Raw genomic sequence first — 127549 nt, forward strand, 5'->3', positions numbered from 1 at the left:
CAAAAACGTTTGTAGCATCCAAACTAATATGAGCCCTCTATGGAAAGAGAGGACTCTCATGAACACAATGTTGTCCGTTTTGTTCTACGCACCCCCCCCCCCTCTGAACTCGGTACCACTGATCTGCCAACTTCTGTTTGTAGCGCCCGAACAGTTTGGGCTAAACGCTAATATGACCCCTCTATGGATGCACACACATGCCTCACAAGACTTCTACCAGTTAAAACATTTTATGGGTGTATATATGGAAGTAGTTTAGTGCCTAAAGAAATGTGTTAAATATTTGTACATTTTTAAAATAGTTTTCTGATCTTTCTTATTTCTCTCAGATATAGGACAGACACTTCAAGACAGACTATCTTTAGATTTCTTTATGACTATCTTTTTCCATGTATAAATCAGTTCAATGTGTTTGTTTCTATGGACTAATAGCAGTAAGGCCAAATTCAATGTTTCATCAAATCATTTTTTTATATATATTTTTGATAGCTGAAGGGGTCCTAAAATTCCAAATCTAATAGTTAATGGTACATGGTATGATCATCTTAAAACAATCCCATATGTTAACTTAGTAGAACTTAGTTGACGCTTAAGGATTTGTGTGTTACTAGCACCCTCTTCTGGTTTCCTGGTGGAACAACAGACATACAAATCAGACATACTGCCAAACTCAACAAATCTCTCTCATTCTGTGGTACTTGAATTGAAAGTCAGATCTCTCTCTCTCTTTCTCTTTCTCTCTCTACTTTTTGAGAATAAATAAATGTACCAATGACATTACATTTCCCTTTTGTTTATTTACATCTAACATTGAAAATGTCATTTCTAATATACAAATTAACTGTTCATGTCACTTGCTGCAGGATCAATACGACACTTAATTATTATTCCAAATGTGAGATAGTAAAGGTATTATGAGGTACAGACTGTAGATGATACACTACACGACCAAAAGTATGTGGACGCCTGCTCTTCGAACATCTCATTCCAAAATCATGGGCATTAATATGGAGTTGGTCCCTCCTTTGCTGCTACAACAGCCTCCACTCTTCTGGGAAGTCTTTCCACTAGAAGTTGGAACATTGCTGCGGAGACTTGCTTCCATTCAGTCACAAGAGCATTAGTGAGGTCGGGCACTGGTGTTGGGCTATTAGGTCTGGCTCGCAGTTCTTCCACCGCAATCTCGACAAACTATTTCTTTATGGACCTCGCTTTGTGCACGGGGGCATTGTCATGCTGAAACAGGAAAGGGCCTTACCCAAATTGTTGCCACAAAGGTGGAAGCACAGAATCGTCTACAAAGTCATTGTATGCTGTAGCGTTAAGATTTCCCTTCACTGGGAAAAAAAATAAAAATGCCCAGACCATTATTCCTCCTCCGCCAAACTGTACAGTTGGCACTATACATTGGGACAGGTAGAAAAATCTTGGCATCTGCCAAACCCAGATTTGTCCGTCAGACTGCCAGATGGTGAAGCGTGATTCATCCCTCCAGATAATGCATTTCCACTGCTCCAGAGTCCAATGGCGGGAAGCTTTACTGCACTCCTGCCGACGCTTGGCATTGCGCATGGTGATCTTAGGCTTGTGTGCGAGTTCTCGGCTATGGAAACCCATTTCATGAAGATCAGTTCTTGTGCTGACGAACAGATCTTGTGCTGACGTTGCTTCCAGAGGCAGTTTGGAACTCGGTAGTGAGTGTTGCAACCGAGGACAAACGATTTTTACGCACTATGTGCCTCAGCACCTGTTCTGTGAGCTTGTGTGGCCTACCACTTCACGTTTGATCTTTTGTTGCTCCTAGAAGTTTCCACTTTACTATAACAGCACTTACAGTTGACTGGGGCAGCTCTAGCAGGGCAGAAATTTGAGGAACTAACTTTTTGGAAAGGTGGCATCCTAGGACGGTGTCACGTTGAATGTCACTGAGCTCTTCAGTAAGGCCATTCTACCGCCAATGTTTGTCTATGGAGATTGCATGACTGTGTGCTCGATTTTATACACCTGGTAGCAATGGGTGTGGCTGAAATAGCCGAATCCACTAATTTGAAGGGCTGTCCACATACTTTTGTATATAAAGTGTATAACTAGCACATCATGATAAAAATATGAAACAATACAATGAAAATGTACATAAACAATGACTGTATAATATTTCAACGAAGCCGTATTGGATTAGATGGTCCCTGTCCAGATTATTTGACATAAAGAAATAAGTGATCAGGAAAGTCAATTTAGACAAAAATGTGTTTTAAAAGTTGCGCTTGATTGAGCTCATACGGTGCATTGAGTGGGCAATGTTAATACATTTGCACTTTTCCATTTAGCTCAATAATCACCTATTGTTCCAACACACAAAAAAATATGAATTCCAAATGAAATATATAATACAATTTTCCTCTAATGTATATATATATATATATATATATATGTTGTCTCATTGTTAATATATTATATATATATATTATATATATAAAATATATATATATATATATATATATATATTAACAATGAGACATTCCAATATATAGTTAGAGGCAATAATATACCACCAAAAATACAATTGAAAACAATTATTTGAGACGAGCCAGAGGAAAAACAAACAGTGATGTAGCAATGTTTAAACATTCTTCCAGACAAAGTTTTACTGAATAAAGGAGTTTGAAGTACAAGTAATGAACTAATTAGATAAACTAATCATATAATATATTAGGGTTTACAAATAAAATATTGGTCTGTGGTTTACTTCATCCTAACACTCCCCATCCAGATCATAGCATTTGTGTGTATTTTAGTTTTGATAGTGGTTAAACTCACATACATTTCCAGAGCAACATCAAAGTTCAAGGGAAATGATTGGTATGGTAAAACATGAGAGTAGGGATGTTTGAAGGTCAATAGATTACTTTTAAAATAGTATGTGGTGCATTTACAAAAAACAAAAAAATTCATTAAGTGTTTTTCATGACCCTTTTTAATAGCTTGAGTAATGCTTTATTTATATTGTTTATTTCATTTTTGTTAAATATTAGACATGGCAAACCCTTACATGCCAGGCTTCTAGGGTCCCCTTGAGCATAGTATCACACCATACAGAGCATGTTGAGAATAGGAATATGTAACTAACTTTAGTATAGTATCACACCATACAGAGCATGTTGAGAATAGGAATATGTAACTAACTTTAGTATAGTATCACACCATACAGAGCATGTTGAGAATAGGAATATGTAACTAACTTCAGTATAGTATCACACCATACAGAGCATGTTGAGAATAGGAATATGTAACTAACTTTAGTATAGTATCATACCATACAGAGCATGTTGAGAATAGGAATATGTAACTAACTTTTAAAGAGCTGGGATACATAAAACTGTAAACCCCTTCAAGAGAGAAATGCAAACACCTGTATTAGTTATAACAATAAATGAAATACACGTTATAATATACCTGTTGTATTCTGTTTCCCTGCATATACACACCCCTAATGCTCATCATAACGAGAGTCTATTAGAAAATGAAGTCAAAGGAAGTTTTGAGTTTTCATTCGACTCAAGAAATATTTTATTGAGTCTCCTGTCCTGCTGATGGTCCACAGCTCCCTCTGTGCTGTGACTCTGAGTTTACTTGGATAGGAGGTGGAGCTGTAACTTACAAGTCTTTGCATGCTCGTTATCAAGAGAAATCTATCCCATGTCCAGTTATCCATTGTTCGTTGTATCCCATTCTTAGGTGGTGGAAACATAGAAATAGAGACTCACAGAACTCATTCTAGTTCTGTGGGTGGAACTCTTTTCTGCTGGCTTCCAACGTATTAAGTCCTGGGTCATAACCCTCAGGTTGTGGGTTGTACAATACAGTTTCCAGTTTTAGAAACAGCCCCATTAGCCAATCAGCTAGCAGCGTGGCAGGTCTACTTGGTCTTCTGGGAACCAATCATCACCTTGGAGACAAAGTTGACAATGGCGCTGGCGGGCTGCTCGGGGTCGTGCTCGGCAAACAGGTGGCACACGTTGTCCTGCCCACTGCCCGTCTTCCTCGCCACAAAGCCAAAGATCTTTGCTGAAGTGCAGCCATCTTTTTTCCACCTAAGAATGGTTGGGGGAAAGAACACAAGAAGAACATACTGTCAGCAAGTTATCATACAAACAGTATAAGGTGATGATATTAGCCCCACCATACTCTTATTTTAAATTATGTTTATTCTGGCATCTTTTACTCACTTCCGATCTTGAGGGTCCAATGCACAGAAGATGACAGTGTTCACTGCATAATGCCTTCTGAAGAATAACCTGGAAAGAAGAGGGGGAGGAGGGAAAAGGAGAAATGCATATTATTACTGTATATATATATATATATATATATATATATATATATATATATATATATATATATATATATGTATATATGTATTTATCATTTTATATTAGCTTTAAATGCATTCCTAATGTGACCATACATATTATATGTGTGTTTGTGTCTGTCTTTCTGTCTGTGTATTCTCCATAACTCACTTCCTCTGGTTGTCGGTGAGGGTGATACCCTGTGAGGAGACTTTGAAGTGGACCACGGTGGAGGTGGGCAGAGGGTCTGAACCCAGAGGGTCTGAGCCCAGCGTTACACTGGTGGCCTTCTGCACAGCCTGGTACCCCGTCAGAGACTCCATCTCCACCGAGCCCAGGAACCACACGTTACATGCTGCAGAGAAACACACACGTTACTCACTGATGAAACACACACTACACACTGAACACACACAGGAACCACACAGTACACACTGCAAGACCAAATACATGTTATCTACACAATCACTAAGGAACTGAGGTTGTTGTTGTTGTCCAATACTTCATTATGAGCCTTTAATATACAGTGCCTTGCGAAAGTATTCGGCCCCCTTGAACTTTGCGACCTTTTGCCACATTTCAGGCTTCAAACATAAAGATATAAAACTGTATTTTTTTGTGAAGAATCAACAACAAGTGGGACACAATGATGAAGTGGAACGACATTTATTGGATATTTCAAACTTTTTTAACAAATCAAAAACTGAAAAATTGGGCGTGCAAAATTATTCAGCCCCCTTAAGTTAATACTTTGTAGCGCCACCTTTTGCTGCGATTACAGCTGTAAGTCGCTTGGGGTATGTCTCCATCAGTTTAGCACATCGAGAGGCTGAAATTTTTTCCCATTCCTCCTTGCAAAACAGCTCGAGCTCAGTGAGGTTGGATGGAGAGCATTTGTGAACAGCAGTTTTCAGTTCTTTCCACAGATTCTCGATTGGATTCAGGTCTGGACTTTGACTTGGCCATTCTAACACCTGGATATGTTTATTTTTGAACCATTCCATTGTAGATTTTGCTTTATGTTTTGGATCATTGTCTTGTTGGAAGACAAATCTCCATCCCAGTCTCAGGTCTTTTGCAGACTCCATCAGGTTTTCTTCCAGAATGGTCCTGTATTTGGCTCCATCCATCTTCCCATCAATTTTAACCATCTTCCCTGTCCCTGCTGAAGAAAAGCAGGCCCAAACCATGATGCTGCCACCACCATGTTTGACAGTGGGGATGGTGTGTTCAGGGTGATGAGCTGTGTTGCTTTTACGCAAAACATAACGTTTTGCATTGTTGCCAAAAAGTTCAATTTTGGTTTCATCTGACCAGAGCACCTTCTTCCGCATGTTTGGTGTGTCTCCCAGGTGGCTTGTGGCAAACTTTAAACGACACTTTTTATGGATATCTTTAAGTAATGGCTTTCTTCTTGCCACTCTTCCATAAAGGCCAGATTTGTGCAATATACAACTGATTGTTGTCCTATGGACAGAGTCTCCCACCTCAGCTGTAGATCTCTGCAGTTCATCCAGAGTGATCATGGGCCTCTTGGCTGCATCTCTGATCAGTCTTCTCCTTGTATGAGCTGAAAGGTTAGAGGGATGGCCAGGTCTTGGTAGATTTGCAGTGGTCTGATACTCCTTCCATTTCAATATTATCGCTTGCACAGTGCTCCTTGGGATGTTTAAAGCTTGGGAAATCTTTTTGTACCCAAATCCGGCTTTAAACTTCTTCACAACAGTATCTCGGACCTGCCTGGTGTGTTCCTTGTTCTTCATGATGCTCTCTGCGCTTTTAACGGACCTCTGAGACTATCACAGTGCAGGTGCATTTATACGGAGACTTGATTACACACAGGTGGATTGTATTTATCATCATTAGTCATTTAGGTCAACATTGGATCATTCAGAGATCCTCACTGAACTTCTGGAGAGAGTTTGCTGCACTGAAAGTAAAGGGGCTGAATAATTTTGCACGCCCAATTCTTCAGTTTTTGATTTGTTAAAAAAGTTTGAAATATCCAATAAATGTCGTTCCACTTCATGATTGAGTCCCACTTGTTGTTGATTCTTCACAAAAAAATACAGTTTTATATCTTTATGTTTGAAGACTGAAATGTGGCAAAAGGTCGCAATGTTCAAGGGGGCCGAATACTTTCGCAAGGCACTGTAATCCCCATTGATTCATCTAATAGTCATGCACCTGTATAAACATGTGCATAACGATGATTTGTGGTTAGTAAAGGATTTAAGCCCTACCTGCTCCTTGTTTGAGCAGCTCAGCAGCAGAGTTGGTAATAGATTGTGTAGTAGTATTCTCCACCGTGTCTTCAAGAGGATCTATGGACATTGGGGGGATAAAGGAGGGATAAAGGAGGCATTGATATATCACTGAATTAATCTCTCTACTGGCCCTGTCACTGATGACGTGGCCTTATAGCTACCATGTAGAGGCAATTCATCTAAGTTGACAAGAGTTGCATGCACAGGCTAATAAATCACATCATTTACGGTACCAGTCAAAGGTTTGGACACACCTACTCATTCAAGGGTTTTCTTTTTTAAACTATTTTCTACATTGTAGAATAATAGTGTAGACATCAAAACTATGAAATAACACATATGGAATCATGTAGTAACCATAAAAGGGTTTAACACTTTTGGTTACTACATGATTCCATTTGTGTTATTTCATAGTTTTGATCTCTTCACTATTATTCTACAATGTAGAAAATAGTGAACAATGTAGAAAAACCCTTGAATGAGTAGGTGTGTCCAAACCTTTGACTGGTACTGTATATATATATATATATATCATTCTAAACTGCACTGCAATTTATAGCCCTGTCACATTTAGTTGCACAGAGAGAAGAGAGAGTAGTGTTCATTTAACTAGCTTTTCCACAGGACACAATATGTTTTGTCAAATACAACACTCTCTTCTGTGTGAATGTAAAATCTGTTCTGATGATGATACTAAGAAGTAGCTTCCCACCTCTGTCAGGTATGATGAGTTTGCAGGGTAGGGCCAGTGGAGTGATTGAGTGCTGGCACACCAACGCTGTTAAACTTCCTGGAAAACAAAAACAATAGAAAACATACTATAAACATCATAGCAATTTAGAGTTGTGATGAGCTTTCAACACAAGGTCTGAAGGGCAGTTGTGTTGATTATCCAGTAGAGGGAACTCTGAAACATTTCAAATTATTTCGCTGGTTACACAGAGTAACCAGCAGAGGTCCCCACTGTTTTACCACTGTCCTCAATCGTGTATGTAAAGTGTGCTAGAGAAGAGACACTCACCAAAGTAGGGCTCATTGGGACAGCCCTTCAACCGAACTCCTTTCTGTGTACACTCAATCAGGAAGTGACGGACCAGCTCATTGGACAGATCTCCTCCTATCAGAAAGAGAGCGAGAGAGCGAGAGCGAGAGAGAGAGAGAGAGAGAGAGAGAGAGAGAGAGAGAGAGAGAGAGAGAGAGAGAGAGAGAGAGAGAGAGAGAGAGAGAGAGAGAGAGAGAGAGAGAGAATGTTATGATACATAGTCATTTAATAAATGCGCATAACATGCGTATAACCCGTATCAATGCATTATACCTGTTGGCTGTAATCAGGGTTAGGGTTTGTGTTACCGGTATCTAAGTTCTATTACCCCTGTTAACTCCTATTCCTGAATTCTAAGAGTTACATAAATCTTATCCAATCACTGCTGAGATAAGTGATATTATGATTTAACAACAGTGTGTCCGAGGGGCATGAGGATCTGAGGAATGTCCTCCAGTACAAAGGGACCTGAGAAAATCCTTCATCTGGAACCGGCGTGGGATTCAATCTCTTAAGGAGTCACAAAGTAAAGCTGAAGGTGTGGAAAGGGACTGCGTCATAATGTTACTATAGGTGCTAGCCTGCTGCAAGCTTAGGGTGCGAGCGACACCAGAACAAAAGGAGAAAGGACTCGGGGCTCAGTGGGTTGTTCTCTGGGCTGGGCATAGGGGCACCAGTTTCGTTCAGCGTACTGTGTTTTAGGGACCACCCGCTGTAGATGTCTGACTGCAAACACTTTCACTCGATTCTACATGTAAAATTGATGCACACTCAATTTGGAAATTATGGCCGGCACTCTGTTCACAGGTGCTAAGTACTCTCGGCCAGCAAACGCTATTGGTGTGTCTGAGGCCTTACAGGATTACTATCAGCACCCATTTTCTTTCTTTCCCAGAGAGCAACACCAACACATTCCAGAACTATTCACATTAGTTGATCATGTTCCTTTGGGTTAGGGTTAGGGCTGGCACAATTACCGTATAATTATGTAATCGACGAATCTGGATGGAGACATTCACGAAAATAAAATAACCGTCATAAGCGTTTGTTTGGAATGAACAGCTGACTGAAGATGTGACGGCCGGGCATTAGTGTGGTTGAGTCCGTTTCAGCGGTAACATGCACTCTTTACAAGTGATTCAACTTTGTTGCTCCTTGCTGAAACAAGCAAGGTGTTGTAGCAAACAAGTCTTTGGTTGCCTAGGAAATGCCCCCCTCCCTGCAGCAGCAGGATTCCAGGAGAGGAGCTTTAAAAAATATTTATATAAGAATATAACACTTTTTTTTTCTTCTATTCAAACAATTATAATGGTGACCGTGGTCATTTGGCTGACCAATATGACCAATAACAATCATCCAAAATTCCATGAACGTCACATCCCTAGTTAGGGTAGAAGTTCGGGCTGAAAAATATCAAGCTTAGTGTTCTGTAGGCCTATTCCTAGAAATATGTCTGAATATGACTTGAGATTATCATAATGATTTCTCTATTCTTTAGAAGTCCTTCATGTTTGAAGGACAGATCCACAGATGACAACAGATCCACAGATGACGCAATCTCAATCACACTCCACACTGCCCTTTACCACCTGTACAAAAGAAACACCTATGTGAGAATGCTGTTCATTGACTACAGCTCAGCGTTCAACACCATAGCACTCACTAAGCTAAGGATCCTGGGACTAAACACCTCCCTCTGCAACTTGATCCTGGACTTCCTGACGGGCCGCCCCCAGGTGGTAAGGGTAGGCAACAACACATCTGCCATGCTGATCCTCAACACAGGGGCCCCTCAGGGGTGTGTGCTTTAGTACCCTCCTGTACTCCCTGTTCACCCATGACTGCATGACCAAGCAGGACTCCAACACCATTATTAAGTTTGCTGACTACACAACGGTGGTAGGCCTGATCACCGACAGCGATGAGACAGCCTATAGGGAGGAGGTCAGAGACCAGGCAGTGTGGTGCCAGGACAACAACCTCTCCCTCAATGCTGATCGTGGACTATAGGAAAAGGAGGGCCGGACAGGCCCCCATTAACATCGAAGGGAATGAAGTGGAGTGGGTCGAGAGGTTCAAGTTCCTTGGTGTCCACATCACCAAAGAAGTATCATGGTATGGCAACTGCTCGGCATCTGACTGTAAGGCACTTACATCCCTGGGGCCAAGTTTCCTGCCATCCAGGACCTATATACTAGGCGGTGTCAGAGGAAGGACCAAATAATTGCCAAAGAATCAAGTCACCCAAGTCATAGACTGTTTGTTCTCTCTGCTACCACACGGCAAGCAGTACATGACAGTACTGTGCAGCCGTCTTCATCAACCTAGCCAAGGCTTTCGACTCTGTCAATCACCATATTCTTATCGGCAGAATCAGTAGCTTTGGTTTTTCTAATGACTGCCTTGCCTGGTTCACCAACTACTTTGCGGACAGAGTTCAGTGTGTCAGATCGGAGGGCATGTTGTCCGGTCCTCTGGAAGTCTCTATGGGGGTACCACAGGGTTCAATTCTCAGGCCGACTCTTTTCTCTGTATATATCAATGATGTTGCTCTTGCTGCGGGTGATTCCCTGATCCACCTCTACGCAGACGACACCATTCTGTATACTTCTGGCCCTTCCTTGGACACTGTGCTATCTAACCTCCAAACGAGCTTCAATTCCATACAACACTCCTTCCGTGGCCTCCAACTGCTCTTAAACGCTAGTAAAACTAAATTCATGCTTTTCAACCGTTCGCTGCCTGCACCCGCACGCCCGACTAGCATCACCACCCTGGATGGTTCCGACCTAGAATATGTGGACATCTATAAGTATAAAACCTATGTGTCTGGCTAGACTGTAATCTCTCCTTCCAGATTCATATCAAACATCTCCATTCCAAAATCAAATCTAGAGTCGGCTTTCTATTTCGCAACAAAGCCTCCTTCACTCAAGCCGCAAAACTTACCCTAGTAAAACTGACTATCCTACCGATCCTCGACTTTGGCGATGTCATCTACAAAATAGCTTCCAATACTCTACTCAGCAAACTGGATGCAGTTTATCACAGTGCCATCCGTTTTGTTACTAAAGGACTTTATACCACCCACCCCTGCGACCTGTATGCTCTAGTCGGGCTGGCCCTCACTACAAGTTCGTCGCCAGACCCACTGGCTCCAGGTCATCTACAAGTCTATGCTAGGTAAAGCTCCGCCTTATCTCAGTTTACTGGTCACGATGGCAACACCCACCCGTAGCACGCGCTCCAGCAGCAGCACTGATCATCCCTAAAGCCAAAACCTCATTTGGCCGCCTTTCCTTCCAGTTCTCTGCTGCCTGCGACTGGAACGAATTGCAAAAATCTCTGAAGGTGGAGACTTATCTCCCTCATCAACTTTAAACATCTGCTATCTGAGCAGCTAACCGATCGCTGCAGCTGTACATAGTCCATCGGTATATAGCCCTCCCAATTTATCTGCCTCATCCCCATACTGTTTTTATTTTATTTACTTTTCTGCTCTTTTGAACACCAGTATCTCTACCTGCACATGTTCATCTGATCATTTACCACTCCAGTGTTAATCTGTGAAATTGTAATTATTCACTCCTATGGCCTATTTATTGCCTACCTCCTCATGCCTTTTGCACACAATGTATATAGATTTTTTTTCCTACTATGTTATTGACTTGTTTATTGTTTATTGTTTACTCTATGTGTAACTCTGTGTTGTTGTCTGTTCACACTGCTATGCTTTATCTTGGCAAGGTCGCAGTTGTAAATGAGAACTTTTGCTCAACTAGCCTACCTAGTTAAATAATGGTGAAATAAAATAACAAATAAATACATGAGCACCAAGTCTAGGACCAAAAGGCTCCTTAACAGCTTCTAACCCCAAGCCATAAGACTGCTAAACAATTAATCAAATGGCCACCAGGAATATTTACATTGTTTTTACACCGCTGATATTCGCTGTTTATTATCTATGAATAGTCACTTTACATATTACCTCGACTAACCTGTACCCCCACACATTGACTCGGTACCGGTATAACCTGTATATAGCCTCATTGTTGTTATGTCATTTTCTTGTGATACTTTTTGATTAGATTACATTTTTTTTTACTTTAGTTTATTTAGGAAATATTTTCTTAACTCTATTTCTTGAACTGCATTATTGGTTAAGGGCCTGTAAGTAAGCATTTCACGAAAAGGTGCCTGTTGTATTCGGTGTATGTGACAAATACAATTTGATTTGATTTGAAATGGCATCGGCCATAAAAAAAGACATTAGTTCCAGGAAGCATGAACAAAGCAAAATATTGCATGACAGGCTATTTCTGAATTTAATTGTGGCTGTATTTCAATGTGCTTTATAAAACATTAACTGTGCTGCTGAAAAAAACGGCATAAACCAGGATGAATTCCAATCTGGTCCATGTGGTCTAAGCTGGTCGGATGCTGGTCAAGCTGGTTTGACCAGCATGGTCTAACTGGTTCTGCTGGCCAACCAGCATCAGGGGCGGGCAACTACAGTCCTCGGGGGCCTGATTGATGTCACACTTGTTCTCCATCCCTATCGAACACAGCTGATTAATCAAAATTAATTCTAAACTGAAGATCACGATTAGGTGATTATTGGAGTCAGGTGTGTTAGCCAGGGCTGGGGAAAAACCGTGACACCAATCAGGCCCTCGAGGACTGGAACTGCCCACCCCTGCAGGTTATGCTGGAAGACTAGCATGGTCTAGCTGGTCAAGCTGGTCTGACCAGCATGGTCTAGCTAGTTATGCTGGCAGACCAGCCTTCGCTGTGTTTTCGCTGGTGACCAGCCCTTGTTGTGTTTTTACTGGTGAACAGCCTTTGCTGTGTTTTGGAAACAAATATAAGCTGAAGCAAAACCAGCATCAAGCACATTATGCTGGCTTGCAAAGTTTAAAAAATTAAGTAATAAAGTAATACAAATTTAGCCGGAGTGGATTCCCATAATCTGCATTCATAAAGACTGCTAGGGTTAGAAATATGGAAAAATAACCATCTAAACCATCTAACCATCTAAAATGGAACAACGATTTCAGTAACAGGTACAATAAATCCAACTAACAGATTGGATTAGTTTAGAAAAGTGTATGTTGTTTATCTTTGTATAGCATGAGATAAATTATTGATTCATTAATTAATCAATAGGGGACTCAATAGGGGAGGGTTCGGGTGGGCATCTACATTGGGGGCGGCTCCGGTGCGGGTTGAAGTACCCACTATGCTCGTGGATACATCATTCTCAATGGCGGCTCTGGTGCGGGGATCGTCGCTGGAAGCTCCGGACCGTGACTCATCGCCGGAGGAACTTGACCGTGGACCGTCTCAGGAGGTTCCGGACTGTGGACGGTCGCCGGAGGTTTCGGACTGGGAACTGTCACCGGAAGCGCTGGACTGTGGAGAAGCACTGGAGGCCTGATGCGTGGGGCCGGTACAGGTGGCACCGGGCTGGTGACACGCACCTCAGGGCAAGTGTGGGGAGGAGGAGGAGGACATACTGGACTGTGGAGGTGCACTGGAGGCCTGATGCGTGATGCCAGTACAGGTGGCACCGGGCTGGTGACACGCACCTCAGGGCGAGTGCGGGAAGGAGGCACATGACGTACTGGACTGTGGATGCGCACTGGAGACCTGGTGCGTATAGCCGGCATCAATTGTACCAGAACTTTAACACACTTCTCAGGACGAGTACGGAGAGTTGGCACAGGACGTACTGGGCTGGGAAGGCGTACTGGAGACCTGGTGCGTATCGCCGGCATCACTTGTACCGGAACTTTAACACACTTCTCAGGACGAGTACGGAGAGCTGACTCAGTTGGCTTTAAATCGATAACACGCTCCTTAGGGCAAATGTCGTGCATCCTCCACCAATTCAATAACTCTCTCATTTCTCCACCCTCCACATTATCCCTCAACTCACTGACAGTCTCTGGTTCACTCCCCTCAACTTTCGCTGCCCACTCCTCGCTCAATCTGTCCCAATATTCCTCCTCGGTCTCTGACTCACCCCTCAGCGTCGCAGACCACTCCACGTGCCACCCCCCAAATGTTTTGAGGCTGCCTCTCGGGCTTCCGTCGTGGCTGCGATCCCCGGTGTCGTCGTTGTTGCTCCCTCGCTACTTCCGCCTGCTTCCATGGCAGGCCTCTGTCTCCTGCCATAATCTCTTCCCACGTCCAGGATGTCCTCCACTCCTGGCTTTCCTCCTGGGCACACTGCTTGGTCCGTTGTTGGTGGGATCTTATGTCACGATCGTTACAATGAGTGGACCAAGATGCAGCGTGGTATGGTTCCATCCTCTTTATTTTGAAGTGAAACTCAAAGAAAACAATAAATGCAAAACGAAACATGAAGCTGCTATAGTGCTAACAGGCAACTATACATAGTCAAGATCCCACAAAGGGGAAATGGCTGCCTAAATATGATCCCCAATCAGAGACAACAATAAACAGCTGCCTCCAATTGGGAACCATACCAGGCCAACATAGAAATATAATCACCTAGATGTCCCACCCCAGTCACACCCCGACCTAACCAACAAAGAGAATAAAAAGCTCTCTATGGTCAGGGCGTGACACTTCACTTGGCATTTGAGCACCCCCACCCCACCGCACTAACAAAATGTATGGTCACAGTTTTGTGTTTATATATATAAATATATATAAAAAATTGTATTATTTGTGAGCCATAATTTTTATTACTTTGATTTCATTATTGGAATCCCTCAGGTTTATGCATTAATATGCACTGAAATGCATTGGCACCCTCTGTTGGTTGGTGGCCTTTACACTGGTGATTGTGTCCTCACTTCCTCATTCTATTGAGATAACTTTTTCTGAAACTAGCCAATTATCTCATCTCATCATTTCTCGTGTTTTACAGATTAGTTTCAGTTGAAGCTAGAAAATGCTAAGTCTCCCTATTATAAGTAATGAAACCACACTAGGTGGAAAGGATTTAACATGGAGGTGAACCTAACAAAATTACACTGCAGACTTTTCAAAGTTATAAATCTATATTTTTTCCTCTGGATGATTTAATTTGATTATACGATGGCTCAGATTTAGATACATATATGTTGCACTATTGAATCCTTGTAGTTAGATGTTTAGGTTATTTGTTTTAGAAAGCTCACTAGCTAGCCTAGCCTTACGCTAAATGCTAGTTTAGCCATAGCTTTTTAAAATTATTATTATTATGAACAATACAACAAATACAAAAACAGAAATATACAAACAAGAGTACATAAACCTAACAGGTATTACATGTCGAGATAAATGTTACCTTTTCCAAAAAGTTTATGGTACATATTGTTTTTTGTTTTTTTACACTGATAATTTATACTTAGCCGTTCATGTATTTTACTATTAGCTGTAACAAGGCTAGTGGGAGTTATTGTGGTCGATTGTGTACTATCAGGTAACATTTATGTTTACACTGTTGAGATGTGTTGGACAAACATACATACAATTTGATGGTTTTACATGGTAGATAGCATACCTTTTGCACTACTTGTGAGTGAATTGCCTTTATTTTGGTACAGATACTAATTAATTGAATTGCAATTAATTAGTACCTTCAGAAAGTATTCATAGCCCTCAAATTACTCCACATTTTGTTATGTTACAGCTTGAATTCAAAGTGGATGAAGTCTCTAAGAGCTTTCCACACCAGAATTGTGCAACATGTGCACATTATTTTCAAAAACATTTTTGCAGTATTACTTTAGTGCTTTGTTGCAAACAGGATGCATGTTTTGGAATATTTTTGATTCTGTACAAGCTTCCTTGTTTTCACCACTGGTGGGAAAAGTACTCAATTGTCATACTTAAGTGAAAGGAAAGGTACCTTAATTAATATAAAATGTGAAAGTCACCCAGTAAAATATTACTTGAGTAAGAGTCTAACAGTATTTGGTTTTAAATAAACTCAAGTATCAAAAGTAAAAGTATAAACCATTTCAAATTCCTTAAATGAAGCAAACCAGATGGCACAATTTTTTTTTTAACCTAAGTACTTTACACCACTGGTGTAGTAACTGTGGAGGAACTACAATACTGTTGCTCCATCCTCAGTTTTCTCCTATCACAGCCATTAAACTCTGTAACTTTTTTAAAGTCACCATTGATTGGCCTCATGATGAAATCCCTGAGCAGTTTCCTTCCTCTCCGGCAACTGAGTTAGGAAGGATGCCTGTATCTTTGTAGTGACTGGGTGGAGTGTATTGATACACCATCCAAAGTGAAATTAATAACCTCACCATGCTCAAAGGGATATTCAATGTCTGTTACCAATAAGTGCCCTTCTTTGCAAGGCATTGGAAAACCTCCCTGGTCTTTGTGGTTAAATCTGTGTTTGAAAGTCACTGCTCAACTGAGGGACCTTACAGATACAGTGCCTTGCGAAAGTATTCGGCCCCCTTGAACTTTGCGACCTTTTGCCACATTTCAGGCTTCAAACATAAAGATATAAAACTGTATTTTTTTGTGAAGAATCAACAACAAGTGGGACACAATCATGAAGTGGAACGACATTTATTGGATATTTCAAACTTTTTTAACAAATCAAAAACTGTAAAATTGGGCGTGCAAAATTATTCAGCCCCTTTACTTTCAGTGCAGCAAACTCTCTCCAGAAGTTCAGTGAGGATCTCTGAATGATCCAATGTTGACCTAAATGACTAATGATGATAAATACAATCCACCTGTGTGTAATCAAGTCTCCGTATAAATGCACCTGCACTGTGATAGTCTCAGAGGTCCGTTAAAAGCGCAGAGAGCATCATGAAGAACAAGGAACACACCAGGCAGGTTCAAGATACTGTTGTGAAGAAGTTTAAAGCCGGATTTGGATACAAAAAGATTTCCCAAGCTTTAAACATCCCAAGGAGCACTGTGCAAGCGATAATATTGAAATGGAAGGAGTATCAGACCACTGCAAATCTACCAAGACCTGGCCGTCCCTCTAAACTTTCAGCTCATACAAGGAGAAGACTGATCAGAGATGCAGCCAAGAGGCCCATGATCACTCTGGATGAACTGCAGAGATCTACAGCTGAGGTGGGAGACTCTGTCCATAGGACAACAATCAGTCGTATATTGCACAAATCTGGCCTTTATGGAAGAGTGGCAAGAAGAAAGCCATTTCTTAAAGATATCCATAAAACAATGTGTTTAAATTTTGCCACAAGCCACCTGGGAGACACACCAAACATGTGGAAGAAGGTGCTCTGGTCAGATGAAACCAAAATTGAACTTTTTGGCAACAATGCAAAACGTTATGTTTGGCGTAAAAGCAACACAGCTCATCACCCTGAACACACCATCCCCACTGTCAAACATGGTGGTGGCAGCATCATGGTTTGGGCCTGCTTTTCTTCAGCAGGGACAGGGAAGATGGTTAAAATTGATGGGAAGATGGATGGAGCCAAATACAGGACCATTCTGGAAGAAAACCTGATGGAGTCTGCAAAAGACCTGAGACTGGGATGGAGATTTGTCTTCCAACAAGACAATGACCCAAAACATAAAGCAAAATCTACAATGGAATGGTTCAAAAATAAACATATCCAGGTGTTAGAATGGCCAAGTCAAAGTCCAGACCTGAATCCAATCGAGAATCTGTGGAAAGAACTGAAAACTGCTGTTCACAAATACTCTCCATCCAACCTCACTGAGCTCGAGCTGTTTTGCAAGGAGGAATGGGAAAAAATGTCAGTCTCTCGATGTGCAAAACTGATAGAGACATACCCCAAGCGACTGGGTTTATTACATTCTATTAAAAAGATAACTGATCCTGAAACCAGGCAACTTTATCTTGTCTCATAATTTCTCCTATTAAACATATTAAATGTTTTTTTTTTATTACTACAGGAAATTTGCTTTAAAAGATGCAATATTTTCTCAGCCTCATGGTAAAATGTGTAAATAGCCTGAGATTAGCTATAAAACTGCAAATTCGTCTTTCTCCCCCATGGCAAAAAAACTAAAGGATCAACTACACAAAAAAACATTGTCCAAGGAGGTTGCCCCCAGACAACAAATTGTTTGTGCGCGGCTTGCATGCAAGGCACACGTGCACTGAACTTTTGTGTCGATCTGGTAAACAATTGGATCCTGACTAGTCCCTGTCGCAGAAAAACATCACCACAGCATGATGCTGTTACCCCCATGCTTCACCGATAGGGACGGGGCCAGGTTTCCTCCAGACGTGATGATTGGCATTCAGGCCGAGGAGTTCAATCTTGGTTTCACCAGACCAGGGAGTCTTGTTTCTCATGGTCCAAAAGTCTTTAGGTGCTCTTTTGGCAAACTCCAAGCGGGCTGTCATGTGCCTTTTACTGAGTGGCTTCCATCTGGCCACTCTACCATACAGACCTGATTGATGGAGTGCTGCAGAGATGGTTGTCCTTCTGGAAGGTTCTCCCATCTACATAGAGAAACTCTGGAGCTCTGTGACCATCGGGTTCTTAGTCACCTCCCTGACCAAGACCATTCTCCCCCGATTGTTCAGTTTGGCCTGGTGACCAGCTCTAGGAAGAGTCTTGTTGCAACCAAACTTCTCATGTATGAATGATGGAAGCCACTGTGTTTTTTTGGACCTTCAATGCTGCAGAAATTGTTTGGTATCCTTCCGCAGATCTATGCCTCGACACAATCCTGTCTCGGCACTCTACAGACAATTCCTTTGACCTCACGGCTTGGTTTTTGCTGACATGCATTGTCAACTGTTGGACCTTATATAGACAGGTGTGTGCCTTTATATAGACAAGTTGTAGAAACATCGCAAGGATGATCAATGGAATCAGGATGCACCTGATCTCAATTTCGAGGCTCATAGCAAAGGGTCTGAATATGGTATTTATGTTTTTTTATTTTAAACCTGTTTTTGTTTTATCAATATGGGGTATTGTGTGTAGATTGATGGGGGAAAAGGTCATTTAATTAATTTTAGAATAACTTTGTAACTTAACAAAATGTGGAAAAGGTGAAGGGGTCTGAGTACTTTCCGAATGCACTGTACATTGCCCATCCCCCTCTGAAATGGACTCCAACATGGCTAGTTGTTGTTCAGCATGTGGACTTGTTGTAGTAGAAGATGCACACGAGCAAGAAAGGGATGGCCTTACTGCTGCTGGAAATGACTTGCAAGTAGCAACATTGGATAGTTGCATTGATTACTGGTGTTATTGGTATAGCTAGAATGTGTAGTTATTTCTATAATGTTAGTAACATTTCATAAAACACTATTGTCGCCTGTGTATATTAGCCTAAAGAAAAGGATTAGGATTAGGAAGTTTGTAAACATGCATATACACACATTTTTATTCAAATACACACATACAAGGACACGCACATATCTTATGAGTTCATTTTCTTGGTTGTTGGTGCATTGGGGGAGGGGGGTTCTTGGGGGTGGGGAATGGAATAAAATAATATATATATTTTCTTGTTTTTTCTTAGGGTGGTGACTGTGGGAGGGGTCTTGGATGGTTGAGGGACAGCTATGGGGAACTGTGGGAGGGGTCTTGGATGGTTGAGGGACAGCTATGGGCAACTGTGGGAGGGTCTTGGATGGTTGAGGGACAGCTATGGGGAACTGTGGGAGGGGTCTTGGATGGTTGAGGGACAGCTATGGGGAACTGTGGGAGGAGTCTTGGATGGTTGAGGGACAGCTATGGGGAACTGTGGGAGGGGTCTTGGATGGTTGAGGGACAGCTATGGGGAACTGTGGGAGGGGTCTTGGATGGTTGAGGGACAGCTGTGGGGAACTGTGGGAGGATCCTGGAGGGTTTGCGTCCCCGTTTTCTTTTTGTCCTTGTGGGAGATCTGTCGTCGTGCCCTTGAGCAGGGCATTGACCCTAGATGCTTCTGTGTGTCGCTCTGAATGGGAGTCTGTTGGATGACTGGTGTGGTGGAGTTGTTGTGAGCAAATTGTATGTTTTGGATATTCAATTAAAAAAACTATTAAGAAAAGGATGAAGCGGGGACATAAGGCTCATTATGTGAACAAAACGTTCAGATTGAAGTATATTATAGAACATGTGTCTGACATGTATAATATGAAATCCTCTCATTTCTTTTTTGTCACAGAAAATGTACAACTTTATCACTGGAGAAACTTGAATCAGAGACGGTGATCTACCAAGAGACTCAACGAGCGATTACATTACTTCCTGTAGTTCGCGTGTGCGCAATGAAGATTCTTGCAGAAGTCAATGGAAAAGTGTCATGTTCTAAGCTACAGGAAGAAGCCTAATTGCATTTTGAGTCAAAGTTGGGTATCTTGTTTTTCTAATTTGCCAAGCTCGCACAAGTCGGGGATTCTTCTGTTGACCTCTTTCCATTCCATGTCCAGTCTCATAAGCGATATACAACAAAATAGTGAATAACTTAAGAACACGTTTATAAAGTTAGACATTAGTGCATTGGCCTGTTCAATGTGGATTCTTTAATAGCATAACCAGTTTTGTGTGTCTTTTATTGAAAACGTGTGGTTATGGTAATGTTCGGTGTTAGGGTTGGTTAATGCTACAACACATTCATGAACATTACCCTGCACATATTGTGTAGACCTGTAGATATATTTGACTTCAGGAATGATGTTGAACCCTTGCTCAGATAAAACCTCTCTTGAATTAAACAATTGATCAGTCACTGTCACCCATACTCACCTATAGGTAAGCCTACTCTTGGCTGGCCTACTTTGAGAAAATGTAAACACAACACTATTTAGGATATCTAGTTTATTCAAATAGTATACTGACTCATTTTTGAAAGAAATCCTGAACATGCTGCAAAGCAGTTGTGGTCTTACATGGACCCTGTTTATAGCCTATGTGGCCTATCCAGGGCTTTAAAACAAATCTAGACATAACTACTAGACATTTACACAATTGTATTTATTTCAACTTTCATACTACACGAAGATAAATAGAGTACAATTTATAAAATAATCCAATCTGTTAGTTGGACTTAATGCACCTGTTACTGAAATGGTAACCCTGGCAGTCATTTTGATTGCAGATTGTGTGAATAAAAGTTCACATTTTTGGATATCCCCAGTCAGGCTGGATTCCAATAGGAATTAGACATCACTTTGCAAGCCAGAATAATGTGATTTGATGCTGGTTTTGCCGGTGACCAGCATATGCTGGTTTTTCCGGTGACCAGCATATGCTGGTATGCTGGTGACCAGCTTATGTGTCCAAAACACAGCGAAGGCTGGTCACCAGCAAAAAAACAGAAACCAGCAGTGTCACCAGCAGACACAGCAAAGTCTGGTTACCAGCAAAAACACAGTGAAGACTGGTCACCCGCCAAAACACAACAAAATCTGGTAACCATTGAAAACACCATGAAGGCTGGTCACCAGCCTAAGCTGGTTTATGCTGGTTTTTTTCAGCGGCCATATGTCAAGTAAAGTAAGGCAAAAAGTATATCTGGAGAAAGTCCTGAAATCTGTGCAAGTTTATAAAGACAGCATGTCTATTGTTTGTCTTGAAACACTAGCTGCCACATCTAAGACTAGTTGGCAAAGAGAAGGGCTGCTTGGCTCTATCATGATACTGCCCAGAAGAGAGACCCAGAGCTAGGAGTTGTAGAGAGCGGGGCAGAGAGTTGACTATCATGTTCCCTCCATGGAAGTAAGGTCATAGGGGTGTAATAGTAGAGGGCTTTTATGGTGATTGTTATTGTTAGATTCCCAGGATGCTGCCTCTCAGTTGGCTCATTCCATGATACCCTTGTTCTACTGAAAGGTTCTGGAACTAGGGTGGAACCTGCCTGTAGGCACAGATCTAGGATCAGCTTATTCTCCAAAAATTCTAATGATGACCATGGGTGAACACAAAATGGACTTAGGTTAGCATATATGTGCTTCGTCAATCATCATCCTACTCCCATTTCCTACATCAAACAGGCACCGCTTTGAGTCGAACCAAAGCTCCGCCCATTTATATATTTCAGCCAATGCCTACCTCTCTTGGTCTGCTGCAGGACTGAGGGAGGGGGTGTGGCCACCTTCATGGCCAGCCCATAGGCACCTCTGAAGGAGTGGCTGTCGCGTACAATGAAACACCCAGGCTCTTTGTCCTTCAGGACTGAGATAGCTGAGAGGAGGAGAGGAGGAGAAGAGGAGTATAGAGTAAAGGAGTAAAGGAGGAGAGGAGGAAGATATTTTAACGATGGTGTCATGGAGGAGTTTGCAAATTGGAGTCTCTGCTAAAACTGGACAAAATCACTTTCAACATGCTGAAGAGCTTCATGGAAATTCAGCAGACAAAATACAGTTGGTAGACAAGACAAGTATTTCCTCATGTTTTTACCTTGGTCCCTGGAGATATCAGGCTTGTACCAGAATTTCGATGTGTCTTGCACAAATTTTACAGTCACCTGCTTGATGGCCAGGACATCTGGAAATACAGTATCACAAACAGACCAGAGATTAGCCAATGCACAAAGACCTCAGGAATTCAAACACTAAGTTTAAAAGTCATCCATATGTGGCAAATCCAAATTGACAGAGAACAATCACAGGGCAGTACCTAAAGGATACAGTACTGATTACCTTCTTTAAAGTATTGCACCAACCCAAGCCATTGGCTCATATAAGTGATTGGCTATTGACTGTGCTACCTAGAGGGTTACCTGGCAGAGGTGAGGCAGTGCTCGGCATCTGTGCAGAGGCTGAGAGGTCAGGCAGGACATTGGGGAAGGGGATACTGAGGGAGCTCCCGCTGTGTGGGCTGGAGAACCCGCTGGGGGCTGGGGAGGCCGTGCCCAGGGAGTGCTCCCCGTCTGACGCCCTCCTCTTCTCGGGCAGCAGCGGAGGCAAGGCCCCCTGGGCCTGGAGCTGCTGGTGCTGCTGGGTCCGGATGGTGCCCTGCTGGTCCATGGAACCAGACATCAACATGCCCCTCTCCATGCCGCCGTTCCCCAGTAGAGGAGAGGCAGAGACTGGGCAGTCGGCGGTGCCGTAGCTCCCCAGGCCTGAGTCGTCCTGCTCATCAAAGCTGTGTGCGGGGCTGCGGGTGAGGGCATAGCGGGCCATGTGGCTCCGTTGGCTTCCCCGGGGGGAGCTGTGGGCGTTGGGGGCCGGGTGGGGGTGCATGGGAGGGGAGTGGTGTCCGTAGTCCAGGGACATGGAGTGGGGAGGGGGGTGCCTGGGGGTGGGGCAGGTGCTGAGGGAGGCGTGGCGGCTCAGGAGGGCTCTGTCCTCTGGCCAGGGCTGACTCATGGAGGGGCTGAAGAAACAAAGAAGAACACCAAAATTAGAAGATAATCAAAAACACAACTATAATCAATTGGTAGCCAGGCCCAGCCAATCAGAATGAGTTTGTCCCTACAAAAGGGCTTTATCACAGACAGAAGTACTCCTCAGTTTCATCAACTGCCCTGGTGGCTGGTCTCAGAATATCCCGCAGGAGAAGAAGCCAAATGTGTAGGTCCTGGGCTGGCATGGTTACACATGGTCTGCAGTTGTGAGGCTGGTTGGACGTACTGCCAAATTCTCTAAAATGACGTTGGAGGTGGCTTATGGTAGAGAAATGAACATCAAATTATCTGGCAACAGCTCTGGTGGACGTTCCTGCGAACAGCATGCCAATTGCACACTCCCTCAAAACTTGAGACGTAGCATTGTGTTATGTGACAGAACTGCACATGTTAGAGTGGCCTTTTATTGTCCCCGGCACAAGAAGCACCTGTGTAATGATCATGCTGTTTAATCAGCTTCTTAATATGCCACACCTGTCAGATGGATCGATTATCTTGGCAAAAGGGAAATGCTGACTAACAGGGATGTAAACAAATGTGTCCAAAATATTAGAGAAATATGCTTTTTGTGCATGTGGAAAATTTCTTGGATCTTTTTCATGAAAGATGGCACCAATGTTTTACATGTTGCATTTATATATTTTTTCAGTATATATACAAATCTGTGATTGGGTCCATAACCATCTCCTACAGTATATTCCAATAAATTACCTTTGAATAAACATGAGCTAGACTTCCAATAATTATGTGAAAGGCTTGTTTGTGATTGGCTATACCTGTCTGTCCGTTGGAGCGTCCCACTTGTGAAGGCAGAGCGAGAGGAGCCGAAGGACCTATGGCTGCTGGAGGAGGAGTCTGGTAGGCCCTCATCTGTGGACTGGGGAAGGTGACCAATCATCTCTAAGTAACCGTGAGGCTCTGTGGGGGTGTGAGAGGGCATACATGACAAACGACAGATATTGGATAAATACATTCAAGGACTAGGGCAGGGAATGCACTAAACATCTTTCAAATCAAATTTGATTTGTCACATACGCTGAATACAACCATGAAATTCTTACTTACAAGCCCTTAACCAACAATGCAGAAGAAAGAAGAAAATAGAAAAATAACAAATAGTCTGGGTAGACATTTGATTAGCTCTTTTTAAGGAGTTTTGTGGCTTGGGGTAGAAACTGATAAGAAGCCTTTTAGGCCTAGACTTGGCGCTCCGGTACAGCTTGCCGTGCGGTAGCAGAGAGAACAGTCTATGACAAGGGTGGTTGGAGTCTTTGGAGATTTTTAGGGCCGTCCTGACACTGCCTGGTATAGAGGTCCTGGATGGCAGGAAGCTTGGCCCTAGTGATGTACTGGGCCGTACACACTACCCTATGTAGTGCCTTGCGGTCGGAGGCCGAGTAGTTGCTATACCAGGTGGTGATGCAACCATTCAGGATGCTCTTTATTGTTCAGATGTAGACATTTTTGAGGATCTGAGGACTGAGGACCCATAACAAATCTGTTCAGACTCCTGAGGGGGAAATAGGCATGTGCCCTCTTCACAACTGTTTTGGTGTGTTTGGACCATGGTAGTTCGTTCGTGATGTGGACACCAAGGAACTGGAATCTCTCAGCCTGTTCCACTATAGCCCTGTCGATGTGAATGGAGGCGTGCTCGGCCCTCCTTTTTCTGTAGTCCACAATCATCTCCTTTGTCTTGATCACGTTGAGGGAGAGGTTGTTATTCTGGCACCACACGGCCAGGTCTCTGATCTCCATCTTATAGGATGTCTCATCATTGTCGATGATCAGGCCTACCACTGTTGTGTCATCTGCAAACTTAATGATAGTGTTGGATTCGTGTTTGGCCTTGCAGTGAACAGGGAGGGTGTGTGAACAGGGAGTACATTAGGGTGAACAGGGAGTACAGTAGGGGACTGTCTCTGTGTGTGGAGTAAAGGTGGCCTAGAGTTTTTTTCCTCTGGTTGTAACATAAGCATTTGGAGATTTTTAGGGCCGTCCTCTGACACTGCCTCGTTTAACATTAGCATTTTCATATTTGCTTGTTTCAGACCGTCTATTGACCAACACTCCAAAAGAAATACAGATTCAATTGCTCCAAAACATCTGGATATCACATGAACAAAAACTGGGAAAAAATCATTACTTTAATAATTTCAGTCAAATAAAAGCACTCTCACCCCAGGTGCAGTATAATAGAATACATCCAATACCAAACAGAGCAGTCAGCAGTGGTGTTAGTTGAATCATTCTCCAGTCAGTCAGTAAGTCAGTCTGCTTCAAGCTCAACAGTACAGCAGCCATTCATCGATCTGTTCAGTACGGAGCAGATTACTCTCCCTGGCAGGCCTTACTGCTGCCTGGCAGGCAGTGGCACTGAGGCAACAAATCAGACTAATTAATTCAAGCAGAAATTAAAAGTCCCCAGACATAATTGAGTAAAGCTTTTATTTAATCAATCATAGCTCTGGAAACCCTGACAGGTGTCTAGCCATAGAAATTTGACTGGTAAACTCATTGGTACACTCGCAATGGCTTCCTGGTATTGTGATGCAGTAAATACCATGGTAATGTACAATGTTCATTCAAATAATGTTAACTGATGTGACTAATGCAATGGAATGCATTTTTTGTAATGTCAGTTGAGTTGAATCAACAAATCACAGCACATATTGATGGCTGCACTTCCTTCTTTAACTTCCTGCTTTTACTTTCTTCTTTGCTCTTCTGGGTTCACCTGCAATGGCTGCCATTCCAGCCATTATGCCGTCATTGCCTTCAATTGGAACACCCATTCTATTCATTCTATTTCTACCTTCAGAGTTTGTACTGTTAGGTGACATAAACTGGGACATGCTTAACCGGCCGTCCTACAATCTAAACTAGATGTCCTCAATCTCACACAAATGATCAAGGAACCTACCAGGTACAACCCTAAATCCGTAACCATGGGCACTCTCTTAGATATCATCCTGACCAACTTGCCCTCTAAATACACCTCTGCTGTCTTCAACCAGGATCTCAGCGATTTTTGCATCATTGTCTGCATCCGTAATGGCTACGCGGTCAAACGACCACCCCTCATCACTGTCAAACACTCCATAAAACACTTAAACAAGCAGTCCTTTCTAATCGAATTGGCCCGGGTATCCTGGAAGGATATTGACCTCATCCCATCAGGAGAGGATGCCTGGTTGGTCTTTAAAAGTGCTTTCCTCACCATGGTGCTTTCCAAGTGCTTCCTCACCTTAAATAAGCATGCCCCATTAAAAAAAATGTAGAACGAAGAACAGATATAGCCCTTGATTCACCACAGACTTGTCTGCCCTTGACCAGCGCAAAAACATCCTGTGGTGTTCTGCATTAGCATCGAATAGCCCCTGCGATGTGCAACTTTTCGGGGAAGTCAGGAACCAATATACTCAGCTAGCTTTTTCAAACAGAAATTTGCATCCTGTAGCACTAACTCCAAAGGGTTCTGGGACACTGTAAAGTCCATGGAGAATATGAGCACCTCCTCCCAGCAGCCCACTGCACTGAGGATAAGAAACACAGTCACCACCGATACATCTACGATAATCGATCATTTCAATAAGCATTTATCTACGACTGGCCATGCTTTCCACCTGGTTACCCCTACCCCGGCCAACATCTCAGCACCCCTTGCAGCAACTTGCACCCCCCCGCTTCCCCTTCACCCAAATCCAGACAGCTGATGTTCTGAAAGAGCTGCAAAATCTGGATCCCAGCAATTCAGCTGGGCTAGGCATTCTGTTGCAACCCCTATTACTAGCCTATTCAACCTCTCTTTCATATCACCTGAGATCCCCAAAGATTGGAAAGCTCCAGAGTGTCTCCCCCTACTCAAACAGATCACTGACCATCTTGAATCCCACCGTACCTTCTCCGCAATCTGGTTTCCGAGCTGGCCATTGATGCACCTCAGCCACGCTCAAGGTCCAAAACTATATCATAACCGCCATCGATAAAAGACACTACTGTGCAGCCGTCTTCATCGACCTGGCCAAGGCTTTCGACTCGGTCAATCATTGCATTCTTATCGGCAGACTCAATAGACTTGGCTTCTAAAATGACTGACTCACCTGGTTCACCAACTACTTCTCAGATAAAGTTCAGTGTGTGCTAGTAAAACTAAGTGCATGCTCTTCAACCGATTGCTGCCTGCACCCTCCCGTCCAACTAGCATCACTACTCAGGACAGTTCTGACTTAGAATATGTGGACAACTACAAATACCTAGGTGACTGGTTAAACTGTAAACTCTCCTTCCAGACTCACATTAAGCATCTCCAATCCAAAATGAAATCGAGAATCAGCTTCCCATATCGCAACAAAGCCTCCTTCACTCATGCTGCCAAGCATACCCTCGTAAAACTGACTATCCTACCGATCCTTGACTTTGGCAATATCATTCACAAAATAGCCTCCAACACTCTATTCAGCAATCTGGATGCAGTCTATCACAGTGCCATCCGTTTTGTCACCAAAGCCCTATATACCACCCACCACTGTGACCTGTATGCTCTCGTTGGCTGGCCCTCACTACATATTTGTTGCCAAACCCACTGGCTCCAGGACATCTATAGGTCTTTGCTAGGTAAAGCCCCGCCTTATCTCAGTTCACTGGTCACCATGGCATAACCCACCCGTAGCACGCTCTCCAGCAGGTATATTTCACTGGTCATCCCCAAAGCCAACACTTCCTTTGGCCTAAATAGCACACCCACCTACTTCATCCCCCTATTGTTACTTACCCCTTGCTCTTTGCACCCCAGTATTTCTACTTGCACATCATCTGCACATCTATCAATCCAGTGTTAATGCTAAATTGTAATTATTTCGCCTTACCTCCCTACTCTTCTATATTTGCACACACTGTACATAGATTTTTCTATTGTGTACATTTGTTTATGTGTAACTCTGTGTTGTTGTTTTTGTCGCACTGCTTTGCTTTATCTTTGCCAGGTCGCAGTTGTAAATGGGATTTTTTTCTCAACTGGCCTACCTGGTTAAATAAACGTGAATTAAAAATGTAATACAAATGTGCCCGCCCCCAGAACCTGAAACCACATGTTTCCAGTCCACAGATTCCATACAGCTCAGTGACTGACTGATGTATCCATGGGTTCCCAATTACCTCTATGGGAATGTGGAGGACAAGGCAGACAACGAAACGAGAGAGAGGGGTACTGGTTTCTTTTTGTCCCTCGACCCTTCTTTTGACACAGAGGTACTTTCACTGGGGAAAGAAAATAGTTTTTGAGCCCCCCCGATTCCTCGACCCTGCATAACCATGGTTACATGGCATGTCTGAATGCGGTGATTCTATACACGGTGCGTGCTAGGGCAAAGTGGGCACAGTGTGGCCACAGATCAGTCTGGGGGTGCTGTCACTCTCACAACCCCTTTGACACAGATCTCCATGACAACAGGCTGGTGGGGGTCAAAGAGGGACAAAGAGATGAACATGAAGGTCACCTCTATGAGTCTCACTTTGTGTGTGTGAGTGTAACCTCTGATATCATCACTGTCATGCCTCACCAATGACCCACAGCCACAACAGGATGGCAAAACTCTGCCAACTACTCAACTGGATTTGGAACAAAAACCCTCTTTATGACTTGTTTCGGAGGGAGGGAACCACAGAAGGGACCTCTGCCATGTCTGATTATGTCTCTATACTCTAAAAGAATGGTTTAAGATGTATGCCAGTAGATGATAAACCAAGACATCCCAATCTCTGAGAACAACCACATTTATAACTGGGCGTGTTCCACCACTGAGAAAAATCTAAGACCACAACAAGGCTACGCACAGACAACATGTTTTACTGTTTTAGTCATTCAAGGCTTCGCCACTATGTGCTATAAAAAAACTGTTTCTTTTCAGTACTGAAACCACACAGACGTTCTCCAAACCGACCATGGGAGGAGAGAGACTTGTATGGATCCCCCAGGGAAAGGAGGCAGTCCATGAGAAGGCTTTGTTTAGTGCACTGCCTCCAACCACCACAAAATCCCCAACTACAGGCAGGGATCATACATTTGTTATGGACCAGCAATGGTTCAATACCACAGGAAAAACAAAGACAACCAGATATAAACACATAAACATAATGTACACCTAAAAGGGCTATGGTCGATTACATTCCGAGAGAAGTTCTCATGATAGTTAAAAAGCAGTGATGAACAATGAACACACGTAAACCACTTACTTGAATTCAAACCCTCATCACTGGGCTCTGTTTCCTAGAGCTATTTCTCTCACTCACTCTCTTTCTCTGACACCCACTTTCTGTCTTTAATAGAGTGAGAGATGAAGTAAAGAGAGAGAGGACGATGAGAGAGAATGAGTGGAATAGACTCCTTCACTTCTAATGTCTCCACTTCCCTACATAGACCACAAATCCATTGTTCCACTGTCCTATCGTGTGACTCCTCCAATCAAATGGCTTTGTCAAAGGTCAAGTGCCACATGATACATTCCCCTCACAATGGCCTGACATTTCAATATATCCATTCACTTTATGTAGAGACTAGTGGTATTTCTATGGATTGTTCTGTACTCTGAAAAAAAAGTATATTTTGAGTACTGCTGTAATCAAATCAAATTGTATTAGTCACATGCGCCGAATACCCCGTGAAATGCTTAGTTACAGGCCCTTAACCAAAAATGCAGTTAAAGAAATAGAGTTAAGAAAATATTTACTAAATAAACTAAAGTTTAAAAAAGTACAAAATAAAAATAAAAGTAATACAATAAATACCAATAACGAGGCTATATACAGGGGGTACTGGTACCAAGTCAATGTGAGGGGGTACAGACCTGTCGAGGTCATTTGTACATGAAGGTAGGGGTAAAGTGAGAATACATAGACAACACACAGCAAGCAGCAGCGGAGGGGGTGGGGGGGGTGGCCATTTGATGAATTGTTCAGCAGTCTTATGGCTTGGAGGTGGAAGCTGTTAAGGAGCCTTTTTGTCCTAGACTTGGAACTCCGATACCGCTTGCCGTGAGGTAGCAGAGAGAACAGTTTATGACTGGGGTCTTTGACAATTTTTTGGGCCCTCTGACACCGCCTAGTATATAGGTCCTGGATGGCAGGAAGAGTGGCCCCAGTGATGTACTGGGCCGTACGCATCACCCTCTGTAGCGCCTACTTATGAAAGCAGTGGTTCTAGCCTTTAGTTCGGTGAAGATGTTGCTTGTAAATCCATGGCTTCCGGTTGGCAAATGTATGTATAGTCAGCGTGGGGATGACGTCGTCGATGCACTTATTGATGAAGCCAGTGACTGAGGTGGTATACTCCCCAATGCCATTGCATGAACCCCGGAACATATTCCAGTCTGTGCTAGCAAAACAGTCCTGTAGCGTATTGAGTGAGTCACTTGTCCTTCATACTTTAGTTTCTGCTTGTAAGCAGAAATTATGGTCAGAATTAAGGTCAGAATTATGTGTGTGGAGTAACGGTGTTCTAAAGGTGAGTTTTTTTCTCCTCTGGTTACATATGTGAACTGCTGGTAGAAATAAGGTAAAACGGATTTAAGATGAGCTGCTTTAAAGTCCCCGGGCCGCTAGGAGTGCCGCTTCTGGATGAGCATTTTCTTGTTTGTTTATGGCCTTATACAGCTGGTTGAGTGCGGTCTTAGTGCCAGCATCAGTTTGTGGTGGTAAAAAGACAACTACAAATAATATAGAAGATAACTCTCTTGGTAGATAGCATGGTTTACAGGTTATCATTAAGTACTCTACCTCAGGCGAGCAAAACCTTGAGACTTCTTTAATATTGGACATCCCGCACCAGCTGTTATTGACAAATAGACACACACCGCCGCCCCTCGTCTTACCAGACCATTGAATTATGGAATATATTTAAACATTTATCTCACTTCACTTGAATGAAGAATTAATTCATGAGAATGTTAGTGCTGCGATACACACAGCCATGACCTACCCTGCTCCATCCTGTAAGCTCCAAAGGATTGCATGCTGGGAGATGGAGATTGCCTCAGGTGAGGGAATTCCGGCATGTTTTTCACTGTGGAAAGATAGAAGAAGAGATTAGGTTTAGAATGCAGTCATTCAGCAATGATCACAAGCACGATCATATGCAATCACACACACACCTTTGAAAAGAGGCCCAGGACAATGAAGGAGGCTCTTACCATAAGGTGTAGGGGGAGAGATGGGGAAGGCAGGAGTAGGAGGAGTCATGTCACTACCAGCCTCCACTCCGCTGTCCATCTCTGGACCTTGAGCTCTGTCGTCCACACTGTCACTTCTAAATAGCATGCCATGCTGAAACACACACACAGCAAAATCATGCGTGAACATCACATTTTACAAAGCAAAAATGGTACACAGCAAAACACAGCACTTAATTGTGCACATCATGACAAGCGAGGCCATTTAAAATATTACATGACATTACATTTCAGAACACTTTTCACAAAGTGAAAGGGAACACATTAAGTGTGTTCCCTCAGACCACTACTCTACTATCACATATTTACAATACAACATCTATGTGTACATGTGTGTAGAGTGTGTGTCTTATCATGTGTATGTGTGTCTGTGCCTGTGTGTGTGTCTCTTCACAGTCCCCGCTGTTCCATAAGGTGTCTTTTTATCCGTTTTTAAAATCGGATTCTACTGCTTGCGTTCCATATAGCCATGGCTCTATGTAGTACTATAGTCTGTATAGTCTGTTCGAAACTACAAGGTAATGACAGACATTGGGAGTCAGCGAGTCAGGGTTTCAGTATGTTCAGGTACCTGTGTGTGAGGTACGCAGGGTGAGTAGGTCCGTGTGCTCCTGTAGTCTTCCTGCACACCCCAACCTGAGCCACAGAACCCTTGGTGATCTGTGACATCACTGACCTGCCGACTCAGACTCTGCATGGCGTCCACTCTGACATCACAGATGGATGATGGGACGGCTGCTCAGACACACAAAGAGACAGAACGGAGGGTGAGAACTAGCCATGGATGCTGAACTACCCAGAGAGCACTACCACCTCAAGTCTATAGGAAAAACATGCTTCTGAAGAATGTCAACCCTTTAAGCGATGTTAGTGACATGCAATGTGTGAAGCAAAATCATACCAAAGACTTCTGGCTCTAACTTCTTGATTACACTCTCTAGGAGTTGGTATACCTCTCCAATACCTTCAACTGGCATAATATTGAGTATAGTTTAGTACTAGTGTCTGTTTAGTACTAGTGTCTGTTGTGAGTGGACAGCTGAGGACCGAGGGGAGATGTGAGGTGGGGGGCAGACTTGTGACAGCCTTGCCTGCGGTGACCCCTCACTCAGCACCGGGGTGCTAATTTAAAGCCCCCCAGAAAGCCCTGTCATCCTATAGCCATGAGAAATGTAGAGATGTACAGTTGTGGCCAAAAGTTTTGAGAATGACACAAATATTAATTTCCACAAAGTTTGCCGCTTAAGTGTCTTTAGATATTTTTGTGAGATGTTACTATGGAATACTGAAGTATAATTACAGACATATCATAAGTGTCAAAGGCTTTTATTGACAATTACATGAAGTTGATACAAAGAGTCAATATTTGTCAATACCCTTCTTTTTGAAGACATCTGCAATCCGCCCTGGCATGCTGTCAATTAACATCTGGGCCACATCCTGACTGATGGCAGCCCATTCTTGCATAATCAATGCTTGGAGTTTGACAGAATTTGTGGGGTTTTGTTTGTCCACCCGCCTCTTGAGGATTGACCAAAAGTTCTCAATGGGATTAAGGTCTGTGGAGTTTCCTGGCCATAGACCCAAAATATCGATGTTTTGTTCCCCGAGCCACTTAGTTATCGCTTTTGCCATATGGCAAGGTGCTCCATCATGCTGGAAAAGGCATTGTTCATCACCAAACTGTTCCTGGATGGTTGGGAGAAGTTGCTCTCGGAGGATGTGTTGATACCATTCTTTATTAATGGCTGTGTTCTTAGGCAAAATTGTGAGTGAGCCCAATCCCTTGGCTGAGAAGCAACCCCACACATGAATGGTCTCAGGATGCTTTACTGTTGGCATGACACAGGACTGATGGTAGCGCTCACCTTGCTTTCTCTGGACACGCTTTTTTCTGGATGCCCCAAACAATCGGAAAGGGGATTCATCAGATAACATTACTTTCCCCAGTCCTCAACAGTCCAATCCCTGTACCCTTTGCAGAAAATCAGTTTGTCCCTGTTGTTTTTCCTGGAGAGAAGAGGCTTCTTTGCTGCCCTTCTTGATACCAGGCCATCCTCCAAAGTTTGTCACCTCACTGTGTGTGCAGATGCACTCACACCTGCCTGGTACCATTCCTGAGCAAGCTCTGTACTGGTGGTGCCCCGATCCTGCAGCTGAATCAACTTTAGGAGACGTTCCTGACGCTTGCTGGACTTTCTTGGGCTCCCTGAAGCCTTGTTCACAACAATTGAACCGCTCTCCTTGAAGTTTTTGATGATTCTATTAATGGTTGTTTTATGTGCAATCTTACTGGCAGCAATATCCTTGCCTATGAAGCCCATTTTGTGCAAAGCAAGGATGACTACACGTGTTTCCTTGCAGGTAACCATGGTTGACAGAGGAAGAACAACGATTCCAAGCAACCCCCCTCCCTTTGAATCTTCCAGTCTGTTATTCAAACTCAATCAGCATGACAGAGTGATCTCCAGCCTTGTCCTCGTCAACACTCACACCTGTGTTAACGAGATAATCACTGACATGATGTCAGCTTGTCCTTTTGTGGCAGGGCTGAAATGCAGTGTAAATGTTTTGGGGGGATTCAGTTCATTTGCATGGCAAAGAGGGACTTTGCAATTAATTGCAATTCATCTGATCACTCTTCATAACATTCTGGAGTATATGCAAATTGCCATCATACAAACTGAGGCAGCAGACTTTGTGAAAATGTATATTTGTGTCATTCTCAAAACTTTTGGCCACGACTGTACTAATGCACCGGATGATTACACACACACACACACACACACACACACACACACACACACACACACACACACACACACACACACACACACACACACACACACACACACACACACACACACACACACACACACACACACACACACACATTCTCTGAGGGCACAGCCAGAGGTGTGTGTGTTGTTGTGTGCGTGTAGGTTGTTGTGACTATCATTGTGTGTTATTTTGGACTTCATTTGCATATTTTTCTTAGTCAGCGTTTTTATTTTTTAAATGTGTGTCTGTTTTTCTAAACCACTATATTTCAGTCAGGCTCGGCATGCCTGTGCCTTAGTACCTTTACATTTAGCAGATGTTCTTATCCAGAGCTACTTACAATTTGTGCATTCATCTCAAGATAGCTAGGTGGGACAACCACATATCACAGTCATAGTAAGCACATTTTCCATCAACAAAGTAGTTATCAGCGAAGTCAGTACTAGTAGGTTATTTAAGATACTCGTTGAAGAGGTAGGTTTTCAGACATTTTCAGAAGATGGGCAGAACCTCCACTGTCCTGATGTTAGGGGGATACTTGTTCCACCATTAGGGTGCCAGGACAGAGAAGATATTTGACTAGGCTGTGCAGGAGCTGAACCCCTGTAGGGGTGGGAGGGCCAAGAGTCCAGAAGTGGAAAAACGGAGTGCTCAGGTTGGGGTGTTGGGTTTGAGCATAGCCTAAAGGTAGGAAGGGACAGTTTCCCTTGCAGCTCCGTAGGCAAGCACCAGGGTCTTGAAGTGGATTTGAGCTTCGACTGGAAGTTTGTCTCTGTTTGTCTCTGCTGTGGGTGGGTGGGCTTGTGGGGGGGACACACTGGTAGCGTTTGCTGGCCGAGAGCGGTCTAAGGTACACCTCTGACCAGAGTGCCGTCTGAAATGTGCAAATTGATTCTAGCAAATATGTCGTCAAATCAACATTTGGTGCAGAGTGTATGGTCCCTAAGGAGGCATCATGGGAAGTTGAGCTCATTGAGAGGGATCTGAATGAATGGCAATCTCATTACCATGTGAGAGACTAACACTGCTAATAACTCTCACTATCACCTCTCTAATGCCCTATCTTAGGTGGGATGTCTTCATTGCCCTTTGGCTTGTAAACACGGTCATTTTTGCAGTGTTGCTATCTTTTTCCGTTTTTGGGAGACGTCACTTTGTAGAGACATAACATACATTCCAAGGATGATATCATGATTTGGGTTAGGGTTATGTTATCCACTCAGTCAATTTTTTTTAATTATTTCTCTATTTTCTCTTTCTGCATTGTTGGGAAGTGCCCGAAAATAAAAAATGTGATTTGCTGCTGCTAGTTTTTATTTTACTCTTATTATTATAATTATCTATCCTGCTGCCTTCTCAGATTACCCTGCCTTCATGTACATACAGTGCCTTGCAAAAGTATTCATCCCCCTTGGTCATTTTTCCTATTTCGTTGCATTACAACCTGTAATTTCTCGTTCTTCAAAGTGGTAGGCATGTTGTGTAAATCAAATGATACAAACCCTCAAAAAAATCTATTTTAATTCCAGGTTGTAAGGCAACAAAATAGGCAAAATGCCAAAAGGGGGGTGACTACTTTCGCAAACCACTGTATCTACCTGAAATACCTCATACCTCTGCACATCTGGAATGTATTGCTACATTCGTGTGTATTTCATTCCTCTTGTGTTACTGTTTTTCTTTTATTATATATATATATTTTTACATCGTTGGGAAGGGCTCATCAGCAAGCATTTCACGGTTAAGTCTAATCCCGTTGTAATTTGGAGCATGTGACAAATACAATTTGATTTGATTTGAAGTACGACAGTACTTAGCCTATTTCAACAAAGAAAAGGAGTCAAAACACAACTCTATTCATGCATTTATAATTGGGCTTAAGTTGTACTGTGTCGTAGAGTGAGTTTGCTTGTGATGTTCAGAAAGTTTTATGTGTAGTGGTTATGAGTGTGCCAGTGTTTGTGTATGTCTTCTATACAGCTGCTCTACACATGTTATCTATAGCTACAGCAGTTATATCTGTCTGTCAAGATACAATTTGTGATGTTGCCCATAGATGTAAAGCATTAGCATAACAGGGGTACCTTTCCAAGTCTTGTGTACTTATACAGTAAAAATCTCAAATTTGGACCCATCTACTCATTCTAGGGTTTTTCTTTATTTTTGCTATTTTCTACATTGTAGAATAGTGAAGTCATCAAAACTATGAAATAACACATATGGAATCATGTAGTAACCAAAAAAGTAACCAACAAATCCAAATATATTTTGTATTTGAAATTCTTCAAAGAAGTCACCCTTTGCCTTGATGACAGCATCGCACACTATTGGCATTCTTGGTATTTGGGGCTCCCAAGTGGCACAGGGGTCTAAGGCACTGCATCTCAGTGCTAGAGGTGTCACTAAATACCAGGCTGTATCACAACCAGCCGTGATTGGAAGTCCCATAGGGCGGTGCACAATTGGCCCAGCGTCGTCAGAGTTTGGCCGGGGTAGGCCGTCATTGTAAATAAGAATTTGTTCTTAACTGACTTGCCTAGTTAAATAAAAATAAAACTATTATCTCAAAAAGCTTCATGAGGTAGTCACCTGGAATGCATTTCAATTAACAGCTGTGCCTTGTGAAAAGTTTGTGTAATTTCTTTCCTTCTTCTTTCCTTCTTTCCTTCTTGATGTGTTTTAGCCAATCAGTTGTGTAGGGGTGTTAGGGGTAGGGGTGTTATACAGAAGAAAGCCCTATTTGATAAAAAAAAAAGTCCATATTATGGCAGGAACAGCTCAAATAAGCAAAGAGAAACCACAGTAAATCATTACTTTAAGATATGAAGGTCAGTCAATTTGGAAAATTTGAGCAATTTTGAACATTTCTTCAAGTGCAGTCACAAAAACGATCAAGCGTTATGATGAAACTGGCTCTCATGAGGACCGCCACAGGAAAGAAATACCCAGAGTTAACTCTGCTGCAGAGGATAAGTGTCACGTTCTGACCTTTATTTCCTTTGTTTTGTCTTTATTTACTATGGTCAGGGCGTGAGTTGGGGTGAGCAGTCTATGTGTGTTTTTCTATGTTGGGGTTTTGAGTTCAGCCTAGTATGGTTCTCAATCAGAGGCAGGTGTCGTTAGTTGTCTCTGATTGAGAATCATACTTAGGTAGCCTGGGTTTCACTTTTGAGTTGTGGGTGTTTGTTTCCGTGTGAGTGTTTGTTGCCACACGGTACTGTTTCGGGTTTCGTTCGTGTTCACGTTTATTGTTTTATATTTCAGAGTGTTCAGTTTATATCTTAAAATAAACGTTATGGACACTTACCACGCTGCGCATTGGTCCTCCGATCCTTCTCGCTTTTCCTCCTCAGAAGAGGAGGAGGAATGCCATTACAATAAGTTCATTTGAGTTACCAACCTCAGAAATTGCAGCCCAAATAAATCCTTCACAGAGTTCAAGTAACCGACACGTGAATCAGGCCTCGAATTGCTGCAAAGAAACCACTACTCAGTCCAAATTTGTGATTTTTGGTTCCAACTGCCGTATCTTTGTGAGATGCAGAGTAGATGAACGGACGATCTCCGCATGTGTGGGTCCCACCGTGGAGCATTGAGGAGAAGGTGTGATGGTGCTTTGCTGGGGACACTGTCAGTGATTTATTTATAATTCAAGGCACACTTAACCAGTATGGCTACCACAGCATTCTGCAGCGATACGCCATCCCATCTGGTTTGCGCTTAGTGGGACTATCATTTGTTTTCAATAGGACAATGACCCAACACACCTCCAGGCTGTGTAAGGGCTATTTGACCAAGAAGGAGAGTGATGGAGTGGCCTCCACAATCACCCAACCTCAACCCAATTGAGATGGTCTGGGATGAATTGGACCGCAGAGTGAAGGAAAAGCAGCCACCAAGTGCTAAGCATATGTGGGAATTCCTGGTTGAGAGAATGCTAGGAGTGTGCAAAGCTGTCATCAAGGAAAAGGGTGGCTATTTTGAAGAATCTCAAATCTAAAATATATTTCGATTTGTTTAACACTTTTTTAGTTACTACATTATTCTTTATGTGTTTATGTGTCTACTCTAAACCAACTCAATATACAGATATAGGATCATAATTTCATCCAGTTTGCTACAGCAGGAAAATCCTAATTCAGCAACAGGAAATGTGAATTATTATGTGTATTATAATGAATTGACATTTCTGTAGGGGTTGATACATTTATTATTAGGGCAAATCAAGTCTGAAATTTCAAAGTGGAATCATTTAGAATCATTTTTAAAGCTCAAATACACTACATGTTTGCATTTCCTGCTGTGCGGGACAATTCTCAGCAACAAGAGTGATCAAATTAAGGTGCTACATCTGTATATGGCCTTTTTGTAAATAAGCCAAACACAGCGTGTTTCTGTACTGTGCTGTGCGTCAGTCTGGATGTTCCACTGTATGTATCGGATATGCACAGACAGGTACAAGTCTCTGAAATCAGATGGAAAATGCGATGCCTCCGGGCAGGCACACTTGTTCCTCTCTTGGAAATTCCAGAGCCCTGCGCTAACCTCTTTATGTGCCCCCTGGCTGCTCCAGGTACATATCTTAACGTCATTCACACTCTACTGACAGCCAGACCGCACTCACTTACTCCAGGTAGAAACAAAATGGTGGACCACAGTTCCAGAGCCAATGAACTGCACTGCATGCTTGTACTTGAGTCATGAACATTCACAAGTTCAACAAATGAGAAAACACGGCCAAGTTTGGTGAAATGAAAACATACAAAATATTTGTGGTTTTAGTAAGTGCGTAAGATTAAATCTGTACATTTGAATAGTTATCTGCAAGATACTGTAGGTATCACTAATAGAGGGAAACAAACAAAAGTGAGATAATGAAATTAGCTGGTTTCAGATTACAGACCAAAATACTGTGAACATCTAAGGTCCAAAGCTGGTGGGAGACGTAGGCTACTTTTCAGTCACTGATAAGCACTGAACACTCCTAGGATTCTTTGGCACAGTATTTCAGAATCAACGTTTATGTCCACGAACAAGGGCATAATAGACAAATATAATATCCAGACTACCAGAGGGAAATATTTGGACTAAAGATAAGGCAAGGTTTTTTTTTGTGGAAAACTATTGCAATGTTCAAAACATACAATAAGTAAGTAAGATATAATATTCCTCCACTACTTTTTAAATGATTTTAGATGGATAACAAGGGGACCTGCTGACACCGACAGCTGGAATATTCCCTTTAACATGAAGACACTATTTTCTGAAAGCAAGAAACTTCAAGCTGGTGTTTCTACTGATAAAAGCAGCTTCAGTGAGCAAATGACAAGTCAGGCCTGAGAACGTGTGAGGAACTTTCAAAGACATTCCATGACAGCAGTATAATGTCCCACATGCATGAATGTTCCAGAGATGTGTGAGCCTAGATCTACAGAGCTGATAACAGCCCTCTCTCTCCCTCTGATTCCTGAGTGAGATAGCTGTACACAGACAAGCCTCGACAATGCCCTCTGACTCAAAAACAAGCTGAAAACATCTGAAAAGCTGTCAGGAACCCTGGCAAACAGCCCTCCAGGTGGGAGAGAGGGCAAACGTGTGTTTTGGTAAAGTTAACACTATGTTGTAAGAGAAGTGAGGATTTCATGTTGAAGTTCTCCCAGAACAGATGCATTACCAAATCTGTCTATCTCATTGATTTCCTACCACCACCATTTTTCATGAAGCTTTGCTATTTGCAGAGGTTGCGTCACATTTCCACCACCACCGCTATCATTACCACCAGTACTATTATTGAATCACCATTATCGCAGGCCGGTCCCAACAACAGGCTCAAACACCACTAACCTCTTTTACCACCTACGCAAGAATCATGTGAAACAGTACAGAGAGAGTCTACGGATGAGACCCACAAAAAGTACAGTCAAGTGCTCAAAACAAACCCCCGACTCAGACGTTGCAAGAGGCTTTTTCCTGCGCCACACCGTATGGCAAAGAATCACGAAGATGGAAGGAGATAACAGCTGCCGTTACAACTTACATCTGAAAAGACATGGCCCCAATTTACATGGTCGTGAAACGGGGGTTTCGTGAGTTGGTCCTAACACTCAACCCAAGGTACCACAGTGATATGTGACACGTATTAATGCCAAAATAACATGCAAAACAGGCAAGGACCCCCAAAAAAATAATATATATTAGGCCTATATTTATTTTGTTTGCAACTATATTTGAAGTGTTTTCTATTTAACTTTTTAGATTTTATACATTAATATTTTATATTTTGTTACATGCTTATTTAATCAATTGAATTTACAGAAAATGTGCTATATCGTGATATGTATCGTTATCGGGATATGAAATTACCTTTATCGGGATATGAGATTTTGGCCATATCGCCCATCCCTAACCACCACCATTCATATCACCACACTACCACCACCACACCCAAGAGCTTGCTGTCTGTCTTACCTGACTGCTGTGTGCTTTGCAGTGGGGCTGTACTGTTATCCATGAGTCTGTGACTGACTCCATTGGGGCAGCCTGTTGAGGTGGCGGTGGTGGTGGTGGTAGTGGCAGAGCCATTCACGTGCATCCCTGTACCTCCGTTCCTCTTGACCGAGCTGGAGCGTGTGGGGACCGGCATGAACATGGGGTCCAGGTCCATAATCAACTGGTTGAGCTGGTCGATGGAGTTATCAATGTCCACGGTCAAAGAGTTGAACTCCTCGTCTCGCTTGTTCTTGTTGACGACCGCAGGAGACTGCTCAGTGTGAGTTTGTGGCAGGGCCATCACCGTTCTCTGGACAGCAGTGTCCATCCTCAGCACAGAGCTTTGTTGTGGCACTGTAGAGGCTGGTGGTTTGGGTGGGCTTCCCTCCTGCTGCTTGTTGTCCCCTGGGTACCTGTCCCTTTCCTCACCCTCCTCGGCCTGCAGGTAGGCATATTGATGGGCTGCTACCATCTGCTGCTGGCGCACCCAGGTGTGTGTGGAGTAGCTGCCCTGCAGGTAGACCTGCTGCTTGGGCATGGGAATAGTGCTGGCTGGGGTGGAGGCAGAGATTGAAGCACTCCTTTGGCCCAGACAGCCCCTCCGGGCCTCAGCGTAGGCCCTCTCATACTCCTCCATGGCTGCAGGGGCTGGGTGGTGGTGCTGGGGCTGGTGGGGAGGCTGGTGCTGGAGCTCCTCTCCCCCGGGGCTGCCAAAGCCATCCGACAGCAGGGAATTCTGGCTGCTCTTGTGACAGGACGATGACAGGGTTCCCAGGCTGTCCACACTGTGCAGGTCGTGACCCGACAGGAGGACCAGGTCATCCAGGATGTCCGTTTCCCTCTCCCTGGGGGGCCGCGGGTCTCCGACGACATGCACCTGGACTTGGACCAGTCTCTGGAAGGCCACCCCTCCTGGCCCTCCACCTCCGCACTCAGACATCTCCTCAAGCTCTCGGGAGGGTTCCTCCAGGCCGAACCCACTCAGCAGGCGCTTCAGCTGAGCCTTTTCCTGGCGGCTGGGACCCTGCTGGGACCTGGTGCTGGTGGTGATGGGAACTGGGGGTCGCTCGGTCCACAGGGAGGTGCTGGACAGGCCTGAGTCGCTGCTGGCTGACAGGGCGTGGTCGCTGTGGTCGGGGCTGCTGGTGATAGATGTGGCTCGGTGGGCTCCACGGCCTAGGGTCATGTTGGTGGATCCTCCCCCATTAGCGCTCCTCTTGGACAGGGCTGCTTTGTCCTGGGCCAGGCCCTGAGAGCGAGGCACTGGAACGACAAGAGATGGAGCGTCTTCAAACGGTCAGCTGGTATGGAGACACACACAGACATGACCACAAATGGACACACACACATACAGGTGGATGACAACAAAGACGCTCACATGACCAAAACGACGATCACGTTCTCACATACACAAATAAGTTCTTACATTCACAATCACATGGAATGAACAACAAGTACAGCTCGCTGATAAAAACAAACAGGGATACACAAACTCACACCCTTTGACACACAAACATTAAAATGAACACACACATTAACTCAAAAGTATGCCACATTTCCAGAGCTGGTGGACAATGAGTAGGCTACAGATTGTAAGAACAGCAAACCAAGGGAATTATCAGCACTTCAACTGCACATGACTTGAGTGTTCTCCTAGACAACAGTGCAGCACAGAATAGTTTCCCCTCAATCTCAAACCAAAACAAACTAATCACAAAATCTAACCATTCTGATGAAATAAAACCACAAAAGTATCACCAACCAACACTGATTTAGGCTAGAGTTGATCGCACTCCAAGAACTCCCAAGTTCTAACCATCAGCCACATCATTTTGCGAATGAAAATAAAACACCTATAACTCTCATTCGTACATTGTGCTGTACGGTGTTCCCCATGTTCAGGTTATATAACTAACTGGTGATGAAAGCTAAGAAGCCACCCATCTGTCTCTCTGTGTGCTGATATAGGAGAGACAAAGTAATGTTTAGTCCCCAGTCAGTCAGTCAGTCAGTCAGTCAGTCAGTCAGTCACAGTGTTTGATATCTGCATTCCTCACTGTGGGGTGATTTACCAACCCGTCCACACTACCCTTTGACCCTCCAACATATGTCTAAACAGCCCAGTTAAACCCTGGGCAGAAAAATACAACCACAGTCAGAGATCAAAGCAGCACAGTCAAATCCATCGCTCTTGCTCATTCCTCGAATAGATTACTGAAGAGAAAATGAGAGAGTTCTAGCTAGCTAACAAGACAAGCAACCGGTGCTTACAGAATGCAGCTCAATGCATTAGACGTATTCCATGTGCAAGCGAAGGCTGTGTTGAAGTCGTGGGTAAAAGCACCATTCCACAATCAGTGTCACTCTCCTCTAGCTCAACAAAGGAGAGTTAGCAACATGACCCTGGTGCCTCTGTCTCAATCTGGTGCGTTAAGTACTTTCCTTTCAGTCAAGCCAATAGGGCTGTTGTAGGATCTGAATACCAGACACGCATGATAAAAGAGATACCCTCCTCCTCTACCCTGCCTTATGCTGGTTTACCCCTACACACACACACACACACACACACACACACACACACACACACACACACACACACACACACACACACACACACACACACACACACACACACACACACACACACACACACACACACACGCACACATGCACACACACACACACACAAGCACACACTTAGGGTTCTCTTGAACTCACATCCGGCTCTCTACAGCAAGTCTCAGGCCTCCTCAGCAGGCTACATTCCAGGTCAGAACAGAACTCCTAGGAGAATTCCAACAGATCCCTCTACAACATTACAACGCAAAGGTAGTAACAATTCTCCCTCCTCTCTCTCGCTCTCTCCCTCTGGTGCCTCAGTATGTTACCCTCCCACTTCTCCCCCCTCTTCCTCTTCCCTCAAGGCCCCCCTTCTTCTTCAAAATAGAATGCAGACACAGCTCTTACCTTCTCCTTCACCGGCTGCAGGTAAATAAGTGCACGCAGTAGACAACTACCATCTCCCGCATAATAAAATTGAGAAATAGAGGGAAGATATGGAGAGCAGGAGGTGATAAATAAGGACTGTGAAGTTTAGCAAACAGATAGTAGGCTCACACACACACATACTGGTCCTGCTAGCAGTGAGAAGGAAGGTGAGAGTATTTGCACTCCACACAGGGGGGACCTAGAGGAATGTAAACAAGTGGGGAGGGGCCATGGGGTGAGGGAGGGGCCATGGGGTGGGGGCGGGTTTGGTGCTGAGCTGTAACCCGAACTCGAGCCTGGCTGCTTCAGGGGACTACCCTGCCGGGAGGGAGGACAAGGGTATGAGAGAGCGAGAGAGAGACCATATTAGAGACCCATATTACCCTCAGATTACACAGATAAACTCCCATATCTACTGGGTGAAATACAACAGTGTGCCATCACAGCAGCAACATTTGTAACTTGTTGTCACAAGAAAAGGTCAACCAGTGAAGAACCAACACCATTGTAAATACAACCCATATTTACGTTTATTTATTTTCCCTTTTGTACTTTACTATTTGCACATCGTTACAACATTGTATATAGACATAATATGACATTTGAAATGTCTTTATTCTTTTGGAACTTCTGTGAGTGTAATGTTTCCTGTAAATTGTTATTATTTATTTCCCTTTTGTTTATTATCTATTTCCTCTTGCTTTGGCAATGTTAACATATGTTTCCCATGACAATAAAGCCCTTGAATTGAATTGAGTTGAATTGAGAAAGACAGAGAGAGAAGCAGAGAGGATCTGAGGATTGAAAACAACATTTCTTCTCCTCTCCTCCTTCCCGCTTTCTTTCACACTGTAGAGAGAGACTTCATTAGAGCAAGCCTGCCTTCTAGTTGGGCCCTCTGCTGGTTTTTTGAAACCTGCCCAGATAGCCAGGTTGTTTTTCTCTCGCTCTGGTGTATTATGAAATGACACGTCTGCCATCAGTGCTGCGTACAACACAGTGTGGAAACAGATGTGCCCTCGCCTCAAGTATGGGGTTCAACAATCGTTTCTACTGTTTTTGTCTATCGTAAAACACACACTGGCATGGCTGAGGTTCATGGGTGGTTAATCAAGTATGGTCCCATCTGATGGTCTTCATCTTTGACCCATTTCATCTATCCTAGACCTTCAAGTTTCAAGTTTTTATTGTCACTTGCACTAGTACAGTGAAATGCCTAACTAGCTATTCATTTCGAATTGGTTACACCTACCTACCTTTTGACCTCCTCCTTTTCCGCAGCAACCAGTGATCCAAGTCAACAGCATCAATGTAACAGTATAGCTTCCATCCCTCTCATCGCCCCTACCTGGGCTCGAACCAGGGACCCTTTGCTCACATCAACAACTGCCTCCCACGAAGCATCGTTACTCATCACTCCACAAAAGCCACGGCCTTTGCAGAGCAAGTGGAACAACTACTTCAAGGCCTCAGAGCGAGTGACGGTCACCGCTTGAAACGCTATTAGCGCGCACCCCGCTATCTAGCTAGGCATTTCACATCGGTTACACGTGCGTGTTGCTTGTTACGTGTGTGAGCAAATGATGTGTGCGTGTGTGAGCAAATGATGTGTGTGTGTGTGCGTGTGTGTAAACGGGTGGGGTGGGGAGGAATGGAGGCATTGATCAAACAACTTTTGGATAGAAATTGTACATTTTCTTTAGTTTATTATGGTGTTATAAAACACTTCACACTCAACAAGCATTAGGGCAAATGGGAATGTAGCTGCAAAACTGTTGCTCTGAAGCCAACTATTCTTAACCCCCAGAGGGACTGTTGTTGCTACACCTTTGAAATGACCCTACTCTTACTCTGCTCCATTCACATGACTGTTATTACCATCTTCCATCCCTCCTCCACCTCTCCTATTGTATGACAGGCCTGTGAGTCATGAAGCTTAATGACCATCATCATCCTCATTCCTATCCCTCCTGGCCAGGCCCTGGCCTAGCAGCCGTTAAAGGGAAGGTTGCACAACATATTTCTACAAAATGAACAACGCAGATGGATTCAATTCCATCTAAACAGTCTTTAAGCAACAGTGTATAAGAAAAATATGTTATGCACTTCTATTTTTGCAATTTGAATTACATTGATCAAAACTCATACACCAACAATCAATTGCGGCTTTGATGTCAAGAAGGGAACGGCCTGATGGTAGCGGCAGTGCACTACAACCACTGTTTACAGGCATGCATGTTTGTCCGAAATGTGAGAAGTTTGACCGCTTTGTGAGGAGGGGAACCCCTGGTGCTTCGGTCATTTTGATGCCTACCAACAGTGGAAGAGTGGATTCACCATGAAGCTGAGGCTAAAAAACGGTTCTGTGCTCACAGTCAATGTAGGCTTCAAGTCCACTGACACCACCAGTGCTACTGCAGCATAACGGCTGGTGACTTCAATGATTGATGTGAATCAGGTAAGTACAGTTGAAGTCGGAAGTTTACATACACTTAGGTTGGAGTCATTAAAACTCGTTTTTCAACCACTCCACAAATTTCTTGTTAACAAACTGTGGTTTTGGCAAGTCAGTTAGGACATCTACTTTGTGCATGACACAAGTCATTTTTCCAACAATTGTTTACAGGCAGATTATTTCCCTTTTAATTCACTGTATTACAATTCCAGTGGGTCAGAAGTTTACATACACTAAGTTGACTGTGCTTTTAAACTGCTTGGAAAATTTCAGAAAATTATGTCATGTCTTTAGAAGCCTCTGAGAGGCTAATTGACATAATTTGTGTCAATTGGAGGTGTACCTGTGGATGTATTTCAAGGCCTACATTCGAACTCAGTGCCTCTTTGCTTGACATCATGGGAAAATCAAAAGAAATCAGTCAAGACCTCATAAAAAAAATTGTAAACCTCCACAAGTCTGTTTCATCCTTGGGAGCAATTTCCAAACGCCTGAAGGTAGCACGTTTATCTGTACAAACAATAGTACGCAAGTAGGGACCACGCAGTCATCATACCACTCAGGAAGGCGAAGCATTCTGTCTCGTAGAGATGAACGTACTTTGGTGCGAAAAGTGCAAATCAATCCCAGAACAACAGCAAAGGACCTTATGAAAATGCTGGACGAAACGGGTACAAAAGTATCTATATCCACAGTAAAATGAGTCCTATATCGACATAACCTGAAAGGCCGCTCAGCAATGAAGAAGTCACTGCTCCAAAACCGCCATAAAAAAGCCAGATTATGGTTTGCAACTGCACATGGGGACAAAGATCATACTTTTTGGAGAAAAGTAGAACTGTTTGACCATAATGACCATTGTTATGTGGATATATTATATTATATATTATGGATACATTATGTGAATATATTGAAGCAAAATCTCAAGACATTACTCAGGATGTTAAGGAGTGGTCATTGCAAAGCCTTGACCTCAAGCCTATAGTAAATGTGTGGGCAGAACTGAAAAAGCGTGTATGAGCAAGGAGGCCTACAAACCTGACTCAGTTACACCAGCTCTGTCAGGAGGAATGGGCCAAAATCCACCCAACTTATTGTGGGAAGCTTGTGGAAGGCTATCCGAAACATTTGACCCAAGTTAAACAATTTAAAGGCAATGCTACCAAATACTAATTGAGTGTATGTAAACTTCTGACCCACTGGGAATGTGATGAAAGAAATAAAAGCTTAAATAAATCATTCTCTCTGCTATTATTCTGACATTTCACATTCTTAAAATAAAGTGGTTATCCTAACTGACCTAAGACCTGGAATTTTTATTAGGATTAAATGTCAGGAATTGTGAAAAACTGAGTTCAAATATATTTGACTAAGGTGTATGTAAACTTCCAACCTCAACTGTAGGTACTAAAGTGCCCAAAGAGTTTTGTCATGTTATATTGCTAGTATATTATGAAAAACCAAGATAAGTATATACAGTGCATTCGGAAAGCATTCAGACCCCTTACCTTTTTCCAGATTTTGTTACGTTACAGCATTTTGTTACATTACAGCCTAATGGACATGATTTGGAAAGGCACACACCTGTCTGTATAAGGTCCCGAAGTTGACGGTGCATGTCAGAGCAAAAACCAAGCCATGAGGTTGAAGGAACTCAGAGACAGGATTGTGTCAAGGCACAGATATGGGGAAGGGTACCAAAAAAGGGAAGGTGTACCAAGAAAACAGTGGACTCCATCATTCTTAAATGGAAGAAGTTTGGAACCACCAACTCTTCCTAGAGCTAGCCACCCGGCCAAACTGAGCAATAGGGAGAAGGGCCTTGGTCAGGGTGACCAAGAACCCTGACCAAGAACCTAATGGTCACTCTGACAGAGCTCCAGAGTTCCTCTGTGGAGATGGGAGAACCTTCCAGATGGACAACCCTCTCTGCAGCACTCCTCCAATCAGGCCTTTATGGTAGAGTGGCCAGACGGAAGCTACTCTACAGTAAAAGGCCCAAGACAGCCTGCTTGGAGTTTGGCAAAAGGCACCTAAAGGAATTTCAAACCATGAGAAACAAGATTCTCTGGCTGAAAGATTAAACTCTTTGGCCTGAATGCCAAGTGTCGAGTCTGGAGGGCACCTGGCGCCATCTTTACGGTGAAGCATGGTGGTGGCAGCATCACGCTGTGGGGATTTGTTTCAGAGGCAGAGACTGCAAGATTAGTCAGGATCGAGGGAAAGATGAACGGAGCAAAGTACAGAGATCCTTGATGAAAACCTGCTCCAGAGCATTCAGGACCTCAGACTGGGGCGAAGGTTCATCTTCCAACAGGACAATGACCCTAAGCACACAGCCAATACAACGCAGGAGTGGCTTCGGGACAAGTCTCTGAATCCCCTTGAGAGGCCCAGCCAGAGTCCGGACTTAAACCCGATCGAACATCTCTGGAGAGACCTGAAAACAGCTGTCCAGCAACGCTCCCCCATCCAACCTGACAGAGCTTGAGAGGATCTGCAGAGAATAATGGGAGAAACTCCCCAAATACAGGTGTGCCCAGCTTGTAGCGTCATACCCAAGAAGACTCAAGGCTGTAATCGCTTCCAAAGATGCTTCAACAAAGTACTGAGTGAAGGGTCGGGATAGTTGCGTAAATGTGATATTCCCGTGGCTAGCTATAGTGGCTAGCTATAGCTACCATCGGCCAACAACAGAGTTTTAGCCAGTTTGGCTATAGACTTTCAATGTATAATATCTAACAGTAGGAGAAATGCTGATGTGCTGAACTGCTAATAAGTGATGTGTTTCAAGACTGCTAGTGGTTAGCTAGTAGGGGTAAGCCAGGGGTGTAAAAGGGCTATGAAAAAAGCCTGTGAGCTGTATGTGTTTTCAAAAAGAATTATACAGAATAAATCAATCACAGGATATGGTCAGATGTTCCCTTTATTCAGGGCGCCAAAACATTTTTTCAAAAACAATAGTAGGACTCTGCATGAGGTGGGTCTTTACCGTCTTCTGTGGACAGTTTCGCCCTGCTAGTGCTCCTCTTTATGTCACATTTCTGAAATATTTTCTTACATAACTTCAGTCAAATTCTGATCAAATATACATTTCTCCCAAATTGAAAATGTAAAGTGATATGTCATATTGGGACATCTAGTTGGAAGGATGAAGCAAATCAGAATGTTTAATGGCAATCTAATTGTGCAATCTTCCCTTTAAGGCCCAGTTTGAGGCCCAGCCAGACAGCCCTCAGCTAAAACATTCCTCATTAATCCAGCCGGCCTGTTAAATGGCTCTACTCTGACTCACTGACTCACTGACTCACTCACCGGGAGCTAGAGGCAGAAACAGAGTTGAGAGAGATGGGAGCCCTCAGTACTGGAGAAGTCTACTGTGGTCTAGGCATTATCTGTGAATAGGCTCAAAGGCGGTTGTTGACACACCTGGTAATGATTACAGGGACACCCCCTGATTCATGTACACGGGAAGTGAGTTTCTAAAAAACAAAACAAACACTGGCTGGATTTGTTTCTGTTGCTGGAGAGGACATTTACCCAGGAAAGAGTAGTTCAGTTTCCAGTAAGTTGTGTGAGGTAAAGTATTGTGTAAAAGAAAATCATGGAAAGAAAATCCTGGTAAAGAAATCTAATTGATTGATACAATAACAACAGCTATATCAATAAGGCTTTGTTTCTAAAGGACCTATTCTTATATCCCTCATTAAAGATCAATCCACCATGGTATACTAGAAGACCAACCCACATTTCAAATAGATTAGATTTAAAAAGCCATTGAAGTAAATGATGTTTCCTTTCCACATACATAACACGGAGGTGGTAAGCATTCTTTAATATGTCAAGAGTACTTCCTCCTTCCCTTAACCCACTGATTGTCAGCTAGTCAGAGGGACACTGGGAGCTGCCAATGGACTGGTAAGTAGCTGCTGAATTCCTGTAGAGCTCCCAGTCTTTCCTCTCCAATCTAGAGTTTACATGAGAAAACAAGGCCGTAAATATTCCACAGGAATGCCTCAAAGCAACACTTTTATTTTTCGTTTAGGCTGTTGTTGTATGCCTTTAATTAATATTTTCATTTAAAAAATGTGCTCTTTCATTACGCGCCCAGAGACTCTTGATCTAACACTTCAAACATAAAAGTTGTGTAGTTGAGTTAAAAAAAGCAATATAACAAATTGTCTTTATCATCAAATGGCTTCTATGGGTGTTATATATACATGCTTATTGTATAACGGGCCTGGGTGGATTCATGGTTTAATGCCACCATATCGCTCTATTCTGGGAGGTTGTTGTGAATTCCGCGGTTGAGAAGAGAGATCTGGCAGAGCAGCAACCACCACAGTAAGGAGGGGACGCCCTGACTGTGTTGGTGTGTGTGTGTGTGTGTGAGAGAGAGAGAGAGAGAGAGCACACCCGCGCCTGCGTGAGTGGGTTGGTTGAAGCATGCCTATTAATTTGATACAACAACAACAACAGAATTCTCTGGGGAACTACCCGTTCTCTCTATGACCCCTGGCTTGCTGTATTCCCTATGGTAGCAGCACTATTCTGTCGCTAGCAAATAACAACCCAAAAGACCTACTGAAACATCTCACTAGAATTTTCCTAACCCTAACCCAAGCTGAGATTGACATGGACATTCTTAGCAGTAGGAGAATCTCTGTGCCTTTGGTTCATCAAAAGGATATGCTATCCTTCATATCCTCTGTTCGCCATAGTAAATAAATAATTTTTCCATACAACTTGCCCTGGTGCAAATCTTTCTTATGAGCAATGGGTCCCACTGCCACATAAACCTGGCCAGTGACGACTGACTGTGTGTGTGTTAATGTAATCACGCTGTGGTCCCTATATGATACAGTACAGAATGAGGTGGGCCAACCAGAGCATAGGACTATGAATCTGTCAAGCTCTGCAGTACTGTTTACAGGGTTGCTGAGAGATCTGTTTCACTGGAAAAAATATTGCAGTTATCACTTCCCACTGGGCACAGACTGGTTGAATCAACATTGATGGCATGTCATTTCAAAGAAAATATGTTGAACCAATGTGGAATAGATGCTGAATTGACATCTGTGCCCAGTGGGTTGGCTCTCTAAGGAATGATCCATTTGTTCATTAATAAAAAAATAAGCACTGACTGAACCAGATGCGGTTTGATTGGTTTTACCTGGGTGTACCTGTGTTGGTAAAACTGAAGCTTGGTTAAGGAGTTGTTCCTGACAGGGACAGCCGACATGTGGCCCAGAGATTTTACTGGTCAGAAAAAACACCCTAGTAATGGCACAGTGGACAATGTAAGCAGATAAATTCCTGATAAAACTCATAAAACTGACATGCTATACTACTGACCCAGATATGGCTTGGTAACTGGATGAACTTATTTGTTAGTTATGGTGGATCATGTGATAGTAAGTTAGAGTGATTGGAAGCTTTATCTTCCACACTGTAATGAGGAGAAATAAGTCCGAGTGACTGCTGTTACCTTCCCCGTCATTGATGTTCTGGTAGGAGTCCCACCGTGTCAGTGGGTCGGCTGTGTTGTAGTCCACACTGACGTCTGCCCCGTTCTGCCAGCGCTCTGCACCTAGACCAATCAAAACCAAGGATTCACTCTGAGATGCTCTTATATGGTTCTTATATGGTCCAATCAACCGCAAGGGATCAGTGGGGCAATCTTTTAGGTTTAAACTTTTGAGGAACACTGTTGGAAAGAAGCCTTTTGTGTTTCTTTCCTAGAAGTGATTTGTGGCCGGAGTGTTTTCATCTTCCAACTGAGAGGTGAAGGAATGTTACTTTTTACTAGTTGTGTAGACCACACATGCTCAGACACATGCATGAGCTCACACAGGCACGCACGCACGCACGCACGCACGCACACACACACACACACACACACACACACACACACACACACACACACACACACACACACACACACACACACACACACACACACACACACACACACACACACACACACACACACACACACACACACACACACACACTCCCTACACACCCTCCTGTGGGGGTGGGATGCAGGGCATGCTATGCTCTTTTACCTATCTGTCAGTACACACTTCACACTACATTTCCCCTCTACGGAATTCCACATCCTCATCTCGGCAGGGGGAAGAGGGGGAAGGAGGGGGGATCGAGGGGGAAGCTAGGTGGTGAAAGCACCATGTGTCTGGAGGTTTTCAAACCCTCCTGCTTTTCTAACTGGGTTAAGGATTTAGAAAAATACCTGGGATCTTCTCCGGGCCCTCGGAGAACACCAGCTCTACTTTCCCGTAATCAGGAAATCTAGGTTCTGCAGAGTCAACACAAAGGAATGCCGTGAGTGTGGCTGCGTTGTAACGCAACGAAAAGATGAATGATGCTGCATATGTGTTTTTTATAAAGGAAAATGAAGTCCATTTCTCTAGACCTTTCCAGGTGTGTGTGTGTGTGTGTGTGTGTGTGTGTGTGTGTGTGTGTGTGTGTGTGTGTGTGTGTGTGTGTGTGTGTGTGTGTGTGTGTGTGTGTGTGTGTGTGTGTGTGTGTGTGTGTGTGTGTGTGTGTATACCTTTATTGGCAGTCTCCATGTCCTCCTTCTCGAACATCAGGTTGTAGCCCTGCACTGCTCCCGTGTGGAACTGGAGCCGGAAGATCACCTCACGCTCCGAAGTGACATCACTCTTATGGTAACATTTCACCTGCAGAGACAGGGGGAGACAGGGTGTAACAGCAGTTTGTGTGGCTATTCATGTGACCTTCATCAAGTCAGTTGTTGGCATCTGCTATATTCCTTACCATTTTAAATGTGTAAGTCTTCTGTTAATGTTCTCTATCATGACTTCCATATTTCTTTTTGTATGGTATACCCAAGACATTCCAATACATATGTTATGGAATGCTATGAGAAGTTGTTCTTACCATTATGTCTCCCTTTAGCAGCTGAGCAGGTTCCAGACTGATGCATATCCTGTCTCTGTGTCCAGGCCCAATGTGACTGGGTAATAGAGACAAACAACCAATCAGAGAGAACATTCTATGACCAATCACTGACACTCACAGAAAGTGAATTAGAACAACAACCAATTATGCTTCAAAGAAAATGGTATCACTTATTGTGAAACTAAATTGTAAAATGTGTGTTTACTAAACGCCTGAGGAGTAGGGGGTTTAAATGTGTGCTTACTAGACCCCTGAGGAGTAGGGGGTTTAAATGTGTGCTTACTAAACCCCTGGGGAGTAGGGGGTTTAAATGTGTGCTTACTAGACCCCTGGGGAGTAGGGGGTTTAAATGTGTGCTTACTAAACCCCGAGGAGTAGGGAGTTTAAATGTGTGCTTGCTAAACCCCGAGGAGTAGGGGGTTTAAATGTGTGCTTACTAGACACCTGAGGAGTAGGGGTTTTTAAATGTGTGCTTACTAGACCCCTGAGGAGTAGGGGGTTTAAATGTGTGCTTACTAAACCCCGAGGAGTAGGGAGTTTAAATGTGTGCTTGCTAAACCCTGAGGAGTAGGGGGTTTAAATGTGTGCTTACTAAACCCAGAGGAGTAGGGAGTTTAAATGTGTGCTTGCTAAACCCCGAGGAGTAGGGGGTTTAAATGTGTGCTTACTAGACCCCGGAGGAGTAGGGGGTTTAAATGTGTGCTTACTCGACCCCTGAGGAGTAGGGAGTTTAAATGTGTGCTTACTAGACCCCGGAGGAGTAGGGGGTGTAAACGTGTGCTTGCTAGACCCCTGAGGAGTAGGGGGTCTAAATGTGTGCTTACTAAACCCCGAGGAGTAGGGGGTTTAAATGTGTGCTTACTAGACACCTGAGGAGTAGGGGGTTTTAAATGTGTGCTTACTAGACCCCTTGGAGTAGGGGGTTTAAATGTGTGCTTGCTAAACCCCGAGGAGTAGGGGGTTTAAATGTCTGCTTGCTAGACCCCTGAGGAGTAGGGGGTTTAAATGTGTGCTTACTAGACACCTGAGGAGTAGGGGGTTTTAAATGTGTGCTTACTAGACCCCTTGGAGTAGGGGGTTTAAATGTGTGCTTACTAAACCCCGAGGAGTAGGGGGTTTTAAATGTGTGCTTGCTAAACCCCGAGGAGTAGGGGGTTTAAATGTGTGCTTACTAGACCCCTGGGGAGTAGGGGGTTTAAATGTGTGCTTACTCGACCCCTGAGGAGTAGGGGGTTTAAATGTGTGCTTGCTAAACCCAGAGGAGTAGGGGGTTTAAATGTGTGCTTACTAAACCCCGAGGAGTAGGGAGTTTAAATGTGTGCTTACTAAACCCCGAGGAGTAGGGGGTTTAAATGTGTGCTCACTAGACCCCTGGGGAGTAGGGGGTTTAAATGTGTGCTTACTAGACCCCTGGGGAGTAGGGAGTTTAAATGTGTGCTTACTAGACCCCGGAGGAGTAGTGGGTTTAAATGTGTGCTTACTAGACCCCTGGGGAGTAGGGGGTTTAAATGTGTGCTTACTCGACCCCTGAGGAGTAGGGGTTTAAATGTGTGCTTACTAAACCCCGAGGAGTAGGGGGTTTAAATGTGTGCTTACTAAACCCCTGAGGAGTAGGGGTTTAAATGTGTGCTTACTAGACCCCTGAGGAGTAGGGGGTTTAAATGTGTGCTTACTAGACCCCTGAGGAGTAGACAGCTTGCATTCCCTGGTACACTTTCAGATATGGGCGACACACTTGAAAAAAGAGAAATAGAAAAGAGTGGAATTCAGCAGAAAGAACGGGGACCAAATGAACAAGTGTTATGATTAGGTTACCTTTTGAAATGGCATTGTATCAATGTACTGCATCATAAATTCATTAATGTTATGTTATACTGTATCATGTATTAATTCATGTTGGTATCAAGTGACAGTTAGTCATCATTTCTTAGATGTATTGCTAATGAAATGGCATAAATCCTTTCCCTCAAGCGTCTTGTGGGATGTTACAAAGAACGCACATGAAATCTGACCTGACAATTTGCGACTTGACAAATTCTGTCAGTCCCTAAGATGCTACTAGGCATGTCTCTATGTAAGCGACACGTGCGACATCGGCAGCCTCTCAAGCAACCTATAGGCATGTCACATGCAACATGTTCTGTATGTTTCCACTGTGGTCAACTGCTGTTCTAACAGAGGTTTGTACCAGTAGTTCCTTCCAGTGCTTCATTTGTAAATTGAGCCGAGAGGGGGCTGACCTGGGTTGCTATTATAAATGAATATTTATGAACAAGTTAAATGAATATTTAATACATAAATGAATATTTATAATAAAGCATTGCATGCATATCATGGCTTTTGCGTGCTGGCATAGAGCAGTGGAGTAGAGGCGCTTGCAGAAGAGGGTGTGGGAGAAATTTAGACTTTTACATCATTTTACATAGTTTAAGATGACTTCAGCATAATCTTTTTAAATACCTCACAAATTGAGAATCTGAGATCAATAAAAACAACCTGGTCTTGAATCCATCAATAGCCTCGGCCTCTATGTGTGGAAACACACATATTGTACAATATGGGGAGAAAATGATAGTGTAAAACAGCTTTCCAGTTTCACTGACTCACCCAATGATGCGCAGTGTTACAAGCATTTCGCTACACTCGCAATAACATCTGCTAACCATGTGTATGTGACCAGTAACATTTGATTTGATTTGGGCCGACCAACCAGTGCTCCCGCACATTGTCTAACCAGGCTATCTATCTTGTTGTGTCCCGCCCACCACCCACCACCCGCCAACCCCTCTTTTCCGCTGTCGCTACTATCTGTTCATCATATATGCATAGTCAATTTAACCATATCTACATGTACATACGACCTCGGTCAGCCTGACTAACCGGTGTCTGTATGTAGCCTTGATACTTTTATATCCTCGCTACTGCATATAGCCTGTCTTTTTACTGTTGTTTTAATTCTTCACTTACCTGTTGTTCACCTAATACATTTTTTGCAATATTGGTTAGAGCCTGTCAGCATTTCACTGTAAGGTCTACACCTGTATTCGGTGCACGTGACAAATAAACTTTGATTTGATTTGATTTTAGCTCACTCACCGCTGATGGCCGATGCGCTCATGCCAAAAGCCAATGTCTCTCTTGTTTTACTTTGTAAAACAATGCTGTTCGCTCAATAGGCCTATTTAAAAGTTGATCACATATCTGGTAGCCTGCAGACAATACTCTTCTCTTTTCAGCAGAATCCATTTGCTTTCAAACCTGTGTTTTCCTGCAATGTTTGGCTATTTAAAATATTGCAAAAAGCCTGTTTTGGCTGCATGCTGTTCACTGACAGATTTGCCGCACGTTCCTGACTGTAGGCATGCCTTGTGATTGGGCTACACACAATCTGCAGCTAGGCTAAAAAAAAGCTTAAACGTTTTTGATCTGTGGCTAAATTATTGGTCTAATCCTGGTGTGGTATTCAGAATGATTTCATTTCTTTCTGAACAGACAGCAGTAATTCTATAACTTTGGCAAATGTATTTCAATTTATCAGGGGTGCTGCGTTACCTCCCGCACCCTTCCTCTAGCTACACTCAGAAAAAGGATTCCAAAAGGGTTCTGCAGCCTTCCCCATAGGATAACCCTTTTGGTTCCAGGTAGAACTATTTTGGGTTCCATGTAGAACCCTCTGTGGAAAGGGTTCTACCTGGAACCAAAAGGATTATACTTGGAACAAAAAGGGGTTCTCCTATGGGAACAGCCGAAGAACCCTTTTTGGTACTATATAGCATAGTTTTAGCTAAGAGTGTATGATTCTAAAGGAAATAAACAAAGTGCAACGCTGGCGAGATGAGAATTGCAGCCGCGTGTCTATCAGAGCAGAGAGAGGGAGAGATCACAGAAAGTGAATGTCAGTCTAGTTCTGTGAGAGATACAGGTGTGCTTCTCTCTCACCACAGCAATGGTCTATACAGATTACAATGTTGCGCAAACCATAAACCCGGTTCGGCCCAACACCAATCAATTCTTAGAATATCAGGTACGTTTTTACATTACGTGTTACGTTTTTTAGGTGGCTGGAGAATTACAGAGAAGGCTAATTGAAATAACTCTGATTTTATTAGAATTTTTCACATTGTAAACAGTGACAATTATTTTTCATGCCAAGAGAGGAATTGACCCTGGCAAATGGGTTTCGGAACAAGAAGGTCCAAATTTGAGAGGTGCCAGATCCTGTTCCGTCAGTATCCGGCTCAAATTAGGTCACTGGTTCCATCTCAGGGAAGTCTTTGTTGTTGATTTGAAATGTGTAAAAAACAACAACATTTGTTTATGTAAAAGAAAATGGGTGTGGATTCCCTTACTACAGACCATAAAGAAGTTATTCTGTGGTGCGTATTTACATATGTGCATGTGCGTGTATACATGTGTGCTTCAGTCCGTGTGAAAGGAGAGGTTCATTTAGCATGCAAGATCTCTGAGAATCCCACTTCTATCTAGATAGCCTCATAGGGATTTTATTGTTAGTTATTTGTCAGACTTTTAGCTTCTGCAGATGTAGGATTTTAACTTGAGCCAGTTTGCCACAGCAGGAAAATAATCCTGCAGCAAATGTTAATTATTATGTGGATTATAATGAATGGACATTTTTGTAGGGGTTAATACATTTTTTGAAAGGGAAAATCATGTCTATAATGTCAAAGTAAAAACAACAAACTTCAGTTTTAAAGCTCAGATACACATGTTTCGAATGTCCTGCGTTGTAGGAACGTTTTCTACAACATAGTGATCAAATGAAGATCCTACATCTGTATTGACTGAGTGTAATATTTGCATTTGTATCTCCTAGTCGGCCAATAGGTGAACAAAAGAGTGTTTTCAGTTACCTCCTGCAGGGTTGAAGTTGGGTATCCCATGAAGAATGATGCAATGCAGGAACAGTGGAGAAGCATTCATTTTCATCGACCCACTCAGGAGACTGTTCAGGATCCAAACATATCTGGCATGAAAGAATAGAAGAGATATAGTAATCCACACAATAGCTAGCTAGATGATCCTCACTAACTAAACCCCTTTGAATATAGGTTACAGTGGACAACAACAGATCACTTACAAACCTGACATCAATGGATAAGTCCATCCATGACAATTGCAACCCAGTTACTGAAGCACACATGGGAAAAGGACCGCTCTGAGATGCATTGAGCCTGTGTGTTTGTGATGGGAATATTCTTTATGAGGCGCCCACAGCATGACTGAGTCACAGGGAATCAGTGTGATGCAGCAGGATTAGATTGCACCAGGTCACCACAGGATCCCATTCTGTTTCAATTACACACAATGGAGCGACTATCACAGGCCCTTTTCTATGGGAATGGACAAACAAGACAAAGACATGCAATAGGTTTTCTATTGGTCTTGGTGGGACTGGGACCTGAACTTGCCCTAACATGGGCAGAAAGGGGTGTGTATAGACCTGTGTGTGTGTGTGTGTGTGTGTGTGTGTGTGTGTGTGTGTGTGTGTGTGTGTGTGTGTGTGTGTGTGTGTGTGTGTGTGTGTGTGTGTGTGTGTGTGTGTGTGTGTGTGTGTGTGTGTGTGCACGTGCGCGTGTGTTGTGTGTGTGTGTGTGTGTGTGTGTGTGTGTGTGTGTGTGTGTGTGTGTGTGTGTGTGTGTGTGTGTGTGTGTGTGTGTGTGTGTGTGTGTGTGTGTGTGTGTGTGTGTGTGTGTGTGTGTGTGTGTTTGTAAAGGGATGGGGAGGAATGGAGGCAGATGAAGGAGGGTGTGGGGAAACACCTTTACCTCACCATCCATATCACACAATGAGCATTTCCTCAGTACTAGAGAGTAGATGAATATTGTGCCTGAGAAGAGGCCATACCTTTTCTGAGAAGGTGTCATCAATGCTGAGACCTTGTCGTCATAGTACTTCCTCATTGCAAAGCGGTCCAAGGCCTGATCAGCACTATGTGAGACAGACACAGACATGGTTTAGGCTTAAACCCTGACTTACCCTCCTCCTGTTTAGGCTTAAACCCTGACTTACCCTCCTCCTGTTTAGGCTTAAACACTGACAGGGTAAACACTCCTGACAATGATGGTAAGTAAAGCTTTAGTTAAGACCTTTAGTTTTAAAAAAGGGAACAGTGAACTAAACTGAACTGAGCGTAAGTCGTCAGCCTATACCAGAGATCCTCCTGGCTGACAGAGTGGAGGTACTCACACTGTAAACAAACATTGGCACTTATTCAATACATATTCTGTTTCTCTCTGACACGCACTCATGCACACGCACACACACATGCGCACACACACAACTGTGAGCATGCACACACTGACAGCGATGAAGATAGAAAGTAACCAGAGAGGAAGACAATCCAGAGTAAACAAAAAGGAGAGGAGGAGAGGAGAAAGAGGTCAGAGTGTGTACCCAGTTACTGCTGTACCAACAGGCCTCAAACCAACCGGCGCTGTGGGCTTTTCACTAGAGGGCTCTCTCTCTTTTTTCTCTTCCTCATCTGTCTCTCCATCTCTCTCCCTCTCCCACCATATAGCTCCATCTAAATCTCCCTGCCTTTCTCTGCCTCTCTTCTTCTTCCCCCTCACTTTCTTTCCTTTCCTCACCGTCCTCACTCTTTTTCTGTTGTGCTCTCTCTCTCCCCTTCCCTCTTTATCAGTCTCTCTCTCTCCCCTTCCCTCTTTATCAATCTCTCTCTCTCCCCTTCCCTCTTTATCAGTCTCTCTCTCTCCCCTTCCCTCTTTATCAGTCTCTCTCTCTCCCCTTCCCTCTTTATCAGTCTCTCTCTCTCCCCTTCCCTCTTTATCAGTCTCTCTCTCTCCCCTTCCCTCTTTATCAGTCTCTCTCTCTCCCCTTCCCTCTTTATCAGTCTCTCTCTCTCCCTTCCCTCTTTATCAGTCTCTCTCTCTCCCCTTCCCTCTTTATCAGTCTCTCTCTCTCCCCTTCCTCTTTATCAGTCTCTCTCTCTCCCCTTCCCTCTTTATCAGTCTCTCTCTCTCCCCTTCCCTATTTATCAGTCTCTCTCTCTCCCTTCCTCTTTATCAGTCTCTCTCTCTCCCCTTCCCTCTTTATCAGTCTCTCTCTCTCCCCTTCCCTCTTTATCAGTCTCTCTCTCTCCCCTTCCCTCTTTATCAGTCTCTCTCTCTCCCCTTCCCTCTTTATCAGTCTCTCTCTCTCCCCTTCCCTCTTTATCAGTCTCTCTCTCTCCCCTTCCCTCTTTATCAGTCTCTCTCTCTCCCCTTCCCTCTTTATCAGTCTCTCTCTCTCCCCTTCCCTCTTTATCAGTCTCTCTCTCTCCCCTTCCCTCTTTATCAGTCTCTCTCTCTCCTTCCCTCTTTATCAGTCTCTCTCTCTCCCCTTCCCTCTTTATCAGTCTCTCTCTCTCCCCTTCCCTCTTTATCAGTCTCTCTCTCTCCCTTCCCTCTTTATCAGTCTCTCTCTCTCCCCTTCCCTCTTTATCAGTCTCTCTCTCTCCCCTTCCCTCTTTATCAGTCTCTCTCTCTCCCCTTCCCTCTTTATCAGTCTCTCTCTCTCCCTTCCCTCTTTATCAGTCTCTCTCTCTCCCCTTCCCTCTTTATCAGTCTCTCTCTCTCCCCTTCCCTCTTTATCAGTCTCTCTCTCTCCCCTTCCCTCTTTATCAGTCTCTCTCTCTCCTTCCCTCTTTATCAGTCTCTCTCTCTCCCCTTCCCTCTTTATCAGTCTCTCTCTCTCCCCTTCCTCTTTATCAGTCTCTCTCTCTCCCCTTCCTCTTTATCAGTCTCTCTCTCCCCTTCCCTCTTTATCAGTCTCTCTCTCTCCCCTTCCCTCTTTATCAGTCTCTCTCTCTCCCCTTCCCTCTTTATCAGTCTCTCTCTCTCCCCTTCCCTCTTTATCAGTCTCTCTCTCTCCCCTTCCCTCTTTATCAGTCTCTCTCTCTCCCCTTCCCTCTTTATCAGTCTCTCTCTCTCCCCTTCCCTCTTTATCAGTCTCTCTCTCCCCTTCCCTCTTTATCAGTCTCTCTCTCTCCCCTTCCTCTTTATCAGTCTCTCTCTCTCCCTTCCCCTCTTTATCAGTCTCTCTCTCTCCCTTCCCTCTTTATCAGTCTCTCTCTCTCCCCTTCCTCTTTATCAGTCTCTCTCTCTCCCCTTCCCTCTTTATCAGTCTCTCTCTCTCCCCTTCCCTCTTTATCAGTCTCTCTCTCCCCTTCCCTCTTTATCAGTCTCTCTCTCTCCCCTTCCCTCTTTATCAGTCTCTCTCTCTCCCCTTCCCTCTTTATCAGTCTCTCTCTCTCCCCTTCCCTCTTTATCAGTCTCTCTCTCTCCTTCCCTCTTTATCAGTCTCTCTCTCTCCCCTTCCCTCTTTATCAGTCTCTCTCTCTCCCTTCCCTCTTTATCAGTCTCTCTCTCTTCCCTTCCCTCTTTATCAGTCTCTCTCTCTCCCCTTCCCTCTTTATCAGTCTCTCTCTCTCCCCTTCCCTCTTTATCAGTCTCTCTCTCTCCCCTTCCCTCTTTATCAGTCTCTCTCTCTCCCCTTCCCTCTTTATCAGTCTCTCTCTCTCCCTTCCCTCTTTATCAGTCTCTCTCTCCCCTTCCCTCTTTATCAGTCTCTCTCTCTCCCTTCCCTCTTTATCAGTCTCTCTCTCTCCCCTTCCTCTTTATCAGTCTCTCTCTCTCCCTTCCCTCTTTATCAGTCTCTCTCTCTCCCCTTCCCTCTTTATCAGTCTCTCTCTCTCCCCTTCCCTCTTTATCAGTCTCTCTCTCTCCCCTTCCCTCTTTATCAGTCTCTCTCTCTCCCCTTCCCTCTTTATCAGTCTCTCTCTCTCCCCTTCCCTCTTTATCAGTCTCTCTCTCTCCCCTTCCCTCTTTATCAGTCTCTCTCTCTCCCCTTCCCTCTTTATCAGTCTCTCTCTCTCCCCTCTCCAGCCAGGCCTGTGTACCCATATCACACGGAGGCTGTTAGCACAAAGGATCTCCATAAGACACACACATACACACACACAAACACTCACAGCACTTCCCTTCACCTTATGAACCACTTTCTCGCTAAATGTTTGCAGTCGGTTCTTGACTTTAGGGATTAGCTGAGTTGCAGCTGCTCTGGATATCCTTTCAGAGTGTAAATGACTTTCATCTTTGTTTGTGTAACTTTATCCACTTAGAGGAACTGCATGTGCTTGAGGGGAAATTATTTTCTACTCAAGTGCCTTACTGAAACTCATATTTAATTGCTAAATTAATTTCCAGGTCCATTCAGAGAAAATTACATTGACCTTTGTGATAAACGTCCGTTTCTGTCATAAACTGACTGTCACGACGGTGTAGTATTGTCCATGTTGATTTAGAGTGTGTAATTCTGTCAGCGTGACTCATGACTTGTGGCTTGCCTTTGATCCCACAACCATAAGTATTGATTGTTTGACTTACATTCTGAATGACTGTGGAATTCAGTGAAAGGGCTGAGTGGACCAGTAGTGGTCAGACAGTGAAATAGATTATATTTGTTTCTAGGCCTATATTTATCTGAGACATTTGGTTGGAGTTGACAAGGAGTTTGGACCCAAACATTCAATCAGTGCTACTCACTCACAATGCTAAACCTCAATAAATGAAAATATTGATAAAAAGCTACTTGAGATGCCATTTTTTGCAGCAGTTACCTGGCAGATATGTCAGTGAAAATCACAAACGATGAGATGACCACTCCAATTCTGCTTTTCCCACCCTGAAGTACAAGACAAGAGACAAGATGTCAAATTCATTCATATTTGTGTGCCAATGCTTAGGCATGATCATTTGCAACAGTACCAGGTAGTGTTTTTAGATTATAAATAAACAATAAATATTTTTTTAACTCCCCGGAACCATTACCATGACCCCACTCGCCAACCGGTAGTACCTTCTGCTGAATGCTCCCTGTGTTGGAATGGTGTGGGCATACCCCAACTATGGAATGGTGTGGGCATACCCCAACTATAGAATGGTGTGGGCATACCCCAACTATGGAATGGTGTGGGCGTATACCGGTCATTAAAAATATTAATGCGAGTTCACAGCTGATTGTACATGCTTGCTATTTCCTCAGCAGCATGAGGAAATAGCAAAACATTTGGAAATGGTCTGTTTGACCAGTGTTTTTTGCTCAAATGTATGCTTTGACCACAAATAGTATGAGACAAGTCAACAACATTATTTGGGTATGAGTTAACAGAATTTTTAAAAAGTTAGATTTTTTTACTGGACAGTGACTTTATATGATAGGTTGAGACAAGTGATCTTTGGCCAGAAGAAAATAACTGAGAGATGGTGAGAGGGTGATGACAGAGTGATGAGGATGCTGCTCACCCTGCAGTGTATGACCACCACGTGCAGAGGGTCAGCGTTGAGCCAGCCTTCCATGGCCTTACAAATTGTACAGATCTTATCCAGAGGAGGGGCATGCAGGTCAGGCCAGCCCGTGTCCAGAGTCTGCAAACACAAGGTAGGTCACACACACTCTGTTATAGATAGTTCTAATCAATAAAACCTCTATACAACCTAAACAATCTATTTAGCACGCACAGAGTCTCCAGAAATCCTAGAGACAGCCTTTCTAAATCCAAGGGTTATCTCATTAGACAGTTGTTCAAACACATACGGTTGAGATCCATGTTGCCACTTATATCCATTGATTTCGCTATAGCAAATACAGCCGAGTCATTCTGCAGCTTGTTGATACCTGTATCTCTTCAGCACCTCGTGTCTTGCCGCATGTTTTGTTTATGTTGCACATTTGGAAAAAGACAGTATGGTTGCTTTACCTTAGGGTTCATTTTAGAGAGATCATGTCTCTTCTCCGACAGGTTGATAATCTAGAAAGAATAAAGATATATACACATGAATACATACATTTGTGTTGCAATTTTATTATATGCCTTTTATAACTATCTTATTAAAAAGTAACTGTTTCAACCGTTTTCACTTCCTCTTTCCCATATGAACTAAAGAAAGCTTCACAGCGCTCCACACTAAATGGTTGGGCTGAGGTTAAAGTAGGCTCTTGTCCTGTCAACATCACTTCTCTAGAAACCACAGAATGTGTCAATGAGACAATGACATAGGGTGAATAACAGTCACTTTTTAAACCAAATAAACAAAGCAAACTTTAGATAAACTTTAATGATCTCACTCTGATAGAAATCTGATGTCTGCCACAAGATGTCAGATAAGACAGAAAGGACTAGGTATCTCAATAGTCTATGCACTACAAGTGAGATGAAGAATGGTGTGAGACACATGCACGAGAGTAGTGTTAACTGACCAGGTAGTTATCTGCGTGCTTGGACTTGAGCATCCGTGTGACATCCTTCAGGTTGTGGAGGTAGATCTCTTCTGAGCATGTCCGAGGGAAGGACACGGCAATGATGCGCTCAGTCACGTAGGTCAGGTCAAGTTCGTAACCCTCATCCATTCTCACATCTGGGTCTTCTTCCTGTTGGGAGGGAGGGAAGGAGAGAGAGAGAGAGAGAGAGAGAGAGAGAGAGAGAGAGAGAGAGAGAGAGAGAGAGAGAGAGAGAGAGAGAGAGAGAGAGATGCCTCAGGGCCTGCAACACACTTTCCTCTGCCCATTGACAGGATGCATCTTTTCACTCTAGTCATGTTTGATGAGCAAAGTCCTTGGTGTCAGCCATTGTGCTCTGCCACCCCACTGATACCTTTACAACACAGGAACACAGGCCTACTGTAGATTGTATGACAAAGGAAGACGTATGTTTACGTTTAACTGTCTGTCTGCACAGGTGCCACACTGACTGCCATTATGCCTCATGAGGTTACTGCAGATGATGATGGAACACCATTTCCACTCCTATGTTCACTTTAGTTGTATTCCTCATTTCCATTTACTCCATGGAAAAAGTAACTGCTTTTGAATATGAAAACCAGGAAATGGTCACCAACTGATCATTCTCAAGTTCGCACAGTAAAAACAAGACGGACAACAACAATGAAACAACAACAAAAACATGAAAACTCCGTTGTCTTCCAGTTTAAACCCGTCGTGTGCTGTGTAGTCCTGAAATATGGCTCGTTCCTGTGACCTCATGGTCATGAACTTCCTGTGTAGCTGCTGGGGAGACAGAAAGAAAGCGGGAGAGAGAGGCTCTTATCATCTCTTATCTATCCATCTGTGATCTGTGTTTTGGCCTAGTGCTCTGTCTTTCCTGTCAGCTGGGAAATAGGGAAGTGATTCTTTAAACAACAGGCAGGCAGTTAAGTGGCGCCCCTACGAAGACAAATCCATCCAAAATACCACAATACAAATCCCAGCGTGAATTCTTCTAGGAATCATTTTCACATCAGAATCATGTTCTATTTGTAGGTCATTCTATCAGTTTTATAATCTCAGTAACAACGAGAATCAAAGTAAGGAATCAAACCGAAAGAAGTTTCATAAATTCACAACACACTCAGATCAGTATTGATTTCACGTTAGTTACCACAGAGGGATAGCTTTGGCACGGCTGTGTAGAGATAGAATTACGAAACAACAAAACTCTCAATATCTACGTGTCAGTCTATTGCATGCCTGACCTCTATCTAATCTAGACCAACAGGATGACCATAAATAGTCAGCTTGGAATGTATTTCTGCTCCCACCCTAACACCACACACTCCCAACGACAAAGGGATTGAATCGAAATGTCGTGTTTCAGTCCGGTCACCTGATTGTTTGTTGTGATTAACAGTGAAAAGGTCTGAATGTGCCTGTTACAGTTTTTTACAATCACTTTGGCACTGTTTTTGGGAACCTTGATGTAATTTTTCCAAACTCTAGACACAAACACACAACCAATGATCAAAACGCACATTTTTCAAAGCTTTAACACTCTTTCTAATTGCTTGGATACAATACACATAAAGCTAAGATCACTTGTTCATTGAACTTAAATCACCTGTTCAAAATGACACAACTTAACATCAAAGTATTACCATTTCAAAATGCAATTCACACATTACATCTGAGATGACTGTCTATTCATTTCATTACACTGAGCTAACTATCAATTGATACAACTGCTCAAAATGATAAGTAACTGTTGCGTTACTCTTAATGCATAGTTTTACGGAAACTGACAAGCGATATTCCATGTTTAGATCATGAAGGTTTCAGGATAACGAGATCCATTGACACCAATTACCGTGGAACATTAACCAATTGGACTACATTATCTATGGATGTAATATTTCATCATCATTCTTTATCAGACACTGTTTCTATGGTCACATGTACCACTTTTCCAGACCATGTTTTCAGATTTGACATTACTGTACACTCATCGGCCACTTTATTAAGTACACCAATCTAGTACTTTTGCCTCCACAACAGCCTGAATTATTCACGGTGTTGTTTGTTAAGAGATGCCCTTCTGCACACCATTGTTTTAAACAGCTGTTATTTGAGCATTTGTGGCCTTTCTGTTAGCTTGAATGAGTCTGGAAATTCTCTTCTGACCTCTCTCATGAACAAGGTGGTTTTGCCCCCAGAACTGCCACTCACTGAATGTGTTTTGTTTATCGCACCATTCTCTGTAAACTCTAGAGACGGTAGTGCATAAAAATCCCAGGAAGGCAGCTGTTTCAGAGATGCTGGAATCACCATGTGTGGCATCAACAATCATACCACGGTCAAAGTTGCTTAGATTAAGCATCTTGCCCGTTCTAATGTTTGGTTGAACAACATCTAGAGCTCTCTACTCTATATACTCTATATATTGAGTTGCAGGCAGCCACACGATTCGCTGTTTGAATGTAACCGTCTTTGATGAGCTAAATCAGGTCTGTAGAGCTGATAGCATGACCTATGTCATTGTGTGGGATAACGTCAGGTTCTACTATGCTCAAATGGTGCAAGCATGGTTTCAGGCCCATCCACAATTTACCACCCTGTGCTTACCCCCATACTCTCCTTTCCTTAACCCGATTTAATATTTTTTTCTCCACATGGAGGTGGAAGGTACTGTATATCATAGGCGCCCTCACGAACAAGCCACCCTTCTCCTGGCCATGGATGACGCATGCAATGACATCACGGCAGACCAGTGTCAGGCCTGGATTCACCCGAAGATTCTTCCCAAGATGTTTGGCTAATGAAAACATCCATTGTGATGTGGATGGGAACCTGTGGCCAAATCCACAAGACAGGGTTGATGGAAATATAGAAGTAGTAATCAATCTTTTGTTTAGCTTTTTACAGTAAGCCAGGTGAGGAACACTGCAGTGATGTTTTACACTAAGCCAGGTGAGGAACACTGCAGTGATGTTTTACAGTAAGCCAGGTGAGGAACACTGCAGTGATGTTTTACAGTAAGCCAGGTGAGGAACACTGCAGTGATGTTTTACAGTAAGCCAGGTGAGAAACACTGCAGTGATGTTTTACAGTAAGCCAGGTGAGGAACACTGCAGTAATGTTTTACAGTAAGTCAGGTGAGAAACACTGCAGTGATGTTTTACAGTAAGCCAGGTGAGGAACACTGCAGTGATGTTTTACAGTAAGCCAGGTGAGGAACACTGCAGAGATGTTTTACAGTAAGCCAGGTGAGGAACACTGCAGTGATGTTTTACAGTAAGCCAGGTGAGGAACACAGCAGTGATGTTTTACAGTAAGCCAGGTGAGGAACACAGCAGTGATGTTAAAAAAATAAAATAAAAAAAAGACAGGCTTTTGAAAAATTAACTATTTTTCATAAAATTGTACAGTTATCTTAGCTAGCTGAATTGCTAGCAGAATTGTTTACTTGTTGCTAAGCAGTTGCTAGGGACTCTCCGGGAAGAAGCTAGCTAGCTTACAAAGAATAACAACAAAAAATATCTAGTTAACAGAAGAAAGGAAGACAAAATAAGGACAAAAGAAGGACAGAAGAAAAAGGAAAAGAAAGAGGACAACAAAGTGAAACAGTCAGCACTTCTATTGCAACTTTATTTCGTCGTCCTAACATAGTCTACACTGCTATCTGCCCAGCAGCTAGCCAGCTAGAACGTCCACCGTCTACCGAATAGCAGCACTGTAGAAACTATTACACTCAACTGAACGACTTGATTAGTGTAGTGTTAGCTAGCTACATAGTTGTCTTTGCTGTCTTCGTATCCAAGATAATTGTGTAGTTTAGAGCGTGTAGTCTTAGAGTGATTATCTTAATTTACCGAGGTTAGCTAGCCAGCTATTTGTCGTCCTTAACATAGGAGACATTGCTAGCTAGCCAACAGCTAGCCAACGTCTACTGAATAGAACTTCCGCACTCAACAACCCGGTCGCATTCCGCTTCGCTCCACAGGTAGTATCACATTTTCATTTCATTTCATTACAGCACAACCGTTTGATTTGTTTGATCGTAGCTAGCTACATAGCTAGCTACATAGCTAGCTACATAGCCGTCTGTGTATCAAAGATAATTGTGTAGTCTAGAGCGATTTTCTAGGTTAGCTAGCCAGCTATTGTCGTTCTTTTAACGCAACGTAACGTAATCAACACTGCTAGCTAGCCAGCTAGCCCCCGAATAGCAGCACTGTAGAAACTATTACACTCAACGGAACGACTTGATTAGTGTAGTGTCAACAACGCAGCCACTGCCAGCTAGTCTACAAAGTCAACAACGCAGCCACTGCCAGCTAGCCTACTTCAGCAGTACTGTATCATTTTAATCATTTTAGTCAATAAGATTCTTGCTACGTAAGCTTAACTTTCTGAACATTTGAGACGTGTAGTCCACTTGTCATTCCAATCTCCTTGCATTAGCGTAGCCTCTTCTGTAGCCTGTCAACTATGTGTCTGTATATCCCTGTTATCTCCTCTCTGCACAGACCATACAAACGCTCCACACCGCGTGGCCGCGGCCACCCTAATCTGGTGGTCCCAGCGCGCACGACCCACGTGGAGTTCCAGGTCTCCGGTAGCCTCTGGAACTGCCGATCTGCGGCCAACAAGGCAGAGTTCATCTCAGCCTATGCCTCCTCCAGTCCCTCGACTTCTTGGCACTGACGGAAACATGGATCACCACAGATAACACTGCTACTCCTACTGCTCTCTCTTCGTCCGCCCACGTGTTCTCGCACACCCCGAGAGCTTCTGGTCAGCGGGGTGGTGGCACCGGGATCCTCATCTCTCCCAAGTGGTCATTCTCTCTTTCTCCCCTTACCCATCTGTCTATCGCCTCCTTTGAATTTCATGCTGTCACAGTTACCAGCCCTTTCAAGCTTAACATCCTTATCATTTATCGCCCTCCAGGTCCCCTCGGAGAGTTCATCAATGAGCTTGATGTCTTGATAAGCTCCTTTCCTGAGGACGGCTCACCTCTCACAGTTCTGGGCGACTTTAACCTCCCCACGTCTACCTTTGACTCATTCCTCTCTGCCTCCTTCTTTCCACTCCTTTCCTCTTTTGACCTCACCCTCTCACCTTCCCCCTACTCACAAGGCAGGCAATACGCTCGACCTCATCTTTACTAGATGCTGTTCTTCCACTAACCTCATTGCAACTCCCCTCCAAGTCTCCGACCACTACCTTGTATCCTTTTCCCTCTCGCTCTCATCCAACACTTCCCACACTGCCCCTACTCGGATGGTATCGCGCCGTCCCAACCTTCGCTCTCTCTCCCCCCCTACTCTTCCTCTTCCATCCTATCATCTCTTCCCTCTGCTCAAACCTTCTCCAACCTATCTCCTGATTCTGCCTCCTCAACCCTCCTCTCCTCCCTTTCTGCATCCTTTGACTCTCTATGTCCCCTATCTTCCAGGCCGGCTCGGTCCTCCCTCCCCTCCCGCTCCGTGGCTCGACGACTCATTGCGAGGTCACAGAACAGGGCTCCGGGCAGCCGAGCGGAAATGGAGGAAAACTCGCCTCCCTGCGGACCTGGCATCCTTTCGCTCCCTCCTCTCTACATTTTCCTCCTCTGTCTCTGCTGCTAAAGCCACTTTCTACCACTCTAAATTCCAAGCATCTGCCTCTAACCCTAGGAAGCTCTTTGCCACCTTCTCCTCCCTCCTGAATCCTCCCCCCCTCCTCCTCTCTGCAGATGACATCGTCAACCATTTTGAAAAGAAGGTCGACGACATCCGATCCTCGTTTGCTAAGTCAAACGACACCGCTGGTTCTGCTCACACTGCCCTACCCGGTGCTCTGACCTCTTTCTCCCCTCTCTCTCCAGATGAAATCTCGCGTCTTGTGACGGCCGGCCGCCCAACAACCTGCCCGCTTGACCCTATCCCCTCCTCTCTTCTCCAGACTATTTCCGGAGACCTTCTCCTTTACCTCACCTCGCTCATCAACTCATCCCTGACCGCTGGCTACGTCCCTTCCGTCTTCAAGAGAGCGAGAGTTGCACCCCTTCTGAAAAAACCTACACTCGATCCCTCCGATGTCAACAACTACAGACCAGTATCCCTTCTTTCTTTTCTCTCCAAAACTCTTGAACGTGCCGTCCTTGGCCAGCTCTCCCGCTATCTCTCTCAGAATGACCTTCTTGATCCAAATCAGTCAGGTTTCAAGACTAGTCATTCAACTGAGACTGCTCTTCTCTGTATCACGGAGGCGCTCCGCACCGCTAAAGCTAACTCTCTCCCTCTGCTCTCATCCTTCTAGACCTATCGGCTGCCTTCGATACTGTGAACCATCAGATCCTCCTCTCCACCCTCTCCGAGTTGGGCATCTCCGGCGCGGCCCACGCTTGGATTGCGTCCTACCTGACAGGTCGCTCCTACCAGGTGGCGTGGCGAGAATCTGTCTCCTCACCACGCGCTCTCACCACTGGTGTCCCCCAGGGCTCTGTTCTAGGCCCTCTCCTATTCTCGCTATACACCAAGTCACTTGGCTCTGTCATAACCTCACATGGTCTCTCCTATCATTGCTATGCAGACGACACGCAATTAATCTTCTCCTTTCCTCCTTCTGATGACCAGGTGGTGAATCGCATCTCTGCATGTCTGGCAGACATATCAGTGTGGATGACGGATCACCACCTCAAGCTGAACCTCGGCAAGACGGAGCTGCTCTTCCTCCCGGGGAAGGACTGCCCGTTCCATGATCTCCCTATCACGGTTGACAACTCCATTGTGTCCTCCTCCCAGAGCGCTAAGAACCTTGGCGTGATCCTGGACAACACCCTGTCGTTCTCAACTAACATCAAGGCGGTGGCCCGTTCCTGTAGGTTCATGCTCTACAACATCCGCAGAGTACGACCCTGCCTCACACAGGAAGGTCCTAATCCAGGCACTTGTCATCTCCCGTCTGGATTACTGCAACTCGCTGTTGGCTGGGCTCCCTGCCTGTGCCATTAAACCCCTACAACTCATCCAGAACGCCGCAGCCCGTCTGGTGTTCAACCTTCCCAAGTTCTCTCACGTCACCCCGCTCCTCCGCTCTCTCCACTGGCTTCCAGTTGAAGCTCGCATCCGCTACAAGACCATGGTGCTTGCCTACGGAGCTGTGAGGGGAACGGCACCTCAGTACCTCCAGGCTCTGATCAGGCCCTACACCCAAACAAGGGCACTGCGTTCATCCACCTCTGGCCTGCTCGCCTCCCTACCACTGAGGAAGTACAGTTCCCGCTCAGCCCAGTCAAAACTGTTCGCTGCTCTGGCTCCCCAATGGTGGAACAAACTCCCTCACGACGCCAGGACAGCGGAGTCAATCACCACCTTCCGGAGACACCTGAAACCCCACCTCTTTAAGGAATACCTAGGATTGGATAAAGTAATCCTTCTCACCCCCCTTAAAAGATTTAGATGCACTATTGTAAAGTGGCTGTTCCACTGGATGTCATAAGGTGAATGCACCAATTTGTAAGTCGCTCTGGATAAGAGCGTCTGCTAAATGACTTAAATGTAATGTAAATGTAATGTTTTACAGTAAGCCAGGTGAGGAACACAGCAGTGATGTTTTACAGTAAGCCAGGTGAGGAACACTGCAGTGATGTTTTACAGTAAGCCAGGTGAGGAACACTGCAGTGATGTTTTACATTAAGCCAGGTGAGGAACACTGCAGTGATGTTTTACAGTAAGCCAGGTGAGGAACACTGCAGTTGACCTTTAACTGTTTTTTCTTTTTTTGTAGTTAATTATTTTTGTTTTGATTCAAAGAAACCTATGTTGTGATTTGATTGTATTTCATCAATAAATGTAATATCTTGTTAAATGATTCCACTGTGTCTGTAGTATTCTCTCTACTAGTCCTTTTACAGTGATGTATTTACGTGTAGTAGCATAATGAAACATGTATCACATATTTTGTACTATAATATTTAATGAGTGTATGAACAACTACACAGTGAAACTATAGGTATCTTGTGTGTGGGTGATCTAAATGAATGTTCCTATGGTATTTCATGATAAATTAGTTATTTGAACCAATGATTCTGCAAGTGCAAGGTTTCTTCAACGATATGAATGCACAATGCAATGTTTTTAACATTGGACAGCCTGTGTTACAAGTGATGGCCGTTTTGAGTTTTGTGTCTTGTGTCTAGAGTTTTGAAAAAGGACCACAAGGTTCTGAAATTAGTGCCAAAGTGATTGTTAAAAACTGTAATCAAGTCTGAAGTGACTGCAGGCTAAAGGCAAACACTTTGAAGGACTCTGGAGAAAGGGGCCAGGACCATAAAACCAGGGGGCCGTGGACTACTGCACCCAGGGGCTTAAACCCCTCAGAGAAGAATGAAAAGGGGCTGTGTGTGCGTGTGTGTGTGTGTGCATGTGTGCGTGTGTGTGTGTGTGTGTGTGTGTGTGTGTGTGTGTGTGTGTGTGTGTGTGTGTGTGTGTGTGTGTGTGTGTGTGTGTGTGTGTGTGTGTGTGTGTGTGTGTGTATGTAGGGGGTGTCACAAGGGTCTGCAGTTAGTGTAATAGCAGGGTATGTCCATTTTCTCCGGAAGCTGCAGGAAAAACTGTCTATCAGAAATGTATGAAAAGGTTGACTGGCCAACATTTGAGGGTTGTGTTTTCAGTGGCGGAGGGGACTAGGTGAGAGGGAGATTGGACTGGACTGTGTTTAAGAAAGTGTCAGAGCATAGTTTCAGAGAGAGGAGATGGGTAACCTCCAGTACTTTACCTTCAATCCCCAAGCCATAAGATTGCTAAATAGAGAACAAAATGGCTACATGGACTACCTGAGTTGACCCTTGTATTTTTTATTTTTTTTGGCACTGTCTCTCTGCACACTCACGCACACTGACACTCCAACACACAAACACACACACACATACACACAAACACACACACGCAAATGCACCCAAACACACACTTAATTTGCTCACACAAATAACATTTATACTGACTCTACACACACGCACACACACACTCACACACAAACATAATATACACTGATGCTACTCTGTTTGCCATATATCTTAAAATAAAAATCTTGACGCCTAGTCAACTTACCCCTATACATACAGTACTGTATCTACCTCTATCACTCCAGTATCCCTGCACATTGTAAATATGCTATTGGAACTGACCCTGTATATGTGTTTTTGTTCTACCTTATGTTACTTTTAGAACTACATTGATATTGATAACTTTATTTTGGGTATAGAAAGACATTTCACTGTACTTAATAAAGTTATTCAAAACGCTGAGGTTAAAGCCTGTTTGAGTTGAAAGTCTGTTTGCGGTTAAAGTCTGTGTTTGATAGTCGGCCCTTGATAAGGTATTTGATAGAATCAATGTGGGCAAAGTCTTCCTCATCCCACGAAGCTCTATGGAGGGTAGGCCAACATTATATTGACGTTTAATTATTTCATGAAGACTATCCTACTTTTTTTTAGCATTAGATACATCAAACATATTTCAGAGTATACCTGATGACAAATCTACATTCCGATGTGAGCACAGATATTTTAAACAAGTTAGGGAAACCCACTCATCTATTTCATGTAATCCTAAAACTCCATCCCATATCAATATAAATCATCCAGACATACTCTACACTGCGGTAGTTCCTTTCAACTAAACCTCTCTCTCTCATAGTCCCATTCTGTCTCTCATCAGTCATGTCAGGAAAACAGCAGTGACTTGCCCCAACATGCACTACAGATCATTGCTCTTTAATTTACAAGGAGTGCTTTTGTTCCTGGTTCAGGGCATGGCGCTCGGCCACAAGGGCACAACACAACAACCGTCCCAGGCAGCCGAGCTAAGGATCGGAAAGCACAGCCCACCCATGGCACAATGACTGGGAGTAGACAGTAGAGTAATGGCGGATGAGAAGGCGTAGGCCTAAGCTAGGCAGAGTGGTGTTTGAAAAGTAGGTTGCCAGCAGCAGGCTTCATAGAGAACAAGCTGAAACAGGTATACCAGTGTAGGTAAGGATTCTAGGGGATTTAGGTGTCTACTCTGGAACCCCTGGCTGACACAGCCCCTGGAGGTATGGGTAAATGCTGGCTGGGCTGTGGTGCGTGGGCGCTGTCAGCGAGGCTTAGATGTATATAGATCACTCAGCACTGTGAGGCCTGGGACTGCGTCTCAATAGTCTCCAATGGTTTCCTTTCTTTCAGTCATCATGAAGGAGAGGTCTGAGGCGAAGAGAGGTACCACCTCAGATTATTGATACCCAGCCCTGATCAGTCCTGGAAACTACACCTCTCACCTGGCTGTAGTTGACACTGCATGTAATGTTCCATATTTAATTGCAGGGAAATGGAACCTTTATTTAATTAGGCAAGTCAGTTAAGAACAAATTCTTATTCACAGTGACAGCCTACGCAGAGGAAACACTGAGCGCTGTTGATATGCTGAGGATAAAATCCACCAACTAGTAATCAATGTTGGTCAGCCTCAGAGGATGGAAACGTGGCCCAATCATGTGAACAGTGACATCATGGTTGTTTTCATTTTTTAGCACATGTTGGTGACAACGGTTGACAAAAACTCAGCATTCTGGCCTGTCACAAATAATAAAGTCATCCAATTGGGATCATAGGATTGGACGACAGCAACAAAGTCCAATGAAGACATCCAAGTTTTGTTTGTATGTTATTCGTCCGGTTGCTACACGTCTTCAGAATCCTCAGTTACGTTTTCCACGAAAGGCACATTCGGGTGATCATGATGGAGTGGAGACTGTGTGTATGTATGTGTGACTGTGAGAGTGATTTGTAAAAAAAAACATAAAAAACATATATATGGATGGATATTGAAATTAAGCATTAGATGTGGATGAAACTCAAGAGAAGTGAAACAAGCATAAACTATGGCTGTTAAAGGAATGGAAACACGGAGAGAGGGAGTCCTTGGTGTAGAGGGAAAAGGAGCAGCACATGAACCAGCTTAAGGTGAGGGAAGCAGCGTAATCCTTTAAAGACAGTGTCTTAAGCCACACGGAGGGGATAAAACTCACTCTGCAGCCATAAAGTCCACAGTGCTTACTACCACAGCTGGCCATCTTTAGAAGTCCTAATCATTGTTTTATTGGTAAATATCTTTCATATGTCCTGACTTACCAAGCAGGTACTATTTCACCAGCAGTGTCTGGCCAGAAACCAGATCAATAACTACAATAATAGCCATGTCTTACTAAATTAGGCATATTTCAATGGACCAGTAGATTAGTCAATAAATACGGGAGGTATTGAACAGGGAAAGAATGTAGTGAACAAAGTCCATGATTTAAAGATCAATGGGATATTATTTGGCATCAAATAGGCACCGTCTACTCAATCATTTGACTGCTCAGGAATAGCCAATATTCCTTATTGGATGTAGGTTCACCACACTATTACTTTCTTAGGATATATTGCCAACATGTGATGGCCAACAATCACCCTTTGGCTGGCTCGTGGTAAGTTCCATTCCATGACTCAAAACATCAAATGTAGAAGTGTTCCTATTGGCTGGCCTTGGTTCATGACTGACAGTTTGTGGCAGTGCAGTCCATTATTGGGTTAGTTGAGAATTCACCACGGTCACATTAAACCAAAATATGTTCCAGTGGTGAAAAGGAGAGCAGACGGATCTCCACCAACTTAACACTCCAGAAAAGAAACCTCCCAGTTCTCTCTGAACCAAACATTGCCAGAACCCAAATCTATGGTCAATAAAGTAGAGTCAGCTTCTCCACCAGGACCTAAAGTTAATATGGTATTAACAAGGTGAATGTGCCATACTTCCATTTATGAATAAGTGGAATGAAGGATGAAAGCTAAGTAAACAAAATTTGATATTTCTGCAAGAGAGGATATGGCTCAGTACAGCCAAGCATGGGAGGACTTGGCTGTGCTGTGGACCGATGTAAAAACCAGCCACACATAGCCTACTGTCTCTCTGGGAGTCAGTGTGCTTGGTTCGGCAGCCAGGGAAACATTCATCTTCGACCCTCAGCCACACCAAACATGTTTTTGAACGTTTCAGGAAGTCCGGCTGCTTATGGGGAGACTGCTAAGGTGGAATGTTTTTTAATGGGCCCTAGTCATATGTCATTTTCAACCCGTCCTTTAACCTTTCAGTACTAGTAGGATCTCCGCTGGCTTTGGGTCACAGAGTTAAGGCCTCTGCAAACAAGCATATGAGTTCAATGGAGCATTGGAATTCTTATATTGTTTCCAATGTTGTCTTTGTGTCTTTCTTGTCCAACTCTATTTTATAGGGAGTGTACACACACAATATGGAAGGTTGGAATAGCTGAGCCTGCGCTTTAGTTTTGTATGGCTGAGGTTCAACTCTTCACCTCAACACTGCATGTTCTTTGCTTGTGGTGCGGTATATCACTTCTCAGTGCTACTGCTAGTTTGCATAGACTGTGGGCTCCTGAAGGTATTTAGCATTCAAATCTGGACACCATCTAATAACCCACCCTAATTCCCATCAGTCAGTCAGACAGAGCACCATGCATGCTCTTATACCTGGCATGAATAGAAGCAGCAGCAGCAGCAGCACACTTTAAACAGTCAGGGAGGATAACATCTCCCACAACAACATAATAGGCTGGATGGATGAAGTGGCTTTGGGGAGAAGAGGCCATAGTTTGTTCTGCCTGTTTCCTGTCTCGCTCGATGCATTTACGCTGTGGCTTTGAGGCCCATTCAACACCGAAGGGCCGAAATAAACAAAACGGTGGAATCTGTAAAAGCAGCAGGAGGGGGAACTGGAGAAAAGGGGATATTTTTAATGCTGTTTATTTAGCAATTCTGGAACTCAAACATATAGTTGTGTCTCATTTTCACAGGATGTTTTGAAGGGAAATGAAAGCGAGCTGCTTCCCTGCCTCTGGCTGAATCTGTGTGCAGCAGCAGCACCCACCAGCCTCCTAAAGCACCACCTAATTACCACCTTCGTTCCCAAGGTCATAGAGGAATGCGTTCCAAAATGGATTACCCTCCCGTTTTCTCTCTCTCTCTCAGTGCTCTCCCTCTCTTCACTCTGGCTAATGGCTTACATATGTGTGCTGTGTGGCTAGCTGCTCCTTTCTGTGACACTATACTGCCCCAGCAGCTCTCAGCCCTACAGTCAGTCCCTGCCCTGTGAAGAACAGAATGCCCTTTTCTACTTAGCTTACTGTACACACACACTAGCCTTCTTCCAAACCACATTATCAGGGTCCTATCCATCTGTCTCTCAGCTAGCTCTTTGTAATCTCTCTTTTATCAAAGGTAGAGAGAGAGACAGAGAACTCCCATGTTTTCTGTGTTCTTTCTACACTTGTCTCACAGTTCCTATTGATAGTTAAACATTATCTGTATGTGTGTGTTCTTATGTGTGTGTTCATGGTGCAGTAGAGCTTTTCTTCTGTTTGTTTTAAAGATAGATAGCTACAGGAAGGAGAGAAATGGAGATATCTAGACAGGTAAGGAGGAGGGTGTAGCCAATGTGAGGTAAGAGGGACTCTTGTACATGTCATCAACAATGGCTGCCTAAAAAGTGCAGCCCCGAGGCCTGGAATACCACGCAGCAGCTGTGGCTTGAAGAATATGTTTATCTCTCTTTCTCTTTCCATCTTTTCTTCCTCCCAGCAGACCAGCCATTCAACAAATTTAGTAAAAAATGAAATGAAAAATTAAATGCTGCAGACTCATTGAGGACTATGCTAGCTCTGAAGGGTCTCCAGCACAGCAAAGCCCCAACTATCATGGAGTACCAAACCATTACAAAAGAAAGCTTAACCAGTAGGACATTCACAGTGGCGCGATTCTCTCACTGTGTGAAAAGCTGCCGCCGAAGCTTGATGAAGAGATCATGGTTTTTTAATTAACAACACTCACTATATCATTCAAAGAAATCACACCCACACTGCACGTTGAGTTTGAATGACCCCCTTCTCTCTCTTCAGAATTCCGCATGCCCCCCCCCCTCGCTGACACACACACACACACACACACACACACACACACACACACACACACACACACACACACACACACACACACACACACACACACACACACACACACACACACACACACACACACACACACACACACACACACGTAGGGCACAGAGCCAAAGTAAATAGAGACTAAGCAATGCCCCCATTTTATATTTTGAATGAATTCCACTGAATGAAATGTGCTTGAACCACAGGATAAAGAGAGAAGCATTGATAACATCACCAGACTGCATGAAACTACTCAAGAACTGATTTGAAGTACTAGCACAACACAAAAACCATCTCCCCTGCAAGTTAAACACTACAAACTACTTAAAACTCCAAACCTTACCGTTTCAAAACTGAAAATAGGAACTTTTATTCTCCTTCTTCCTTTGAAATCCCTTGTCAATCAGACACTGCTGAAAAAGAAGAGGGTGATAATGTCCAGGCAAAGAAGAGATGATGAGGTTTAGTTTAGGTCCCGTCACACAGGCTTAGAGGAGGCTGACTGGCTCATTCTCCTGTGCTGGAATGCGGTTGCAGGGTGATCAGAGGCACTTCTGTGAGCTCACTTTGTCCGGCTTTGCCGCCCCCACTGCTGCTCCCTCCCAGGCTGTTGCAGCTGACTCCTACTACTGGCTGTTGGCTTCTGTTGGCCTTGTTAAAATGGAAGCCCTACTCTGTTCCTGAACTGCTGCACTGCACTGCTCTGCTCCACTCAACCCCCAACACACTTCCTTCAGTCAGTGAAGGCTGCTAGGTGCTGCAGCAGACACAAGTCCTGGCATGGGATAGTCCTCCCACTGTGGCTGGGCTGGGGCTGCCTCCCTCGCTGATCCCTCCCTCTTCCACTCTCCCTCCCTCCTCCCTTTCCACCCACTCCACCTCTCTCTCACTCACACACATTCTCATAATGCCTCCATGTCTGCTTCAGTTTTTGCCAGAGCGGGCCAGTGGATGGACACACACACACACGCACACACACACACACACACACACACACACACACACACACACACACACACACACACACACACACACACACACACACACACACACACACACACACACACACACACACACACACACACACACACACACACACACACACACACACACACACACACACACACACACACACGTACACACACATAGACACACAGAGTTGACAGGGGGATGGGTGGGGGTGATGGAACATTATGCTGAACATTTGATCAGCTGGTAAGACAAAAATCATTTAAATCTATTCTGCTTAGTTGAGCCATTTGTTGAAGTGTCTGGAGCCCTCAAGGAAATGCACAACATGACCAAAAGTATGTGGACACCTCCTTGTCAAACATCTCATTCCAAAATCATGGGCATTAAAATGGAGTTGGTCCCCCCTTTGCTGCTACAACAGCCTCCACTCTTCTGGGATTTGCTTCCATTCAGCCACAAGAGCATTAGTTCGGTCGGGCACTGATGCTGGGCGAATAGTGTTGAGGTCAGGGCTCTGTGCAGGCCAGTCAAGTTCTTCCACACCAATCTCAGCAAACCATTTCTGTATGGACCTCGCGTCATGGAGGCACTGTCATGCTGAAACAGGAAAGGGCCTTCCCCAAACTGTTGCCACAAAGTTGGAAGCGCAGAATCATCTAGAATGTATGTATGCTGTAGTGTTAAGATTTCCCTTCCCTGGAACTAAGGGGACTAGGCCGGACCATGAAAAACAGTCATCGACCATTATTCCTCCTACACCAAACTTTACAGTTGGCACCATGCATTGGGACAGGTAGTGTTCTCCTTGCGGCCGCCAAACCCAGATTCGTCTGTCGGACTGCCAGATGGTGAAGCGGGCTGCTCGGCCAAGGAAATCCATTTCATGAAGTTCCCAACAAACAGTTATTGTGCTGACGTTGTTTACAGAGGCCGTTTATAACTCAGTAGTGAGTGTTGCAACCGAGGACAGACGATGTTTACACGCGACACGCTTCAGCACTCGGCGGTCCCGTTGTGTGAGCTTGTGTGGTGTACCACTTCGCGGCTGAGCCGTTGTTGCTCCTAAACGTTTCCACTTCACAATAACAGCACTTACAGTTACATTTACATTACATTTAAGTCATTTAGCAGACGCTCTTATCCAGAGCGACTTACAAATTGGTGCATTCACCTTATGACATCCAGTGGAACAGCCACTTTACAGTTGACCAGGGCAGCTCTAGCAGGGCAGAAATTTGACAAACTGACTTGTTGGAAAGGTGGCATCCTATGACAAGTGCAACGTTGAAAGTCTCTGAGTTCTTCAGTAAGGCCATTCTACTGCCAATGTCAGTCTATGGAGATTGCATGGCTGTCGAGCACACATGGCTGTGTGCTCGATTTTATACACCTGTCAGAAACGGGTGTGGCTGAAATAGCAGAATCCCCTAATTTTAAGGGTTGTCCACATACTTTTGTATATATATATATTGTTATTTTACCTTTATTTAACTAGGCAAGTCAGTTAAGAACAAATTCTTATTTTCAATGACGGCCTAGGAACAGTGGGTTAACTGCCTGTTCAGGGGCAGAAGGACAGATTTGTACCTTGTCAGCTCGGGGATTTGAACTTGCAACCTTTCGGTCCAACACTCTGATCACTAGGCTACCCTGCCGCCCCGGTAGCTCTTACAAGGGTGACCTTCAAGCTCATTATAATGTACAGTATATACACCATATACAGCTGGTAAAAATGAATAAAGATGGGACCACCATCAAAATATGTAATTGACTATTGATTGTCATCTGTCAATAGATGTATAGTAAGTATCAGATGAGAGGTATTCCCTATGCAGCAATATTTGTTTGTGTTTGGTTTATTGTGTTTGTTTTATATGTATTTTCATCTATAGATCAGTCTAAAATATGATCATTATAATGTTTATCCATCTGAACTGTTTATTTTTCTATGAATATTTGGCATATTATCTAGAATGAAGCAAGTCAAGACGACACATGAAGAACGGAAGTGGGTTACAGCAATACCAACCACTGGGACCACATTAAATGTAAGTAAGACAACAGACCAAATTTAAGTACATAGACCTACAGTAACTATCGGCAACAACAGCTATACCAACCCCCAGGACGTGTGACATGTTGACGTGGAAGAAAGTACATAACCCGAAACTTACAATGAATACATTGTAATGACAGACCATCTCTATAGAGTAGGTTGCAGTCGCCACAGGGTTTCAGAAGAACACATTTTGAACACTATTGAAATTCACTTAACTGTACCTTCTGTTGTGTAGCAGTGTTACAATGACCCGTGGCATGTTGGAGATGATTCAGTTCTTTGGTAGCCGACCTGAGGACAGTGGAATCTGGCTTACATAACAGCACTTTGTGAGTGGCGAACCTTGGTTACTGAAGGAGTGACCAGCTAATGATTGACTCTGTCCAAAATAAACCCTGCCATTGTTCTAAAAAACAGTCCTCATATCACCAGCCTACACACACACTGACAATTCTGGGTTGTTGTCATCTAAAACAGCTTCCTGTTAGTATATCATCTTATGAAAGGATTGCATACGTTTTCATAATGTGGCTTATTTGCAGTTGTCAGTTAAGATTGTGTGGTAAATTTCCACAGCAACAAAATATTTAGAACAGTGTATGAGTGGAATGGGACTTGTTCTTCAATAACCCCATTGAGTTTGTCAGAGCGCAAGCCAACTCCCTGGGCAAACCGTCAATGATTAGCCGTTAGCACCATCTATGGGTGAACCCACTATTGGTGCATTTCCACAGAGGATTTACATTTGTTGGCTCCTGGGACTCACTGGGCCTGGGCCTCGGTGGACCTGCTCTGACTTGGGGCCAAGGCAAGGCCTGCTGGTGCTATTCAGGCTGCATTTACATAACAATGGATAACAGTGTACATAGGTTTACACCTTCGACAGGTAACGCCTCACAAAGCAACTGTTTTGTTTATGCAAAGGTTGTTGATGCTGTTCTTCACAAATCTTCACTGTCAGTCCTACCTATGGAAACACAGGTAGGACTGGATAACAGAAGGGTGTAAACACTAGTGGAACACTGGTGTTACAGTTGAAAAGCAGCATTGCATTATCATCATAGTATGAGGGAATATTCTCCTTATTATTATGCTTCCTAAATCTCTATAGACTAATGATGGACCTATGAAGAACTCTACAGGACACTCACAAATGACTGTTGGGAATTATAAACTTTTATTTTTCAATCCTTTGGAATACAACATTATTTCATTCATAATGGTTTATTACTTGTTTTATAATTCAGCACATTGTGTTGTAAAATATATGCCATTATCAAGTAGAGTGGGGGTTAGTTTTTGGTCAAAAAGACTAAAATCACCTGCCATTCAGCTAAAAATGTGTTTCATTTACTAAATATTTTCACAAGTATTCCCACAAATAATGTTTTTAAAAAGTGATTGTTATTTTCAAATATAATCTATTTTGGGGCTTAGTTGTGGTCAATTTGCAGTGTACAAATGATTCTTACTATTTTCCAAGGCAAGGCCATTCGCTCTGTCAAAAATGGTCCTGTGGCCTAATCTAGTTGCCTACCCCTGTTGTGGATGCTGTGAGCCAAGGATCTTTGAAACAGTAATTGATTCCCTCCCATTCAAATTAAACAACAACCATGTGTCTACATAAAAACAAAGCTAAGTACAATTTAAAAGCAGGTTTTTTTTGTTGGTAAAATGTTATATATTTCAACACTAAATTCCTTTTTACCCAAGTTTAAACAAATCTAAACATTGACATAGATCCAGAATGAATCCAAACAAAACATTCTAACATATTTCTCAATATACCCAGCCTTTATGCCCCCAACCAGATTTAGTTGACAGCACAAAACACCAACTAAACACAATTAATGAAAATATACGACATCACAAATGCTAACCCCACCTAACCCACTTTCCATTTTCCATAACCATAACAAATGTTCCACATCACATAGGCAGTCTACTCCAATCTACTCCACACCCTCTTTTCTCTGTAAGTGTGTTTAATAATAGAACTGTCAGTTGGAGCAAAAGGTGTTGGAGGAAGAAGTTGTGAAGGAGCTGTAACTGGAGGAGTAATCCACACTGCCCCTGCGAGAGCCACTCCTAGACCCTGTACGAGAGCCAGTCCTGGAGCCCGAACGGGAGCCTGGGTTGGACACGTTGTAGGGGCTACTAATGCCCTTGGTGGATATGGAGGAGGCTTGGAGCATCTTCATGCCTTTGCCTTCCTCCACCATGCAGCTATCCATGGCCTCCTTGTAGGAGATCTTCAGCTTGGTTTTGGGGCAGGTCAGGTTCTTGGCGTGGCTCCGCGTGTCCTGGAGCTTCTGGGCTCCACGACCGTCCAGCCAGCCTCGTCGGATTGCCTCCTCGATAGAGGTCTGCTGGCCCGTACCGGGCTCCAGCAGACCTCCTGTCAGGTATTGGAACTCCAGGAATCTCTGTCCGGCCTCATAAGGCAGCCATTTCTCCTTCATGGCCTCGGCCGCAGACATCTTCCTTTTGGTCTTCATGTCCTCAAAGCCCATAAAGGCCTTCTGGGCTGGCTTCAGCTTGGTGGCCATGTCATTGTCAATGATGCTTTGGTGAACAGCATCTTGTAGGTTGAGCCTCTGACCATTTGTGGGGTTGATGATGCCTCCAGTACACGCCTGGGCCTCCAGCAACCTCTGAGCTGTAATCGCGTCCACTAAGCCTCTCCGTAGAGCCTCCGGAATGGTGATCTTTTCCATCGTCTCAGTGTCAAAGATGGCCGCAACAGGGCTCCCTTCGTCAAACTCCTCTGGCGGGGAGAAGATGATGGAGATGTTATTGAAGCGCTTGCGGACAGTGGGGGAAGAGGGGCGGGCCTGGGGGGGGCTGCTGCAGGTGGCCACATCCTCCATGTTTCTGGCGGTCATTGTCAACTCGCTGAGGTTGCTATTGCTGGTGATGAGGTCAGCGAACTGAGGGAGAGTCAGGGTTCCTGATCGGTACTGCTCCAGAGATGTTTGGTCAATGATGCCACGGTCCAGGGAGTCCTGGATGTCATACTGGGTGCCTGTCTTCCTGTCCACCACCACCAGACGGGCTGAACCATCAGAAGCTGTGATGGTGATCTCCTCCCATTCACACTCCTGCTCTGAAAGACTTAGAAAGGTGTCATAGTCAATGAGCTCTTTATGGTAGGCTTCCCTCACGGTCATCTCTATTCCAGTGTCAGGGTCCACGATCACTACCCTCCTCTTACGGAGGATGGTATTCTGGCTGCTCTGCTGAACCGTCTGCTGGGGCTTGGTCTTGTCTCTCAGGGGTAGGAGAACCAGGCCAGTCTTGGGGTCTGTGATGCACCTCTCCTTCAGCTGCAGGTAGGTCAGGTTCTCTTGGGTGTTGGGGTCAAAGAAGCCCTTGGTGTCATCTCCTTCATAGGTCAGGATCTCATTCATCTCCTCGTCGAAGTAGCCCCTCTTGTAGGCAATGTCTACATCGATACGGTGGCTCTCCTTAGGGTCGATGATGCCACCGCTGGCTATCTGAGCCTCAAGCAGCCTGATCCCATGGCCCTTCTCAATCAGATCCTTCTCAATGGCTTGGAAGAGGGAGATGGTCTTGCCAGTGTGTGGGTCTTTGTATCCAGTGACAGCCCTCTCTGCAGACATCAGCTTGTCCTTGAACTCTTTGCCCACAAGGCCTCTCTTCCAGGCCTCATCCACAGTCAGGCAGACATTGTTGACAGGGTCGATCATGAAGCCAGAGGCAGCCTGGGCTTCCAGAAGCTCCAGGGTGGTTCCTTGTCTGAGCAGACCATCCTTCATGGCCTGGTAGAAGGTCATTGCCCTGTTGTTGGCTTCATCATAGATCCCTGCTATACAGTTAGAACCATGCAGGTAGTTCTTGAGCTTGTCCTCGATGTCCTTGCTGCTGAGCTTGCCCTGGTTCAGCTTTTGTACATCTGTCTCAGACAGCAAGTTGGAGTTGATCAGCTCTGTGACGGACACCTCTCCCCTGAGGCCCTGCACGGTCATGGGCTTTTCCGGGGCTGAGAGCAGCAGCATGCCAGAGGCGGGCTCAATCCTACACTTCAACATTAGGTCACTGTAGCTGATCTTCTTCTCAGTGACTGGATCCAGATAGCAGGCTGGCTTCTTGTTCAGAGCCCTGTAGAGGTCTTCATCAATCAGATTGCGGTCAAGGGCAAGGTCTTTGGGCAGGAACACACTCAGAACTGGGTCTAGGATTCCTCCAACAGACTCCTGGGCCTGTAGCAACCGGAGGGCTGTCTCCTTGTCCAGACGTTTCAGCTTCAGAGCCTGTCCAATGGACAGCAGCTTGCCGGTGTATGGATCTTTGAAGCCTGCACTGGCTGCTTCAGCTGTCATGAGGGCGTCTCTATCGTCTGTGTCCACCACTCCTCTGGAGGAGGCAGCATCAACAGACATCTTCTCGTTAAACTTGGGGTCCATGATGTGGCCGGTGGCAGCTTGGGCCTCCAGTAGCATTAGGGCACTCTCTTTGCTCAGAAGGTTCTTGGTCTTGGCTTCAGTGATGGACATCCTGCCCTGGGGTCCTCTGACCATGCCTGCAATGACGCCTGTTCCCTTGAGGCTAAGCTGGATGTCGACGGCCACATCCTCCACGGTCCTCTTTCCCTTCAGCAGCTGCTCCAAGGTGGCCTTGCTGATAATGCCACAGTCACACAACTGGTGGGCGGTGACCTTACGGCGGACCCCATCGAAAACCAGTTTAGACGGGTCAACGGTGACCACCTTCTCGTCTGTCTGGGTCTGGATGCTCATGGAGTCAGGTCTCTGCTGACGCCTCCGCAACTCCTTCTCCAGAGCATCTCTCTTCAGGGCCAGGTCTGACACCTCCCTCTCTGAGCTCTGCAGTCTGCCCTTATACCTCTCCTCCACGGTCCTCAGCTCCACTATCATACGCTCCAACTCGCTCTTCAGGGAGAGTCTCTCCCTCTCCATCTTGCCCTTGTCCGAGTCGCTCTGCCTCATCTGGGTCTCCTTCAGTTCGTACTGGCTCTTCCAGTAGGTGAAGTCCTTTTGCATCTTATCTCGTTCTTCTTGGAGACGCTGTTTGTTGCGCAGCTCAGTCTCCAGGGAAACCTTGATGCGATTCAGTTCCTCTTTATAGTGACCCTGGTGGGACTTGTCCTGTTCCAGCTGCTTCAACTTGATCAGAAGGGCATCCCTATCAGACAGGATTTCAGTGTAGTGGGTCTGAGACTTCTGCACAATCATGGAGGTCTGGATGGGAAACAGAGAACAAGACATATTGGTGACCAGTGTAATTTCAACAACAAAAAAGATGGGCATGCCATTGGTAGTCAATCCATCAGTCCCTGATAAAAGAATAAGCACACAACACAGGATATATAAGGAAATATACTGCGTGTACAACACATTCCTAATATTGTGTTGCACCCCCTTTTGCCCTGAGAACAGCCTCAATTAGTCGGGGCATGGACTACAAGGTGTCGAAAGCTTTCCAAAGGTGATGCTGTCTCATGTTGACTCCCACGCTTCCCACAGTTGTGTCAAGTTGCATGGATGTCCTTTGGGAGGTGGAACATTCTTGATGCACACGGGAAATAGTTGAGAGTGAAAAACCCAGCAGCGTTGCAGTGAAAAACCCAGCAGCGTTGCAGTTCTTGACACACTCAAACCGATACGCCTGGCACCTACTAGCATACCCCGTTCAAAGGCACTGAATGGCACACATATACAATCCATGTCTCAATTGTCTCAAGGCTTAAATATCCTTCATTAACATGTCTCCTCCCCTTGATCTACACTGATCGAAGTGGTTTTAACAAGTGACACCAATTAGTGATCATTGCTTTCACCTGGATTCACCCGGTCAATTTATGTCATTGAAAGAGCAGGTGTGTATATAAATGTGTGAATTTCTAGCTAACATTTACAAATATGGGAATAATGATGAATACATTGTGAGCATAGTGTTTGTAAATGCCTTATACATAGTTTAAAAATGCCCCATAAATGGTTAGCCAAAACCTTAGTAGATCAGAATCAGAATCATAGAAAACACTGAATCATCACATTCAGTGGGGTCCAAAATTAGTCGGTCCCTTGATAAAGATGAGCAAAAAAGACTATAAAACAAATAATACCAATACTGAGCCATAGTGTGCAAAATATTTTTGTGGAAATGCTATATTTAAGAGATAAAGAGATTTGTATTTACACCAAAAAATGGTTCCCCTGTTTCCAATACTCCAGCACCCTCCCCTTGCGAGGATAACAACACTGAGACTTTTTCTAAAATATTTTATGAGATTGAAGAATACATTGGGAGGCATCTTAGACCATTCCTCCATACAGAATATTTCCAGATCCTTAATATCCTTCGTCTCTGCTTATGGACTCTGCCCTCTTCAAATCAAACCACAGGTTTTCAATGGGATCATGTCCGGAAACTTCGATTTTCTGTTCAATGAACCATTTCTTGACATTAGGGATGAGATATTTTCTACATTGTTCTTTCAAAGGTCAAACGCATCGCTGGTGTGCATGGCCAAAGATCCCTATTTTCCTGCCATATGACCATTGCTCCATGTGTAACAACTCTGTGTTGTTGTATGTGTCGAACTGCTTTGCTTTATCTTGGCCAGGTCGCAATTGTAAATGAGAAGTTGTTCTCAACTTGCCTACCTGGTTAAATAAATGGTTGCCTCTGCAAGGAGGCTGAAACTAGACCACAAGTGAATCTTCCAGCAAGACAATAACCCCAAGCACACATCAAAATCCACAAACAAATTGTTAATTGACAACAAAATCAACAAGTATATCAAGGATCTGAAGGTATTCTGTATGGAGGAATGGTCTAAGATCCATCCCAATGTGTTCTCCAATGCTCAGTGGGGCTATCCTCGCAAGGGTAGGGAGCTGGATTATTGAAAACATGTGATCCAATAATTTTTACCCCTATCTTTTGAGAATTTTTTATAACTTCTTGATAAACAAAATATATTTCTATGAGCAATTGTATTAGTATAAAATATATACACTACCGTTCAGAAGAATCTACGGTGTATCTACAGTGTAGATATTGTTAATGTTGTAAATGACTATTGTAGCTGGAAATTGCATATTTTTTATGGAATATCTACATAGGTGTACAGAGGCCTATTATCAGAAACCATCACTCCTGTGTTCCAATAGCACGTTGTGTTAGCTAAACCAAGTTTATAATTTTAAAGGGCTAATTGATCATGAGAAAACACCTTGGCAATTATGTTAGCACAGCTGAAAACAGTCATACTGATTAAAGAAGCAATAAAACTGTCCTTCTTTAGACGAGTTCAGTATCTGGAGCATTAACTGTAGACTAGTTCAGTATCTGGAGAGGGTGATGTAGAGGTAAACCCAGGCCCTGCATGTCCCCAGGCACCCTCATTTGTTGACTTCTGTGATCGAAAAAGCATTGGTTTCATGCATGTCAACATCAGTTTGACTCACTGCTTTAGCACACTCTGCCAACCCTGATGTCCTTGCCGTGTCTAAATCCTGGCTTAGGAAGGCCACCAAAAATTCTGAGATTTCCATACCCAACTATAACATCTTCCATCAAGATAGAACTGCTAAAGGGGGCGGAGTTGCAGTCTACTGCAGAGATATCCTGCAAAGTAATGTCATACTTTCCAGGTCCATACCCAAACAGTTCGAACTACTAATTTTTAAAATGACTCTCTCCAGAAATAAGTCTCTCACTGTTGCCGCCTGCTACCGACCCCCCTCAGCTCCCAGCTGTGCCCTGGACACCATTTGTGAATTGATCGCCCCCCGTCTAGCTTCAGAGTTTGTTCTGTTAGGTGACCTAAACTGGGATATGCTTAACACCCCGGCAGTCCTACAATCTGAGCTAGATGCCCTCAATCTCGCACAAATCATCAAGGAACCCACCAGGTACAACCCTAAATCTGTAAACAAGGCACCGTCATAGACGTTATCCTGACCAACTGGCCCTCCAAATACACCTCCGCTGTCTTCAATCAGGATCTCAGCGATCACTTCCTCATTGCCTGTATCCGCTACAGGTCTGCAGTCAAACGACCACCCCTCATCACTGTCAAACGCTCCCTAAAACACTTCTGTGAGCAGGCCTTTCTAATCGACCTGGCCCAGGTATCCTGGAAGGATATTGACCTCATCCCGTCAATTGAGGATGCCTGGTCATTCTTTAAAAGTAACTTCCTCACCATTTTAGATAAGCATGCTCCGTTCAAAAAAATGCAGAACTAAGAACAGATATAGCCCTTGGTTCACTCCAGACCTGACTGCCCACGACCAGCACAAAAACATCCTGTTGCGGACTGCAATAGCATTGAATAGTCCCCGCGATATGCAACTCTTCAGTGAAGTCAGGAACCAATACACACCGTCAGTCAGGAAAGCAAAGGCCAGCTTTTTCAAGCAGAAATGTGCATCCTGTAGCTCTAACTAGTTCTGGAACACTGTAAAGTCCATGGAGAAAAAGAGCACCTCCTCCCAGCTGCCCACTGCACTGAGGCTAGGTAACACGGTCACCACTGATAAATCCATGTTAATCGAAAACTTCAACAAGCATTTCTCACCAGTACACCAGTATCTCTACCTGCACATGACCATCTGATCATTTATCACTCCAGTGTTAATCTGCTGAATTGTAATTATTCGCCTACCTCCTCATGCCTTTTGCACACAATATATATAGACTTGTTTCTTTTTTTTCTACTGTGTTATTGACTTGTTTATTGTTTACTCCATGTGTAACTTTGTGTTGTTGTCTGTTCACACTGCTATGCTTTATCTTGGCCAGGTCGCAGTTGTAAATGAGAACTTGTTCTCAATTTGCCTATCTGGTTAAATAAAGGTGAAATAAAATAAAATAAAATTAACATTTGTGGGTTCGATTACAGGCAAAATGGCCAGAATGGCCAGAAACGAAGACCTTTCTTCTGAAACTCATCAGTCTATTCTTGTTCTAAGAAAAGTAGGCCAGAAATTGCCATGAAACGGAAGATTTCGTACAACGCTGTGTACTACTCCCTTCACAGGACAGCACAAACTGTCTCTAACCAGAATAGAAAGAGAAGTTTTATTTATTTAATTTTATTTCACCTTATTTAACAAGGTTGAGTTGAGAACAAGTTCTCATTTACAACTGCGCCCTGGCCAAAGTGGGAGTGGGAGTGCGAGGCCCTGGTGCACAACTGAGCAAGAGGACAATTATATTAGAGTGTCTCACAAGTCCTCAACTGGCAGCTTCATTAAATAGTACCTGCAAAACACAAGTCTCAATGTCAACAGTGAAGATGTGACTCCGGGATACTGACCTTCTAAGCAGAGTTGCAAAGAAAAAAACATATCTCAGACTGGCCAATAAAAATAAAAGATTAAGATGGGCAGAAAAACATAGACACTGGACAGGGGGAGATTGGAGAAAAAGTGCTACGTATGGCTATCCGTATTTATACATGTGTTCACTGTTTATCCGTTGCTAGCTCCTGCTTTTCCCAGTCTCTCCTTTTTCTCGCCCTCCTAGTTTTAACCCTTGCCTGTCCTGACCACTCTGCCAGACCTTGACTGCCGACCTGTGCCTTTGCCCCACCTCTGGATTGTTGACCTCTGCCTACCCTGACCCTGCCTGCCGTCCGGTACTGACCCCTGCCTGCCTTGACCTGTCTATTGCCTGCCCCTGTTGGACTATTAAACCATTGTCAATTCGACGTGTCTGCATCTGGGTCTTACCTTGATTCCTGATAGGAGGTGCTTCAGGAAGCATGGGGTGAAATGTCTTCAGATTACCTCAACAAATTGACAACTAGAATGCCAAAAGTCTGCAAGGCTGTAATTGCTGCAAATTACTTGACGAAAGCAGTTTGAAGAACACAATTATTATTTCAATTAAAAATCCTTATGTATTACCATGTCAACGTCTTGACTATATTTCCTATTCATTTTGCAACTAATTTCATGTATGTTTTCATTGAAAATAAGAACATTTCTAAGTGACCCCAAACTTTTGAACGGTAGTGTATATATTTTTTTGACCATTCACTATAGCTCAGTATTTGTATGATTTTTTAAATATTTTTTTCATTCATCTTTATTAAGGGATCCAATAATTTTGGACCCCACTGTAAATTATTTGAACTTAATCCTCCCAGTGCCACTCATTCATTCATGCAGATTTGTTTGAATTATTTGGAATTTGCCCCTCAGATCAATCAAAATACCTCTATGGATTGCTTTTGGACTTTGTCCAAATCCGACTTTAGCTTTTCCCTCTCCTTGGTCAGGTCTTTGATGAGGGCTTGGAGTTCCAGTGTCATCTTGCTGCTGCTCTGCAGCTGGACATGCAGGGATGAGATCTGGGCTTGGCTCTCTCCATCCACACTATCTCTGTTAAGTTTTAGTTGCTCTTTCTCCTGCTTCACTCCTCTCAGTTCCTCCTCTAGCCTCAGCCTCTCCTTGGTCAGATTCTGAGTAAGGCTCTGAAGTTTCTCGATCTCTGTGGTGGCATCATTGAGCAGCCGGCTCTTCTCCTCTATGGTTTTGTAGAGGCTCTCGTTGCGGAGATTGACTTCACGGACCTTCCCCTGCTCTTGGAAGAGCTGCTGTTGGAGAGCCTTTAACTCTGCAGATGCCAGCGCCAGGTGCTCCGTGGTGGCCTTGTGCTCCCGCAGGCTCTTGTCCAGAGCCTCCTGGAGAGCCCTGAGCTCCTGTTCGTACTTCCTCCCTGAGGTGGACACCTCTTCCTGCCTGGCCCTGAAGGTGTTGAGGGTGGTGGTGTGTTCTCTGCAGCTCTGGGTCATCTTCTCCAGCTCAGACTCAATCCTCTTCCTGCGGGTGAACTCATCCTGGGTTGTTCTCTTTTGCTTCTCCATCTCCGCTTCCAGACCGTCCACCATTGCCTGCAGGTCCCGGATGCGGCTCTGCAGCCTGTTGGCAGTTGTCTCAGCCTTGGTCCTCTCATTTGTCTGCTTTTCCAGCTCCACTCGGACCAGGTGGATATCCTGCTCTGAGATCTTGAGCTTGTTTATGACCTCCCGAGAGGTGGCATTACTGGTCTGCAGCTCAGTGTAGGACTGCCTGAGCTTGGTGAGCTCAATCTCCAGGGCACTTCTCTTCTTGCCCTCCTCCTCCAGGTTGTGTGTCAGAAGAATGATCTGCCTGCTCTTCTCCTTGCTGCTCCTGGTGGCCTCGGCCAGCTCCTCCTTCTGCCTCAGTTCCTCCTCTCCTCTCTGGGTGGCCACAGTCTGGAGCTGTATTTCCAGCTCTCTCCTCCTCCTCGACTCTTCCGTCCCTGTAGACCTCTGCTGATGGGCCTCATCTTCTGCCTTCCTCCTCATCGCCTCAGTCTGAGTCACAGACAGTCTCAACCTCCTCAACTCCTCTTCAAGATCCCTTTTATCTGATTCTAGTCCCTCACACTGTAGTTTGAGCTCGGCCGTGTCCTCCTGTTTCTGCTGAGAAGCCTTGAGGATGGTGGTCTTGGTGACGTGGATCTCTGACTCAAAGGTTTGCTTAAGGTTGCTCATCTCCTGGTTGCACTGGGTTCTTACCTTAGAGATTTCCTGCTCCGCCCCACGCCTCCTCGTGGCCTCCTCTTCCAGCTGCATCCTCAGCCTCTCCAGCTCGCGCTCCTTGTCCTTCACTGCCTTCTCCAAGTCGATCTTGGACCAGTTGAGCTCGTCCAGCTCCTTCTGGCGCCGGCGCACGGCCGCCTCGTACTCTTCCTGCTGGCTTGTATAGCGCTCCTCAGCCAGCCTCTTCTTCCTCTTCTCCTCGTCCAGCTGGTAGGTGAGACGGGCCAACTTGTCGTTGAGCTCAGTCAGCTGGCTGCTGGTGTTGTCCAGGTTCTCCCTGGCCACGCTGACCTGCACAGCTGTGGTCCTCTTCACCTCCTCCATGGAGAGGAGTTGTTCTTTAGACTGTGAGAGCTCCAGCTTGTACCGGGACAGGGCGTCCTCTAAGGAACGGTTCTTCTGGCTGTGGCCCCCGATGTCCTCCTTTAGACGACGAAGCTCCTCCTCCAGCATCTCAATCTTGGTGTTCCTAATCTGAGGAGGGAAAAAGTGTCGCAATGAGATAGTGGTTGACCGGAAAAACAGATTTCGGATCAGATTACCCTAATCCAATCGTAACCAGGGAAAGTCATGTCACTAGAAATGTATAATGTACAGTCTTATTCGGAGGGAACACATATATTACATATCGCAAACCCATTATTCTTATGATTGTGCCTTCACACCCTTACCTTCAGTTCCTCCATGTTCTTGAGCATCTCCCCCAGGAACTTGTAATAGTCACTGGAGCGGGTCAGGAGCTCAATGTAGCGAGACTGGAGGTCAGCACCCTAGTGGAGTTAGTTATAGAGTTTATAAATAAACAAGCAGCCACAAAAAACATCCACTACAACAGAGTTCATTGGAAACCTTATTTGCCAACATGTAGGATACTTTTTTTAATAGAGACAAATAGAAAAAAAATCCAAAAAACAAGGATTACCACATTTGGATGAACATAATGGTAATGAATGGCCTTATGCTACCTCAGGCGTCATGATCCCATGTACCCACATTAGCAGGGTAAAGACCAGTCACTGTATTGATAAAACATCTAGGATCTGCCCCCTGTCCATATAACCGTATTCATTATGCTCTAAAAAGATAAACTGATCCTACTCTGAGACGCTTTATGAATACAGCCCTGATGTATTTTTAACACTGTCTACTGCTGTTGGACAGGCTGCTCCATTACCTCCTGTCTGACCACAGTGGCAGGGGACTGGAGCATGGTTCTCTTGATAGGGATGTTCAACAGGGTCTCCAGTCCTGCACTGTAGGAGGCCAGCTGCAGCTCATAGTCCTGGAATGAAGTAGCACCACGTGTGAACACAGGCACTTTGTATTGTACATGCTACAGTATGGAAGGGATTTAGGTGCTGATGTGGTATTCAAACTGGTAAGATACTTTCAGTGACAACCACATTGAAGGTGTGGAGAGAATGACAGGCTGTGAAAGAATGGCATTCACCTTAATGGAGGCAGCGCAGGTGTCCGCATCCTTCTGTACATCCTCCACCTTCTCCTTCCTCCCTTTGATCTCACTGTGCAGCACCTGTCCATCAAACATACTGGGCTTGTGACGAGTGCATTAGAAACTATCAATCATACCTGAAACAACCAGTCAGTGTCTGTACTGTACAGAATTGCACAACAACAATAACAATATATATTTTGGGTATGGCTGTGCAGTGGCCGACCTTCTGTTGGTTGAGGTGCTCCATGACAGCCTGGATGTTGCTAAACTTGGCTGTCTGCAGGGTGTCCTGGCGCTGTCTAGCGTTGTCTATCCACTGGTCAACCACTCCGCTGCTCTGCTGGAAATGCCTCAGCTGTTTCTCCTGCTTCTCCAGGTCCCACACTCTGATGAGAGAGGATGTAATTATGCCCCCAGCTTCTGGAATAGCCTGACAGAAGACCTGAGGAGGGCCGAAACTATGGACATATTTAAGAGATCTTAAAACACACCTTTTAAGATTTTATTTTCCCTACGGTGCTTTTTAGTCATTCAATTTTTATTGTTATTGTTTTGTTTTTATCCTCTTAAGTGTGCTGTGGAGTAAATATCAAGGATTTTATTTTCATCGTTTTTTAGTTGTTTTTTCCCTGTGAAGCACAGTGCATTGCATTCCATGTCTGAAATGTGCTGTATAAATAAAGCTTGATTTACTGGAGAAAATGAGGGAGAAGAGGAACAGTTAGTCCCATGGTCAATAGAGTTGCTGAATTACTAGCAAGAAGGATCCACTACTTGGGCATAGAGGCGACATCAGAACTGAATACGTATCACGGCCTGGGTATTGAAGAGTTTGCGAGAGTGTATGTGAGAAGTGTATGTTTAGAGATGTAAGGGTCCTCACCTGCTGTCGATCTGTGTCTGGATGCGTCTCCAGCGGTCAGACATCTGGGTCACCAGCTCAGAGTACTTGGACAGGTCCACATCACACTTGTGTAAGGAAGCTGAGATCTGACTGTTCACGTGGACTGCATTGGCCAGGTCACTCTCCATGGCCGTCAGAAGGTCTCTCTTATGTTCCAGGTCAGACTTCATTTGCTGTAGTGGAAAGAAAACAGGCAATGCTCAAGACACACTATTGGACACTGATACGAATCTTGCTGAAACATACTCCCTCTCACAGTTCTACAACACTAATGCACAATTAGAATATTGAATTGCAAAAGCAGTATATACATATATTATTTGGCAATATTACACAGCTCACAATCCGAATTGATTGACAGATAGATGAACTAACTGACAGATATGAATTGACAGCAGTGGTGATTGATGGTGTGTCTGACCTTGAGTGTAGCTCTGTAGCGCTCCAACTCGTTGAGATCCAGGGAAGTGGTCTCCTTCTCGGTCAGACGGGCCTCGTGGACCTTGATGACATCCTCAGCCTGGATGAGGCTCTGGAGCAAGTTCTGCAGATATGACAGTCTACCCGGGGAACACATACACACAGAGACCACGTTACAAAACCACTTCAATAAACAAGACCTTTCAACAGTGAAACAACAAACAACACCACAACAAACTACAACCATTTCACACAGGTGAAACATACCCTCAATAAACATTTGCTAAACAGTTAGTTTTCTCATCTACTTCTTAACATAGGAAGAAGACGAGGAGGTAGGAGCTCCTGTGAGAGCTGTACCTCTGGAGGTAGGCAGAGGACAGCCCCTGCAGATCTCCCAGTTTCTGGTTGAGGAGATCCAGCTCTTTCCTTAGGAACATGGCCTGCTCCGAGTCTGCTGCTGTCCCCTCCAGCTGCTTCACCACCCTCTCCCTCAGTCTCAGGTACTCATCACGCACACCGTCCAGGTCATTGTGTATGCCCTGAGATTCACAAACAAGGGTTAGTACATCATGTAGAATAGTTTGCATTTAAGATGATTGACATTATTCAATGAGAAAGACACTGTGGCCATCTATTGGCTATCTTTGAACACTTTAAATGAATCCAATATTCAAAAACACAATTGGATAGGATTGACCACATAGGTTCCCTTACATTGCGTTCACCTATCCAGTCATGCTATCTCATAAATTACACAAAGACAGGAGGAAGAAATGCGAAGGTGTATGTTTCTCACAGGCCCATTTCATCTATTGAATGAATGATGATATGCAGTTGCATACCTCCAGCTTCAGGAGGTGCTGTGAGCACTCCTGCACACTGTTCTCCCCCAGGGAAACATGGAGGTGGTGGCTGAGGCCTGATTCAGCCAGCTCCAGCCTGCGTCTGAGGGCTTGGAGGTCACTGAGCAGGGTCAGGCTCATGTTAGAGCCCTGGGTGGAGATGCTGGTCTCCTTCAATGAGGTATGGGTGATCTTGGTAGTGTTAGCTTTGATGGGCGGCTCAGGCTGGACCACCACCACGTTGGATTGATCTGTGAAATGAAATGGAACCAATTTGAATTTAGTGGACTGGCATCGAATTGAGTAGCCATACATATTCCTAATATAACTGACATCCAACATAATCTAATTGATTTCTTGGCAAACATCTGTAGCAATTGGGTCACAGTATCCACTGGTTTTTATTCAATTCATTCCATTAACCTTCCCGACTAATTCACTTGAACTGATGCAGTTTGTAATGTAGACAGGGAAGGCGTTAAGCCATCTAACAAGCTCCACTGGGTAGACTAGGCACCCTTGGACTCACTGTATGTAGGCAGCCCTATGACCAGTGTGTCGTAGTGGCTCTGGGCTCCAGAATACTGGCCCTCCATCTTCTTCTTCTCATCCTCTCCAAACATCTCAGAGCCGTGGCTGTTGCGGAGGAACTCCTGGTAGTGAGTCTCCAGACTCTTAATGATGTTACGGTACTCCTCAGGACGCATCTGGGACAGCTAGGAGAGAGAGTGATGGAGAGGAAGGAAGAGTGAGATTTACAACTACTGTGGGCTAAGAGGGCTCATTAAACATCTACTTACTTATTGTTGTGGATGAAAAATAACGAGATGTTAGAGTTAAATAATGTCTAAATAAGACCAACACTTGAGATGTCTAACACACAAACACAACGTTAAATATGTCCAAATGGTTGTGTTGTATTGCCACCTAAAACCTTTGTTCCTTGTTCATATTGTGAGAGTAGCACTTATTGATTGGTATGACAGATTGTCAGCAGTGTAAGTCATAGTCTTGTTTAAGGCCTTACCATGGTGAGGGTGAGGGAGTTGATATGGTTGATGTCTTTGACACAGTACTGCCAGGAGATGAGGCTCTTGATGTTGATGTAGAGCTGATTCCAGATGCCCATGATAGCCTCATAGTACTGTTCATTCCTGCAATACACAACATAGGATCAGTTACTAATCTGTTTGTGTCATAACAGTGTAAAGTCAGTTGACATATTCTGACACCAGCATTCATTAAATTATTTGTAAGTACTGTAATGTCATTTTTATGTCACTGTTATTTAGTCCAAGCAGTGTGGTTGTCGAGGGGGTCTTACTTGTTGGCCAGGCCGATGCTTAGGGGGTTGGGCGGGGGGATGAGGAGACACACAGATGGGATCAGCATGTCCAGACCTCCAGGACCCGTCACCTGCCACTTACTGCGCTGGGAGTTGTCCTTCAGGATACCCTCGTCCCCCTTTAAGATCCCTTTCTGTAGGACATGCAAAACAGTGTAAACTCACTACTGTTGCGGATCTTCTCTACGTAAATGTTGTATGTGTGTTTGGGGTGGTAGTATTGTAAGAATTTGTATAAGGGACATCAGTTCATGGGTTAACACTTTAAAATGCGTGTGTACGTATGTGTGGGTGCTGACCTGGTCCTGTTTGAAGTCACACAGGGCCTGTACTATAACAGCTGTGCTGCTCTTCTCTTCAGGGTTACGTGGTCTCAGCCTCACGATGCTCTTGGACTTATTCACCAGGTGCTTCACCTGCCTCTTATTTTCCATGACCCTCTCTTTCTCTCTCTGCATGGGGAAACAAACACACAGGTCATGTAATGGTCACAGAAACAGGACGTGTCCTATACCTTTCCCTGAAGAATATGGTACCACTATTTTAAATAACTTTAAGCATCCTATATAGTTGTTACATACCTTATGACATTTGCATTATCTTGTTCACATTTCCATTTCTAAATCATGCCATGCAAACAGGTGAGAGAACGAGTTATCCTCGATGGAACAGTAGTGGAGAGGATAGTAAGTTTTAAGTTCCTCGGCGTACACATCACAGACAAACTGAATTGGTCCACCCACACAGACAGCATCGCGAAGAAGGCGCAGCAGCGCCTCTTCAACCTCAGGAGGCTGAAGAAATTTGGCTTGTCACCAAAAGCACTCACAAACTTCTACAGATGCACAATCGAGAGCATCCTGTCGGGCTGTATCACCGCCTGGTACGGCAACTGCTCCGCCCACAACCGTAAGGCTCTCCAGAGGGTAGTGAGGTCTGCACAACGCATCACCGGGGGCAAACTACATGCCCTACAGGACACCTACACCACCCGATGTCACAGGAAGGCCATAAAGATCATCAAGGACAACAACCACCCGAGCCACTGCCTGTTCACCCCGCTATCATCCAGAAGGCGAGGTCAGTACAGGTGCATCAAAGCTGGGACCGAGAGACTGAAAAACAGCTTCTATCTCAAGGCCATCAGACTGTTAAACAGCCACCACTAACATTGAGTGGCTGCTGCCAACACACTGACTCAACTCCAGCCACTTTAATAATGGGAATTGATGGGAAATTATGTAAAATATATCACTAGCCACTTTAAACAATGCTAACTAATATAATATTTATATACCCTACATTATTAATCTCATATGTATACGTATATACTGTACTCTATATCATCTACTGCATCCTTATGTAATACATGTATCACTAGCCACTTTAACTATGCCACTTTGTTTACATACTCTTCTCATATGTATATACTGTACTCAATACCATCTACTGCATCTTACCTATGCCGCTCTTTATGTACATACTCTTTATCCCCTTACACTTGTGTCTATAAGGTGGTAGTTTTGGAATTGTTAGCTAGATTACTTGTTGGTTATTACTGCATTGTCGGAACTAGAAGCACAAGCATTTCGCTACACTCGCACTAACATCTGCTAACCATGTGTATGTGACAAATAAAATTAGATTTGATTTGAGTAGCAAGGAGGTCAAAGAGGGATATCTGCAAAAATGCTTGCTACTCATATCAAATATTTGTTGAAAATATGATAGTTGTGGGAGAGATCCCATATGGAAACATTCTCAGGTGTCATTCAGTGTTAGGTACCTCGAGGTTCTTCAGGAGCTCAGTGAGGTTCTCCAGAGGTGTTCCTTTATCACAGGTAAACTTCTTACGGATGATCTCATGGTCCTTTTGCAGCTTGCTGTAGGTCTCATTGGCCTCCTTGAAGAACTGCAGTAGAGAGGGAAGGTTAATAGAACATGGGATACAGATACTGTGATCTGTGTGTTTGTGTGTGTTTGTGTGTGTTTGTGTGTGTGTGTGTGTGTGTGTGTGTGTGTGTGTGTGTGTGTGTGTGTGTGTGTGTGTGTGTGTGTGTGTGTGTGTGTGTGTGTGTGTGTGTGTGTGTGTGTGTGTGTGTGTGTGTTTATGCAAGTATGTCTACGTGTGTATTCACCTGGCTGTAGGCAGCGTTCTCCTTCAGGTGGACATGAATACACTTGGTGATCTGGAGCAGCCAGCTCCACTGGGTTTGCAGAGTGTCCATATAGGCCTGGGGAACAAACAACCCTATTAGTTAGTAGCAACTTCATTAATATTGTAGAACAAAATCATGTTACCACTTCACTGCTTAAAGGGGAGCTAAGCATACAATTATACAAATCCAGTAACTTTCCCAAAATGTTCCAAATGTTAATGGAATTCTGAAAATCTAGCTAAAGTGACTCTCACCTCTATCTTGTCTGAAGCTGGGTGATTGTTCTTCAGGAGACCATCCACTTTCTGCTTCAGTTTGTTCAGCTCCTTCTCTTTCTCCTCCAGGGCACTCATCAGTTTCTGGGAGAGAAAGATAAGACTGTCTGTGAGTAAACCTACAAAAGGACTACTACAGTCTAGTTAGATGGCCCCTATTCTTTATACAGTGCACTAAAAGGAGTGCACTAAATAGGGTATAGGGTGCCATTTGTGTCGCAGCCGAGGAGGCATATCTCCTCATGGTTACCAGACCTTGATATTCTGCAACTTCATGTTCATTCGTAAATAGCAGAGTGAAAACAAGACTTTGGAAGTGCGATAACATGAGACTACAGTAGTAAATGCACTGAATAGATACATTTCATGTCAGTATTGTAAGGCCTTACAGAGTAGCTCTCCTGTTTCTTGGGGATGTAGACATCGATGTTCTTGTCTCCCCAGTTGAACACCAGCTCCTCCTCCTCTCTCTCGTTGACCCACATGATGGCCCTGGAGATCTCCTCGATGATGTTCTGCAGCTCTCTCAGCTGGCCCGTACGAGCAAATGACATTTTCTGACAGAGGAGAAGATGAACAAAGATGAGCCCAATGAGGCAAGTGAATACAACTATGAAGAAAGGAATGATCAAATAACTTTATTTTGTTAAATAGTTTGTTGTTAATACGGACTCATACCTGCAGACTGTCCCATTCTTGCTGCAGGGAATGGAGGCCACCCTTGTCATCCTTTTGGGCCTGAGTTAAGACACACAGACGATTAGTAGGAACAGAGGTTTTTCATGGCTATATTACCTGACCATGGAGCACCTGTTATAGTCAACTCTATCGTACGCACCAGTTCATCCCTGGCGTGATCCACCTCATGGCTCCTCTGTATAGAGCTGTGTAACTTGTTCTGGCTGAGGATCTGCTGCTCGATGGTGGCCGCGTCGTCACCCCACGGAGAAGTCTCGATCAGACGCTGCAGACAGACACAGACAGATATACAGGCGATAGAGCTTACTCTATTTTCTCGAACAACACTGAGTCAAAGTAAAATCATGGCACCAACATTATGAGGTTTTGCCTGTGTTTTTTATTTGATTTTTTTACCTTTATTTAACTAGGCAAGTCAGTTAAGAACAAATTCTTATTTTCAATGACGACCTAGGAACGGTGGGCTAACTGCCTGTTCAGGGGCAGAACGACAGATTTGTACCTTGTCAGCTCAGGGATTTGAGCTTGCAACCTTCCGGTTGCTAGTCCAACGCTCTAACCACTAGGCTACCCTGCCGCCGTGTTAACTCAATATTATACACAATAATAGCATTAGTATTACTGAATAACAACCTCTCTGCTTCAGGATTCATTCAAATAAGTAAAATTTGGTGTCATGTAGTTAGCAATTCTATTGAGTATTTTCTGGTGAACACCAGTTCATACCAGCTGTCGGACAAAGTGATAAAGTGCTAGCGAAACCAATTATCTGTTTGTGTGGAAGGCTGAACAAATGTGTCCTTCCTAAGTCTATTCTCTAGATGGCAGTAAATAACCGTTAACTGATCAGTGTGTCTGTCATCAGTAGGAAACTATTCCAACTATTCCCCCTGAAGAGTTCACTCCAATCCACTCAGCGTTGATAAGAAAAAGGGTTGAGTTCTGCTCAGTAGAAACTGGCTGGGGGTGGGTGGGTGGCCAACCACCTCCACCCTGGCCAACCACCTCCACCCCAGCCACCTCCACCCCATGACTTTTTAAATTGTGGACAGCCTGAGGGAGATATGGTGGAGGGAGATATGTGTGGGGAGAGAGGCTATGTAACAACTCATATACAGTAGGGTCACTAGAGAGGCAGGGAGGGAGAGGGAAGGGGGAGGGAGAGAGAGAGAGGTGGGGGATGGGGAGAGAGAGTCAGGAAACGTTTCACTCTTGCCAATACCTTTATTGACTCAACGTGATAGAGAAGGAGACAAAGTTCTGTACACAACATGCAGTGACAAAGTCAGAAAGACACAGAGGGAGTTGAAAAAATCTGAGCAATGAGGAACAAAGGAAGAGCTTAGGTGAGATAATGATAGGGAAGGGGTGGGAGAGATGAAGGGATAGGGAGAGAGGGAGAGGCAGGGAGTGGTGTGTGTGAGTGAGTGAATTTGTTGGAAGCAAGGCGTGCAGGGTGTGTTCTCGTATGCATGTAAGTGATCAGTCATGTCCCATATTGGAATGAGTCAGTGGTGAGTGTCAGATTTTACACTCCTCTCCTCCTTTTCCCATGTTCCTGTCTCTCTTGCTAAGTCTCTGTTCCTGTCTTCCTCGCTCTCATCTCTCTGTCTCTCTCTCTCTTTCTGAGCGTCCATGTGGTGGTATTGTGTTTCAGCAGGTCAGATTCTGCGATAAGATGGGTGTCATGCTTCAACCTCCCTTCACACACACACAAACACTCTCTCACACACAATGTCCTACCGCTCTATACCGGTTTAGAGCTTGGAGATGAGGATGGTATATTGTCTAGGCGGTGAGTTCCAGAACAATGAAGCCATCTGTTACACCCTATACAATCAACCTTTATGGGGAATCACTAAATAAATGATGCAGGTTTTATAATACCTTCTGTTGGCCTATCCAGGACATGGCATCAGCGTAGGACCTCCCTCTCTCCTCCCAGCCAATGCTTCCTCTGTTCTGCCTCTGGGTTGTCCCACTGATGGAGGAGATGATCCCACTCTGCATGCTCTGGAGCTGCTGTACGCTGTATGGAGGGAGAGACAGGAAGTGTCAGGCATGAAAGTTAAGAGGAGATTTGTCCCATCTGTTTTTAAGCACAAATGTAAACGCAAACAAACATGCAAATGCATTTATCAAATACACACAAACACACACTCTCTCTTTCTCTCACACGTACACAAACACAGATGCACTCTTTCCGTCCCTCTCTGACTCTCTCTCACACAGACAGCTGTCCTTGCCTCCTGATGATGTTGTCGTTGGGTTGTCTCATTTGCTGCAGCTCTATGGCACATTCATTCAGTTGGTCTATAGTCTCAGAGGACATAGTCATCAGCTTGTCCACCTCCACCGCTGGGCCACGCTGGGGGAGGACAATCATATGGTCAGTACAATAATACACACATACACAACCCAGTACTGTCAACATACCCACACTATCCAAAAGACTGCCCAGTAAGCTGCTACAGATCTGCTACCTTATTTGAACAGTTTCTCACAGCAGGAAAATAATCCTGCAGCAACAGAAAATGTAAATAATTATATGAATTATAATGAATTTACATTTTTGTAGGGGCTGAGTGATTAAATGAAGATAGCAGACCTGTAAAAATGTCCCATTCATGGACAAAAAAGGCAAAAAGAGTTATTTTCTATTGAGTAATTTGAGATGAGTGAGATATTATCAGCACAGCTGAAGACCACAGCTGCTACCAATGCTGCTACCAATGCTGCATCAACACAGATAAACCTGTTTCTGTTTACATAGAAACATCCCAGACATCAATGAAAAAAATATGGCTTCATATTTGTAAGTGAAAAGATATGTCATTATGCTGAAGCTAAAACTATTTAAATTCTGCTCTTCCACAACCAAACATGGTCTTGTGTCAGTGTCTGTGTAAATGCAGTCATGCATGCTTAAGTGTGATTTCATCCATAACTATGCTTTGACCTATGCAGAGTACTTACTGCCTGGAGAATCTGCTGTACTCTCTGCAGGTACTCCTGACACTGGCCTTGCAGGAAGAAAGCTTTCTTTTGGATGCTCTGCACACTAAACATAACAAAACAAGGAACACACCATCAACATTTGTTATATTGCATTATATTGCAAAACACAGCATCCATTATAATAACTTTCGTAATCTGCATTATACTAATATGAACAATATTAACAAGGTAGTTGACATCATTCAATGACATCACTTCTTGAGCAATAGCTGGGTGAGGATCGAGTTAAGGTGTGTGTGTGTGGTGTGTTGAACATTTCGAACATGTTTCAGCTCTTGAACACAGCTCAATGGATCTTAATATATTGGCTCTGACCCAGAATATGTGTTGAGTAATGTCTGTGATTGTATTCTGGATAATGTAACCCAGGCTATTGAAACTCTATAGAATAAGGAATTGACCACTATTGTGTGACTTTAGTTTTATCATCTAAACATAATGTGGAACAGCACTTTATAAGGGTATAATGCTATGGATATATCATACTTTTGATTCCTCAAATCAAAGAGCATTGATTTCAATGTATTAAATGTGTAATTAAATGTAATCATAATTAATACATATTTTAAATAAACCGTGGATTTTTGGGGGTATTTACTGATCTAATGATATAATGAAAATATATGCAGATAAAATAGACTGTTATTATGTATTTGGCAAAACAGAGTTTCATTCATTTTCATTGTACAATGTATAATGAATGGTCTATTCAACACTTATCTAAAACAGTCCAGGTTGATATTTACACTAGAGTCTGGCACTGTAAGGTTCCATCTGAAAAAATATGATTCTCAGATAATTGGCTTTATAGTTCCAAACCCTATTGTTTGAATGGTGTCAGTCATTTAAAAAAATATATTGTATACTTTTGAATTTAACATCATGAAATGGGGGTATTTATACATTTTGACAAAAATGCAGATAAAACTTTAGAATCTAAAACTCTCGTGTAGGCCTATTGGTCCAATGACATTAACGGAATTATGCTGAGACTGGGTTCAAAGTATACCAAACCATACAACTCTGCACAAGGACTACTTTTAACGATTTACACTGAACATTTTACAAAAACACATTTACACGAAGAACTGTGCAGATACAAAGTTTGGTAAGAGAATTACGATAAAGTGTCCCTCAGACTGTATTCTGTTACCAAACGTTGTGTCTGCACAGTTCTTTCTGTAAATGTGTTTTTGTAAAATGTTCAGTGAACATTGTTAAAAGTAGTCCTTATTTATGGTGGTTGGTTATGGTTAGTTCAACTTTGAATTCAATGGTTTTTGTTTGGTATACATTTTAAGTGAAAAATCTGCAAATCTCGGCATCATTTCGTTACCATGTAATTTCCCCTGTGCTTTATTTAGGCTAACTGTAATTATACATGTACGGTACACATTACATACCTTGCTCCCCCTCCCCCTCCGTAGCCACCTCCACCTCCACCTCCGTAGCCCCCTCCACCTCCACCTCCGTAGCCCCCTCCACCATCCCCTCCGTATGACCCACCAACAACCCCCCCGTAGGCTCCTCCACCTCCACCTCCACCTCCCCCCAAGGAAGATTTGGAGTAAGTTTGTGAATAGGTGTATCCATCTCCATATTCCTGTTGATAGCCGTTTCCACCGACGAAGACCTGGCTGCCGTCATTCCTGGGAATGGTGAAACTGCCGCTCGTCAGGTCTGGTCGAGAATTAGTCCTCCGAATAATGGTCGGAAGTCTACTTTGAGAGCCGTACATACTAATTTCCAGTCGTGTTTATGATTTGCAATTCTGTTAAAAAATGTAAATGGTATTGAAAGAAATGTAGTCCTAAACGTCAATGGAGCTCGTCCCTGCGCGCACAGTCGACGACGTCTCCCGTTGCGCCGATATTGTACTACTGAGAACACCGAAGAGTGTTGTTTTTGGACGGAGACCTGTCTCAAAAGAAAAAACGCCCTTGTTACTTTTCGTCAGTGGACTACATTTCTGGGTGGAGTTAACTTTCTCCTGCTGGGAATAGGACGGAGAACTGTGCAAAGAATGAACTAATTTGTCACACTCTTCACAAGATTATTGGGAAGGTCGAGTAACGATAATAACGGTCCTAAACCTTCCATACCTCAAGAATCTTGCGAATTCAAACGAATTGCTGAAATTGATATTAAGGTATTAAAGGCTACTGTGAAATTGTTGGGACAATATTCTTCTCTGTTTGCAACATTAGAAAGCAAAATACGATAATACGGGAAGTAATGTTTTTATTAGTTTATCATTAGAAAGCAAAATACGATAATATGGGAAGTAATGGTTTTATTAGTTGAATCAATTCGATATAGACATAGTGTGCAGCTGATGTCTGAGCAACAGGTTAATAAAGGGAAAGGAGAAGAGAGAAATGGAGGTACACACCCAGTCTGAGTCAGAGGTTAAACTCTGCTCCAGTATGCGAGACCTGAACACATAGGTGTGTGCATGAGTGAGAGTGAGAGAGTGAAAGGGAGAGAGTGTCTGAGAAAGAGGTAGTATAGTGGCCTTTGATCCTTTGAGCAGACAATAAATGAGCAATAGGCTATATCTGAACATAGTGTCAACATTAACTCAAAGACAGCAACTCCGCACACGTGAATAGATTGTTGTATGCTGGAACAAGTGAAGTTGACCTGAAGTGAGTTACAATACCATCCATTGTCGTGTGATGTAGGGGTGCTGAGTAATCCAAATACAAAATAAACATTTATTGCTGCTGTATGAGCAGCCATTATACCATCAACATTACCACAATCACATTCTCAATGTTATCGACCACTCCATCTATAACTTACAAATAGTGGCCAGACATTAACCTTATTTTGTGTGTGTAGGTGTGTGTGTGTGTTGACCAATCTCTATCTCTGTTATATCCACACCCTTCTAGTAATTACTATAGTAAAGTTTAAGCCATTCATATCAGCATCTCATCAATAAATTACAATACTTTCAAGATGAAGAAACATCAGTCAATTCACCGACATGTTTAATTGTATTTTGTATAATATAGTACATCATATCATAGAATGTGATCCTATTTTTTGCATCATGAGCTATATCTTTGATATGTAGGGAACAGCAGGATCCACTATTAGGATCTCTTATAGAACATTACAATATTTATGGTTTTCTCTCCTCAAGCACCAGTGATTAGAGGTCGACCTATTAATCGGAATGGCGGATTAATTGGGGTCGATTTCAAGTTATCATAACAATCGGTAATCCGCATTTTTGGATACCGATTGTGGCCGATTACATTGCACTCCATGAGGAGCCTGTGTGGCAGACTACCTGTTACGCGAGTGCAGCAAGAAGCAAAGGTAAGTTGCTAGCTTGCATTAAACTTATCTTATAAAAATCAATCAATCTTAACATAATCACTAGTTAACTACACATGGTTGATGATATTATTAGTTTATCTAGCTTGTCCTGCGTTGCATATAATCAATGCTGTGCCTGTTAATTTCTCATTGTATCACAGCCTACTTCACCAAACGGGTAATGATTTAACAAGCGCATTCGCAAAAAAAGCACTGTCGTTGCACCAATGTGTACCTAACCATAAACATCAATGCCTTTCTTTAAAATCAATGCACAAGTACATATTTTTAAACATGCATATTTAGTTAATATTGCCTGCTAACATTAATTTATTTTAACTTGGGAAATTGTGTCACTTCTCTTGCGTTCCGTGCAAGCAGTCGGGGTATATGCAGCAGTTTGGGCCGCCTGGCTCGTTGCGAACTGTGTGACGACCATTTATTCCTAACAAAGACTGTAATTAATTTGCCAGAATTGTACATAATTATGACATAACATTAAAGGTTGTGCAATGTAACAGCAATATTTAGGGATGCCACCTGTTAGATAAAATAAGGTTCCGTATTTCACTGAAAGAATAAACGTTTTGCTTTCGAAATGATAGTTTCCGGATTTTACCATATTAATAACCTAAGGCTCGTATTTCTCTGTGTTATTATGTTATAATTAAGTCTATGATTTGATATTTGATAGAGCAGTCTGACTGAGCGGTGGTAGGCAGCAGCAGCAGGCTCGTAAGCATTCATTCAAACAGCACTTCGCTGTGCTTCAAGCATTGAGCTGTTTATAACTTCAAACCTATCAACTCCCGAGATTAGGCTAGTGTAACCGATGTGAAATGGCTAGCTAGTTAGCGGGGTGCGCGCTAATAGCATTTCAATCGGTGACGTCACTCGCTCTGAGACATTGAAATAGTTGTTCCACTTGCTCTGTAAGGGCTGCGGCTATTGTGGAGCGATGGGTAACGATGCTTCGAGGGTGGCTGTTGTCGATGTGTTCCTGGTTCGAGCCCAGGTAGAGGCGAGGAGAGGGACTGAAGCTATACTGTCACACTGGCAATACTAAAGTGCCTATAACAACATCCAATAGTCAAAGGTATATGAAATACAAATGGTATAGAGAGAAATAGTCCTATAATATTTACAACCTCAATCTTCTTACCTGGGGATATTGAAGACTCATGTTAAAAGGAACCACCAGAATTAATATATTCTCATGTTCTGAGCAAGGAACTTTAACTTTAGCTTTTTTACATGGCACATATTGCATTTTTACTTTCCTCTCCAACACTGTTTTCACATTATTTAAACCAAATTGAACATGTTTCATTATTTATTTGAGACTAAATTGATTTTATTGATGTATTACATTAAGCTAAAATAAAAGTGTTAATTCAGTATTGTTGTGATTGTCATTATTACAAATAAATAAATAAACAGGCTGATTAATCGGTATGAGTTTTTTTTGGGGTCCTCCAATAATCGGTATCGGTATTGGTGTTGAAAAATCATAATCGGTCGACCTCTACCAGTGATGTGCATATACATGTATACCTCTCATAGGTGTTACTGGAACACATGCAAAAATGCACATTCTCTGGTATGGATATGGGGGGGGGGTAGACACCCCTCCATACCAGGACAGTAACGCTTCTATTTGGCAATGTACAGTATTTCACCCAGCACTGTATGCACAAACAGAACCAGGCCATTGTTCTTGTCTTGAAGGGGCCAAACACACAGACACACCCAAGAGACACATCCTGTTTGCTTGGTTTTTTTCAGGAGCAATGGAATGATCATGTTTGCTTTTCTCCTTTCTTTCTCTCCTTAGATGTTTAACAATCCCTACTGCACCAATAACAAACCCCAGAACGAGACTGAACATGCCGGTTATACAAACATCATGTATATAGTGTAATTGAACTGTTCTGAACACAGGACAGAGCACCACCTATCTATCATCACCTAACAGAGACTGCAGCTGAGGCAGGGTGAGACTTGTGTCACTCTGACTAACTCTCTCCAACAGACTGGGGTGGCATCATCAGATAGTTAATAGAAATATGACAATGGGTTACAATTATCATGTCCATGCCTCATTTTTGTATGTTGTTAATGTCTAATTCTATAGTATGGAAAGTTGGAAAGTGTGAGTGTAGAGGGATTCTGTTGCATTGTCAGAGTTTATGAATCTCTTGCAGACTCACTCAGTGGTGACTAAACAGTACAGTTGGTGTGACACAGGGTTGGGCCTTCATGTCTGCTCCCTCCCTCACCCACCTGTCTCGTTGTCATCAAGGGGGGGGTGTTTATTTTAATACCCTGTGTTAACCTCTAACCCTCTCTCAATCTCCTCTTACCTCTTGTAGTCCAGTGCATAGGTGAAATAATCATCAAACTTTACACTAATAGTAGATAACTGAAGGAACATTCTAAAGTCTGGGAAGCCTGCCAGTCAACCGGGGCGACTACTTTAATACAAAGGCTGACATTTGAAAATAGTTTAAAATCATTCCAAACAATATCAAATTACTTTGTGATGCTATCTACCCACTAAATAAACCCCACAGATAACAATTAGGGGGAGGGGTTAGGTTTAGTAGTTTAGTATGATTTTGAATGGAAATACATTTTAGGTCCCCCACAAGGATAGTAAAACATATGCTGTGTGTGTGTGTGTGTGTGTGTGTGTGTGTGTGTGTGTGTGTGTGCGTGCGTGCGTGCGTGCGTGCGTGAGAGAGAGAGAGAGAGAGAGTGAGAGAGCATTCTACATAGCAGTAAAGTTGGAATTGACAGCACTGTGTGAGCCTGAGGCAAACCTCCAGTGCTTTCCAGCCGATCATTAATCACCAACCTAGCTGGTGAGTGTTTCCAGTTTCCAACACACAAACAAGTCAACTCATGCCCCTATGGGGCGGCTCCCTGCCACACCTGAAATTGTTGCCACAGTGACAAACAAGCAGGTTTGAATGAGACAGCTAGTTTTACTATGTGAGGGCAGGTCAGGTTTCTATTGGCAGACACTCATGTGACTGGCTACATTGACAGGACCAGGTTTTGTGGGAAAAGTTTGGTAATGCAGCATATTAGGGATATTGCACAATATGAACAGTTTTGCTAAAACATTTGCTCTTTGAATAATTGTATTTTTGTGGAACAGGCTATTTTGTCATAAAAACTATGCCCAGAGTCACTTTGAGTGAGAACATTACCTTGAAAATGCATGTGCTACATTACAGGTACATTTTTAGATCTATGTCTTTGATCTTTGTGTGAGTAGGATCCACATAATAATTCCCATCCCACGCTTGACAGTAGTGTTGTTGGTTAGGTCTGCCAGTGGAGGTCAGCCGTGTATCAGTTAACACGATACTGCAAGATACAACATTGTCTGTAGACCTTCAGTAAGTGGCTATGTCCTAGGAGCTTTGAGAGAGCTGGAGTTGTGGCAGACTGGTACTAAATGGAGCCTAGTGGTGTTTATTTAGTTTGAATCCCAAACAAAGAAATAAGTAACTGGGTTATGTGTCATTTGCATTCTCTATCTACATTTAAAGTAAATCAAATCAAATGTTATTTGTCACACACGCCGAATACAACAGGTATAGATAGACCTTACAGTGAAATGCTTACTTACAAGCCCTTTAACCAACAATGCAGGTTTAAGAAAAAATGAGTGTTAAGTAAAAAGTACAGAGTCAAGGTGTGGGGGCACCGGTTGGTTGAGGTAATTGAGGTAAAATTGTACATGTAGGTAGAGTTAAAGTGACTATGTGTAGCAGTGTGATGTTGTTCCCCTAGATTATGCACCAAATTGAACACAAGGACCAATTCAAATAGGCCAGGTCAAGAGGGGATGTTAATAATTTGCTAATAATAATAATAATTCAGTGTTTTTTAAAATGTAAGTACAGCTGCATAGATAATGTTTTTTTTTTTTGGTGTACAACCGTTTTTTCATGTCAAAATTGTACATACACGTGATTGTAAAAGTTTTGTATATTTTGGTTTGGCCCATCGCGGGTTATCTGTATTTCCGTACCCCCTTATTGTTCTCTTTTGCCTGACCTTCGGCTAGCAAGTTGCGGGAGAGCTGAGACTGCGCCAAGGGCTAAGGTATTGTGTGTTGTCTCTTCGTGTGCATGGCAAATAAAAATAATCCAACCAGCAGACCTACAGTTGTGGTAGTGTCCTAATTAAAAGTACACAACGCAGAACGAACCACGCTACAAACTGGTGCCACGACCTGGCGACGGATCAACTCAAACCGACCACCGGAGCTGTGCATGGGGAGGAGGTGCGCGATTTGCGCATGCACACGTGTTGATGGTTTGCTATAAGTGAATATATATTGTAAATAGTGAAGATGAATGTAGCATATTCACTAGATACTGGTATTTGTGTTTATTTGCATGTTTTGAAGGAATTTGTTCATTGCATTTTTTTGTATTTGAATGCAGTAAATGACATTGTATTTTAGTGCTCTATTGAGCGGAGGAAGACTCTCAAGTCCATAAAATGAGTTATTCTGGGGATTTTAGTGTGACTAGAGGAAAGGGTGTCCTTGCATTTACACCATTTGTACAGTCAGCTCCTGGGAGTAGAGTGTTTGCTGGTCCTGAGTTTACAAGCACTGGGAGGGGTAGGCTGTTTACTCCACCTGACCAGGGTATCCCATCCCTGTATTTTGATGTACCATCATCCCCAGTTCTCAGTAATAATGGGACACCTCCGAGTCAGTTTAGTGACCTTATTAAGCAGATTGGTTCAGAGATAGGAGAATCTATCAGAGCGGGTTTACTGCAGCCAGGTGCTTCAAGTCTTTCTCCTGCCCATCCCCCTCACCAACCCCAGCAGTTCCCCCTGCCTGAGAAAAGTGGGTCAAATTTTATTGATGCGTCCAAGCTGAATCTGGTTGTGAAGTCAGATGTTAGTGCTCCACCTTTCTTTAGGAGTGATGGCTCAGATAAGTACTCTGTCAAATCAAATCACATTTTATTTGTCACGTACACATGGTTAGCAGGTGTTAATGCGAGTGCAGCGAAATGCTTGTGCTTCTAGTTCCGACAATGCAGTAATAACCAACAAGTAATCTAGCTAATAATTCCAAAACTACTACCTTATAGACACAAGTGTAAGGGGATAAAGAATATGTACATAAAGATATATGAATGAGTGACGGTACAGAGCGGCATAGGCAAGATACAGTAGATGGTATTGAGTGCAGTATATACATATGAGATGAGTATGTAAACAAAGTGGCATAGTTGAAGTTGCTAGTGATACATGTATTACATAAGGATGCAGTAGTTGATATAGAGTACAGTATATGCGTATACATATGAGATTAATAATGTAGGGTATGTAAACATTATATTATGTAGCATTGTTTAAAGTGGCTAGTGATATATTTTACATCATTGCCCATCAATTCCCATTATTAAAGTGGCTGGAGTTGAGTCAGTGTGTTGGCAGCAGCCACTCAATGTTAGTGGTGGCTGTTTAACAGTCTGATGGCCTTGAGATAGAAGCTGTTTTTCAGTCTCTCGGTCCCAGCTTTGATGCACCTGTACTGACCTCGCCTTCTGGATGATAGCGGGGTGAACAGGCAGTGGCTCGGGTGGTTGTTGTCCTTGATGATCTTTATGGCCTTCCTGTGACATCGGGTGGTGTAGGTGTCCTGGAGGGCAGGTAGTTTGCCCCCGGTGATGCGTTGTGCAGACCTCACTACCCTCTGGAGAGCCTTACGGTTGTGGGCGGAGCAGTTGCCGTACCAGGCGGTGATACAGCCCGACAGGATGCTCTCGATTGTGCATCTGTAGAAATTTGTGAGTGCTTTTGGTGACAAGCCAAATTTCTTCAGCCTCCTGAGGTTGAAGAGGCGCTGCTGCGCCTTCTTCACGATGCTGTCTGTGTGGGTGGACTAATTCAGTTTGTCTGTAATGTGTACGCCGAGGAACTTAAAACTTACTACCCTCTCCACTACTGTTCCATCGATGTGGATAGGGGGGTGTTCCCTCTGCTGTTTCCTGAAGTCCACAATCATCTCCTTAGTTTTGTTATTTTCCTGACACCACACTCCGAGGGCCCTCACCTCCTCCCTGTAGGCCGTCTCGTCGTTGTTGGTAATCAAGCCTACCACTGTTGTGTTGTCCGCAAACTTGTCCTGGAGTGGGAGGAGCTAATGGGAGTCTACCTAGAGAAGAGGGGTTACACTGGGTCTGAGAATGTTGGGGAGGTGATGGCTAGGCTCATGGGGAGGGCACTGGATGTGACCAAAGTCTGGATGTGTAACAACCCTGTTGTCACAAGGCAGTGTTCAGTGTTCTCAAGCAACATTTTGGGGATACTATCTGCTCAGGTATGCCATTAGCTGATTTCTACTCAATCAAACCATACGCTAATGAGGGTCCACTAGATTTCTGGATTAGGCCTAACAAAGCTGCAGAGGCAGCTGAACAATACCTTGTAAGCAAGGGTAGAAACTTGCCCAATCAGTGCTCAGAGTTGGCAGTCATGTTTGTATGCTACTGACCTGATATAGAGTTGGCCCAAGTGTTCAAATGCAACCCCCTTCATGACTGGACAGCCAGTGAGGTGCAGGATTGTTTGGATGAACTGTTAAGGGAGTGTAAAGCATGTAGAACACAACTTTCACAGCAGGTGGCTGCTGTCTTTGACTCCCCCCAGGAGGAAGTGGATCCTGTGAGCAGACCCAATGTGTCATCTTTTTCTCTATGTGGCCGTGAACCAGAACAGGCCCCATCTGTATCTGATGGTGGGACATTAGAGAAAGTTTTGACTTTGTTAGAGAAGGCTCTTATCAGCAATACTCAGTCTGTGAACAGAGGGCCCCGTAAACAGTTCCCGAAACGTCAGCGTGAGTGCGCTGTCTGTGGAAGCACTAATCACTGGACTAAAGCTCACTGTCAGATGCACCAGCTGTGTTTCAAGTACTTCTCTCCAGGCCACATGAGTTTTGACTGTAGTGAGACAGGGCAGCGACAGAGCCCTGGATGTGGACAGACTGGCAGGTCTCAGGAAAACTAGAAAGCCTCCATTCTGAGGAGGGCAATGTGAGGCAGTCAAATTTTTTCCTCCACTGATGATGATACCCAATCTGTTTATTCTTATTTTTGTGAGTCAGTACCCAAGAACAACACAGTCATTTTTCAGAACACAATGATAAATACTCAGAATGACAGTTTGTGTTACCACCGTGCTAGTACAGGATAAAGTTGAGCTGAAGGGGATGTTCGATAGTGGGTCCATGGCTACTACTCTGCACGCAGATATTGTACCTCGATTGAGGGAGGCAGGGGTGGTAATGTTAATGTTACCTTGGTTGAAGATGCTTCGTCAGTGTGGTCTGTGACAATCTACCAGGAATCTGATCAGTCGTCTGACATTACTAGCGTTGAGTCTGTAACTGAAAATGTGCTGGCTCCGTATATGCGGATCTGTAGTACTCCCCATCCTGAGGTTAGACCTCTGAGCACAGTTAGTGCTGTCTGTGTTGTTCCTGCTAGGTTTTTGGGTGAGGGTGTTCGGACTAGACTACATTTACATTTTACATTTAAGTCATTTAGCAGACGCTCTTATCCAGAGCGACTTACAAATTGGTGCATACACCTTATGACATCCAGTGGAACAGCCACTTGCATCTAAATCTTTTTTGGGGGGAGTGAGAAGGATTACTTACCCTTACTTACCCTATCCTAGGTATTCCTTGAAGAGGTGGGGTTTCAGGTGTCTCCGGAAGGTGGTGATTGACTCCGCTGTCCTGGCGTCGTGAGGGAGTTTGTTCCACCATTGGGGGCCAGAGCAGCGAACAGTTTTGACTGGGCTGAGCGGGAACTGTACTTCCTCAGTGGTAGGGAGGCGAGCAGGCCAGAGGTGGATGAACGCAGTGCCCTTGTTTGGGTGTAGGGCCTGATCAGAGCCTGGAGGTACTGAGGTGCCGTTCCCCTCACAGCTCCGTAGGCAAGCACCATGGTCTTGTAGCGGATGCGAGCTTCAACTGGAAGCCAGTGGAGAGAGCGGAGGAGCGGGGTGACGTGAGAGAACTTGGGAAGGTTGAACACCAGACGGGCTGCGGCGTTCTGGATGAGTTGTAGGGGTTTAATGGCACAGGCAGGGAGCCCAGCCAACAGCGAGTTGCAGTAATCAAGACGGGAGATGACAAGTGCCTGGATTAGGACCTGCGCCGCTTCCTGTGTGAGGCAGGGTCGTACTCTGCGGATGTTGTAGAGCATGAACCTACAGGAACGGGACACCGCCTTGATGTTAGTTGAGAACGTCAGGGTGTTGTCCAGGATCACGCCAAGGTTCTTAGCGCTCTGGGAGGAGGACACAATGGAGTTGTCAACCGTGATGGCGAGATCATGGAACGGGCAGTCCTTCCCGGGAGGAAGAGGAGCTCCGTCTTGCTGAGGTTCAGCTTGAGGTGGTGATCCGTCATCCACACTGATATGTCTGCCAGACATGCAGAGATGCGATTCGCCACCTGGTCATCAGAAGGGGGAAAGGAGAAGATTAATTGTGTGTCGTCTGCATAGCAATGATAGGAGAGACCATGTGAGGTTATGACAGAGCCAAGTGACTTGGTGTATAGCGAGAATAAGAGAGGGCCTAGAACAGAGCCCTGGGGACACCAGTGGTGAGAGCGCGTGGTGAGGAGACAGATTCTCGCCACGCCACCTGGTAGGAGCGACCTGTCAGGTAGGACGCAATCCAAGCGTGGGCCGCGCCGGAGATGCCCAACTCGGAGAGGGTGGAGAGGAGGATCTGATGGTTCACAGTATCGAAGGCAGCCGATAGGTCTAGAAGGATGAGAGCAGAGGAGAGAGAGTTAGCTTTAGCAGTGCGGAGCGCCTCCGTGATACAGAGAAGAGCAGTCTCAGTTGAATGACTAGTCTTGAAACCTGACTGATTTGGATCAAGAAGGTCATTCTGAGAGAGATAGCGGTAGAGCTGGCCAAGGACGGCACGCTCAAGAGTTTTGGAGAGAAAAGAGAGAAGGGATACTGGTCTGTAGTTGTTGACATCGGAGGGATCGAGTGTAGGTTTTTTCAGAAGGGGTGCAACTCTCGCTCTCTTGAAGACGGGAGGGACGTAGCCAGCGGTCAGGGATGAGTTGATGAGCGAGGTGAGGTAAGGGAGAAGGTCTCCGGAAATGGTCTGGAGAAGAGAGGAGGGGATAGGGTCAAGCGGGCAGGTTGTTGGGCGGCCGGCCGTCACAAGACGCGAGATTTCATCTGGAGAGAGAGGGAGAAAGAGGGGAGAAAGAGGTAGACTAGGTAGATTTATTAAGCCAGTGAATAGGCTAACCCAAACTATGTCTACACAGGAATTGAAACAGTTCTTGGTTTCTCAGTGACAGTAGGACATTGCCTACCTTTTCTTTTTTTGCATATATGTAGTAATCTAAGCGTGTCTTAGAATGATTTGTGGGTTTGTCTAATATACTTGACAATTCATGTAACTTTGTGTGTAGTCACACTACCCTATGTAGTAGCTGAGCTGTATGTACTGATAAAATAATGTGGAACCAAAATAATCATGGAAAAGCATCACATTTTGGGGACAGTTCCACCACCAACAAAACCTCTCTACCTGTCAATAGTAGGCCAACGAATTACCGTTCAAACTTTTTGTGTAAACTAGAAAATGTCAATGCTGTAGTGACACACAGTAACCATCAGAGAGTGCCACTAAATCGAAAGAAAGTAGAAGGGAGGTGAAATTGGGGAAACATTAAAGGGCGACAGCACTTCCTGATTTGGCCTGGTGTTAGATTTGCCCTTACCGTCTTTGGCCAATTTGCGTCAAGCTCATATTTTCACATTCCATGCAATTTAGTTTTGTGGCAAACTTGCGGCAATTTGTGAACTTCTGGGAAATAATTTGGGCAAAGTAAAGTCGAACATTAAACTCTTTGCTACAAACTCATGACTATGCAAATTAGATCTGTTTTTTTGTTACTTTGTGTATTAACCCTCCTGCTGTGTTCCGGTCGAATTGGACCGATTTACAAGTTTTCTCTCTGAAAAATGTACTTCATTTGATCTGATTGCCATAAGGTTCCATGACTTTGTCCAAATAGGTGTCCCCGGTCGAAAATGACCGGACATTAGAAATGAATGGGGGAGACCACAACTAGTGTATAAAATTGAGTTCAGGCACATGCCCCTTCATTACATTTACATTTAAGTCATTTAGCAGACGCTCTTATCCAGAGCAACTTACAAATCATCAGATGGACACACATTCTCTCCCAGACTCCCACATGCATGTGTGTTTGAGCACACACACACACACACCTCACTCCCCTTCTTTGTTTCCATGGCAACCCCCACAGGAACCTTTCCCCCACGGGAACCACACCTGTTGGCATTCTCACAAACTATCACAATATTGTTTCAATAATATATAATCAAACTTTTCTCGCAGCTCTGGTATATAAAGCTTTTTTGAGGCCTTTCTCACAATTCATTCTGTGGCAGCACAATGACAAAACAATATACTGTATGTGAGGCTCTTGATCATATCTTTGATCATGACACTGGTGAGAAGGAGAATCTCCTTGTTAAACTTTGACACAAATTAGTCTGTGATAAATAGAACAATATGTTACATCTGAGTATTTGTTATAGTCAAAATAATCCATACATTATGCTTTCTTTTTTTTTGTTTTACACAAAAACAAGTTGTATGAGCTCAGGTCAATGAGGCCTATAGGCCATAAATAGCAAATAGAAGTTCAAAACTTGTAATGTTCACAAGATCTTAATTTGATTTTTAAAAATTAACACAACATTAGGTGATAATATATGTGTGATAATAGGGCATAGGTTGCAGTGGGGCTTTGGTGACAAAACGGATGGCACTGTCATAGACTGCATCCATCCAATTTGCTGTGAGTAGAGTGTTGGAGGCTATTTTGTAAATGACATCGCCGGAGTCAAGGATCGGTAGGATAGTCAGTTTTACGAGGATATGTTAGCAGCATGAGTGAAGGATGCTTTGTTGCGAAATAGGAAGCCAATTCTAGATTTAATTTTGGATTGGAGATGTGAGTCTGGAAGGAGAATTTACAGACTAACCAGACACCTAGGTATTTGTAGTTGTCCACATATTCTAAGCCGGGACCGTCCAGACTAGTGATGCTAAACAGGTGGGCGAGTGCAAGCAGCGATCGGTTGAAGAGCATGCGTTTAGTTTTACTTGCATTTAAGAGCAGTTTGAGGCCACAGAAGGAGTGTTGTATGGCATTGAAGCTAGTCTGGAGGTTTGTTAAAACCTCTAGTGACTCCCCATCCGGCATGAGGGAGCTTAATCATCGACTGACACGAATTAGCATAACGCAGCGGACATAAATATTCCTAGAAATATCCCTATTCATGAAAATCACAAGTGAAATATATTGAGACACAGCTTAGCCTTTTGTTAATCACCCTATCATCTCAGATTTTCAAAATATGCTTTACAGCCAAAGCTAGACAAGCATTTGTGTAAGTTTATCAATAGCCTAGCATAGCATTTTGTCCAGCTTGCAGCAGGTAACTTGGTCACGGAAATCAGAAAATCAATCAAATTAAATGGTTTACCTTTGATGAGCTTTGGATGTGTTCACTCACCAGACTCCCAGTTAGATAGCCAATGTTCCTTTTTTACTAAAATATTATTTTTGTAGGCGAAATCGTCCGGAAATTGCAGTCACGAAAACGCCAAAAAATATTCCAAATTAGCTCCATAATATCGACAGAAACATGGCAAACGTTTATAATCAATCCTCAAGGTGTTTTTCAAATATCTATTCGATAGTATTGGAATAATGGCTACCTCTGTATTTTACGCGAGAATCACTCTGGGAGCATCAGGTGACCACTTGCGCAATGTAGCCGCTTACGGGTATTCTTCAACATAAATGTGTAAAACTACGTCACAATGCTGTAGACACCTTGGGGAATACGGAGAAAGAGTAATCTGGTTGATAGCCCATTCACTGCTCAATAGAGACGCATTGGAACGCAGCGCTTTCAAAACATGAGGAACTTCCGGATTGGATTTTTCTCAGGCTTTCGCCTGCAACATCAGTTCTGTTATACTCACAGACAATATTTGTACAGTTTTGGAAACTTTAGAGTGTTTTCTATCCTAAGATGTCATTATATGCATATTCTAGCATCTTGTCCTGACAAAATATCCTGTTTACTACGGGAACGTTATTTTTCCAAAAATGAAAATACTGCCCCCTAGTCACAAAAGGTTATTAACACAGTGTCCAAAGAAGGGCCAGAAGTATACAGAATGGTGTCGTCTGCGTAGAGGTGGATCAGAGAATCACCAGCAGCAAGAGCAACATCATTGATGTATACAGAGAAAAGAGTCGGCCCGAGAATTGAACCCTGTGGCACCCCCATAGAGACTGCCAAAGGTCCGGACAACAGACCCTCCGATTTGACACACTGAACTCTATCTGAGAAGTAATTGGTGAACCAGGCGAGGCAGTCATTTGAGAAACCAAGGCTGTTGAGTCTGACAATAAGAATGTGGTGATTGACAGAGTTGAAAGCCTTGGCCAGGTCGATGAATACGTCTGCACAGTATCGTCTTTTATCGATGGAGGTTATGATATCGTTCAGGACCTTGAGCGTAGCTGAGGTGCACCGAGGACCAGCTCAGAAACCAGATTGCATAGCGGAGAAGGTACGGCAGGATTCGAAATGGTTGGTGATCTGTTTGTTAACTTGGCTTTCGAAGACTTTAGAAAGGGTAGGATAGATATAGGTCTGTAACAGTTTGGATCTAGAGTGTCTCCCCCTTTGAAGAGCTTTCCAATCTTTAGGGATCTCAGACGATACAAAGAGAGGTTGAACAGGCTAGTAATAGGGGTTGCAACAATTGCGGCAGATAATTTTAGAAAGAGAGGGTCCAGATTCTCTAGCCCAGCTGATTTATTGGGGTACAGATTTTGCAGCCCTTTCAAATCATCAGCTATCTGGATTTGGGTGAAGGAGAAGTGAGGGAGGCTTGGGCAAGCTTCTGTGGGGGGTGCAGAGCTGTTGACTGGGGTAGGGGTAGCCAGGTGGAAAGCATGAACCTCCGTAGAAAAATGCTTATTGAAATTCTCAATTATCGTAGATTTATTGGTGGTGACAGTGGAAGTGCAGTGGGCAGCTGGGAGGAGGTGCTCTTATTCTCCATGGACTTTACAGTGTCCCAGAACTTTTTGGAGTTTGTGCTACAGAATGCAAATTTCTGTTTGAAAAAGCTAGCCTTAGTTTTGCCAACTGCCTATGTATATTGGTTCCTACCTTCCCTGAAAAGTTGCATATTGCGGGGGCTATTCGATGCTCATGCAGTACACCACAGGATGTTTTTGTGCTGGTCAAGGGCAGTCAAGTTTGGAGTGAACCAAGGGCTATATCTGTTCATAGTTCAACATTTCTGAATGTTACCGTAGCTGTTTCCCTAATTAACATGCTACTGAACAGTGACACTAGCATATTTATGTATATTATTGGTATCAAAAGACAGCAATGTATGCACCTAAAAATAAGTGTTTAGGCAAATCATTAGTTTGTTAACTAGCTAGCTAAGCACTAGCCAGCTAGCTAAGCACTAGTTACTAGCTAGATAGCCAGTGGTGCTGACATTGAAACTGATATAGTGTCACTATATCCTATTAAACATGACATTGCTAACCATTTATTAGGAAGTTTAATAAGTTAGACACTCACTTGACAACTTCGGTGGGTAACTTAGCTAGCTAGATAAATTGGTTTAAATTTTCCAACTGATTTTTCTTCTCCCCCTGACTGGTCATCAATGGTTACTGGTCTTGGAACACATGTGTTGAAATAGAATTTTGAGAGAGTTGTTTGGCAGAAGAAAAAAAACTCTGGCAAACTGTTTGTCACTAGTGGCAATAAATATTATTGTTACAAAAGGTTTGCCACAGATTCACCACTAGTGGCAAACATATGCAAACTTCTGCCAACATTTTGTGGTACACTATTTAGTTTGCAGTAAATTGCGGGAAGTCTGCCGCAAAAAAATATTTGTGGTTCATTAAGGAATGCAAGCAGCCATGACTGAATTCAAATGTGAGTTGGTTTTGGGGTGTGGTTTGATCTGGGTGTCTCGTGTGTAGGTTTGCAGGTAGGAAGAGTTAACCAAATTAATGCGCCAATTAGCTTCAGCCTGCTGGTGTGAGCGTGACTGTGGCAAGTTGGTTTTGGACAGCCTATCTCTGGGGCTAGTTAGGGACTGCCAATAAATTACACAATGTAAATGAGACAATATTTTTATGTTACACATCTTTAAGTTTCTCATTAAATGCTTTCAATATTTGTATAAGGATTTCTACAATTTATAGTTGGTTTGATATTTTTAAGTCATTGTCATTTGGAGCTATGGGAATATTTACATATTGTTCCATGTGTAACAGAATAACTTTACGTCCGTCCCCTCGCCCATACCCGGGTGCGAACCAGGGACCTTCTGCACACATCAACAACAGGCATCGAAGCATCGTTACCCATCGCTCCACAAAAGCCGCGGCCCTTGCAGAGCAAGGGGAACTACTACTTCAAGGTCTCAGAGCAAGTGACGTAACCGATTGAAACGCTATTTAGCGTGCACCGCTAACTAAGCTAGCCGTTTCACATCCGTTACACTCACCCCCCTTTTGACCTTCCTCCTTTTTCCGCAGCAACCAGTAATCCGGGTGAACAGCATCAATGTAACAGTATAATTTTAAACCGTCCCCTCGCCCATACCCGGGCGCGAACCAGGGACCTTCTGCACACATCGACAACAGTCACCCACGAAGCATCGTTACCCATCGCTCCACAAAAGCTGCGGCCCTTGCAGAGCAAGGGGAACTACTACTTCAAGGTCTCAGAGCAAGTGACGTAACCGATTGAAACGCTATTTAGCACGCACCGCTAACTAAGCTAGCCGTTTCACATCCGTTACACATGTACATTGTGTATTTTACAGATGGTCCCTAACTAGCCCCATAGTGATATCCAAAGTCAACCCAAATGTACCACAGGCATTAAGATAAGGTCACATGCAGCTGCACTCCAAATTGATGATTACTTGTGTGCTGCCAGCTGTGGGCAGGACTGAAATAAACCCAGCCTTCATTTACACTACCGTTCAAAAGTTTGGGGTTACTTAGAAATCTCCTTGTTTTTTAAAGAAAAGCTATTTTTTTTGGTCCATTAAAATAACATCAAATTGATCAGAAATACAGCGTAGACATTGTTAATATTGTAAATGACTATTGTAGCTGGAAACAGTTAATTTTTTTATGGAATATCTACATAGGTGTACAGTGGCCCATTATCAGCAACCATCACTCCTGTGTTCCAATGGCACGTTGTGTTAGCTAATCAAAGTTTATAATTTTAAAAGGCTAATTGATCATTAGAAAACCCTTTTGTAATTGTGTTAGCACAGCTGAAAACTATGATGCTGATTAAAGAAGCAATAAAACTGGCCTTCTTTAGACTAGTTGAGTATCTGGAGCATCAGTATTTGTGGGATCGATTACAGGCTCAAAATGGCCAGAAACAAAGACCTTTTTCTGAAACTCATAAAATCAAATCAAATTTATTTGTCACATACACATGGTTAGCAGATGTTAATGCGAGTGTAGCGAAATGCTTGTGCTTCTAGTTCCGACAATGCAGTAATAACCAACGAGTAATCTAACCTAATAATTCCAAAACTACTACCTTATACACACAAGTGTAAAGGGATAAAGAATATGTACATAAAGATATATGAATGAGTGATGGTACAGAGCGGCATAGGCAAGATGCAGTAGATGGTATCGAGTACAGTATATACAAATGAGATGAGTAATGTAGGGTGTGTAAACAATGTGGCATAGTTTAAAGTGGCTAGTGATACATGTATTACATAAAGAGACAGTAGATGATATAGGGTACAGTATGTACATATACATACGAGATGAGTAATGTAGGGTATGTAAACATTATATTAAGTAGCATTGTTTAAAGTGGCTAGTGATATATTTGACATCAATTCCCATTATTAAAGTGGATGGAGTTGAGTCAGTGTGTTGGCAGCAGCCACTCAATGTTAGTGGTGGCTGTTTAACAGTCTGATGGCCTTGAGATAGAAGCTGTTTTTCCGTCTCTTGGTCCCTGCTTTGATGCACCTGTACTGACCTCGCCTTCTGGATGATAGCGAGGTGAACAGGCAGTGGCTCGGGTGGTTGTTGTCCTTGATGATCTTTATGGTCTTCCTGTGACATCGGGTGAAATTTTTGAAAAGAAGGTCGATGACATCCGATCCTCGTTTGCTAAGTCAAACGACACCGCTGGTTCTGCTCACACTGCCCTACCCTGTGCTCTGACCTCTTTCTCCCCTCTCTCTCCAGATGAAATCTTGCGTCTTGTGACGGCCGGCCGCCCAACAACCTGCCCGCTTGACCCTATCCCCTCCTCTCTTCTCCAGACCATTTCCGGAGACCTTCTCCCTTACCTCACCTCGCTCATCAACTCATCCCTGACCGCTGGCTACGTCCCTTCCGTCTTCAAGAGAGCGAGAGTTGCACCCCTTCTGAAAAAAACCTACACTCGATCCCTCCGATGTCAACAACTACAGACCAGTATCCCTTCTTTCTTTTCTCTCCAAAACTCTTGAACGTGCCGTCCTTGGCCAGCTCTCCCGCTATCTCTCTCAGAATGACCTTCTTGATCCAAATCAGTCAGGTTTCAAGACTAGTCATTCAACTGAGACTGCTCTTCTCTGTATCACGGAGGCGCTCCGCACTGCTAAAGCTAACTCTCTCTCCTCTGCTCTCATCCTTCTAGACCTATCGGCTGCCTTCGATACTGTGAACCATCAGATCCTCCTCTCCACCCTCTCCGAGTTGGGCATCTCCGGCGCGGCCCACGCTTGGATTGCGTCCTACCTGACAGGTCGCTCCTACCAGGTGGCGTGGCGAGAATCTGTCTCCTCACCACGCGCTCTCACCACTGGTGTCCCCCAGGGCTCTGTTCTAGGCCCTCTCCTATTCTCGCTATACACCAAGTCACTTGGCTCTGTCATAACCTCACATGGTCTCTCCTATCATTGCTATGCAGACGACATACAATTAATCTTCTCCTTTCCCCCTTCTGATGACCAGGTGGCGAATCGCATCTCTGCATGTCTGGCAGACATATCAGTGTGGATGACGGATCACCACCTCAAGCTGAACCTCGGCAAGACGGAGCTGCTCTTCCTCCCGGGGAAGGACTGCCCGTTCCATGATCTCGCCATCACGGTTGACAACTCCATTGTGTCCTCCTCCCAGAGCGCTAAGAACCTTGGCGTGATCCTGGACAACACCCTGTCGTTCTCAACTAACATCAAGGCGGTGGCCCGTTCCTGTAGGTTCATGCTCTACAACATCCGCAGAGTACGACCCTGCCTCACACAGGAAGCGGCGCAGGTCCTAATCCAGGCACTTGTCATCTCCCGTCTGGATTACTGCAACTCGCTGTTGGCTGGGCTCTCTGCCTGTGCCATTAAACCCCTACAACTCATCCAGAACGCCGCAGCCCGTCTGGTGTTCAACCTTCCCAAGTTCTCTCACGTCACCCCGCTCCTCCGCTCTCTCCACTGGCTTCCAGTTGAAGCTCGCATCCGCTACAAGACCATGGTGCTTGCCTACGGAGCTGTGAGGGGATCGGCACCTCAGTACCTCCAGGCTCTGATCAGGCCCTACACCCAAACAAGGGCACTGCGTTCATCCACCTCTGGCCTGCTCGCCTCCCTACCACTGAGGAAGTACAGTTCCCGCTCAGCCCAGTCAAAACTGTTCGCTGCTCTGGCTCCCCAATGGTGGAACACACTCCCTCACGACGCCAGGACAGCGGAGTCAATCACCACCTTCCGGAGACACCTGAAACCCCACCTCTTTAAGGAATACCTAGGATAGGATAAAGTAATCCTTCTCACCCCCCTTAAAAGATTTAGATGCACTATTGTAAAGTGGCTGTTCCACTGGATGTCATAAGGTGAATGCACCAATTTGTAAGTCGCTCTGGATAAGAGCGTCTGCTAAATGACTTAAATGTAAATGTAAATGTGGGTGGTGTAGGTGTCCTGGAGGGCAGGTAGTTTGCCCCCGGTGATGCATTGTGCAGACCTCACTACCCTCTGGAGAGCCTTACGGTTGTGGGCGGAGCAGTTGCCGTACCAGGCGGTGAAAGAGCCCGACAGGATGCTCTCGATTTTGCATCTGTAGAAGTTTGTGAGTGCTTTTGGTGACAAGCCTAATTTCTTCAGCCTCCTGAGGTTGGACCAATTCAGTTTGTCCGTGACGTGTACACAGGGGAACTTAAAACTGACTACCCTCTCCACTACTGTCCCATCGATGTGGATAGGGGGGTGCTCCCTCTGCTGTTTCCTGAAGTCCACAATCATCTCCTTTGTTTTGTTGACGTTGAGTGTGAGGTTATTTTCCTGACACCACACTCCGAGGGCCCTCATCTCCTCCCTGTAAGCCATCTGGTCGTTGTTGGTAATCAAGCCTACCACTGTAGTGTCGTCCGCAAACTTGATAATTGAGTTGGAGGCGTGCATGGCCACACAGTTATGGGTGAACAGGGAGTACAGGAGAGGGCTCAGAACGCACCCTTGTGGGGCCCCAGTGTTGAGGATCAGTGGGGTGGAGATGTTGTTACTTACCCTCACCACCTGGGGGCGGCCCGTCAGGAAGTTCAGTACCCAGTTGCACAGGGCGGGGTCGAGACCCAGGGTCTCAAGCTCCATGACGAGTTTGGAGGGTACTATGGTGTTAAATGCTGAGCTGTAGTCGATGAACAGCATTCTCACATAGGTATTCCTCTTGTCCAGATGGGTTAGGGCAGTGTGCAGTGTGGTTGAGATTGCATCGTCTGTGGACCTATTTGGGCGGTAAGCAAATTGGAGTGGGTCTAGGGTGTCAGGTAGGGTGGAGGTGATATGGTCCTTGACTAGTCTCTCAAAGCACTTCATGATGACGGAAGTGAGTGCTACGGGGCGGTACTCGTTACTCAGTTACCTTAGCTTTCTTGGGAACAGGGACAATACTGGCCCTCTTGAAGCATGTGGGGACAGCAGACTGGGATAAAGATTGATTGAATATGTCCATAAACACACCAGCCAACTGGTCTGCGCATTCTCTGAGGACGCGGCTGGGGATGCCGTCTGGGCCTGCAGCCTTGCGCGGGTTAACACGTTTAAATGTTTTCCTCACTTTGGCTGCAGTGAAGGAGAGTCTGCAGGTTTTGGTAGCAGGCCGTGTCAGTGGCACTGTATTTTCCTCAAAGCGGGCAATTTTTTTTATTTTGTCTGCCTGGGAGCAAGACATCCCGGTCCGTGACGGGGCTGGTTTTCTTTTTGTAATCTGTGATTGACTGTAGACCCTGCCACATACCTCTTGTGTCTGAGCCGTTGAATTGTGACTCTACTTTGTCTCTATACTGAAGCTGAGCTTGTTTGATTGCCTTGCGGAGGGAATAGCTACACTGTTTGTATTCGGTCATGTTTCCGGTCACCTTTCCCTGGTTAAAAGCAGTGGTTCGCGCTTTCAGTTTCACGCGAATGCTGCCATCAATCCACGGTTTCTGGTTTGGGAATGTTTTCTCATGCACTTTCTCATGAACTCGCTTACCGAATCAGCGTATTTGTCAGTGTTGTTGTTGGACGCAATGCAGAACATATCCCAATCCACGTGATCGAAGCAGTCTTAAAGCGTGGAATCAAATTGGTCGGACCAGCGTTGAACAGACCTGAGCGCTTCTTGTTTTAGTTTCTGTCTGTAGGCAGGAAGCAACAAAATGGAGTCGTGGTCAGCTTTTCCGAAAGGAGGGCGGGGGAGGGCCTTATATGCGTCGCGGAAGTTAGAATAGCAATGATCCAAGGTTTTACCAGCCCTGGTTGTGCAATCGATATGCTGATACAATTTAGGGTTTCTTGTTTTCAGATTAGCCTTGTTAAAATCCCCAGCTACAACGTATGCAGCCTCAGAATATGTGGTTTCCAGTTTGCAAAGAGTCAAATAAAGTTTGTTCAGGGCCATCGATGTGTCTGCTTCTGGGGGAATATATACGGCTGTGATTATAATCGAAGAGAATTCCCTTGGTAGATAACGCGGACGACATTTAATTGTGAGGAATTCTAAGTCAGGTGAACAGAAGGACTTGAGTTCCTGTATGTTGTTGTGGTCACACCACGTCTCGTTAATCATAAGGCATACGCCCCCGGCCCTCTTCTTACCAGAACATTTTTGTTTCTGTCGGCGCGATGCTTGAAGAAACCAGCTGGCTGCACCGATTC

The 127549-nt window shown here is 44.0% G+C and overlaps 2 protein-coding genes across 4 annotated transcripts; both read right to left on the bottom strand.

Moving 5' to 3' along the window:
• Window positions 1-2956: 2956 nt before the first annotated feature.
• LOC118402526 (tensin-3-like) lies at window positions 2957-81512 on the bottom strand. Of its 2 annotated transcripts, none has more exons than XM_052476876.1 (26): window positions 81393-81512; window positions 64107-64277; window positions 63607-63657; window positions 63152-63274; window positions 62467-62531; window positions 58695-58778; window positions 57701-57813; window positions 54503-54563; window positions 52809-52884; window positions 52459-52588; window positions 52138-52203; window positions 51373-51474; window positions 40421-41704; window positions 31743-31906; window positions 31133-31265; window positions 30922-31005; window positions 23723-23864; window positions 22320-22915; window positions 21998-22084; window positions 21650-21781; window positions 7635-7730; window positions 7326-7403; window positions 6590-6670; window positions 4518-4701; window positions 4227-4295; window positions 2957-4091 (listed from the first exon to the last, which is right to left on the bottom strand). In XM_052476876.1, exons 2-26 carry the CDS (start codon window positions 64254-64256, stop codon window positions 3917-3919), a joined length of 4326 nt encoding a protein of 1441 aa, XP_052332836.1. In that variant the 5' UTR covers window positions 64257-64277; window positions 81393-81512; the 3' UTR covers window positions 2957-3916. The 2 variants fall into 2 exon arrangements, with proteins under 2 accessions (XP_052332836.1, XP_052332835.1); XM_052476875.1 differs by lacking the exon at window positions 81393-81512 and adding an exon at window positions 78484-78906.
• An 813-nt stretch (window positions 81513-82325) lies between these two features.
• LOC118402011 (desmoplakin-like) lies at window positions 82326-105320 on the bottom strand. 2 transcript variants are annotated; one of them, XM_052476874.1, is made up of 24 exons: window positions 105265-105320; window positions 103820-103904; window positions 103090-103211; window positions 102731-102872; window positions 100983-101108; window positions 100823-100882; window positions 100534-100701; window positions 100124-100228; window positions 99849-99944; window positions 99497-99622; window positions 98010-98162; window positions 97690-97844; window positions 97393-97519; window positions 96895-97081; window positions 96366-96616; window positions 95881-96062; window positions 95522-95660; window positions 95080-95273; window positions 94420-94582; window positions 94191-94274; window positions 93915-94022; window positions 93412-93510; window positions 92717-93214; window positions 82326-86393 (listed from the first exon to the last, which is right to left on the bottom strand). In XM_052476874.1, exons 3-24 carry the CDS (start codon window positions 103179-103181, stop codon window positions 83172-83174), a joined length of 6477 nt encoding a protein of 2158 aa, XP_052332834.1. In that variant the 5' UTR covers window positions 103182-103211; window positions 103820-103904; window positions 105265-105320; the 3' UTR covers window positions 82326-83171. The 2 variants fall into 2 exon arrangements, with proteins under 2 accessions (XP_052332834.1, XP_035655692.2); XM_035799799.2 differs by having other exon boundaries at window positions 91388-93214.
• Between the last annotated feature and the right edge of the window lie 22229 nt (window positions 105321-127549).

Source organism: Oncorhynchus keta, chromosome 23, assembly GCF_023373465.1.
Source record: "Oncorhynchus keta strain PuntledgeMale-10-30-2019 chromosome 23, Oket_V2, whole genome shotgun sequence".
NCBI classification, from domain to species: Eukaryota; Metazoa; Chordata; class Actinopteri; order Salmoniformes; family Salmonidae; genus Oncorhynchus; species Oncorhynchus keta.

Excerpts from the sequence above, each read along its gene's own strand:
- LOC118402526 (XM_052476876.1), bottom strand. The coding sequence starts at position 64,256 with ATGGATGAGGGTTACGAACTTGACCTGACCTACGTGACTGAGCGCATC. Across the intron at positions 57,814-58,694 it reads ATGACACCTTCTCAGAAAAG|ATATGTTTGGATCCTGAACA; the intron begins GTATGGCCTCTT and ends CTTTCATGCCAG. Across the intron at positions 52,589-52,808 it reads TGCTAAAGGGAGACATAATG|GTGAAATGTTACCATAAGAG; the intron begins GTAAGAACAACT and ends CTGTCTCTGCAG.
- LOC118402011 (XM_035799799.2), bottom strand. The coding sequence starts at position 103,181 with ATGACTATGTCCTCTGAGACTATAGACCAACTGAATGAATGTGCCATA. Across the intron at positions 95,274-95,521 it reads GCTACAGAGCTACACTCAAG|CAAATGAAGTCTGACCTGGA; the intron begins GTCAGACACACC and ends TTTCCACTACAG. Across the intron at positions 86,394-91,387 it reads TCCAAAAGCAATCCATAGAG|ACCTCCATGATTGTGCAGAA; the intron begins GTATTTTGATTG and ends TTTCCCATCCAG.